General features: G+C 39.2%; 1 protein-coding gene across 2 annotated transcripts; it reads right to left on the reverse strand.

The window, feature by feature from the left end:
* Positions 1 to 38,966: 38,966 nt before the first annotated feature.
* Positions 38,967 to 101,586, reverse strand: LOC131258339 (calmodulin-binding protein 60 A-like). Of its 2 annotated transcripts, XM_058259592.1 has the most exons (8): positions 101,227 to 101,253; positions 100,150 to 100,255; positions 76,332 to 76,407; positions 74,024 to 74,076; positions 73,422 to 73,915; positions 58,092 to 58,252; positions 40,513 to 40,716; positions 38,967 to 39,891 (listed from the first exon to the last, which is right to left on the reverse strand). In XM_058259592.1, exons 2-8 carry the CDS (start codon positions 100,152 to 100,154, stop codon positions 39,196 to 39,198), a joined length of 1,689 nt encoding a protein of 562 aa, XP_058115575.1. In that variant the 5' UTR covers positions 100,155 to 100,255; positions 101,227 to 101,253; the 3' UTR covers positions 38,967 to 39,195. The 2 variants fall into 2 exon arrangements, with proteins under 2 accessions (XP_058115575.1, XP_058115574.1); XM_058259591.1 differs by lacking the exon at positions 100,150 to 100,255 and having other exon boundaries at positions 101,227 to 101,586.
* Between the last annotated feature and the right edge of the window lie 42,593 nt (positions 101,587 to 144,179).

The following is a 144,179-nucleotide window of genomic DNA, read 5'->3' on the forward strand; positions in this document are numbered from 1 at the left end:
ACTATGCTAGAGTGTGAAGCCGAAATGATAGTACATAGTATCGCAAGTTATGGGGTCCATCACAAGGGACTTCTATCCAAACCAGTCCCATACCTAAATTTGGATAGTCAGACTTAATGTGGTAAACTCCTGATCTCAGGTTAGTCGTGCGCCCAACCGAAATCCTGGCCATACGAAGGTACACGTAATAAATAGTTACGCACCACCAGCCCGAGTGGATAGTGAATGAATGAATGAATGGGTATGCAATTCCTGCTCAATAAGTCCACATATCAGTACGGTTCCTCTCTAGGAAATTACCGGGGTCTATTACACTCCAAACTAAATTGTCGCCCCATCGCGCGCAACAAGATGAGTGGAAGAGACCTCACTATCTACCTGCCAATATCGGGCCCGGCTCGTCGATAGCGGACCCATTCCTCGAGCTGGTCAGACTCAGCCTAGTATTGCCCCCTCCTCTCGGGCAGGTAAGGCTGTACCCCCTTCTAACCAACCACGACACAGTGGGAGACGCGGCCTAACGGTATATGGCCCTCATGCGCTCATGCATCCACTCGGTCTAGACATTGGAGCAACCTCTTGAACCAAGAGGGTTTAGGGACTTTCACCCAGGGATATCTATAGCATCCCATGTAGAACAGATTTTTGGTGTCCCGCCTGGCCATCCACAATATGCATGTGGAGGCTACAGCCCTGATGTCGCTAGGGCTCACAATGCAAGATGCATGAGTCATACAATTCAGTCATGCATCAACCCTGCGCATACCGTGTGCTCATGTGAGAAACCTCCGCCTATCAAGGAGTCTCATAACAATCTGCCTAATGAAATATGCAATGGTCAACCACATCTCATAACAAACATGCAGATGATGCGTATGGGCATTTATCATGATGCTATGCAGTCACATACTCATAATCAGTATTAATGACCGGCATCGACAATCGACCTCGATAATGTGGACATTTAACCAACATTGCCCCCGAGGAATGGCCCTCATAGATCCTAACATATAATGGACCCATGACCTCACACAAGGGCCAAATATACAACACCATGGGCCTCACTCAAGAGCTTAATACACATCACAATGGACCTTTCACATGGGCCTAACATACATCACCAAGGGCCTCAACTACGAGTCGCATATACACCATATAGGTCTCGATAATCCGCCTCGACAATTAAAATCGGTCAATAATCAGAATCAGCAAATCGGTCACGTCAATCGGAATCGGCAATCGGTCATGACAAACGGCCTCGATCGCTAGTCGGCAATTGGTCAAGTCAATCGAAAATCGGCAATCGATCATGATAAATGGCCTCGATCGCTAATCGGCAATCGGTCAAGATAAACGGCCTCGATCACTAATTGGAATCGGTGAGAATGGGCCTAATAAGGCCTAAGGGAAGGTCACAATGTGGACATCCAACTATCATTGCCCATCAATGTGGACATTTAACCAACATTGCCCTCAAGGAGTGGCCCATGTAGAGTCAAACATAAGGTGGGCCCAAATATCCAACAGGTGGCCTCAAATAGTCATCACAGGTGGGCCTTACACATGCAACACGTGGGCCTACACATCACGGTGGGTCGATACATTGGGCCACACCGTTAGCCTAATATGCACATCATGGTGGGTCGCATCATTGGGCCGCATCATTGGGCGTCAATCCAACAAGTGGGCCGCATCAATGAGCCGCACTAATGGGCCTTATACACATCAAGTCGAGCCTCAATAACTGGGCTGGAAACATGTCATAATGGGACACGACATACGGGCCAAAAATACGTCGCAATGGGCCTCGACCCATGGGCCGAAAATACATCTCTATGGGCCTTACCAAATGGGCCATAAATACATCCTGATGGGCCTCAACCATGGGCCTCTAACATATCATAATGGGTCTTGCATTAATGAGCCGCACTAATGGGGCTCATGCACATCAAGTAGGTTGCATCAATGGGCCGCATGAATACACAATAGGTAGGCCCTGCACATGCAGCAGATGGGCCCCACCAGATGGTTAGTGTGGATATAGAATGCATACATCTAGTGGGTCACACATCCTACGGACGGTGTGAATAAAACACACATCAAGGCTGGCCCTATATGACCGAGACGGTTAGGGCGGAACATATGAGGTGGGCTCTGCTCACGGGGTTCCAAATACATTACAATGGGCCTTACCAAATGAGCTTTGAATACGTCTCAATAGGCCTCAACCCATGGGCCCTGATATATATCATAATGGGGTGCCTGCCCTGGATGGCATGGATAAAAATACATCATGATGCATCCCATCCAAATAGTTGGACAGTATGGACATAAAAACATATATATCATGTGGGATCCATGTGTACAACGGATGCATCAAGGTGGTTCTCACACAGATGGACTGCATGGAACGAAATACATATGTCACACGGGTTCCACATCCCACGGCCAGAGATTGGGCGGTGAGGATAAATAAATACATCATGCTGGCCCACACTGCATATGGACGGTATGCTTATTCAACACATATACTAACATATAGTAAGGAGGGCCCCACCATCCAGTAGCTACTGGACGATGTGAATATGGAGTGCATGCATCAAGATGGGCACCTCGAATGGACCACAAAATACATCAAAGTGGGCCCGACAAATGGGCCACAAAATACATCAAAGTGGGCCCGACAATGGACCACAAAATACATCAAAGTGGGCCCGACAAATGGGCCACAAAATACATCAAAGTGGGCTCGACAAATGGGCCACAAAATACATCAAAGTGGGCCTCCTCACATGGTCATACGTACATCAAATGGGCCATACCAATGGGCCTCATGTATATCAAATGAATCACACCCAAATAAAAGTGGTGATAATGATTTCCACCATTTAAGTTCCTAAGGCCCACCATAACATATGTTTCCTATCCAACATGTTCATAAATTAACGTAATGATAGATGAAGTGGAACAAATATCAACTTAATAGGAAACTCCCATGGCCCTTAGAAATTTTGAACGGTGGACGTCATCATCCATTACCTTAAATGATGGGGTCCACTTGAACTTTAGATCTTACTTATTCTTTAGCTCATGTCATAAAAATGAGTTTTCAAAATGAGTGGACAGATTGGATGCAACACAAGCATCATGGTGGGGGTCCACATGAACTATGGATCTGACTCATTCTTTAGCTCACACCATGAAATGAGCTTACAAAATGGATGGACATCTTGGACACAACACATGCATTGTGGTGGAGGTCCACATAAAGGCCCACCATCATGTATATATTATATAATATAATATATATATAAAAAAAAAATCTATATATAATATATATGATATATACAATATAATATATATACACACACACGTACACACATCAACCCACACGTGGGGTGATCCCAACGTCGTTGGTGGGGTCCACTAGCCGTCCAGCAGCAGCTGGACGGAATTAATAAAACACAAGCATCATGGTGGTTCCACCGTCCGCCTGGACGGTAGGAATAAAATACGTACATCACTGTGGGTCCCACGTGGGGCCCACCATAATGTTTAAATGCCATCCAATCCGTTTATAAGGTCACGTAGACCCAAATGAAGAGGGAGAACAAATTTCATGTTGATTCAAAACTTCTGGATGCCCAAAAGGGGGGGTTTTAAAGGCAGACGTTCAATCACACTGTTGCCTGTAACGTGGGCCACCTGAGCTCCAAACACAGTTGATTTTTTTGGGTAGGGCCCACTTCCCTAAGAGGCCTACCACATGCACGGTGTAAATGTTCTACTCACATCACAGTGGGGCCCACGGTTGAGACCCCTATCCGTCCGTCCACAGCACAAGACGTCCTGCCCGTCCTCAGGAGTGTCAGGCGCTGCTGCTGCTCTCTGTTTTTTTTTTTAATCTGAATTTTCAGGGTTTTTCATACATGGGGCCCGCATCAGGTAAATCCACTCCATCCATTACATTCCATGGCTCGAGACAGTCTGAACGAGTCCAAGTTTGGGGTATTTTGAATATATATAAATATTATGGTGGATTTTCAATGGTAGAAAATACTATTTTCTATGGTATGGCCCGTCAGAATATCAGATTCATTTCATTTTTTGGTTCAACGCCTAAAATAATCTGGGGAATGAAATGGGCAGCTTGGATTAAATTAATGTATCAAGGTGGGGCCTGTATAAATGACCCACCCAAAAGTCTAAAATCTCACCTATGTTATGCATATATATAATATTTATATATTTGGGTTAGCTTACCAGTGCACACCCATGCCAGTTCACGCCCTCCATGTTAGCCAGCTTCACGTCCAGCGTCCAGGGACGTTAGACGGCATGGATAAACCCAATATCATGGTGGTCCCACCTATATGCGGCCCACACTTTATTAAGTTGGGTCTCACATGAATGTGGCCTACCTAATGGGTCTGATAGTGCTTTCTCATCATCCATAGGTAGAGTTCACAAGACTTGGATGGTTTGGATAAGACATATATCAAAGTGGGGTCCATTCCAAGTGGGCCACACATCACACAAAAATGAAAAGAGAGAGAGAAGCACCCACCTTAGATCTTGGACTCCTTCTTCCACCAATGTGATCTAGAGCTCCAAAGGAACAAGATTCAATGGTTGAGATTGATTTTAGAGGGTTGGATTTAGGGGTGGAGAGCTTGCAAAAGGGTTCGAAATGGAGAGCTCTAATGGACGTTGGGAGCTCTCTCTCTTGCTAGGAAATAAGAAAGAAAGAGGGAGGGAGAGAGATAAGAGAGAGAGAGAGAGAGAGAGAGAGAGAGAGAATAATAAATGCATGTCATAATGAATGTAAGGGAGGGGTTAGGGGTCTAGACTAGCTATAGGTGGCTAGGGGTCTAAACTAGCTATAGGTGGCTAAGGGTCTAGACTAGACATAGGTGGGTAGGAAATTATGAGGATGATGATGTCATGCATGCATAGGGTAGCGTGCCATACCATAGGTGGGTCCCACAAATGCGATCAAAGTTCAAATAAAGCGCGGCCTACATCTTTTGATGTACATCTCAGATTGTCATACGAGATGTGGCGTTGGAACCGCAGCGACGATGCGATCGCAATGACATAGGTCTTAGGTCAAGCCGACTCGAAATTACAGGATGACACTCAAGGTCGCGTGCAAATGCTATCAACGCATTGTAGGTCGCCGGAATTCGACCAAGAGGGCAGCAGGAGCTTATGGAATGGTACAGGCTAGGATACGAGTCTCACATACATGATATGGAAAAATGGATGAACGAGGTGGATTTCTTAAAAAATTCCACAATAGGGCCTACCTAGATTTTCAAAGCATTACCTTCATGTTAAAGCTTTCCCAGGAAATACAGGGAGTTGGATTTTAATAACCGGTTTCTTCGATTTTGTTTCTTCACTCATACTATAAAATCTCACCGTCCTTTTCAAGCTTTCACCATCCGACCACTAGCATAGTGCCAGCACTAGACCTTATGGGAAGGTACTATGCGGTCGAGCGTATAGTACCTTTTCCCATATATATATATATATATATATATATATATATATATATATATATATATATATATATATATATATATATATGTATGTATGTATGTATGTATGTATGTATGTATGTATGTATGTATGTATGTATGGGAATGGTACTGTGCGGTTGAGCAGATGAAACCTTAATATAAGGTCGAGGCGTGTTTTGTCTTCCACTGTTGGATGACAAATTTGAAAACTACACCATGGAGATGCCAACGCTTTAGGCAAAGGCAAAACCGAAAAAACCGGGCCTAAGTAATTGATATTTATCAATTTAAGTATCCAGTGCGCCAACTAAGGCTAATACGGATTGGGAGGATTGGGATGCGAGCAGATTAAATGCTGTGAACAGATCAGGTGGCCGTCATCAAGTTTCGTGGTCCCCACCATGATATATATGTTATATCATCACCGTCTATTCTTTTGGAGAGATCATTTTAAGTCATGAGCCCAATAAAAAAGCATATTCAAGCTCAAATGAACCCTATCATAGGGAATGATGCCCACCGTCGAAACCTTCCTAAGGCCCACCATGATGTTTATTTATTGTCCAACCTATTTATAATGTCACACAAACTGGGATGAAAGGTCAAAATAAATATAAGCTTGATTCAAAATTTTAGTGGCCCCCAAGTATCTCTCAACGGTAGGCATTTAATCCCCACTGCTTTTTATGTTGTGGTCCACTTGAACTTTGGATCTGCCTCATTTTTGGGCTAATGCCCCAAAATAATCTCTCCATATGGGTGGACAATGTGGATATAACACTAACATCATGGTGTGGCTCACAGAACTTGGTGATGGCAACACAATCGGGGCACGGGGCATACAGACGTGATTTCCTTCTAGAGCCTTTAGCGGGAAGTTTCTGATAAATACATTTTGTTCATCTGTCTTAGGAGGTCATTTTAAGATATACGACCAAAAAAAAAGAAGAAGCTAGATTCAAGACTCAAATGGGCTACACTAGAGAAAACAACGGGATTGAAGAACCACCCCTGAAAAATTCGTATGGTCACCAAAATTTTGCATCAGGTAAAGTATTTTGTGTTTCTAGTTCATCCTGCGTGGTTACCTTACAAACAGTTTAGATATCATATAAACAACAAAATGGAGCCGATGAAGGTCTTAATGGTAGGCGTTTCTTTCTAGCGCACTGTTGTCAAAGTCTTCGGCAAGAAATCCGCTTCCGCCCATGTCAGTAGCAGATTAGGTGCATCCCCACCTAAGTTGGTGTAGCTTTACCATGGGCCCACCTTGATGAATGTATTCTTTATCCACACTGCTCATCCGTTTTTATATATCATTTTAGGATATGAATCTGAAACTTAAGTATATTCAATTTGATATGAATCCGAAACTGAAGTATATCGAATTCTCAGGTGGACCATATCATAGGAAACCGTAATGATTGCCAATTAATGGGTCACATTAGTTTTTATCAAGCTGATATTTGTGTTTTTTTTTTTTTTTTCACTTCATCCAAGCTAATGTGACCTTATCAACAGGTTGAATGAAAAATAAGCATTATGTAAACATTATTGTGGGCCTAGGAAATTTTTAATGGTAAAGCATTCAATCGCCACTGTTTCTAATAGTATGGTCCACCTGAGCTTTATATCTTCATCATTTTTGTGCTCATGTCCTAAAATGATCTTCCAAAATGGATGGACGGCATGGATATAGAATACAACGATCAAGTTGAGCCTCACTGTAACAACCATACTGTATTGGATGAGGTAAGACCTTGGCAGTGTGTTACCATTACCAAGTTCTGTGGGCCATACCATGATGTAAGTGTTAAATCCACACCGTCCATTCATTTGGTAAGATCATTTTAGTCATTAGTCCTAAAATTAGATAGATTCAAATCTAAAGTGGACCACAGCATAGAAAGCAATGGGGATTGAATGCTTATCATTGAGAACTTTTTGGGGCCCACGAAAGTTTTTGGATCAGAGGCTGATATTTGTTTTACTCCATTGTACAGATATGTGTGACATTACGAACAGGTTGGATGAAGAGGGAAAAAAAAAACCATCACGGTGGGCCCTCAGAATATTTCAATGGTGGGCATCATTGTCTACTTTCTATGGTGTGGTTCATTTAAGCTGTGGATCTGCCTAAGGTTCTGGGCTAATGTCCTTAAATGATCTTTCCAAACATAGAGACGGTATAGATAAAACACATACATCTTGGTGGGTCTCAGGGAACTTGGCAAGGCCATCATCCATTGCCTTTTTCTAAAGCGCTCGAATGGTGGAATATAAGACACCTCTGGACCTTATATTAAGGTTTCACGCTCCCGACCGCGTAGTACTATATATATATATATATATATATATATATATATAAAAGGAGAGGACAACCTCACTTACCGTCCATGGAGGGGTACAATCCCGCTCGTTTTTAAAAAATGTCAAAGGGCTGTGGGGGCGCACCATGATCACACCATGTTGCCTATGTTAGATCCACACCGTCCATCGATTTTCCCTTATCATTTTTGGTGGGCCACATTGAAAATCCAAACTTCCGGTGGACTACACAACATAAAACGGTAAGGATTAAATGACTGCCGTTGGACCTTTCCTAGGACCACCGAAGTGTTTATTTGCCATACATCTCTGTTTTTTTATTATTTTTTTTAATAATGGGTTAGCTTGTCAGTACACAACCATGTCAGTACACACACCATGTTAGCCACCTCCACTAGGATCGATGCCAAGACCTCAGGTGTTGAAACGAGGTATCTCCTCACTCTGCCAGTTGAGCCATGCATCCTGTGGCAAGCCATAGCCACCCTTAAAAAAAACAAAAACAAAAACAAAACAAAACAAAACAAAATAAAATAAAATAAAATAGGGCAGTGCCCAGCAGCAACAAGCCAACGACTGATAGAAGCCACCATGATGCATGTCTTCTATCCAAGCCCTTCATCTGGTGGGTCCCATCTGGGACCATCATGATGCATGGGTTTCATCTGCACCGCCCATCCATTCTCCCAGAGCATCTTAGACCATGATCCTAAATCTGGGACCGAACCAAGTCTGGGGTGAGCCATACGGTATGGTTCAACGGTATTAATGCCGCCCATCGTTGAAACATTTTGAACCCACCTTGATGTCACATATCATCCAACCTGTTGACAAGATCTCACAGACCTGATTGTTGGGAGAACCCAACGGGGCCACATGTCAGAAAACAACGGTCAAACTTCAACCGTTGAAACCTACCCAACGCCTATAATGTAAGTGTTTGATCCATGCCTTCCATCTGTCCATCTGGTGGTGGCCCACAAAGATGCGCGCAGATTAGGTACTGGCCCCGACTGTTCGGAGTTCGGGACAGGGGGAGGTTTCGAGGGCTACTAAGGGGCCACCGTGATGTATTAATCTTATCCACACCGTCCATCCCTCTTTTAATATCATTATAGTGAAGTGAAACAAAAATAAGACAGATCCAAGGATTAAGTGGACCACACCATATGAAGCAGTGGTGCTAAGGACGACCACCGTTGTAATCTTCTTAGGTCCCGCTTTGTCGTTTTCTTTCCATCCAACCCTTGATATGGTCATAAACACCCGGATGAAGTGAAAAAACAAATATCATCTCGATCCAAAACTTCGGTGGTCCCTAAGAATTTTCCAACGGAAGGAATTTAATACCCACCGTGTGGCCAATTTGAGACTTTTATATTCTCTATTATTGGGATGATTTTCTAAAATAACATGGAAGACTGTATGGACGGTGTGGATAAATTTCATACATCATGTTAGCCCCTCAGTGTCCCTCGGAGCCTCCGCCTATCCCGAGCTCCGAACAGGCGTGCCCATGACAGGAAGTGGATTGGCTGGTGTACCACACACACAGCTATATGTCCTATATGTCTGGTGTACCACACAGGTACGTGTCGTGCGAAGACGACCGCTGACGCTCCTCGAGCTCCAAGTTGTACGAACGGTTCAAATGAGATAAAGTTACATGCCCCACGGTTATGTATTTATTATATCCACAACGTTCATCCATATTTCGAAATAATTTCAGAGAATTATTCAAAAAATTGATTCATATCCAAAGATCAACTGGACCACGCCACAAATAGCAGCGGGGATATTGATTTTCACCGTTAAAAATTTCATAGGGCCCACCATAACGTTTGTTTTCCATCCAATTTATTCATAAGGTTACAAAGACCTGGATGAAGAGGAAAAAAAATTTTCATATTGATCCAAAACTTCTATGACCCCTAAAAGGGTTTCAATGGTAGACGTTCAATCCCCCCACTTCTTTTCACAGTGTGGTCCAGTTGATAGTTATATCTGTCTTATTTTTTGTCTCAAGCATTAATACGAGCTCGCCAAGTGGATGGACGGTTTGGATATAACACATACCTTATGACAAGACCCACAGAACTTGCTGACGTCAATACACCAGCTATATACTTGATGCATGGTACACCAGCCAATCCGCTTCCCCCATGACAAATCTACACTGTCCATCTGGTTTGGTAGACCACAATATGACAGTGCTCTAAAATCCAAGCAGATGAGATCCACGTCTCAGGTGGGCCACGCCACAGGAAAACAAACCGTCAAAACCTTTTGGAGTCCACGTTTGTATGTGTTGCACAGCAACGCCGCCCATCCGCTTTGCCTAACCATTTTGAGGCAGGATTTTTGGCCGCACAAGACCAAATTAAACAAATCCAAATATCTTGTGATCCACACCATAGGAAATAGAAAAATGAATGCTTGCCATTGAACCCACCTGGAGCATGTCAATCGATTTTCTAGCCCATTTAGAGGGTGGGCCCACTGGACAGTGGGACCCACCTAATGTGATCAGAGAAATTCACTGCGTCTATCCATTTTACTAGCTTATTTAGTTCATGAGTCCCAGATGCCCGCTAAACCTTTTTAGGGTCCATCATAATGTCCTTTTCGCCACACGAGTTTTGTGTGTGGCACAGACCTCTATAGCGGCCAACAGTATTGTTTATATTTGCTAACCTAAGCATGGGAAGTGACGGTCTGCCATGTGTTCGGCAGGTTGCCCACCTATATGTATACAGATATGAGCCGGTACGACCCTGCGAATGAATAGTGTGGGATCGAGTCCCAACTCTTAATTAAGTAATTTCATGATATGTGGGCAACCCTTGACCATGTGGAATTCTAATTGGCCTGTGGCCCTCATTCATAGATTTGTGTGATATGTGTTTAACTTTTGGAACGTTTTCAATTATAACTTGTGTGTGGGCAATGTTTGTGTAAGGTTGTGATGGAGTAGCTGGTTATGAATAATGTGATGTAGTTATTCGGATCTAATGCATTAATAATCAAGAGGTCATGTAGCATGAGTATGGCCTCCTAATCATGCACAATGGTGGTGATATATAGCCATCTAACCGTGCAATTGTGAAATACTCACAAGGCCACCTAACTGTATAAAATCAAGTGGCATTAGTGGCTATCAATAACGTGGCCTTGTGCTCATCGACATAGACACGACCACTTGAATCATGTACGACCGAGTTGTACGTTAAGAAAATTGTGATGTGGGGCTAGGTTACACAAGCTAATGCTATCAAGTTCTTTGATTATGTGCGATGTGATCTCTAAACTATAAATGGCATGATGAAATGTGGCCATTGGCCCCTTAACCATGTGACACCGAGTCTAAGTTTGAGTCATTAGCCATACCACGTGTGAGACGGTTGTAGTATAAGCCCTGGTGTAATGTAATGTAGCCATGTATGGTGGGTATGATGGTGATTGTGTAACTATGTTTGGATGCTTTGAAATGTGGCGACTAAACTATGATAATAATTCTATCTCTACTAAACCATGTGAAATTGTGATGGTGGCCACCTGACAACCAAGAAGTTTAATAAAGCGGTTGTCACCTACCTATGAGAGTTATAATGTAGTGAGAACAAGGAACCATGTGATCTGGAATGCTTAATTATAGTAAGTAGAGGGACGTTGTGTGGCCACTTAGCCATATGAACTTATGATAATAGAGTGAGCTCGGGATCGTATAGAATTAAGATAGTTGTGGGGTCATTCGAACTTGTGGAGTATGCTACTTGGGTAGATTCTTGGATATGAGAACTTGAGAAATGTATTGGTTTGACGATTGGTCCCATCTCATTAATATTAATGGGCTTGATTTGTGGACTGCACTAATATGTTCACAATGGCATTAGTGGTGGGCCCATTAGCTTTAAAACCCACCTTGAGTGGATGCCTAGTGGGCCCATTAGTGGTGGACCTGTTGGGCTCATATATGTACCTCATCTTATTGAGAACACAAGACTCCACGTGATGTGCATAATGGGCCACAAATTGGACGGTGGCATTTAGTGTGATTAAACTGTCGAATGGACTAATTGTGTTGATCACTTGGGCCATTCAACAATCCAGAAGGATGGGATGTAGGGACCCATAAATCAGCCCATTCAAGTGTGGCATGTTAAGGTGTTAGATTGAAATTGAACTATGCATGTGGTGATGTCACATGTGTGGTGATTGTGTGATGTAATACATGTGGTAATAAGGATGTATGTGTGTGGTTGGATGCAATGATTGTACGTGTATGGCAATGCTAGCTCATGTTCACATGCTTAGATGGTGATTAAGTGGATTTAATGACTAAGTAGACTACCGTATGTATTGCCTTGAGTCATAAAAAGCACACCTAGTGGCATGTGGTGGCATGACACTTGTGCACCTACTTACCATAGGAATGATGAGGCAGACCACTTAACCCTTAACTGTGAATGAATATGTTGGTGATATGGCCTAGTTTTCGAATAACTATGGATCTTTACATGCGGAATTGATACATGTTATGGTATGGATGTATCCCTTGCACATGTTTGTTATTCCGGCCATGCGATTAGTGCCGAGTGATGGATTGATCCTAGTTGTGTTATTAAGTGGTTGGTGCACAGTTGTGACGTGGAAGGTGTGGACACTCACATAGCCCTATAATCAAGAGGAAGAGTGCACATTGGACCACTATTTTGCCCTGTTGGCACTGTATTTCGAGTGGTCTTAAGATATTTGTACATATTGCATCTGCACGCACATATACATGTACATGGATCATGGATGAGGAGTGCATGGTGTGCATGGCATGATCATGTGGAGATCATATGCATATGGTGGGGAATATTGGTGCGTGGTGCACATCATGGAGTATGTTTGAATGTTATCTGGTCCTAGAGACCACAGGCTTAGTCCCTAGGTTGAAGTCCCTAAAGCGAATTTATCAAGCTTGGTCCTTGGGTTGAAGTCCTTAAAGCTCACTTGATACTGCATGGTAATTTATATTTATATTGATGCTGATATTACACGTATATCCTTTCCACGATGAGTGTGGATTGCAATTGGATGTGGTTTGCAGAGGAGCCCGATTGGTATTAGGGCTACCTTGTATGCATATATTGTTACGCCCCAAATCCGGGAACGGACAGCTTCCGTAATGCCCCGAATCCGGCACTCGACTTTCATATACCAAGCCCCAAGTTCGGCGCACTACAAGAAAGATTTTTTTACTGAATTTTTTTATATACATATAATAATACTTGAGCATGAAGATCCATGATTAAAATACCAAGCAACACTCTCCATTATAAATCCGGATGGTTACGAGTACAATGCTTTCCAAAAGGTACACAACGTCAACATTGCCAAATCAAAAAATAAATACAATGCATTGAGAAAGCTAAGTCTTCCAAGCTACTCCTGCCATGGAAAAAATGGGAAATAGGAAGCCCAGTGAGTACACACGTGTGTGCAATGTATCCCACATGACAAATATGTCACAAAGAAATCAGGTATGGTGAAAGGCGTGTAGTACATAAGGTATGATGCCGATGTCGATGCCAATGCATATGCATCATAGTAATACTCCGAGTCAATGCTACCAGCATCACCAAGTCATATTTTCATTTCTCTTATACCACAGCCATAACCGTATTATGCGCATCCATAATCACATCATCATCATCATATTATCATGCCATATCATAACTATATATCTTGGAAAAACACCATGGTTGACACTCATGCACCAGACACCAGCAATCGACTTCACTACCCACCAATGGGGTTACAACCTTCATTTGGTATACTAATAGTGGACCTCATTTGAGCTTCTCCTCGCCGGAGGGTCAGACCGGTCCTTATTTGCACCTCAGCCCTTAAGCAGGTTGGACCCACCTCTTCTCAACCCGACCTCGTCAATGGGAGTCAAATTCATGACCCATGTATCCACTCGGCCCAACAGTGAGGTATCCCTAGCTAGCATCGGGGTTTAGGGACTTCAACCAAAAGGGCACATCATCCCCTACTATTTCCACACTTCCAGTGTCCCGTTCATTTTCAGGGATAACTCAAGTCATCATCATAGATGTACATCTCGTCGTCAAGATCCAACTTATATTATCCGGCATGACTGTGGTATGTCGATCATCATGTATGTCATGATTATGCATGAATTTAAGCAATTATGATAAGGCATACATTCAAGGGCATGTACTATGCATATAATGCCATGAGTTTAGGGTCTGCTTAACCTTTAAGCCAAAAATGACATATAATCATGTGTCACTATCAACTATATCAGTCCATGGTCATGTGACTAAACTGAAGAAGACAAATCTTACACATGAACAAATGTATTGAAGTACACTTGCACATACCATCATCCCATGGCACATGAGTATGATCAATATCAACATAGTTAAGTAGATGAATTTAGTATGTTAAGAAGTGGAACGATATTAATCAAGATATTAAATCACATACTTCTATTAACCATAATCATTGACATTACTAATATCATCCATAGCTATCATAATCATGAGCATTAATTGTATTCAGAATTACACTATATCCTTCGCAAGATAGATATTCTATTAGCAGCTTTGGACCAACATGATTCTCTTCTATTGGGACCACATGGTTATACCCTAACTGGGCCTTATAATTAATAAGTGGTGGTGACGCAAGGTACATGCACCAAGTGGTTATGAGATGAAAGGTATAGATATAACATATAGTAAATGAGCCACAGGATGGATGGTGCTGGTGAAACTCATATAATGTAGTGCGTTTCACCTTCAAGTGGGCTGTTAGTATGTTGGATTGCAAATAATTATCATAATAATTCTACAATGGTTTGGAAGGCACAGGTAAACCTCATATAATACAGTGAGCCCTAAGTTGAACGATTTGGGTATATAATATACACATAAGAGTTAGTCATGGTTGGATGACATGGGTTTGTCTCAACAAATATTACGATGGGTCCCAACAAGTAGATAGTATAGGTAACTCACATATATTAAGGTATAAGGAAGAACAGTTCAAATGCACAAGGCACAAGTCAGCGGGCTCCATGATCGAACTGTTTGGTTTACAAAACAATTGAACAGTGCGGATGAAATACGTACATTGAGTGGGTTCACAAGTATTCAAAAGTTATACGTTTAATTAACACTATTTCATATCGTCTGACTTATTTAGGAATTGGATCTAGGTCATTTAGGAATTATCTTCTAGAATTAGCTAGCCTAATGGATAAATGGTGAAACATGTAATACTTACATCAAGGTAGGGTCCATAATCAATCTGACACACGTCCTAAGTTCACATACCGAAGAGGTTACACCATCAGCATAGTCCACGAGTCTGAGTCATCGCACAATTCTCATATGCCCACATGGTCTTATGGCCACTCCATTATCAGAAGTCCATATGGTTGAGTGGTCACACAAATGTAACTCTACTTGCCATAATAAAAGATTTAAGGTCACATGGTTACTTATTTTTATTACACCATAACTCATACATCTATAGACAACCACTTTATCAAGCTCTCACATGGTTAGGTTGTTGATGTCATAATTCACTTAGTTGCGTGGACATATAATTAGTATCATGGTCTAGTGACCATATCTCAAAGCATCCAAGGCACAATCACAAGCATACCCACCATACCTGGTTACACTGACTCTTAAACTATGACCGCCCAATACTTCATATGGAGAATGACTCAGATTCGGTGTCACAAGATCAAGAGGCCAAGAATTAGCTTCCATCACATCAGATATAGTTTAGTGGTCCCCGCATCTGCCTCACCTATGAGTATAATGTTAGGGTCGTATTTATGTCGCATGACACCAAATTGAAGGCCACTCCATTGTCAAGTTGTATAATCCAACCTATATCATAATTCTCATGACTAAGAAAATTTGCACGTACAACGCGATTGTTCATGGCTATGCCTAAAAGCACGTGGTCATATCATTGGGTGGTCACCAATGCCACCTGACTTCATGTAGTTGTTTGGCCTTGTGTGCATTTCGCAATCATACGGTTGAACGACTACATATACTCCACAATTGCATATGATTAGGTGGCCATACATACGTCACATGCCCACATGATTAAGAGGCCAAACACGTATATCACACCCTCACACCACTAGAGTCTACATATTTGTCATAATTGAACATGTTTATGGGTTTAAACACATGTCATATGATCCTACTACTTGGGGCCGCACTCTAACCAAAGTGTCAAGTGGTGAAGGGTTGTGCACTCGTTATATAATTAGGTAATCTAGGGCAGCAACACAATACAACCTATATCACATGCCAAATGGTGAAGGGATATATACACAACACAATTTCACATGATTCAAGATAGCATACATTCAACACATGGAGATCACAAACTCTTGCCGAAGAGGGCCAATGGTTGGCCCAACAAAGGCTACCACTGATGGGCCCACATGGCATTCACTCAAAATGGGCCTTAACATTCTTGGGCCCACACATCAATGAAATTTACAATGGGTTCTATGCGGTGGAGCTCATAGGGCTTTCCCATGAGGTTAAGTTGTGTGTAACTCACTTAAGACTTAGGTATCCTTTGATTTTAGTCCAAATCCTAAAATGATATGAGGAAATGGATGGTCCGCATGGATCAAATAGATACACCATGGTGGTCTTAGGTTGGATTCAATGGTTAGGTATTCATTCTCACAGCCTTGTATTGTATGGTCCATTTCAGGTTGGATTGACTTATCTTTAGGACAATGGCCTAAAGGGGACCCAGTACATGGACTAGATGAGTTGAATATCTAATGCATCATCAGGATGGCCCATAATAAATTTTCAATGATGAGAGTTCAATTTGTATTATTTCAGAACGTACGGCTATTTAATCATTGGATGGGCCTGATTCTTGGTAACATACCATCAAAAGGGTTGATAAAATAGATAAACGATGAGGATCTTAAATATACATCATGTCATAGCCATGGTGGATTAAGTGGCATAACACCTACATCAAAGTGGGTCATACCACACACAAGTTGAGAGGGTTACCCTCTATTAAATATTCATAATCATTTGTTGGGCCCACAGAGATTTGGTTCATGAATCCAGCCCATCCATTATGTGTGTCCCACTTGGTTGAGGGGTTAGGGAGATCAAAGTTACATGGGTCCCAAAGTGATGTATTTATCATATATACACAGTTCATCTATTTTTTTTAGATCATTTTAGAGCATTATCCAAAAAAAAAAAAAAAACATATCCAAAGATTATCTAGACCATACCACAAATAGCAGTGGAGATAATGATTTCATCATTAAACAATTCACAAGGCTCACCATAACGTTTATTTTCCATCCAATCTGTTCATAAGGTCACAAAGACCTGAATTAAGAGGAAAAACAAATTTCATATTAGTCCAAAACTTCTGTGACCCAAAAAGGGTTCCAATGGTAGACGTTCAATCCCCTGCTGCTTTTGTAGTGTGGACCACTTGATAGTTAGATCAGTCTTATTTTTCTTCTCAAACCTTAAGATGAGCTCGCCAAATGGATGGACGGTTTGGATATAAAACATACCTCATGATTAGACCCACAAATCTTGTTGATTTATCCAGCTTCATATTATTATTATTTTTATGGTGTGGGCCACCTGAGTTCCGTGTACGGCTGATTTTTAGGGTGCCCCATTCTTTAAAGGGGACCCATCAAATGCACGGTGTAGATGTTCGAAATACATCAAGGTAGGACCTGTGGTGGGGCCCACTGTCCTTTCCCTCCCTCGGAGCTTGCGGCATCAAAACCACCATTGGTTTTATATATATATATATATATATATATATATATATATATATATATATATATATATATATATATATATATATATATATTTGTTTTTTTTTTTGTTCTAGTGTGGTTTTACATAGGTGGGGCGCACATCAGGATGATCCATCCCATCTGTTAGATTTTATAACTCGTGATAGGCCCAACAAGCCCAATATTCAACATTTTTTGGCACACAAAAACATCACAGCGGGCCCTAACAGTTTATTACCATTAATACGATCTTTTTTATGGTGAGGCCTACTAGAGATTTGGATTGGCTTCAATTTTCGGCTCAATGCCTAAAATGAGCTGAGAAATTGGATGGACGGCATGGATTAAATATATACATCATGGGTGGGGCCCGTTGTGGTCCCACAGCCCCGACCCCTTATGTTACAGCTAGGACGCTGCTTGCTGCAGCGTCTTCTGGATGCTGGCAGCAGCATCCACCCTCTTTTTTTTTTCCTTTTTTTTTACATGATGTGTGCACTTGTGTGCATGGGTGTGTGTGAGAGAGTTTGGCCAGCCCAAAAGGGCCATTCTTGGACAGTTTGGATGACATACAAACATTTTGGTGGGGCCCACTATCAATGGGTCCCACAAGAAGTCTAGAATAATTTGATATTTTTATATATTTTCTCCTATGCATCCACACCATTAATACCATCATCATCATCATTACAATTATCTTCACCATTAATCATATTATCTTCATCATCCACACCATTCCTAACATTAGAGTATCATCTTCACCATCCATAAATGTAATGAAAACAAAATAAAAATAAATAGGGAGGGTGTACTCACCTTGATGGATTAGATGGATGGTTGAGATGGATGGAAGGAATGGGATTGATGGATTGATGGTGGCCCACCAAGATCACTCCTCTCTCTCTCTCTCTCTCTCTCTCTCTCTCTCTCTCTCTCTCTCTCTCTCTCCCCTTATTGTAGAAAGTGGTGAAAATGCTAAGGGATGGAGGACTATTTGTAGAGAAATGGATAAAAATGTGGTTAGGTTAGGCTAATGTGATTAATGTAAGCTTAGGCTAGGATTATGGGAATTTATGCATGATTAGGAATTAATGGTGGATTAAAGGGGCATGGGATGGCATGGTGTGATGATGTTATGCATAGGGTATGGTATGGAGAGAAGTTGACTTTGGGGAGCACATGAGAGAGGGATACATGGGAGGGTGACATCACACACATGGGTAAATATTCTCTCACCCATGTGTGGCATGTACATGTGTACATGGCATATGTTGTGCACATGTGTGAAATGGAGTATATGGCAACATGCGCACATGATACACCAACGATTCTTCGCGGCATATCTCACTAAGGAGTGTCGTACAGACGCAGGGGTGGTACCTACACGATCGCGGCGATGGGGCGGTCAATATGAAATCGGTTTCGAAGCCTTGAGGTTCCGGTCAGCTAGGTGTGCACTATGCACTGCCAGTCCAGGTTTGGCTAACGGCGTCGATCATCGTGCACATAGGCGTAAAAAATTGTACGGAATGGACGGGGTCTTACATATATGGCTTGCATGCATAACATTGCTTAAGTGCAATTATGTTACATAGCGTGCTTGCGGATTATCATTCAATTTGCATAACATTCTTGTGTGAAGGATTAAACACCACAACAACACCGTGGTTATTTGATGAGGCCACCACAACGACATCGTGGTTGGTATTTGAGGACACTGGAATTTTAGGTTTCTTTATACTGGGTCCCAGACCCCTGGGTGAAATTTTCTAAACCTTGAGTGGTACCCTCGATCTCTTCGTCAAGACCGGGCGGATACCATGGGTCACCTAGTGCTAAAAACCATAGTAGGCCTGACTCCTACCGGTGTGGTCGGGTGAGAAGAGGTTTGGTCACGTGTTGTTGAAGATGTGGAGCGAAGGTGGTTGGGTTTAACCAACCCCTGAAATGGGTCAGCTACTAGCATGTAGGTGGGTATTGGCATGGCTATAGTCCCCCCACTGACGAGGCGGGTACGTGGGGCTTCTATTCAACAAGTTTTGGACTTGCTTTGGATATCAAACCCCAGTGATTCCCAGTGATGATAACTATATTGTGATGTATACTTGTAGAGGACTTGCACGCCTGCATACACTCTGCATACTTTTGCATTACATTGCATCATGCCCTCTTAGCTTCTTGTGACATTACATTGTCACCATACTTCAGTTTGTGTAATCTGATATTTTAATTTGTACTGCATGCTTCTATACTACGCACACACGAGTGTACTCACTGGGCTTTTTAGCCTAAGCCTTCCTTTTCCTATTTTTTCCAGGGCAAGAGTAGCTTGGAGGACTTAGCGTTTTGGATGCATTGTATCTATTTTGTGATTTGTCAAAATCCATATTATGTACCTTTTGTAAAGCATTGTACTTGTAGCCGTCTATATTTATAATGAAGATTGTTGCTTGGTATTATGATCATGGATCATCATGCTCAAGTATTATTAAAAAAAAATCACTCCAAAAAATTTCAGTCAAAAATCTTCCTTATGGTCCACCGAACTCGAGACTTAGTGTATGGGAGCTGAGTGCCGAATTCAGGGCACTACGGAAGCTATCCATTCCCAGATTTGGGGCATGACACATCGATTCGTTGATTGTCAATTACCAGGCTTGGTTGAAAACAAGTTTAGTTGGGAAAAGGGAGGCCGAGAGTCGAGTCTCCTCGCATGCCAACCGCGTCGACTAGCTCCTGTATTTCTTGCCCATCCTTGTGGAGAAAGGAGCTGACTAGAAATTGCAGTAGGAATAGGTTGAAGCCAAGAAGTAGAACTCCTTAAGGAGTTCATGGGAATAAAGGTCGAAAATGCCTAACATTTGAGCTACTCGGCTACTCTATTTTCATTTTTTGGTGCCCACCCACCCCCCCACCCCCGGCTTTTGTAATGCAGTCGATGGCCAGCCTGCTTTCAAATAAATTGTCTTTTTATCAACTTTCATATTGCTCACGTACTTGCCAAGATCTATTTTGCTCTATATTGTAAAAAGGCATATTCTTCATCGAATTGTCATTCTAGGATATCACATATCTCCCTTACCACCTCGATCGGTCATGGCTTAAGATATTCAGAGTGATCGACCAACTAGAACTTCTCACTAATATGAAAAAGAGCTCGTTGAACAATCGCCTTTGTCCAATACAAAGTCATCATGTCGACCGACTTGTCGATGTTCCTAGTCGACCAAACTTCTTCTTCAAAGCTCGGCAACCCAACACTTAGTCTCTTTTTATAGTCGTTTGCTGACTGGGCTAAGATGGATGGGAATTTGCACGCCACTTTTCAAGGAAACCTCATTTATTTCTTTTGCACATTCCAAACTTTTAGGAACCAAGCTGGCACTGCACCGTTTGTCTCGGGTATCCCACGATGTGAACATTTATTACTCCTATCATTGCTTATAAAGCATCATGCATTCTAGATTTACTTCGTAACTCTGACTTCCACTCAACAATAAGCCTATACTTCCATGACCTCTACCATGTTTCACTCACAGTCGCTGATCATTCTGAAGGAGATTGTCGAAGAGGGGACTAAATACTTCTTGAAAAGGGCGAGCTAAATAGTCCTAGAGGGGGGTGAATAGGACTATGCCAAATAAAAACTTAAAGTAATGAAATAATAAATAAAACAAAATAAAACAGAAATCTCAATAGCACTAGTATTGAAAAAATCATTCAAATTTAGTTCGTAGGACAATCTTAACCAAAAACAATGTTTTAGGCAAGACGGCCTTATTTCACGAACATTTGTAAGGATCAAGACTTCAAACCAAACAAGAGATAATAAAGCTATCTATTACAAACAATCACCACTATTACAAAAATAAAATTACAATCATTCACCATAGATACAAAAATTAAACATTCACCACAACACTAGGAGTTATAGTGGTTCAGTGTGTACACTAACTGTTCTCAAACAGCCACACTTACTCCATTCCCAATAATCACAACCCACGTGATATTGGCTTTCATTAAAAGCAAAGTTTTCATAAGTTCACCTTAAAACCTTATGCAGTTGTGATTTTAAAAGGGCTATTATCACAAACAAAAACCCCACACTGAGATTTTCTGGCTATCTCAGTCAAAACCAACATATGAGATTTTCTATCTATCGATTTTCTATCTATCTCAAAGAAACTAAAATACAAATAATATAAATGTACTTATCTTCTCATTGAAGACATATCTCTTGATGTAGCCTGTAGAACCGCTTCTTTTGAAGTAGAATGTTTAGTGTCCAGTCACATAAACAAGGGTTCTAGGTTCTATATTGATTTTAAATTAATTCAAAACAAATGCTACTTGTTTGAATTCCTCAAGATCTCAAAGAAGAGCAATTACTCTCTTGAAAGAATAACATTTATGAAAAAAGATCAAAGAATTAAAACAAAAGGCTATTTAAACAAAATATTAAAATATCATACAATAGCTCGAAGATAGTGGGGACTTCTCTCTCTTGGTGAAGGCTTTCACTAGCTTGGATGAGTAATTTCGGAATGAGAGAAGGCCTCTATTTATAGTTAGAAATGTTGTTGCTTCGACTCGTCTAAGATCTAACAAAATTTCAAATTTTGGACGCAATCGGATAAAACAATTCTTCGACTGGTCGAAGGCCCTGCTCGACTAGTAGAAGGACCTTCTTTGATTGGTTGAGTAGTTTGCTCGACTGGTTGAGGAAGCAACGAAAAAATTCGCTTTTATGCATTTTGAACTTAGACTAGTCAAAAATATCTTAGACTGGTCGAGACAACTTAGACTAGTCGAACCTAAGCCTAGACTAGTCGAAGATTAGTCTATATTAAGCATAAAGACCTATATATGATTATGTTTTGAAAGGACCTAAGCCTAAGGTCTTTCTAGGGTCAATTATACCTGAAAAGACTGACATGAAGTAGTTTGAACTTTTTTGAGCTTGATCTTCTAGTTGAATCTTCAATAGGACTCGAAGATGGAGCTTGATCTTTTACTTAAATTGAAATAGAATTTATCTTGAAGGTGAACTTTTCATCTTGATCTACTTCTTGACTTGAAATTCAGGAAGGTCTTGCCCTTTAGTAAAAAGCATGTCTTGAAGTCATGTCATGAACTTTCCATCTTGATCACTTTAAGTTACTTCTTGAACTTTCCATCTTGATTCACTTTGTGTGAACCACATCGTAAGCTATTTTGTCTCATCGAAATTTGACAAACAAGAGTGTGATTTATGCATTATAGCACTTACATTCTCCCCCTTTGTCAAATTCGTGACAACACACTTAGCATAACAATATATATACTGTCAGCTTGATTTCCATGTTCGTAGAAGATGCAGCTCTACTGAATCAACACAATTTAGTCCCCCTCAATGTGAGATTATCCTATGTTATGAAAATAATACATTTTCAATACAAAACTCCCAACAATCATCCATATATCAACATTCAATATAATGCACAACTTCATTGAATCTACTTATCAAATTAGAAATCTCTCCCCCTCTTTGTCACAAAATGACAAAGGGAAGAATATGCCTATGAGTAAAATCAATAAATCACAATAGAAATAGTAGACCAATGAGAGGAAAATGCATAGAGAATGGTAATTAAGAGTTAACATAAAGTCATCAATAAGGATTTAAGATAAGAGTTTGAGAGAGTTATCATCCAACGCACATAGTATAAAGTTATACAACTCCAGCATAAAATAAAATAACATCAACCTAATTGGATTCAGAAGAAGAGGATGGAGGAGGTATAGATGGGTCAATCTGGTGAAGTCCTCTGGTAATGCGATGAAAGTATTTTCACATATATTTCTTGAAAAACTTATGACTTTCAACCAGATTGTCCTGTGATACCTTGAACTCAACCACCTTCTCTTCCAAAGACTTGAGCCGATCATCAACCTGAGATAGTTGATAATCAGGATCACCTTCACCATCCGATTCCAGCTCTGCAAAGATATCATCCATAGATGTGTCCTCATGTAATGGCGCTTCTTCTTCTTCAACATCGTCTTCATCTCTCTGACCGGGGAGGTACACCAGGTTCATCTTGTGAATATTTGTATTATTAAAAGGAAGAGCAGGCTCTGGCGCCTTAGTCGATGGAATGACAACGTTGTAATGGATAGCAAGAGTTATCATGAGATATGTAAAAGGAATCGACCTATGACCCGGATGGATACGAAATTGAATAATCAAGTAACATATCAATGATAGAAGACAGATAGGAATGCCAGATGTAACAACATGAAGAATACGAGCCATAAAGGGAGTAAGTTTAGACTTATTCCCGAAATGAGGATACACATTCGATGTAAAAATACGATGAAGAACCTTGAATCTTGGAATCATCTGGGTGGCACGGAGGGCATTACCAGAGTTCCAATCAGCATTAAATCTACATAACTTGCTAGTGATTTCCCTTCCTTCAGATTCACTCATTCTATCAACAAGGGGGCAATGGGTATGCCTTCATCATTCACATTCACATCAAGCAATCCTAATATTAGGTGCCTATCAACCGGAACTGTCCCTTATCTAAAATTAATAGAGAATGTAAGGTTATCAAGAGACAGCTCTCCTATTAATGCATACATCCCTTGAGTTATGGAGTGATATGCCGTTTCACCCTAACCCAGAATATTTACCCAACTGATGGTAGACAGAATAGGCATGAGTTTGAATGGAGCAATGTGATCAATATTCACAATCCTTTCTATAATAATATCTCTAGAGTGGAGATCCCTTACATGCTTTGAATCTTCTTCGTGAGCTCTCAGGGTTCTCACCCTAACTGGAGTCGTCTGGGAGAAGGAGCAACTAGGGCCCTTGTGTGTAGCCTTCCTCTTAGAGCGATGTTCCATGTAGAGTTTGCAAAAGAAGATATTAAAGATGGGTTTGGCTTAAATCAGATTTTTGCATAAAAACCCTCTATGAAAAGGATGTAAATCTCAAATCAATCACAAAATGAAGAATAACTAGCATCAAAGAACCCAAATCTAGAAAGAAATCGAAAATAAATCACTTACAAAGACTCTATGGAGATGGGTTCAGCGAGTCGAGCAAAGGCTAGTCGAAGAAGAAGGGTGAAATGAGGAAGAAAAAAGGATTTTTCCTCTTTTAAGAGGCCCACCCGTGCACTTCGACCGGTCGAGTATGGTCCTCGACCCGTCGAAGCTCAACTGGTCGAGGACGTGCTCGACTGGTCATGCAGCTAGAAATTTTCAAATATATTTTTAAAATTTTTTTGAAATTTATATGTTTTGCATTTTAAAAAAAAATTATAAACATACAAATAATAAAAATGCATAAACAACATGATTTAATTAATTAAAAGTGCGCAGACCAATATCATGTTTTAATTTAGAAAATATATTCCTATCAAGCGGTTTAGTCATAATGTCCGCAAGCTGTTTTTCCATCTGAATGTATTCGAATGAAATGCTCTTGTCCTCAACTAATTCTCGAATGTAATGATATCGAATGTCGATATGTTTCGTACGAGAATGTTGAATGGAATTTTTTGAAATATTAATAACGCTTGAGTTATCACAATATTGTATCATTGTATCTTGCACAATCTCATAATTAGCTAACATCCTTTTCATCCAAATCAACTAGGTGCGAGCATTGCCAGTTGTAATATATTCAGCTTCAGTAGTTGAGAGGGATACAGAATTTTATTTCTTGCTGAGCCAGGAAACTAAATAATTTCCTACGTAGAAACATCCACCACTAGTAGATTTTCTATCGTCGATATTTCCTGCCCAGTTAACATCAGTAAATACGGCAAGTTGTACATTTGTATCATGCGGATACCAAAGACCGAAATTAGTTGTACTTGCAACATATCGAATTATCCGTTTAGCAGCAATTAGATGAGATTCCTTAGGGTCAGATTGATATCTAGCACATATTCCAACGCTAAAAGCAATATCAAGTATACTAGCAGTTAAGTATAGAAGACTACCAATCATGCTTCGATATAAACGAGAATTTATACTTTTACCTGTTTCATCTTTAGAAAGTTTGAGAGTTGTACTCATACGAGTATCAAATTTTTTTCCATTCTCAAACCTAAATTTCTTTACTAAACTCAAAGCATATTTGGTTTGAGAGATGAATATTCCATCTTCCTGTTGTTTTACTTATAATCTAAGAAAGTAATTTAATTCTCCAACCATACTCATTTCAAACTTGAATTTCGTTAATTCTGCAAACTCAATAGACAAGTTAGAGCATGTAGATCCGTAAATAATATCATCAACATAGATCTGCACAATCAATATATGTTCAATATATCTTTTGACAAATAAAGTTTTATTAATGCTTCTCATGATAAAGTTGTGACTAAGAAAAAATTTTGTCAACTTTTCATACTATGCCCTGAGAGCTTGTTTTAATCCATAAAGTGCCTTTTTAAGACGATATACATGATCTGAGAGTTTAGGGTCCTCAAAACCCTTAGGTTGTTCAACATATACCTGTTCATGTAAATCACCGTTTATAAACGTACTTTTAACATCCATTTGATATATCTTAAATTTTTTATACCAAGCAATCAAAATAAATAATCTAATGGATTCAAGGCATGCAACTGGTGCAAAGGTTTCATTGTAGTCAATTTCTTCTATCTGAGTGTAGCCTTATACAACCGGTTGAGCCTTGTTTCTAATAATATTTCTCATTTCATCAGATTTGTTCTTAAAAATTCAGTTGGTTCCAATTATATGTTTATCTGAAGGTCTGGGAACCAAATACCAAACATTATTTTTGACAAATTGATTTAACTCTTCTTACATAGCCAATATCCAACTTTCATCAGCAAGTGCTTCATTTACATTTGCCGATTCAATTGGGAAGTGAAGCAGACGTAATTACAAATGTTTTTAACTGTTTTCTTGTCTGAACACCAGTAGAGGGTTACCTAATATCTAATCAGTCGGATGGTCTTTTACTGATCTTAATTCAGAATTATCTGATTAAATGAAGAGTCAGGTTTGTCGATAATGTTAACTTCATCATCATCTTGACTTGGTGTGGGTGTGATCAGGTGGTCATCAATTACAATGTTAATAGATTCTTAAATCACTCCTGTTCTTTTATTAAGAACACGATATGATCGACTATTAAAAGCATAACCCAAGAATATTCCCTCATCACTCTTTGCTTCAAACGTACCTAAACTTTTCCGGTCACGTAAAATGTAACATTTACATCCAAAAGTTCGAAAGTATTTAACAGTTGGCTTCTTATTAAACCATAGCTCATTGGCTATTTTATCTTTTGCTTTTCTAACATATACACGATTTATAATGTAGCACACAGTATTAACAGCTTCAGCTCATAAGTTTTTTGGTAAATTCATGCTATTTAGCATTACATTGGTCATTTCCTTTAACACTCTATTTTTTCTTTCAACAACCTCATTCTATTGAGGTGTTTTAGGAGCTAAGAACTCATGTGATATACCATGGTCTATACAATACTTCTCAAAACTACTATTTTCAAAATCAGTGCCATGATCACTTCTGATCTTGATCACATGTACTTCTTTTTCATTCTGAATTCATTTTAGAATTCTTCTAACTTCATCAAGAGTTTCAAGTTTTTCTCTCAAGAAGGCTACCCAAGTATATCTGGTAAAATTATTTACAATAACCAGAAAATACTTCTTTCCACCTCTACTCTTCATTCTCGTTGGTCCTACCAAATTCATATGGAGTAATTCAAGAGGTTTGGATGTGGCTAAGGAGTTCACTTTCTTGTGATTACTCTTGATTTGCTTGCCAATTTGACATGCACCACAAATCTTTTCTACCTTTTTTAATTTGGGTAAGCCATGAATATGATCTCTCTTGCTCAAGCTATAAAGATCTCTAAAGTTAACATGTCCAAGATGTTTATGTCATAGTTCTATTTTGTCTTTTTGGACCATGTAACATCAAAAATTAGAAGAGCATGAGTCATTAATAATGTAGCAATTCTCAAAAGTCTTAGGACCATTTAATATCACACTTCCCTTCTCATTTGATATCTCACATCCGTGATTTGTAAATTTCACACTATGTTTGTTATCATAGATTTGAGATATACTTAAAAGGTTATGTTTTAGACCTTCAACATATAGTACATTCTCAAAGGGATGGAGATTAGAGAGTTGAACAGTACCTTGGCCTATGATTCTGCAGTTGCTTCCATCACCAAAAGCAACTGAGCCGTCGTTTACTTCTCTGAAGTTAGTGAATATTGCTTTATCACCTGTCATATGTCTTGAACATCCACTGTCTAGGTACTATTTTGAATGGCTAGTGGCTTTGAAGGCTGTGTGGGCAACAAGACATGTAACCTTTGTAACCCATTTCAATATGGTTCTAAGTTTAGTAGTTTCATTGAATTTTCTCCATTTTTAGGAGTTGGAATTACGCCACTATCTATTAACTCCGATTCCACTATTTTTTCAGCTAAAGGAGGTTTATTAAATCTTTGATTTCTATAGCTAATAATATTAGAATTAATCTTAGAAACTTGAACAAGTTTAGGATTTTTAAAATCATTTTAACCAAAATTTCTCAAGTTCTTACCTTTAAAGTTTGAGGATTCTCCTTTACAAATATAGGAGATAAATTCTTCTTTTTCTGAGAGTTATCTTTGATATAACCCAGAGTTGATTTATCACTATATTTTCTGGATGATGATAATAATTTTTCCAGTTTTGAGTCTCCGTGGGTATATTTTCAAGTATCCTTAGAAATCAAAAGGAAAGAAACTTCAAGTTTTAGATTCTCATTTTCAGTTCTGAGTTTTTCTTTCTCTTAGGTTTTGAAATTTAAGACTAGTTTTGTTTTTTCAAAACAATCTGAAAGATGAGATTTTTCTACAATATTATTTTCAAGTTCTTCTTTTAACTTAAGATATTTTTCTCTTTGAATTTTTAGTTTGACAGCAATTTTGCAACTTTCCCTGTATAAGGCATTGTAGGCGTCTTGAAGATTATCATCATTCTCATTTTCAGGGTCACTCCCGGGATTATCATAATCATATAAGTTATAGCTATCTGAGGAGGTGACTCTGGCTATAATCATCAGGGCTTTCACTTCATTTGAATTTTCATGTTTTGATTCATCTGACTCAGAAGAACTTTCTGAGCCGGATGATTCATCCAAAGTAGCTATCATGCCCTTTCTTTTTTATCTATCCCTTTTAGGACATTTATTCGTCAAATGCCCATATTTATGGCAGTTGAAACATTAACTGTCTTTTACAGATTTCCAAGATTTAGATTTTCATTTTCTTTTGTCAAATGGTTTTTGAAAATCAAATCTTTTCATGTTTTTCAAAATTTTGTAAAATTTATTAGCAAGTAAAGCCATATCATCTTCTGTATCTTCAATATCATAATTAACACAATTATCTGTTGAAATAGATTTAGATGATTTAAGAGCGATGGACTTACCTTTAGGAGCTTTAAAATTTAACTCATATGTTTGGAGAGAACCAACTAACTCCTCAACCTTCATTTGATTAGTATCTCTTAATTCTTGAATGGCAGTTACTTTGGAATTAAATCTCTTAAGAAGAGATCGCAGTATTTTAGCACAGACCTTGCTTTCTGAGATTCCATCTCCTAGACCCCACATGGAATTTACTATATCATTTAGTTTCGTATAGAAGTCCATGGAAGTTTCATTTTCTTCCATACATATTTCCTCAAATCTTGTAGTGAGGATTTGAACTTTTGATTTCTTGACTATAGAAGTTCCTTCATGTGTCATCTCAAGAATATCCCAGGCTTGTTTGGCTATATCGCATGAAATAATTCTCTTAAATTCATCAGGTGAAAGAGCACAAATTATAACATTTAAGGCTTTAGCATTTGCACTGCATTCGCTTTTCTGAGGTGTAGTCCAAAATAGAATGCAGTTTCTTTCATAGATTTAGTTCCATCACTACCTAGAACCTCAGACATTGGAGGTTTCCATTTGGTTATAGTGGCTTGCCACACGCTTTTTATCTAAGGATTTTAGAAAAATCCTCATTCTAGCTTTCCAGTATGTATAGTTGGAGCCATCAAAAGGTGGTGGCCTAGTAATAGACAACCTATCGAAATTTGACATAATGAAAGCTCTAAATCTTTAAACTCAATGAACTTAATCTAAAAATATGAGTAACTTAGCTCAGATACCACTTGAAAAGGCGAGTTAAATAGTCCTAGAGGGGGGGGGGGGGGGGGGTGAATAGGACTATGCCAAATAAAAACTTAAAGTACTGAAATAATAAATAAATCATAATAAAACAGAAATCTCAATAGCACTGGTATTGAAAAATTGATTCAAACTTAGTTCTTAGGACAACCTTCACCAAAAACAATGTTTTAGGCAGGACAACCTTATTTCACAAACGTTTGTAAGGATCAAGACTTCAAACCAAGCAAGAGATAATAAAGCTATCTATTACAAACATTCACCACTATTGCAGAAATAAAAGTACAATCATTCACCACAGATACAAAAATTAAACATTCACCACAACACCATGAGTTATAGTGGTTCGGTGTGTACACCAACTATTCTCAAACAGTCACACCTACTCTACTCCCAATAATCACAACCCTCGTGATATTGGCTTTCACTAAAACCAAGGTTTTCACAGGTTCACCTTAAAACCTTATACAGTTGGGATTTTAAAACGGTTATCACAAACAAAAACCCCACACTAAGATTTTTTAGTTATCTCAGTTAAAACCAACACATGAGATTTTCTGGCTATCTCAAAGAAACCAAAATACAAAGAATAGAAATGTTCTTATCTTCTCATTGAAGACATATCTCTTGATGTAGCCTGTAGAACCACTTCTCTTGAAGTAGAATGTTCAATGTCTAGTCACATAAACAAGGGTTCTAGGTTTTAGATTGATTTTAAATTAATTCAAAACAAAGGCTATTTATTTGAATTCCTCAAGATCTCAAAGAAGAGCAATTACTCTCTTGAAAGAATAAGATTCATGAAAAGAGATCAAGGAATTAAAACAAAAAACTATTTAAACAAAATATTAAAATACCATGCAATAGCTCGAAGATAGTGGGGACTTCTCTCTCTCTCTCTCTTGGTGAAGGCTTTTAATAGCTTGAATGGGTAATTTCGGAATGAGAGAATGCCTCTATTTATAGTTAGAAATGTTGTTGTTTTCTCTCTCTCTTGGTGAAGGCTTTTACTAGCTTGAATGAGTAACTTCGGAATGAGAGAATGCCTCTATTTATAGTTAGAAATGTTATTGTTTCAACTCGTCTATGGTCTCCTTCGACTCATCTAAGTTCTAACAAAATTTTAAATTTTGAGCGTGATTAGATAAAACGGTTCTTCGACTGGTCAAAGGCCCTGCTCGACTAGTGGAGCATGGGCTTTGACTAGTCGAGGGTACCAAAATATGGTTGTTGGACTTCGAGTCGAGAAACCCTCGACTAGTCGAATGTCCCTCTTCGACTGGTCGAGCAATCTGCTCGACTGGTCGAGGAAGCAACGAAAAAATCTGCTTTTCTGCATTTTGAAGTTAGACTAGTTAAAAATATCTTAAACTGGTCAAGCCACAGCTTAGACTAGTCGAACCTAAGCCTAAACTAGTCAAAGATTAGTCTATATTAACATAAAGACCCACATATGATTATGTTTTGAAAGTACCTAATCCTAAGGTCTTTCTAAGGTCAATTATACCTGAAAAGACTAACATAAAGTAGTTTAAACTTTTTGGAGCTTGATCTTCTAGTTAAATCTTTAATAGGACTCGAAGATGGAGCTTGATCTTTTACTTGAATTGAAGTAGAATTTATCTTGAAGGTGAACTTTCTGTCTTGATCTACTTCTTGACTTGAACTTCAAGAAGGTCTTGATCTTTAGTAAAAAGCATGTCTTGAAGTCATGTCATGAACTTTCCATCTTGATCACTTGAAGTTACTTCTTGAACTTTCCATCTTGATTCACTTTGTGTGAACCACATTATAAGCTATTTTGTCTCATCGAAATTTGACAAACAAGAGTGTGCTTTATACATTATAGAACTTACACTTCTCTCGTTCTCTCTCCTTCACAACATATATCCCTTTATGAGGGATACTACAGAAGCAGCAAAAACTGACGAGCCTTTATGGGAAATCCTAGAGGTTTTTTCCACCTTGCAGCGCCTTAGGGACATTCATTCCAAGGTTGACTTGGAACAACAATGGTCTGCTAGCCTACTAAAGGAGCAAGCGGCCATCCATGCTAAGTCTAAGACCCTCTCGGCCTATTACGATGCTGCGTGGAAGGACCGATGGCACTGGGCCCATCAACATTGCTTCGAAAAGGCGGTGTTACAATCGTTGGAGGCTCGATGCAATGACCTAGTCATTGGCCTTTCGGAGGTTGCACGCCTCTATCTAAAACGGGATTGGCTAGATTCCTAGGAGCTCCTGACTTTCATTGAGTCCCAGATAGAGTTCTATTGGAGTCATGAAGAATCTAGCAGGTCTGAGGAGATGAAGGCCAAGTAAGAGGTCGAAATAGTCAACCGATGCCTTGACGTGATGATAGGCCTTCTTCACCAGACCATGGCCAAGCGCCCGTCATGTAGGAACAAGCATGCGCAGGCTTAGGAGGCAAAGGAGTCGACTCTTAAGGAATTCAAAGAGCTCAGGGTGGCCTACCTTTAAACTGGCCAATCGGCTGATTATATCTCCTCTGTTTCTATCTCTCTCTTTTTTGTAACTAGGTGGTAGATAATTTAAGGCGATCTTCTTGCGATACAAATTTGTTTTCCTCTATTATGTTGCCTATGGTAGGACACTTTTGTTCCTCCTTTTTGTGTTCATTGGGCCTGTCCTTGCACAACCTCCCATAAAGAGGATAGTATGTTTTCGAGAATTGACCATTAATCGGAGCCTTCATGACTTTCCCATTTATGTCTTTCAAGAGATAAGCTCCACCCTTGAGGACTTGGATGACAATATACGGTCCATCCCATGTGGGGGACCATTTCATACCCAAAGCACAATCTGTGTGCTCCATTGGCAACATGGCTTTCCAAACCTTATCCCCTTCCTCGAAGGATTTTCCTTTTACTTTTTTATTATATACTCGAGCAATAGTTGATTTGTTGGCAATGATGGAATTCAGGGCTTTCATTCGGGTTCGTTCAGCTTTTCAAACTCGACCAACATTGCTTCTGTAAACTCAAATGGGTTAACTCGGCTTGATGTGCAATTCTCAAAGATGACACATTAATTTCTAGGGGTATCATTACATCGTGTTCGTATGTCAATGCGAATGTACTCATCCCAATACTGCTGAGAATCCTCTAGCTTATCAGGGGCTTCCCTAAGGTCCGTATCTTCTTTTTCAATTGAGACATTTACATCGGCCATATTCACAAGACAGTCGTTGTTGACGTCTTTTAGGCTTTCATTGAGCCTTCTTATTTTGGCCGTGAAATCGGCACTGCGTTGGTTATCTTTTGGCGTACCAATCATGTGATTGCTTCGATGGTACAATTGTACCCGGCCAAAAGGGATTTAATCTTCGGCAAAGTATCGACCAGATGGATCACTTATGTGATATCTTGCACGATGTTGTATGGATTCTTTTTTACAGATATTCCATTCGGTCAGTCGTGCTTATTCCTTTTAGTGAACTGAATTGGCCCTACCTCTTTGCCATAGTAATAGGCTTCATTTGCATTCGAAGTGCCCAAGAAGGGTTTATTATCAGCCAAAACCAATTCAACTTTATCCTGGTTCCAAAAAATTATGAACTAGTGTAAAGATGATGGGATACATGCAAACGAACGGATCCAGTCCGTGCCAAGTAGAACATTATAGATGGATGAGGTATCGACCAGGAAAAACAGGGCTAACATTGTTTTAGCTCTAACAATTAGACTGACTGACAAAACCCCATGAGTATTTGTAACATGACCAGTGAAATTACTGACAGTGACCTTTAAAGGGATCAGGTTGGCCGCCAATTTTGACATCATCCTTAATGGTAGAAGATTGACAGTAGCCCCATTGTCGATTAGAATCCTAGTGTCTAGGCAACCTTCAAGATGAGCAGATATATACAATGGCTTGAGATGCTGCATTATGTCGTAAGTGGGTCTTTCTATGACAACTCTTTTCGATGTAGCTCCTAATTCCACTGTAACGGTGTTCACATGTGACATTTCATCCACTCTAAGTCTCCCTTTAATCGTTTCCTCTAATGAGAAAGAAGCATGTTGTATTATCATAGGAAGGCTGAATTCCTCCACATCGCTTGTTATCCCACTCGGCTAGGTCGATTTAGCCTAAAAATCGGAAGGCAAAGTAAATATCATATTGTGTATTGGGACTTTTCTTAATATGCTCAGTGTTCTCGTTGGACGGATCGTCGACCGATGCGGTCTTAGGTGAGATCGCTTGCAATGCTTCAGTGGTTGCTACTAATTCGTTCACGAACCATTCATCTCCTAAGAAACATTCATCACTGAGATGATCAGATAGATTATCCAGTCATTTTTTGTCCTTCAGACCAAAAGATTCACAAGGTTGGGGAAGAACGTTAGCATCCTAGTCACACAACACAGGAGGTAGAACCGCTTCGACCCTATTAACATCCACCTGTTCTCCAAACAACGGGATTCTCTAGAACGGTCGCGGTTGCACTACTTTCGGTCGGGGCATGTCCTCGGCCCTTGCTGACTCTCTCCTCATGCCGGCTCTGCATCTCTACCAACGGCGTTTTTGAGTTCAAGTCAATGCTTCTATCGCTGCTAGGAATTTAGGATGCATGCATGACCTATTTCCAAATTCCCTTTTGGGTTAACAGAGGTTTAACCATCCTTGGATTTGACACCCTGCCCTGAGAGTAACGATCAAGGGGCGAAGGTCTCCTCTTCAGCCAATGCTAAATGTTTCCTTCAGCCCCTCTTAGAGCCATGTATAGGCCTGTGACCTTGGTTGAGGAGAGTCTTCCCATCTCGAAACGGTCCTTTTGGCACATTGGTCACACAGTTGTGAGCCTCGACCATCTTGTTGAATCGTGTTTGGCTGGGTAGCGATCGAGTGGGGAGGTCTACGTTGCCCTTACCCTAGTCATTATAGTGTGCTTTCACAGCTAGTTGGGCCAAGATCAACCCTCAGTCACGGTCGATTAGCTTTTCTCGTATTTACCATAACCATATTGACCTCGAGATTAGGCGGGAATGTATCTGTATCAATCAACACTGCCTCCTCACCCTTCTCGAGAAACTTTAGCAGCTTGCGGTCGATATTATTCTAGATCATGTTCCTAAATAAAACACATTTGTTAATTGAATGGGAACAAGTTCTGAGCCATTTATAGTATTCAATTTTTTGCAATTCGTCAATCGAAGGTATCTTATGATTTATGGAAATCTTGATAAACTTTCCAGCCAACAGAATTTCGAAGATCTCATCAGCCCGTGTGATATCAAAAGTGTATACTTTTTGGGCCTTTTGTGTGATCGATGTGTTCGATTCCTCTTTGACCAGCGCCGAGCATATGCGTCACTTTTAACCACTACTTCGGCAATCGCAACATCATAATTTGGGTCATGGTAATATGTTCTAGTTGACAAGTTCTTTTGCCAAGCACCCTCTTACAGAAGTTCTTTGTACCTAGAGACCTTCCTAGTCAAGTCATACAGGTCTATGAACTCGGTCCCAATGAATTTCTTATGAAGTTTATATTCGAGCTCGTCTTGCGCAAGCTACACAAATTCGGCCTCTGTCATAACAATCTTACACACCTTTTCACTATTTTAAACCAGGCGATATAGCTCTCGTAGGTTTCTCTTAGTAACTGTCGGAAACGGGTGAGATCGGCCATGGTTTTTTCCTATTATTAAAGAAAAACTAAGCATGGAATTTTTCTCCCATTTCTTGCCAAGAATGAATCGAATTTGACAATAAGTTAGAATACGACGTGAAAGTCGTTACCATTAACAAATGGCCAAATAATTGTAGCTTGTGATAGTCGTCGTTCACCAACTCCCCACATTGCATGGTGAATCAGCCAACATGCTCGATGGTCAATTAGTCGGGATCACCTAAAAATAGGGCAAAGTCTAGTCGATAATTTTGTAGCAACGGATGTTGTCGATCAATCCACTCAAGATAAGGCTTATGGTAGACCGGAATAGCATTGCAGCCGAGTACTTGGCCTGCAACTTCCTGTACTAATTTGCATGATTTGATCGTGATCCACTCGCTAAGGTTCAACCATTTGTGGTGGATCGAGACCTAATCAACTTGGTCCCTCTTGGAACAATGAAATCCTAGGGAATTGTTGGGGATTATATCCTACCGATAAGCCCTAATTCCAAACTTTAGGAACGAAATTCCTAGCCTCTCACTCTGGTCATCTGAATTCAACGGGGGGCAGAGCACTCCGTATCTCCTGAATTGGAATTGGTGGTGGTCATAGGTGGCGGCTGAACCGCATTGCCGATGGAACTTCCATCGACATTATACTGCATTGTCGTAGGCATTCTTTCAGCAATCATAGCCATTAATCGATGCATGGCCTTAATCTGGCTACCCATGTATCTATTGTGTTCTTTGTTTAAATACGGAATTGCTTGACTTTTTCTCTTCCATTTTCCCGAACATGCTGGATACTCAGATGTACCTCTCTGAGTGCGACCGTTATCTCTTCAAGAGAATGGTCCGAGACGTCGATGCCCCTTTCTGATTCCCAGTACTGAGTGTCGAGATACTATTCAGATTTAATGCTTCGGGGGCCGCTTGAACCGGCACGTCATCGGTTGGAGGTGTAGTCAGTGTGGAGGGTTTGACCCCAACAATTTGATTACTCCTATTCATAATTCAAATTAGCAAGGTTACATCGGTAAGATAAAGATAGGGCCCCACCGAACCTGCCAAAAGTTGTTGCACTTTATTTTTAACAATTTGGTCACATGAGAAATGCGGGCATGCCAGAATTGAATTTGCGGCTCAATTCAAACCAAACAACTATGAACCCAAGCGCTGAGATAGACAGATACGTAATATATGACTGAGATCGAATGAGATTTGTCTACCCATTCAGCCACTCGCTCAGTATATAAATAGGATCAGGTGATATTCACATGGCAGGGTTTGTCTTGCCTTCTATACAAGAGGACTTTTTGGTACAAATAAAAGAGAACTGAGAAAGGAATTCTTACGGTTGGTTAAGGAGAACGGTTCTAAAGCTCCTTCCTATATGGAAAACTAAATCCAATGTATTGAGCGTAGACCCAAATTATAGTTAAGATTATCAGCTACTTGATTAACATTGCAAATTAAACTATGGAATTTAAACAAGGAGCGGAAAGTAAAGAATTACACTAAGATATGTAATTGCTTGAGCAGAATGATTACACTATGTAAAATATTTGGTAATTGAAAGATATGTTTGGGTTTACTTGGTTGCTATAAGACAACATTTTCCTGCTAAATTTCTCTACTATTTATAACCTTACCTTGGCTATCTAGATCCTTCCCACGTTCTAACAGTTACTATAACCGTTTAGCACTACTTGGCCTTCTTCACTCATGCTCTTGTCATCTGTCCCGTAACTGCTTCTACACGATTGTTCTCCAATCAGGTGCTTAAGTAGTATTGTAGCATCATTTGATGTGCTCCAGCTGTACCATCATATGATCCATATGATCGTATTCGTATATTGCCTCAGATCTCCAAATACACCACACAAATCCATTCAGATTACACATAACTCACTCTAATTAGCTTTCGTAGGAATTGGCAACAATGACCACGAACAACCATCGTAGAGCTTTTTTTTTCCCATAATAATGCTTTATTGATGATTCTAACATTTGATTTCTAGTGTTGATTGATAGCCATTAAAATTTTTGGAAAGATCATATGCAGCGATAGGACTAGCTTAAGCGTCTCCTAGTGCGCAGCAACACGCTGGATCGTGTGACTAGAAATTGTATAAGTTGCATACATCAACTCAAATTAGACGACTAAAGGAATCCCGCTGAGCAGTTCCAAAATTATTTACGGAGGAATCCTAAAACTTTTGATTCGTGGAATATTTTCATTTTTAATAAATAGTTCAATCAATGGGATAATAAAATAAGCATAATATTTATTTCTTGATGCACCTAAAGTGAGGCCCCACTATCTGGACAATTTAATTTCAATTAATTACTTGCTGTGCATGCAATTCTCCCTATCTGCCTGTGTACCATCCATGACACTGTCAGAGTATCAAAGTTTTCCCCTATTCTTAATTCTGCCCGTCATTCACCTGTGTAAAATTCATTTTACGTTATTCACCTGCTCATCACTTGTTCACTTTCATAATTATACACAATTACCTGTGTGGGGCTCACCATGTTGTGTGCATGCCATCCAACCAGTGAATAACGAACGTAAAAATCAGGCAGGCCTATCTAATCATTATGTGGGTGAGCCGCACCATATAAACAATGGACAACCACCCAAGAACCTCTACATTCACAGCCTAATTTTCAGGACGTCCAACTTCAATGGTGGGAGACCCTGCTGAACAGAACCCAAGTGCAAAAACATTTTTGTTGAATCCGACTGTGGGCCGGTAAGTCCAAATCATCCAACATCAGCACAGGGGGAAAAAAAAAATCACTACATAAAAGACCATACTACAAATCAAATGTCAATGTTTCAAGCTATGGCCATCCATGATTGGCATCCATGTACGCCACACAATTTGTTTGATGAGCAGCCACCACTGGTGGCAGAAGAGAAGGGCGGGCAATGTACTCTCAATTAGCAAAGCAGAGGCAGCTGCTATCAGTAAAATCAACTTCACCGACCATGACTCGTATTCTCAATTAGCAAAGCAGAGGAAGCTGCTATCGGTAAAATCGACTTCACCAACCATGACTCGCTAGCCTACAAATCCAGAAAGGCAGCTCCCACTTTAAAAAAAAAAAAAAAGGAAGAAGATACAAGAAATAAAAAGTCCACCAGCATTTCATGTCATATTATTCATGCTTAGATTCTAGAGATGGATTGATCTATGTACATTTTCAGTATGGCAGAAAACTGAATATTACCAGATTGCGCTCTTCCCCTTTCTGGCAAAGAGGATCTAATACAATAAAGGAACTTGGGTTTTTTCGACAGTGCTGCCTGTGTGGTGGCCTTTCCTTTCAGACTACGAATCAAAAGCTTCATATTCTCCAACATTTTACATTCCATATCCATATAATTCATCTTTTCTTCTTTCTGGGCATCATCTGAGTGGGTCCCATTAGTTCATACATGCATCTCCTTGCTATCACAGAATATTTACATGCAAAAACAACAGTACAACTCTTACAATATCCAGCAAGCTGCACACACACGGCTTCACTCAGAGCACCACTTTTTCACAGCCCATGCCTTTGTTAACAACACTGGATCTCAAAGTCCCCTAAAATTCTCAGCTGCTAACCCAATTTCTCTTTTTCCCAAATCTTGCTCCTCTTTCTCCTAGCGACAATCCTCCTTATGGAGAATTTCCATTTGAGCACGCCTATGAGCATCGTCCACGTTGTATAAGCTTTACCATGGGAAGCTGTATAAGCTTCACTGTGGGAACCTGCAGTTGGAACTACAGTGCTTTCAATGTCAGTTCGTGATCCTGCACTGCTGAGGATCTGAGGAAGCTGCAAGGTGGTGGCAGAATCGGCATCAAAATAATGAAAATGGTCTTCACCACAGAACGTTTGGCTTATGGACTCCACATCAGCGATTGCGGAATTGGGGGTTCTGCAGAAAGCCATCCTAGAATCCCTGTAAAAGTCATGTGCATGAAAGCTCTGAGGCTCCGGTTCATTTCTAAGCTCCAGATTGTCAATGGCTTGCAGAGCATAATCATCCAAACTCCTGACACCACCAATGGATAAAATGGAAGTAACCATGTCTGGCGACGAAACACTTGGGGGAGTAAAACTGAATCCTCCAGGCTTGTGACGATGATAGCTCGAGAAGCTACCGTATGGGCACTCTACTGGCGGTGAATCGGGAGGAAACAAAGTGGGGGCAGGTGCATGCGAAGAGCTACCAGTAATAGATCCATCATCATAAGGAATTACTTCGTCCCAGCGATCAAATGCAGCTTTTACCAGCTTGTGTGCATTTGCCTGATTCATGGATTACGCAACAAGGATTAGTAGAGGTTATGGGCTGTTTCGACACTTGTCAAAAAGGCTGTTTGTAGACGAACCCTCGTGTTTCAGATCAGAGAGTTTTGAAGCCCATTTTGAAACCCACCTGCAATCGTCAGTTTCAAAATCACCAACGAAATAGGTGCTAAAAAGCCCACTTGCCAGAAACAAATCAGTTTGGTTTTCAGTGAGTAGACAAAAGTGTGAGTTTTGCAGGAAAATGGCTTTTGGCAGAAGTTGCTTCCAAACGGGCCCTAAGGCTGCAGGGCCTGGAAACGTCAGCCATGCCTGGTCATTTACTTTTCTGGCAGAAATTTAGGTTTGGACTGGACATGGGTCTCAAATTCAGGCCCAACGCTGGCTGCTGCCATAAATGGGCCCAAGATTTAGATTGAGCTGCAACCTAAAATGTTCATTCAATCTAGGCTTGGGCGCGGGCTGTTCAGAAAATCAATCATGTGGCCAGCCTGGCTTAAACCAAGACTGGCCCCATGGCAGTTGGAACTACAAGCCTGATGGGCCAGCACAGCCTGATTGACAGGCCTAAGAGTTTGCTTCATAAGCAAAATGTAATCTAAAGCCAAGTGGAAAGCGTGCCTTTTGAGTGTCCGAGAGATCTTTGACCGGAACGAATTGAAGTTCGGAGTGCAGCCCAATCATTTGTCCAACAATGTTGAAGATAACTCCTGTTCTTTGTTGGGCACTGGTGTAGTACACAAACAATCGTCTATCAAGAGTACATGTCCAAGCATGGTCGACTGTGATTTCCCACATTTTGGCAGACATACCAGTGCCTAGGATCTACAAAAAGTTAATCAAAGAATAAGTCAGCATCAACGATGATGATGATGATGAATATATGAGCAAAACATAGAATATGGAAATCTCTCAATTATGCGATGGTCTTCCTGGGGAAATTTTTGTTCGAATAAGTCATCTCTGTGCATTTCACATCTATGTATGCTCAGGTATGACGTATTTTCTGCATGTATAAAACAGACCAAAGACCCATTGAGAGGAAAGGAATCTGCTAAGACAATGGTTACATCAGCCTTCAGGTACATGCATTAACATGGGGGGCAATGCAATAATGGGAGCAGCATGGGAATCTGTGCTGATAGTATGACTTGGATGCGGAAGTTCCTGCGCCGGGAAGCTACGTGGGGCCTACAGTGATGTTTGTGAGAAATCCACACCGTCCATCCATTATGGGAGCTCATTTTAGGACATGCGAATAAAAATGAGTTGGATCCAAAACCCAAGTGGGCCGGACGAGAGGGAAAACTGGGGAAAGAGTTTCCTACCGTTGAAACCTTCCTGGGATCAACCTTGATATTTATATGCCATCCAAACCGTTTATAAGGTCATTCCCACTCGGATGAAGTGAAAATACCAAAAACTTCACCTGATATGAAACTTTCTGGCCATACGAATGTTTCAAACAGTGGTCACTGAATCCAATGTTTTAAATATCGACGATATCGGCCAATATATCTTGTATCCCACCAGTGCGATACGAAACGTACAAGTAGTGCGATATATCCCACATGTTCGATCTGGTGAGTATTTTCGAATTTTGGTCCTTTTATTTTTTGTAAATCATGTTAAATGATGCAGGACATGAAATTCAAATATGATGTGCAAGATTTCAGGCTTAAGATCACGTTAGTTCAAAAGTAATTACACAAATTCCATATCCTACACAAAAGTCCAAACATTCAATTAAGGGGAATCTATGCGGGTCCAGGCCTACACATGTTAGAGCTGGATCAATAAAAATGATGAACCAAACATTACTCAAAGGAAAATAAAAATCATCAACACATGCATGACAATCAATCCATAATCCAAGGAATTCACCAATTTCAAATCAAGGAACCCTAGGGTGAGAAAATGGGCAAAGAAATTAAGGATAATGCAATCTAGGGTTAGGGTTTATGAAAAACAGGTTTGAGAGGGTAAAATAAAAGAAAAACCTAAACCGGAAGACAATTCCTGTGTGCGGACAGCGGGCCAGGGCCTGGCGCACGTGCACACTAGCCTGGCCGCACTTGCGAACGGGTCCCACACTCGGAAACCGATTCCTTGGCCCTGGTCGGCCAGGGGTGGGCTCCAAACCCCCAAAGTTTCGGGGCGATCCAAGCTACGGGTTGTGCACGCTGTTCCACCAAAGTTTCAGCCCTCCTACAGGGCCACATTCTGGAAACTAGCTGTAAGGAGAAGATCCGTTGCAAAAACTGATGGATTCGAGGCGAGGATGGTTGTAGAAGGTGAGAGATATAGATGGAAGATGGTAGGGGCGGATGGGGATAGATATGGCTTCGCACCATAGTAGTTAGCCCTTTGAAAAGGAAGGGCTTCACACCCACTTGAATTTTTCCACAACTCGAAAACTTAGAGAGTAGAAAAAAACTTGCAAGAATTTTTATTAAACTTCAATGAATCAAAAGAACTACAAGGGGTGTCTATTTATAAGAAAAATATATACCTCAAAACTCGCACCATGTGCGCAACCTATTACTTCGCGATGAAGTAAACCAAAATAAAAACTAATTAAAGAAATCTAAAGCATTCATGATATTCTAAATAACATAAATAATCAAACCTAAAATATGAACTTAATTCGACTAGTGGGCCCTGATCATGAGATCCCATGATAGGCTTTACTTGATTATCGGGCCTACTCCAAGGACACAAAACTCCATCTTCTAGCTAGGGGGCCCTCCCTGGACGTCGTTATCAAGCCAGATCGACAGTGGGGTCCCCCCTCTCCTTGCGTACGTGCGTAGGGGTTGCGTGCGTGCGCGCGTGATATCCCCATTAATTCTCCCTGGCTGCGAAGATTTCGCCACTGGCAAAATAAAACTCCTGAACCACTACAGGATGTAAGGATCAAGTCTCTGAAGCTCCTCCTCAGTGAGTCACGTGTTGTCAGAAGCTAGACGTGACTTCCATGTAACCAGGTACTTCTGAAACCCACCGTCCAATGTTGAAACTATCTGATGGTCTAGGATATCCTTTATTTCCTCTTTAGGTGTGTGAAGGCTAGGTATGAGAGGTAGAGGCTGGAAAGAATGGTCAGGAAAAGTAAGTATGGAAGGTAGAGGCTGAGAAAATGGGTCGGAAGGAGTAGGTATGGGAGGTGCTGGAAAAATGGGTCGGGACGGGTAGGTATGTGTAACGTCTCGGAAAAATCTGTACAAAGACTCGAGTACCACCTTAGGCAGAAATCGCTAAGGACCAAATTCTTTAGAAATTAGACGAAAATTAATTAAGTACTAAACTGAATTGGGTAGCAGATTAGCTTGAACTGCTTTTTATACGATCTGTAAGACCCAAAACCAGTAGAATCGCTAACGCTACACTACCTAAAAACCTAGGATTAATCTTAAAACTCAGTTGCTCTCCGGAGCATCTTGGAACTCCGTATCGGACCTGGACCGCACATCAAAAGTTCGATTAACGCGAAGTTATACGATTATGACCACCTTACTGGGCTTGACAACCATCTCGGAAATCAAGTCCCAATAGTATCCAGAAACGCACAACTTGAGCTCGGAGCGAAGTATGTGAGAAACGTGAATATCGTTAGAAAACAAATTCGAACTTAAGTAATCTGGGCCGTTCGCTTGGAGGCCAAATTTAAGGTTTCAAATCGTCAAATTTTGACCCAACTACACCCTCGGATCAGAGAAAATTTCCAACACATGTCAGTGCACTTGTGGCCCTGATCAAGTAACGATGACCGTTGAACTGAAACTGGTCCTTCGCGGTCAATCCACTGATCCGATCGGACCGAGATCTTAACCTGGCATAGATCCAATGTCTGGGAACTTTCCCCTGACCGTACGCAGAAAATGGGCCTCCAGATGAGCTCCGTTGGACCGAAACAGCTGCTCTTTAGTTATAACCTAAGTATACCATGGCCCTGGGGCCATTGAAGTCACATCTGGGCTTATTTAAAGTCCTAAACTCACCCCTCTCTCATTCCATACGAAGTTCAAACCCTAGGAGAGAGAAGAGGGAAAAGAAAAGGAGAAAGTGAGGAGAAGTGAGAGAGTGTGAGTTAGTTGTTGGGATTCTTCCCTACCGCTCCACTTACTAAAGCGCCGCTTCCGTGTCACTACACCGGCGATTCCGATTCCCTTTTTGGGTAAGAAATCCTAACCCTAATCTGTTTTAGGGATTCAAATAGAGTAAGTGATAAAATAGCTAACCTATTTCATGCAATAGGTGGCCGTTGTGCCGTAGACAAAGGCATTGTGTTCGAACTAAGTTCGATACAAGTCTACCGGCGAAAGGTGCGGACTATAAACGTTTAGGTTATGGTTTTCAAGGCTTTCAATGTCAGTTAATGATTTATGACTGACTTGATTGCTATCACATGTGCCTAGATCCGATGTTTTCCGTATATTACATATATACGTAAACTAGATTGATTTAAATGCATTAAATGTGTTTCTTGAAATGTCTGAATGATTATGGAGTTATGATTTGTGCTTGATATGATTGATGTTTGGGAATACATGATCGTTGGTCTTGTGGCAACTCCTGTGTAGAAGGATTTGCTATAATGTGTTTTAACTAATTTATTACATGTATGTAATATGTGTAGTCTAAGTGTTTGATAAAATGTCTGAATGAGAACATGCCTGTTGTAATGCATTTAATGAGGGTGTTGAGATAGGATTCTCGATCCCCTTATCTATAGTTACAGATTCCTTTATGTAACCTATCATATCACTACGTGATTTACGGATGAAATGCCTATGTATGATAACATGTATAGTATGTGTTTGTTGAAATGCTCAAACGAGATTTATATTTGGATTGGTTATCACATGTTGTCTTGGACTATCACATGTGAATGCTACTGCTTTGGAGTGTGATTGGGGCTACGATGTAGTCCAGGCAATCGGTAATGGCTCCTACTCGAGTGGCCGAACTAGTTTCGCCACGTTAGACACGTTCAAGGAATCCGAATCGTACGCTGATTGTCGACAGTGGTTAGGCCACGCGGAGTGCTTACGCGCTCAATGTCGATTGATTCAAGGTGCGCTCGTACCAATCAAGCTTGTCAAGTAACCCGATTGGCCTAAATGTGTGTTTACCATGTATGGATGCAACTACTTGAACCTAAGGTACCACTTACCAATGAAAACCCGTTTAACTTTGGTACCGCGATCCGTTAAGACTTATGAGCCGGGCATGATGGCATGGGACACCGTGGTCGAGCTGTCGGCCTACGCTGGGGTGACGAGCCTCCCCGTAGTGACCAGTGAGCAAACCAAACTCGTGAGCCGAATACAGTGGTATGGGACACTGTATTCGAGCTGTCGGCCTATGCTAAGGTAACGAGCCTTTCCCATAGTGACCTCGAGTATACACTAAAACTACGTTAAGGTGACGAGTCTTTCTATAGTGACCTCGAGTATAAACCAGGCCTGCGCTGAGGTGACGAGCCTCTCCGTAGCGACCTAGAACTATCTATCATATGTGACTAACTAGGATTGACGACCCTAGATGGATCATTGTTTGGGTAAGTGATAAAAAAAAAGAGGTACCTTAGCTTCCCGAATATGCTGTTTGAATAAACCTAATTAAGAATTTGGTTAACACGATCATGCATCCGCATTGCACGGTGCTTTGGAGAGGAAGTGCACGTGTCCAAAGTGGTGCATGCCGCGATTGTTAGATGATGTCGCTGAGGGAGTATAGGCGAGGGCATACATCATTATCGCATACCATTTCTGCATTAACAAGAGTACTTACGCTATGATTGTTGTACTGCTTTATCATTACTGCTTGATTGAGTTGATAACATGTTAACCTTTGCGTTATAGCTCCACTGAGTTGATCACTCACTCCCACTCTGGGACGGTGTTTTAAAACACCAACCAGACCCTGTTGTAGTTGCAGACGATGACGAGGCTTTCGTGACAGAGCCTGACTTCTATGATGACGAGGAGTTCTCCTATATGCAGCTATCAGGCGGGTCTATGTAGACCATGTTCTGATCAACGGGGTTCCAGGGATGCTAACTAAATGCCAATACACTTTACCATTTTGTATTTTGGGGACAGACATGTATATTCATTTTGGATATTTTAGGAATTGTACATGTATATATTTAATCTGGTAACATGTTCACACTCTGGAGACCTACAACAGTTTATATGTTTTATATATCCATCACAGTCTTCCGCTTGCTTAAACTTAATCGTCTCTGGAGTATGATATGCTGATTTAGCTTAATCCCGTTCATGTTTAAATGCACTAACACGGACAACATTAAATCATCATTTTCTATGTTGCATAAGTGATGTGTCAGAACTCGGGTGTTGAGCTTCTGCTCGACCCCCGATTTCGGGGCATTACAGTATGGGACGTAGAGGCTGAGAAGATGGGTCGGGAAGGGGCCATGGATCAAGGGAAAGGTTCTTGCGCAGCACGCCAACAACGCAGTGAACCGAGATCCAATCTCCAATCTCACCCACAAACGATAAACAGAAAAAAATATAATCTAGAAGAAGAATCAAAGCATTGAAAACAAACCACAAGGCAGAATATATGTGGAAAAACCCCAACAAGGGTAAAAAACCACGGGTGCAAGCTTTCACTATTAAGAAAAACCGAGATTACAATCAATATACTGACCTTCTAGATCCTCCCATGCATAGAGAAAACCCTTTTTCCATACCCTAGAATAACCCTAAGAACCCATATTTATAGTTTAGGCAACTTCCCTTTCACACCCTTGCGAAACCGCCCCAAATTTCTGCAGTCCGTGTGAAATCCACGTAAGATTTTACGTAGCCTCGACTAGTCGACCAGGCTCCTCAACTGGTCGAGCATGGGCCTCGACCGGTCGAGCACCACGGACCATAAAACAGTTTTCAACACTGGACTTTGAGGCAAGCAGCCACTCGACTGGTCGAGTAGCACCAGATGAGGCTCCGTATTCTCAACAATCTCTCACTTGGAGACACATCGCCATAATCCTTCGTCTTCTACATCCGGAGTGCACCACCTCTCTTCAAACCTGATGACCAATCAAAGCTGAACAGAACTTCAGCTTCTCCCATGTGGCCACCTTTGTAAGCATATCCGCAGGATTCTCACTTGTATGAATCTTCTCCAGAGCAATTGATCTATCTTCCAATAACAAACGTATGAAGTGATATCTGATGTCAATATGCTTGGTCCTTGAATGAAAGCTGAATTCTTAGTCAAGTGTATTGCACTTTTACTGTCATTGTACAGCTTGCAATCTGCTTGCTTCTTACCCAACTCTTCCATAAAAACTTGCATCCACACCATCTTCTTGCACGCTTCTGTAGCTGCAACATATTCTGTTTCCGTAGTACTGATAGATACTATCTTCTATAACTTAGAGACTCAACTGACAGCAGCACTACCCAAAGTAAAAACATACCTTGTAGTGCTTCTTCAACTGTCGACCTCCTACCAAATCTGAATCTACATAGCCTTGTACCTTGATTTCCGATCCTCCATAACACAGCCCTACATCCGCAGTACCTACCAGGTATCTAAGGATCCACTTCACAGCTTCCCAATGTTCCTTCCCGGGGTTGTTCATGAACCTGCTAACAACTCCCACTGCTTGAGCAATATTTGGTCTCGTGCTCACCATAGCATACATGAGACTCCCAATAACTGACGCGTATGGGACTTTAGCCATGTAATCTCGTTCCTCCTGCGTCTTTGCACCTTGCTCCTTAGAAAGTTTGAAGTGGTTAGCTAATGGAGTGCTAACCGGCTTAGCACCTCCCATACTGAATCGATCAAGTACTTTGGCTATGTACTCTACCTGTGACAAAACTAGTTTCTTGTTTTCCCTGTCACGTTTTATCCTTATGCCTAGGATTTGTTTTGCGTCTCCTAAATCCTTCATGGAAAATTCTCTAGACAGTTGTCTTTTGAGATATAAGATGTCCTTCATGCTTGATCCAGCCACAAGTAAATCATCAACGTCCAGAAGAAGGATGATGTACGACGTGTCAAACTTCTTCAAGTAGCAACAGTGGTCTGCATGACATCTCCTAAAACCGTTTCCCGAAATGAAATTGTCGAACTTCTTGTACCACTACCTCAGGGCCTGCTTCAGGCCATAAAGACTCTTCTTCAGTCTACACACCTTGTTCGTATTTCCTGGTGTCACGTATCCTGTCGGCTGATGCACATACAAGGTCCCCATAAAGAAAGCTTGTCTTAACATCTAGCTGCTCTAGATGTAAGTCCTTTGTAGCGACTATACTCAAGACCATGCGAATCGTAGACATTTTCACCACTGGTGAAAATATTTCAGTGAAGTCGATACCTGCCTTTTGTTGGAACCCTTTCACAACCAATCTAGCCTTGTACCGTTTCGAACCATCGTGCTCCTCCTTCGCTCTGTAAACCCACCTGTTATGAAGAGCTTTCTTACCCTTAGGTAGAGTAACTAGCTCTCACGTACGATTTGACTCGAGAGAGTTCATCTCATCATCCATGGCTTGCTCCCACTTAACCCGTGTATCTGACTGTAATGCCTCTTCAAACACTCTGGCTCACCATTATCTATCAGTAGTAGAAAATGTAAGAATGGTGAGTATCAGACCGTGGGTCTCCTCTCCCGAATAGACCTCATCACATCCGGTGTCTGCGGCATTGCCTCATAATGCTCTTGTTCATGATTATCCTATGGCACAGTAACACCCGTGTCCGGTAACTCTTCCAACTCTATGAATTCTTTTTTATCGGCCTTATTTTGCTGCATATCGTCCTTATGCATCACATTTTCATTGAAGACTACGTCTTTGCTTCTGATGATTTTCCTGTTTTCTGTATCCCAAAAACGGTAGCCAAAATCATGCTGCCCGTAGCCTATAAACGTGCACTTCCTGGACTTCGCATCCAGCTTGTTTCTGTGCTCTGCATCAATGTGAACATATGAAGTGCAACCAAACACTTTGAGATGTGCAAGGTTCACTTCTTTCCCAGTCCACGTTTCTTCTGGTAGCCCACCATCTAATGGTGCTGAGGGACTTCTATTAATGAGATATGTGGCAATATTCACAGCATCTGCCCAAAACGTCTTGGGCAACCCTGCATGTAACCTCATGCTCCTGGCGCGCTCAAGGATGGTCCTGTTAATGCGCTTAGCCACACCGTTTTGTTGGGTGTCCCTGGAATCGTTTTGTGAAGTTTGATTCCATTTGTTGCACAATACTCCTCAAACCTCTTATCACAGTACTCTCCCTCATTATCTGATCTGAGACATTTTACTGTTTTACCTGTCTCGTTTTCTACCATTACTTTCCACTTCTTAAATATATCAAATACATCAGATTTATGCTTTAAGAAATAAACTCACAGTTTTCTACTAGCATCATCAATAAAAGAAACAAAATAACGAGAGCTACCAAGAGATGATACCTGTGCCGGTCCCCACCTCAGTGTGTACAAGCTCCAACAGATGCATCTTTGGAGCGCGTCCTGTTTTCTTGAAACTTACTCTCTTCTGCTTGCCATACACGAAGTCCTCGCAGAATTCCAATTCAATAGACTTCAACCCTGGTAATTTCCCTTTTGACAATAGCACTTTCATCCCCTTCTCACTCATATGTCCCAACCTCTGATGTCATAACTACCCATTCACTCCAGTTGATGCGACTGTGAGTGAACTATACGATCCTGAAGTCACGTACAAAGTATCTTCCTTCTTGCATCGAGATATCACCAAGGCACCTTTTGTGATCTTCCAAGAATCACTAGTGAATGTCGTCATATATCTTGTATCGGCCAACTGCCCCACTGAGATCAAATTCCGTTTCAAACTCGGTACATGTCTGACATCCTTCAATTTCAAAGTCATTCCGTCTTTCTGATTTATATGAACGTCTCCCGTTCCAACAATATTGCACGGCTCATCATCATCCAGGTAGGCTCTCCCAAAGTCACCTAACACATAATCACGCAAAACTTCCTTACACGAAGTGGCATGAAACGAATCACCCAAGTCTATGACCCAAGACTCATTCCTCACATCAAGAGACAACATCAACGCCTCTGTGTCACTCTCCTCAGATAGAGTCACTGAATCCTTCCCGCCTTGAGAGCTTCCTTCTTGTTTCTTAATCGCCCTGCAATCGCGTTTCATGTACCCCTTCTTCCCTCAATACCAACACCCGTCTTTGTCTTTTAGTCCGTTGGAATTCTGCCTCGACTTAGTACGTCTGTGTTTATTACCTACTTTGTTCAGCGATCTTCCTCTTCCTTCAACGTTTAGAGCATTCTCTGAATCCCCTGAAACTCCTGATACCTTTATTCTAGATTCTTCACTAGGAATTAGACCAGCCACATCATCGAATTTCATTTTTTTCAACCCTGAAGAATTGCTCACGGCAATCACCAAACCATCCCAACTGTCTGGCAAACTGGACAAGATCAATAACGCCCTAACCTCGTCCTCAAAAACAATGCCAACAGATTCCAACTGGCTCATGACTGTATTGAACTCGTTTAGATGTTCAGCCACACTCCCACCATCTGACATCTTCATGTTGAATAGTCGTTTCATGAGATGAACTTTGTTGGACGCTGAGGGTTTCTCATACATCGTAGCTAGGGCATGCATTAATTCTTTTGTGGTTTTCAACTTGGATATATTGAAGGCGACACTCTTAGACAAAGAGAGTCGGATCGTTCCTAAAGCCTTCCGATCCAATAAAAACCATTCATCATTTGTCATCTTCTCTGGTTTCTTCTCTTTTCCTTCTAGAGGAATATAGAGGTCCTTCTGATACAGATAATCCTCCATCTGCGTCTTCCAAAAGGCAAAGTTTGAATCATCAAACTTCTCAATTATAGTCTTCGCTTCTTCTATCATCGCTCCGACTTGAACTAAACTAATAGCTCTGATACCAGTTGTTGCGCACAATGCCAACAACGCAGTGAATCGAGATCCAATATCCGGTCTCACCCACAAACGATAAACAGAAAGAAATATAATCTAGAAGAAGAATCAAAGCATACCAAACAAACCACAAGACAGAATATACGTGGAAAAACCCCAACAAGGGTAAAAAACCACGGGTGCAAACTTTCACTATGAAGAAAACCAAGATTACAATCAATATACTAACCTTCTCGATGCTCCCATGCACAGAGAAAACCCTTAGCCTTGCTTAGAAAACCTTTTTCCATACCCTAGAATAACCCTAGGAACCCCTATTTATAGTTTAGGCAACTTCCCTTTCGCACCCTTGCGAAACCGCCTCAAATTTCCGCAGTCCGTGTGAAATCCGCGTAATATTTTGTGTAGCCTTGACTAGTCGAGCAGGCTCCTCGACTAGTCGAGCGGACCCTCGACTGGTCGAGCATGGGCCTCGATTGGCCGAGCACCACGGACCATAAAACAACTTTCAACGCTGGACTTTGAGTCGAGCAGCCACTCAATTGGTCGAGCAACCCACTCGACTAGTCGAGTAGCACCAGATGAGGCTCCACATTCTTAACAAATGTTTGGGGAATCAGGATAATTAGGCGAAAGGTTGGATAATGCATTAATGGTCCCTTGAAATGCAACTAAATCCTCCACATTAAATGTGGAACTAATTCCCATGGAGGGTGGAAGATTTGCCACATACGCATTGAGACTGTTTCGTTTTATAATTTTAAAGGGTTCAGCGCTACGTGCGTGTAATTTACGAATGGCCACCGGAGGATACCGCTCAAGCCTGATGCAGACCATCACAGAGTCCCTTACATTGAATTCCTTGAAACATTTATGTTGGTCTACAGAAAATTTGTAATGTTCATTACTAGTAGTGATCTTCTGCCTGATTTCTTGATGTCATAAATGAATGTGATGCGCAAAAGACTCTGCAGGCTCTGACGGCCTATGGGACTGACATAGGGACAAGATCAATATGTTTCTCAGGTTTATAACCAGTAACGACTTCATAAGGATTGAGACCTGTGGGCCTATCGACAGAACTATTAAATGCAAACTCGACTGTAGGTAATACGGTGTCCCATGTTCTAGTGTGCTCTATATCCCTCCTAGGGGAAGACTCATCCGGTAGATCATCAGGAAAGATATCACGAAACTCATCCACTACCGTAATGGCCTCAGTGGGTAACTCTACACTAGCCTCTAGTGCACTCTCTCCAGCCACAAGGCTGCACATGTTGTACCCCTCAAAATAGTGGTCTTGATGTCCCTCATGGGGTGGGTGCACGGGTGCACACCCATAACTGATTACTTGGCCAACTCCATTCATTGGTCTATCATCCTGGCCACTTGCCTGAGATTGGACATCCACCCCAATGGTGGGGTTTGTCCCGGCAGAGACCTTTAATTGGGTAATGTGCACATCAAATTGGTCAAAGCGTTGGTCTATATGTTCCTACCAGCGCTTACCCAAAGACTCGATCTGCTGGGACAGTTTGTTTAATGACTCTATCAGTTGCTCCATGTTTAGTGTAGGGTGTAAGCCAAAACCATGACCCGTACGTGTGGGCATACACTTGCTAACTCAACCTAAGGACCTTCTACTGCGACTATATGCATCTAAAAAGAACTAAATGACCTTATGAGACTCTATATGAGGGAAACTACGCAGTGCGTACCAAAATCCAGCAATGTAGCTATTGAAATAAGGGAATAACAGAAAGTTACAGCAATGAATTGCTAACTTCCTGTTAATCAGAAATTTCAGCAACTAATATCAGGAACTACGGGTTTCTAAATAGCTATATATGATGAACTGGGTGCATGATGGACTGAAAACAAACTAACCCTAAACATGTAATGTATTCCCCTATAAGAATCCTAAGCTCTGATACCAAATTTGATGCAAGACATGAAATTCAAATATGATGTGCAAGATTTCAGGCTTAAGATCACATTAGTTCAGAAACAATTACACAAATTTCATATCCCACACAAAAGTCCAAACATTCAATTAAGGGAAATCTATGCGGGTCAAGGCCTACACATGTTAGGGCCGGATCAATAAAAATTATGAACCAAACGATACTCAAAGGGAAATAGAAATCATCCACACATGCGTGACAATCAATCCCTGATCCAAGGAATTCACCAATTTCAAATCAAGGAACCCTAGGGTAAGAAAAGGGGCAAATAAATTAAGGATAATGCAATCTAGGGTTAGGGTTTATGAAAAACAGGTTTGAGAGGATAAAATAAGAGAACACCTTAACCGGAAGACAATTCCCGCGTGCGGACAACGGGTCAGGGCCTGACGTACGTGCACACTAGCTTGGCCACACGTGCGAACGGGTCCCACACCTGGAAAGATTCCTTGGCCCTGGTCGGCCAGGGGTGGGCTCCAAACCCCCAAAGTTTCGGGGCAATCCGAGCTACGGGCTGTGCGCGGTGCTCCACCGAACTTTCAGCCCTCCTACAGGGCCAGATTCTGGAAATTGACTGTAGGGAGAAGATCCGCTACAAAAACTGATGGATTCGAGGCGAGGATGGTTGTAGAAGGTGAGAGATATTGATGAAAGAGAGTAAGGGCGGATGGAGATAGATGTGGCTTCGCATCACGGTACTTAGCCCTTCGAAAAGAGAGGGCTTCGCACCCACTTGAATTTTTCTACAACTCCGAAACTCAAAGTAAAAAAAAACTTGTAGGAATATTTATTAAACTTCAATGAATCAAAAGAACTATAAGGGGTGCCTATTTATAAGAAAAACCTATACTCCAAAACTCGCGCCATGTGCGCAACCTATTACTTGGCGATGAAGTAAATCAAAATAAAAATTAATCAAATAAATCTAAAACGTTCATGATATTATAAATAACATAAATAATCAAAACTTAAAATATGAACTTAATCTAACAAGTGGGCCCCGATCATGAGATCCTATGATGGGCTTTATTTGATTATCGAGCCCACTCCAAGGACCCAAAACTCCATCTTCTAGCTAGGGGGCCCTCCCTGGACGTCATCATCGAGCCAGATCGACGGTGGGGTCCTCTTCTTGCGTACGTGCGTAGGGGCAGCATGAGTGCTCGTGTGCACGTGATGTCTCCATCATTAAATTAGTGCCAATTTGTTACAAATCCATGATTTTTTTCATGTTTTGCATGAAAAATCATGAATTGGGAGCTTCGATTTCAAGAATTGGAGGAGATGAGCTGAGTTGCGAAAAATTGAAAAAAAAAAATCAAATTTTCTCACATATCATTTGCAAAATTTGTGGCCAAACATCAAATCAAACATGCATGTAACCTAATTTAGTGATTCTTCTTTTGCTTTTGAATGTATTGCTTGTGTTTCCACATGCCTTCTTACATTTATAAACTATATGAATAGACATTGAATATACTTGCATTAATTCAGTTAGACAACACATAGATTATGATCCCATACAAAGAAAACCTATTGTGTACTTGTTTTTTGTAATGTTTTGAATTATAAGAGTGTATTAATGTCATTTTTTAACTATCACCAAAGTTTCATTGAAAAATTCAACCAATTTCCCAATGTTTTCCCATGTTTCCAACAACAATTATACATTACATGATACAACCGATATATCCCATGCGATAACCAATATGTATCTGTATCCCAAGAATGCGATACGTAACATGATACCGATATTTCAAACACTGACTGAATCTACACTTTTTCCTCTCGTATGGCTCACTTGATTTTTGGATTCACCTCATTTTTTTGTCACATGTCCTAAAATGAGCTCCCACAACCGATGGACGGTGTGGATTCATCACAAACATCATGGTGGGACGCACCTAGCATCCCAGCACAGGAACTTCCTGCAAAAGGCTTTCGCAGGACATCCACGTCCGTATGACTTGTTGAGAGTTACATTTCGTGTGAATAATGTGGCCATTTGTGATTATATATGGCCTTTAGGCTCCTCGCACCCCAATTCCAATATTGCAGATTCCATGCCTTATTAGCTAGATTTGGGTTGGTGCACTCCATTTTCCGAGTGAAGCCAATGAGGTGGCTGGAAAGGTTCACCAAAGGTGGCACAACTAGTTGGACAATATGTTGTTGACCAATGTGTCGGCATGTCAAGTGAGTAAAATATCCAGCGTCTCCAAAAGGTTGGCCCCACCATGAACATGTGAGGCAAAAATCAGACTGATACACTCATCATGTGGGTCACGCAATGGAAGATAATCGACAACCGTCAATTTGGTTAAGAGCAGATGTATGGTTCACCTGATGAGTGGATCAGTATTATTTTAGCATCAGGTGATCTTCATGGTCAGGCGACTCAGGTCAACCTGTTGGAATGGTTTGATGTCATAAACACATAATAGGTAGGCAATTATGCACTGGTTGGACAATAGCACTATAACCCACTTTGGTTCTATGTGAGACCTCACATGTATGTGTGACACGTGCCTGTCTTCTCTATCACTGAGAATAAACTTTTCAATACTGTACCTCAAGAGGCATACATGTTGAGATATTGATGTCCTAATTCTTTTGGTTAGGGAGATGCAGAAATAGAAGACTCTTGATCAGTGGATATTTTATACACGTGCTTGATTAGTGGAAGAGGTGTGCAACCTTGCGAAATGTCTCGACTTCAAGCCCTCCCAGTACAATTTTAGGATTTTTTTTTTTCTGCAAAAATACTCAAGATTTCTGATTTTCCATAACAAGGCCTTGACCTTTCCAGAGCACCAAAACAATCTTTTTGAGGGTGCAATGACCAAATTGCCCATTGCTATTCTCTCTACAAAAATGGAGTTAAGCATTGCGGGGCCCATGTGGTGGGCTGTACCTTAGAAATTCACACACACACACACACACACACACACACACACACACACACACACACAAGGCCGCAGCCAAACACTATACAGGAAAAACAAAAAAATAAATAAATGTACAGCCGTAGAAAACAAATCAAACCAAAGACCCAATTAAACTTCCCGCTTAAGAATTTCTCACTTCCGCCCACTCTACATTGAGAATCAGCTTCCTGACAACAGCTTTAACACTTCCCTTTTTATTTCTAAAACACCGATCATTCATTTCCCACCATAGAGCCCCAAGGACCGCTAAGAAGCTTATCATCCACACTCTTTCCCCTGCCTTCCTTATTCCCCCACCATGCCAAGATAAGAGAAAATCCTCTATCAATCTTGGGAGCACCCAATCAACCCCAAATAGCGGCAAAAGATGATTCCACACCTCCCTTGCAAAAGAACAGTGGATAAAGAGATGATCTACAGATTCCGCATCTTTATAGCAAAAGAGACAAACATTGGGGAGAATCATGTTCCTCTTACGCAAGTTGTCAATTGTTAGCACTTTATTCCTCCCAACAAGCCAACCAAAAACCGCCACCTTCAAGGGAGCGCCATATCGCCATAGCCAGGATGTAGGGGGCTGCCCCAATAAAGCCGTCCCTATCACATATAGATCGATAAAACAATCTAACGAAAAATGAACCTGACTTTTCTTTTAGCCCTTTTATGGAATCCAGCTCTAATAGCCTTGGAGAAACCTTCCCTAACAATGGAAGAAGCTGCAGAAGTTCTTCGAACTCTGTCACATAGATTCCTTTTCTACAGCACGGAAACCAAGTGACTACTCCATCCCTCACCGAAAAACAGCTACTAACCTCCATTCCCTCTTCTGAAGCTAACCCGCTAATAATGGGAACCTCTCACACAACCTCTCATCTCCCACCCACCTATCCCTCCAAAAGCTGATACTTTTACCATCCCACAAAATGAAGCCTATACCTTCCTATACTTTATCTTTCAATGACGCCGCGGGTTTCAATGACATGTACTGAGTTTTAAATGGTCAAAACTCAGTACATATCAAAATCCATCATCTTGGGCTTGTTTAAAAGCTAACTCGATAGGCATTCTACAGAACCAGTTTCATGTTACCAAGACATTGTTTGGTACCCAAGAAGAGGCCCACAGAATTAAGTGACAAAAATACCAAACAAAAATTGTTCAGCAAGCAACTCAAACAGCTAATAATTAAACAATAAAGATATGGACATGTGGGCTCAAAGTTTGAGAGCATTATGTGTAGGGTACATCAACTGATTGACCACATAAGTGAAGCCCGTTGATTGATCAGGCAATTATTAGGGAAGATTGTGGCACAATCTCTGATTTAACAGATTGTGAAATGGGCCTAGGCGGTCATGGGACCCACTCGTAGATTGTATCAACTCCCCCCCTTCACTCTTCTTCATCCATACACCTGGCTGTGATATAACAAGCTTTAGCAATCATGAGACGAAGCACCATGAAAGTAAATGGGGCTGATACCTACTAAAAGAGGCTTATATTTAAATGTTCACATATCTTCCTGCGGAATTTTGAATTGTTTAAGAATGTTGTCTTCTTGTTTTAGTTCAGCCCTAAAAGATCCTATCGCAGTTTCTGGAATTGTCTGAATACATTCTACTGTAGTTAAGGATGAATATTTCTGATGGGAAGGATTAGAAACCATGATTCCAATGAAAGAGGAACAAGGATGGATTATAACCATGGTATTAAAAAACAGTCACATAGCGGCCGTAACTTCCGTCGCGTAACAGTAATGGTGGAACCCATTATGCAATATGGGGCTGTAATGCCCATTCCCACAATATATCTTGTATCCCACTTGTGGGATATGAAACCCACAGGTAGTGCTGATATATCCCATATGTTCGATCCGGTGAGCATTTTCAATTTCCAATCCTTTTTTCTTGTGCTGAAATTATGTTAAATCAGTGTCAAATGGTTACAAATCCATTGGTTCTTAATGCTTTGAATGAAAAATCATGGAGTTGGAGCTTTGATTTCGATATCCATTGGTTTTTCATGTTCTCCATGTTTTTTTCAAATTTTTCATCAACCAACTGTCAATTGAGACTAATTTCGAAGTATTAGGAGTATTTGATTAAATGATAATCACATACACTCTAATTTTGAAATTTGAGTGTAGGTGGTCCAATTTGGAGAAAATTGGGAAGTATTAGGAGTATTTGAAATTAAATGATAGTTTCATTTGGAAACTATCACATCCTTTCGCATGCATGAATTCTCTCCAAATCGACAATCGAAGATGCTAAATGTAATAAAAATATGAGCTCATATTTATAATTAGTTGGTACAAGATGTAACGAAGGAGGTATATGATCTTACATTTCGGAGCCTCTGAGTGTCGATGCATAGGAGTGTCAGAAAATCTTTCACAGTATTAATGTTCTCACTGTTCAGACGCTTGTGAAAAGCACCATCTTTACCGATCTTCTCCAGCCGCCATACTTCATCCACCAATGAAGGGGGGTAATGCTTCTTGTACACTGCAAACCAAGAAGAATAAATTCATTTTATTTGTTAGAGAACTTCTTATTAGGCAAGTAGGAAATGCAAATAATTGAAATTACAAAGCAGGACTGAGAAAGGGGTTGGCAGGGGGGAGAACATGACCCATTATTCATATAAGAAGATTTTGACATAAGAGGTGTGATAATTTGAATTGTGGATTATGAAGCAGTGCATGCTTTCTAGTAGCTGATATACAATAGATATTGCATGGATCTCAAAGAGAACCAACCAAGCTGGCACTGTATTTGCATTTGATTCAAAGCAACAAAGTCATCCACACAGCACAGCAATGAACTCACTGTGTGTGTTATAAACTTGTCTCGTGGACAAACGGTGCTTTCGGCATCTCTCCTTTTCTATCAACCAACCATATCTCAAGAGTGAATATTATTTTCATGCCAAACAGGATGCTTATATTCATTGAAGTGGACAATGCCTGTTCTATTCGCACCTAAAATGTGAGGGTATTCAACTAATTATCATAGTAATTTTACCTACACAAAGGAAACAAGCTAAGATATACATCTTGTTGCTGGTATCCTGTGCAAATACGACTGCAGAGTTGGTTCTAAAGTATTCAAAGGCAGATGATCACATTATGTCAATTGATTTTCAAAACTGCTAGTTATAATGCCAAATGTTACTGATTCAATTGTCACAAAAGAAGGGGAGCTGGCAAAGGAGAATGATAGATTTGACAGGCTGATGGGTTTTGTCTTCCTTTGGAACAATGATAACTGGAAAACGTTACAAATGTAAAGACATAAATGCAAAACTGAAGAAGAGAACACAATATAGGGAGCTAACATGACAATAGAGCAAGAACAAAGTAAAACAATGAAGTCACAGCACATCAATCTTTACAGAATAAAACCAGCAAAAAAACAGCAGCCAGTAGCCACTAAGGAAAAGCCGAAAGAAGATGGAAACACCATGAAATCAAGCTTTGGTCTGTAGAAAAGGATTTTGGTGTATAAAGAATGGAATAGATGGGAGGAGTGAGGAAAGAGAGAAGGAAAAACGTCAATGACACGTCGCACCCATCTTTGTGGGTTTGTTTATTAAGAAGCCCTAATTACATAAAATGACCAAAAATGCCCTTCTTGGGCTTGTACATAAAAGGGACACCCATACATATAGTGTTGTAGGCCACGCCCTTCTTGGGCTTGTACATAAAAGGGACACCCATACATTTAGCGTAGGCCACACCCTTCTTGGGCTTGTACATAAAAGGAACACCCATACATTTAGTGTGGTCCACATGCCCCACACTACATGTATGGTAACATTAAACAAGATCAAAGTGGCACACACTATGTTCTATGGTGGGTTGTGCTATTAGTACAGCCCACACAATATAGTTGCATCAACACTCCCCTTCAAGCTGGTGCATAAATCTCATCACTGTGCAGCTTGGAATGAACCACTTCTTAGACTAACAACGGCCAACCACTTTGGTTAACACATTAGTAAGTTGATCCTGTAATTTCACATATGAAGTAGATATTTCATTGTTGGACACCTTTTCACAAACAATATGCCAATCAACCTTAAAATAAATTTTAAAAAAATAATAATAATAAATAAATTAGAAAAACTCAAAAGAAAATTATGCGATCAGCACTATTTTACCTTCAGTTTCAAGATGATGCAAAAATTGGTATTGCATGACAGCATTGTACATGAATCATAGAAACACCATGAAAACAGAACTTCATTTGGATGACTGGTTGAAAAGGAATCACAACTTCTGTCGTCTAGGTTAATTTTCACCAAAACCCAATCTCAAATTTATTTTTTTTTCTTTTATGAGTTTCAAAAGTATCAGAAAAGGTTTTAAATGGGATGGATTATATTTAGACACATGTGGGAGGGGTTTCTTGTCAAAAAAATAAACCTAATTGCAAAAAGAAAAGAAAAAAGAAGACGAACTGCAAATGCAGAATTTCAGCATATTCAACTCATATGATTTACGATTCAAGCCACGCAATGCAAATTTGAGGAACGAATCAACTCCAATTGCTATTTAATCTGCGATTTGGATCATTTTTTGTACAATTTAAATCACAAATCATCCTATTTGAACAATACTGCATCCAAGGCAAGTGACAAAAGCTGAAATTCCAAGGCAGTGAAAGCAAAACATGTGCCTAATGTTAGTGTTATGTGCCCTAAAAAGATCAATATGGATCTTGTCCATTGCTAAATGATGATCCTGACCATTGATATTGATGATTGCTCCATTAATCATGATCATCATGGGTCCTATGTTAACAAGTTATTAATGCCATAATTAACGTGGGTTACCTCAATTGTATATGCGCACATGGGTTAAAGAAGAGGGTTTCCTCTGTTGTCCTCGGCAGTGTTCACTGTATCAACATCGTTAAATGTATTGATGACCGGGGATACGGAAACATGTATCAATATCGCCAATATTATTGCCGATACTCGAAAAAACATTGTTGATTTAGGGAAACATTGGGAAAATGTTGGGGAAAAGGTGGAAGTTTTCAGCGAAAGTTCAGGATATGTTAAAAGAACATGTTTACACATGTAGGAATCAAAATCTTGTAAAAAGAATTATACATAATAAGTTTCCATTTTATAGGGGCTTAACCATGTGTTGTTGAAAAAAAACTATAAAATAGATATACGAAATTTGTAACCAATCAATAGATTGGTTAACACTAATTAATATATAAAATTTCCCATTAATTAACAATGAAAAACACATTTTCCAATATGAAAATGGAAACATTAGGATTTTCCTAATTTCTCCCAATTTTCACTTAAATGTTAATTTTTTTGCCACATGCATAGACATGGATTTCCATTAAAACCCATTCTAACATTTGAAAATAATAATAATAATAATAATAAGTTTTTAAGATGCTCTTAACAAATCAAAGCTACTCCTGGATTTTTCGTCACCTTTGAGTTTTGACCTGTCTTTTTTCAAGACGAGATTTCTCCTCAAGTCCAAATTTCTATTTAATAAAAACTAAGAGTGACCAAAATCACCTAAGGAACAAAATTCAAAAAAAAAAAAACAAAAAAACAAAAACCCCAAAATTGGAGATTTTTTGGGTTTTTTGAAAATTTTCCAATTTTTTGTCAATTTTTGCCTAGTTATGGATGTTTATCTAGTATCAGGGATATTATTGATGATATCGAGGAAATGGTATCACCAATATCACAAAACTGCTACAAGGGATTCTTCTCAAAGTATCATCGTTATAACATCACCAAGTATCGTCAATATTATTGGAAATATTGGTGATATTTGGAAATTTTTATACTTCTAGCAAAGTTTTGGAATCACTGGCTTGGGGATACTAATAATATCGCCAATATTTGGAACACCGATCCTTGGGAACTTGAGCTTGGCCACAATGGCCACTATGATGTCATTGTTATATGCCCTTATGTTAGTGTTATGTATCCCTAAAAGCCAATATAGATCTTGCCAATTGATAAATGATGATCTTGACCACTGATATTGATGATTAGTTGATGGGGACATCATGCATACTTCTAGCAAAGTTTTGGAATCACTGGCTTGGGGATACTGATAATATCGCCAATATTTGGAACATCGATCCTTGGGAACTTGAGCTTGGCCACAATGGCCACTATGATGTCATTGTTATATGCCCTTATGTTAGTGTTGTGTCCCTAAAAGCCAAAATAGATCTTGCCAATTGATAAATGATGATCTTGACCACTGATATTGATGATTAGTTGATGGGGACATCATGCACACGCCCCCTCTACACACGTATTCGAGGAGGAGGCAGGCCCCACTTTCGATTTAGATCAACGACGACATCTTTGGAGAACCCCGTAAGTAGGGGGCTGCGTTATGGAGCATTAGAGTGGACCCGATCATCACATAGATCCTACCATCGGATCTCATGATCGTAACCCACTACTTTAGATGATTTAGGATTTTGAGTTTTGATTATTTTTATTATTAGAAGCATTATGAAAGGCTTTGATTGCTTAGATTAGTTATTTTATTTATTTTAGTTTTGGTATTAGTGCGCACACATGGCGCAATGGTAGTTGTCTTTTTGAATTTAGGGTTTTCTTATAAATAAAGCAATCCCATGTATGGACTCTCATGATATTATGAATAAAAAATTCCTGTGTTTCTTCCTCTCTCTCGCATTGAGTTGAAGGATCAAATTGGGTGTGAAGCCCTCCCTTCCTCGAAGGGTTAACTACCGTGGTGCGAAGCCACACCCCGCTCCAAATCATCACCATCTTCTTCCACATCTCATCCATCATCCTCAACACCCCATCCACCATCAAATTCACCAATTTTCGCATCAAAATCCTCTCCTACAGCGATGCACAAGAAGTTTTCAGATTTTGGCGCATCTACAAGGCTGAAACCTCAACGGAGTACTACGCACAAACCATGTGCCGGATTGAAGTGATTTTTGGTATGGAAACAACCCACCCCTGGCCGATCCTAACCTATGAGTCCTTTCCCGATTTTGTAGCTCCCACACACGTATGGACATCCAGTCACACACGTGCATCCTAGCCAACATGTTGTTCAGCGTGCGTGGCCCATCCCAAGTCCTCTTTTCCCCTCTGTTTTTTTCCTTCTTTTTTTTTTTCCTATGGGGGTTTAAAACCTCCCCATAGGATCCCCCATTAATCCTCTACCTAAACCCCCTTAGATCTATCCCTAATATTCACTCCTAAACATGATCAACATGTAGTACAACGGATTGTTAAATCTGAAAATTGCTAAATCAGTCACAGTACCCTTGAATACCTTGACCGATCCGTAACCGTCTTCTCGAAAACCTCATAATCCGAAATCCATAACCCAAAAGGCTCCCAAATCTCAATTTTCCCCAATTTTCAAACCATAGATTTTTCCCTAAATTGAAACTTAGTGAATCTCTTGAGTCGGGAACAATCTTATGCAAGAATTGGTGATTCTTACACTCCTTTGGGCTTGTTTGGCTTATAATTTTATTTAATCCAGCCCTAATGGTTGTGTAGGCTTGGACCCCCATAGATTCCCCTTCTTGAATGTTTGATAGTATGTAAGATGTGGAATTTTGTGATTGTTTAATATTGGCATAATAACGAACTTGATTTCTTACACTCCATTGTTAATTTCATGTCCTGCATCATTAGTCCATTGATCATGATGATCATGGGGGTCCTATGTGTGAACATGGGTTAAAAGAGAGGGTTTCCTCTGTTGTCTTGGGAACTTGAGTTTGGGCACAAAGGCTACCGACCAAAAGAGAGTTGTGTTCCATGAATCGTAGTGCCCTGTCATTCCATGACCTCTTAGCAGGTTTTTTGGACGAACTTGTAATCATTCTTATGTGTTCATCTCGTGTGAGTTTATCGATTATGAGTTAGGATGGAAGGTCTCCAGCAACGGGCTCGACGACAAGTTGGTGTCTTTGCCCTACTCCACATAGTGATTGTGAGCAATCACAAACACGATACTATCGGCCGATATTATCGATATTGATTATCATCGAAACACAAAAAATCCTAAGTATCGCGCAATATATCGCAAAGTATCGCAACATGTCAAAATGTATCGGCAATAATTTTTGAAATCGCGAGTTATCGCCCATTTTCTCTTTGAAAATTTACTTAATATCGACAATACTTGTCGATATCAATAGATATCGTCGATACCATGCAGGAACCAATAATGCTCTACTCTAAAAAAAACCCCAAAACCCATTTTCTTACTTTTTCCATCAAATTTCTCTCTTATAAGCATCTTGTGGGTGGATTTCGGTCCATCCTTTGCAAGGATTTGAGAGAAAAACCTACATTTAATAACAAAATCAACATTTCCTCGGATTTGGCATCGTTTCTCAATCTGTGAGGTAGTTTGCATTTCGATCCATTTCTTTTTATTTAAATCGAACAAAAACATAATATGAATGTTAGAAGTCCTTGATTCCTCAAGTTTTGTAGGGAAAATCAAGGATTTCATCCTTCAATTTCGAGATTTGAGGGTAGGTGGCACAATTCGGGAAAATTTTGAAATTTCCCCAGTTTCTCCTAAATTGCTTGCAATCTTACACTCCAAAAACAAAATCAAATATGTATGAGGCCTGATCTCCTGATTTATTAGTTTTAATTTTTTTGTGAAATTTCAAAAAATTATTTTTTTAATTAAAAAATTATTAAATATATTTTTTTTCAAAATTTCAATTCTAGCAATGGTCAATTGAGTCCAAATTCATAGTATTTAGGAGTGTTGGATGAAATGATCATCACATACACTTAATTTCGAGATTTGAGGGTAGGTCCGATTTGGGAGAAATTAGGGATAATTCGAAATTTCCCAAATTCGTTGTGATCTTACACTTCAAATATAAAATCAAACATTTATGAGGCATGATCTACTAGTTCATGTAGTTTTTATATTTTTGGAATTCAATAATATATTTTTCAATTAAAAAAATAATAAAAAAAAATTTATTCAAAATTTATTTTCTACCAGCAGTCAATTGGTTGCATTTTTTTTTAGCATTTAAAGGTGTTTGACGATTTTTTTGAAAACTATCATTATAAATTTATTTAAAATAATTAATATATATGAGAAAAATCTTATAGTACCCCTACCTTTGCTAAAATAATATTCTTTTGTAGGTGAACCATGTCAGGAGGAAGAGGAGGGAGAGCCTGATATTGGATGCAAATACAGCCGGTCTATTTCCAGTAATTGATTCGAGAGTATCTATAATTTATGTGGCCACGTATTAAAGAGTAGGGGGATAACCTGCTTGAAGGAGCATTTAACGGGCGGTATTGCAACGTTGTGGATTGCCCTAAGTGCCCACAAGATGTGAGAGCAGAAATGAGGGCTTTGTTGAAAAAGATGTGAAGATAAGAGATTATAGAGCTGTGAGAGAAGGGAGATTATGGAGGAGTTGGGGCGGATACCATGTGTGATGGGGACATCACACACGCGCACGCACGCTGCCCCCTACGCATGTTCGCAAGGAAAAGGAGGGCCCCACCGTTGATCTGGCTCGATGACGACGTCTAGGGAGGGTGACGCAGGACAGCCCTAATTATGATGCATGCTCATGGACACAATTAAACAGCGGAAATAAAAGGAATAAATGATCTAAAATTCTAACAGTAATCATCATAATTGAGAAAATCATAAAGGAAACATGCAATGGAGCGGGCCATCACTACAACCACGGGTTATGGAATTCAATTACTACTGGGGTTGGATCCGGCGAGGGATGAGACCTCCCGATCTTGCATGGTCACACCCAATCGATCAATGAAGATCACTAGTCCGAAGAACCAAGAAGTTTCTCGGATTAGGGATTTGAGAATATGGGGATTTAGGGTTTAGATCGGTTCTCAAGATTTTGATCGAAGAAGGATTAGCCAAAACTGGAAAATAGAAGGAAGAAAATTATTACCTTGAAGTTGGAGGGGCACAAGAAGAAATTAGAAGAAGAAGATCACGGGGAGAGAAGCACCATGAGAGAGAAGAGAGGAAGGAGGCAACCAAAGGGTTTGCTTTTCATTAATCAATAGTTGAAATTCGTGTTTAGGGCTTTACCCCACTTAAATAAGCAAATAAAGACATAAAATTACTAAAATACCCCTAGGATAAGCAAATAAAGATATAAGATTACTAAAAGACCCCTAACTAAGTCAAAAAACGCGCAAATAACATAAGTATGGGAAAGTTTGGGTGCTCGGTCTTATTTCTCCAATCTTCCTTCACATGTGTCTTCCCTAAGTGGGGTCTTCTATATGTCCAATCACATGTGAAAGGTCTTTAGCTCCTCAATATTCGCCTATCCACAAGGACGGCACCTGTAGTTGACGCTTTCTTCGTTGGTACACCTTGAATACACCTGTGTCCGCATCAGAGGGCCTCCTAGTTAGAAAACGAAGTTTTAATTTAAAAGAGTGGGCCTGATAGTCAAGAAAAGCCCATCATGGGATCTCATCATCGTGGCCCACTAGTCAGATTAAGTTCATACTTTAGGTTTTGCTTATTTATATTATTTAGAACATCATGAATGTTTTAGATTTCTTTGATTGATTTTATTTTAGTTTACTTCATCGCCAAGTAATAGGTTGCGCACATGGCACGAGTTTTGGGATATAGGGTTTTCCCTATAAATAGTCACCCCTTGTAGTTCTTTTGATTCATTGAAGTTGAATAAAAATTCCTGTATGGTTTTTTGGCTCTCTGAGTTTCTGAGTTGTGGAAAAATTAAAATGGGGGCGAAGCCCTCCCTTTTCGAAGGGCTGAGATTAAAGTGGGTGCGAAGCCCTCCCTTTTCGAAGGGTTAACTACCGTGGTGCGAAGCCGCATTTATCCCCATCCGCCCCTCCATCTTATTTCATCCTTCCCACAACCATCTTCGCCCCTAATCCGTTTGTTTTTGCAGCTGTTCATCCCTCCACAGCCAGTTTTCGGAATATGGCCCTGCAGGAGGGCTGAAACTTTGACGGAGCACCACGCCCAGACCACAGCCCGAATCGACGTGAGATTTGGAGGTTTTGTAGCCCCAGCCTGGCCGACCAGGGCCAAGAAGCCGATTTGGGAAGACGGGCCTTCATCACACGTGCGTCAACCCCGAGGCACTGTTTGCACGCGGGAGCTATTTCTGGGTCAGGTTTTCCTCTGGTTTTCCTCTTTTCATTCCTATTTCCTAAACCCTAGTCTTAGTTTGCATTAACCCTAATTTATTTGCCCTTTTTTTACCCTAGGGTCCCTTGAATTGAAATTGGGGAATCCCTTGGATTAGGGACTGATTCGTATGCATGTGTGGTTGATTTCTATTTCCCTTTGACATCATTTGGCTTATAATTTTTATTAGTCCAGCCCTAGCCCGTGTCGGCCTGGACCCGCATAGATTCCCCTTTCATTGAATCTTTGGACTATCATGTGGAATGTGGAATTTGTGTAATCGTTTCTGAATTGGTATGATCTAAGCCTGAATTCTTGCACATCATACTTGAATTTCATGTCCTGCATCAATGTGCAGGTGAGGATGTAGTGGATCTCAAAGGCAAGGATGATCGTGAATACAGACGCGCAGTTCAGGAATCTATATGGGATCAGTGGGAAAGATATCAGGAGTGGCGGTGGAAAGCGAGTGGGCCTAGATTTGAGGGGTTTACCCATAAGCAGGGGGAATACACCAAGTGGGGCAGGGGATAGTGAACCAGGGGGGAGTTCTAAGGGTGGTGGGGGGAAGGATAATAGGTGGGGAGGGTTATGGGGTATGGACTGTAACAAAAGCATGCGAGTGTCGGATCTACCTTCAGATCCGAGGATGTACACAGCAATATTTTCAATATTCACTCGTGCGATACGAAACGCACAGGTAGTGACCATATATCCCATATGTCCGATTTGGTGAGCATTTTTTTTGTCGATCATTTTTTCTGTAAATCATATTACATCAGTGTCAAATGGTTACAAATCCATAACTCTTCATGTTTTGCTTGAAAAATCATGGATTTGGAGCTACGATTTCGAGATTTGGGAAATATGGGCCGGGTGACGGAAAATTAGGAAAAATCAAAATTTTCCAATTTCTCGCAAATCAGTCAAAATCTGTGTCCAAACACAAAATTAAACATATATGTAACCTAATCTGGTGATTCTTCTTTTGCTTTTAAATGCATTGCTTGTGGTTCCATACATGTTTTCTTACTTTAATAAATTATATGAATAGACTTTGAATATACTTCCGTCAGTTCAGTTAGACAGCACATAAATTAAGACCCCATACAAAAGAAATTATTATGTGCACTTGTTTTTAGTAATGCTTTGATTTCTGTGTATTGATAACTTTTTTTAACAAATCCCGAAGTTTCATTGAAAAATTCAACCAATTTTCCAATGTTTCCCCATGTTTCCCAAAAACAACGATATTATGTGATAGAACTGATAAATCTCATGTGATAACCGATATGTATCTATATCCCGAGGGTGCGATACATTACGCAATAACAATACGAAAAACATTGGACCGTACAGAGAGGGCGGGTGGGTCACAAAAGAAACTAAAGGAAATGTTTAATAGAGGGGATGTGAGGAAGAAGGCAAGGAGGTTTATAGCTTATCTATGATCAAATCTCTATAAATGTCGTAATGAGCTCGTACTTCAAGAATATGATAAGTGAAGTGCAGTGTGGGGGTGAAGGTGTGGTGTTACCCACGTCCCGTGATATCATGGGGAAGTATTTAGACGATGAGTATGTAGAGATGAAGAGTTATGTGGATGGATATAGGCAGTCATGAGTTCCGCACTTACCTTCTTCATATCTCCATCTTAACCAATCCATACTTTTACCCTTATTGCTATATACCATCAACAGATTGTTAGATTCCACGACGCTATTGGAATGTTCGAATGTGAGGCTGCGGTGAGGTCAAGAACTAATATGATGGCAAGTTGCTGCATTAATCACCTCTTAGAACTTAAAGTTAGTTTTCGAGACAGAGTGATGTGGGTGATGGATCTGGTGATGAGGATGAGGGCGATGATGGAGGGTGATGGTGACTCCAGCGACGGTAGCAACAACGATGGTGGCGGCAATAGTGTGCACAGTCTGGGAGTTAGTCTCAAAAGCCTCTTAGCCCTTTCACTAGGGTCATTTCGATCATGCCACACAGGACCCCAACCATGGTTCTCGTCCAAGAGAACCACGGCCTCGTCTTATCTACAATAAGAAGTGAGAGTTAGAGGCTATAGAATAAAATTCAAGACCTAGAAGCTTTCAGATTTTGAGAAGTTATTGGCAAAATCATGAGGGACACAAACATTCGTGAGAAGCGAGGTGGCTCTAGATCTGGATCATGATAACGAGAGGGTAGCTCGAGTTCAGTGCATGGATATTGATCACATACACAAGAGGGTAGCTCGAGCTCTATGCTACATTATAGTTATGGATACGAACCTGATGAATATGCGGCTAGCGACTCTAACAGTTATGGTACATCATTTCTCGACTACGGTCAAGAGTTCACTTCTGCGTACGGGTAGGGATATCCACAGCAGGGATATGGGCAGCAGTATGGATACTCAAGAGCTACATATGTGCCCTTACCAAATCTATATCAGCCACAGAATGTGACGATTACGGAGTATCCACAGATGGGCATACTAGTTCAGTTTGGTGAGGATGAGTACCGGCGTTATGTGAAAGAGTATCTTCATTGGTACCATTCTACTATGACCTAGGCACAGTATTTTCAATTTGTGGAGAAGCAATATTGTTCCCAGCCCCGTCGAGATGGAGATGATAATTACAAGCCACCGCGTAACTCTATGTGGGTTTGAGCCACAACTAGGCACATTAGTCACAAAGTATATTTCTAAATTTTCAACTCTTCTTTTGATTTTCAATGTATTCGTTGTGTTTCCATAAATGTTTTCTTACATTTATAACTATGATGAATTCACTTTCAATATAGTTGCATCAGTTCAGTGAGATAACGCATAGCTTAGGACCCTATACAAAGAAAACCTATTATGTGCACTTTTGTTTTGTGATGTTATGATTTAAAAGTGTGTATTAAGGTCTTTTTTGACAATCACTGAAGTTTCATTGAAGAATTTGACCAAATTCCTCATGTTTCCCAAAAAGTACGATACATTACCCGATACAAACGATGTATCCCGTGCCATAACCAATACGTGTGTGTGTCTATATATATATATCCCAAGGGTGAGATACGTAATGCGAAATATCAGTATCGCGTTACATATTGCAACCTTGGGAATATGTATCGGTTATCGCACAGGATATATCATTTGTATTGGGTAATTTATCAAACTTTTTGGGAAACATGGGAAAACATTGGGAAAATATTGAATTTTTCAATGAAACCTTAGGGATTGTTAAAAAAGACCTTAATACACACTTTTAAATCATAAAATCTTAAAAAATAAGTGCAAATAATAGGTTTCCTTTGTATAGGGTCCTATGTTATGCGTTGTCAGACAGAACTAATTCAATTATATTCAAATTAAATGCATAACATTTAGTGTGTATGTGATGATCATTTCATAAAACACTCCTAAATATTCTAAATTAGTCTCAATTGACAGCTGGTTGAAGGGAATTTTAGAAGAACAAAAATTAATATTTTAAAATTTTTTGTTAATTTTTAATTAAAAATTATTTTATTTTCTGAAAATTGACAAAGACTTAACAAATCAATAGATCAGCCCTCACACATGCCTGAGCTCATGTTTGGTGTGCAACATTGCAAGCAATTTGGGAGAAATTGGGGAAATTTAAATTTCCCCAATTTTCCCCAAATTGGACCACCTACACTCAAATTTTGAAATTAGTCTCAATTGACAGCTAATTGAAAAAAAAAAAAAACTATGAAAAAAACATAGAGAACATGAAGAACCAATGGATATCGAAATCAAAGCTCTAACTCCATGATTTTTCGTGCAAAACATGAACCAATGGATTTGTAACCATTTGACACTTATTTAACATAATTTCATCAACAAAAAAGGGATTGATATTGAAAATGCCCACTAGATCAAACATGTGGGATACATTGACACTACCTGTGCATTTTGTATCGCGCAAGTGGGATATATCAGTTGATATTGTCGATATTTAAAACATTGGATACGGTAAACACTGGTCCTATCATATACTGATTTGGATCTCAGAACCATGCCCTCACTTGTAGAAATGGAAACCCTCAACATACTGTACAATCTCTTGGACTTCATATATATAATATATTTAGCATTTAAAAATCTCCACCACATTATATTTGTGTTCTGTAAATATATTGTGAAGATATATGAATCATCACCAACATCCTACTAGCAATTTGGTGTCGTCTCAAATATACGAATACAATATAACCCCATGTCTTTAGTGAGCACACTTCTATTATAAAATTCTGACAAAATCAACCACCGCCTTTCACTCTTTCCAAGAAAACTTGAAGAAATAAAAAGCCGTAGGGAATCCATCAGGCCCTATGACTTTGTCCTTCCCCAAACTAGATACCGCTTCAAAATTCTTTGCCTCTTCAAACACGCATTCCACCCAAGTCATATCTTCCCTGGTAGTTAGGTCGGAATCTAAGAAATCAAGAATTGGCCTATTCCAGATGTTTGCGAAAAGGAGATTCTTGTAATGTTCAACTATTGCATTATAAATCCCCTGTTTATCTTCCACATTTTCCTCATCCACTACAAGACAGTGAATCATGCTGATTCTTTTCCTAGATTGGGTGATCCATGGAAAAAAGAGTTTTTATTGCCTTCTTCTAGCCAAGTTGCTTGAGATCTTTGCCTCCATCTAATCTTCTCTTCATGTATTTTTCTTGATGATTCCAATTCCAAAGACTGGCAATACTTGGTTCATTCTTCCATGGACAAACCACCTGACCCAATTCTTCTATAGATAAATATAGACTTTTTTCCTTATGCCCATTGACATGAGAAATTAGGTAACCGAGGAAGCCAAAAAATAACTTTCTCATTTTTGAAAGATAAGCCAAGAACAAGGTTAGAAAAATAAAAATAAAAGAAACCCAATGTAACTTCTGAACTATTTGATGTAGAATGATGCAAATCCAGCTATATGATTGAGATTTAATTTAAAATCAAAGGAATATATAAAATTCACCAAGCTAAAGTGTAACGCACGTGCAAACAACGTGAAGCCCAAAAAATGACGGGTATGATTCGAGGCAAATTACAGTCATCGGCCTTTTGACCAAACAAAGCACTCAGAAAATAGGGCCCAAGATAAAAATCGTTCAACTGGCATAGGAATAATCCAAGTTCAATATGTGAAAGTTTGAACGCAAACGGCTGAAATTAAGTTGCTTTTTTATGGACAAAGGAACACAAACAATTCAAAATCATATCAAATGGGCCCCACACGTGCGTGTGGCAGTCACACGGGTGGCCGAACGGGCACACGTGTAGGTTGATTGTGTGATCCACGCACGGGTCGGGTCCGTTAATGATTGAAGATGGGTTTAGGTGGCCCATAGGATCAAGTAAAATAAGATCCAAGCGAGAATAATGAAAAGATCTTACCTTAGAATTGAATATTCAAAAAATACCTACCACCTACGATTCATCAAGCACGAAGTGGAAGAGGAAGGATCTTAGGGACAAAGGATAGAGTGGCTTCACACCCTCTAGGCTTCTATCCAAAGATCTAGCCTTCACAACGATGAAGGAAGAAGAAAGGAACTCCCACAAGGCTTCCTCAGATTTTTCTCAAAATTCACTATAGTGTTGGATGTCCCTACCCCTCTTGCTTTATTTTATAACAAAAATTTGTTGAAATAACAATTCTACCCCTTTAGTAACAAAAGCAAAATACCTATTATGTCCTAAAAGGTAAAAGTCTAATCTACCCTCCCAAAAAAATATCTTTGTAGCAAATAGATGTCCATTGTACAATTACAAACTAAAATGTCCAAATCATCAAATAACATAAAAGAACTAACTGACAAAAAGGTCCAACATAATCCAACCATCGGATGGCCCCATGATGGGACACAAGACAATCCAATGGATGGACAATCATGTAGACCATGATCAACAATGAGATGATCTCCAAATATGAACCATGCCATCCATGCTTTTCTAATGCTCGCCGATGACCATTGGTGATAACCATGAGTCACCTAGCCAAAGTGAAAGTGCCGATGTAGCATATCGACCCCTACGTCTCTGATATGCACGAAGTGGTGGTGTGATGTCTGCATCACTATTACAAATTCAAAAGGGGGTAGTAGCTTTTTATTTAACCAAGCATAAACAAAAATGCAAAGAAGTATTCACTTCAGCAAAGAATTTTAGGTTCAACTAAAGGTACAAATTTTGGATTTGATTAAGATGTGGGCATAAAGTCCTTGAAGCAAAAGTACCCAATATGCATCAAACATGGATATCAATCAAACAATAACATGTTGAGGGAGCATAAATGATTACTGATTCATTAGAAGGTCTATGTCATTTTTAACTACATGATTCCATGTTTTTCTTTTTCTTTTTTTTTTCTTTTTTTGTTCTTTTTTCTTTTTTGATATTATCCATCAACTTATATTTAAAGGTTATGAAAGAAGAAGATAGAAATACTAACATTCTCCACGATGATCCTTGACCATGAATGCATCTGTCTTTGCTTCTATTACTCTAATTCCATCAACATAACCATCCACAGCTCTTGCACCTAACCTGAACTTACGACTCCTTGTCCAGCTTGAATTGTCAGTAAACATGAGTTCCCCTACCACGCCAATTCCCTCATTCAGGTTCAGCAACACATCCCCCGTAAGAAGTGGCCGCTTCCCTTCCCTTTCTCTAACAATGTTGTCATCGAAATCTTGAAATGTCCAATTGTCATCTTGATCGCCTTCAAAATCTCCTTCAAGAACTACTACTTCCACCTTCATTGAGGATTCCGGGCCTGACGTAACAGCTTCCCCCGTCAAGGCATCAACTAAGGCAATACTTATGCCAGAACAGTCCTCTCCTTCGATTTTTGAGCCAGTGAAGATTGGAAGAGAAAGCTTGTTAATGAACTGTAGTTGTAAGCTTCTTGAGGTAGATGGATGTATCTGTTTACCACAATGTCTGCATGTAAATAGAAACATGAATCAACCGAAACTAGCACTTTGCCAGAGGCCTGTTTTCATTGATGTGTTACCGGCAATAATATTTTCACCGGGGTATTTTTCTCACCGTTTCTTGCAGGGCAAATGCTTCGATAATGCCAGTTCAACTTCCTCTTTTACCTAGAAAAGGAACACAAGAAAAAACATCCAGGTAATGCACATCACTCATACAAGTACAAATCATTTATAGAATGAAAGAATAAGAAAAAAGTACATACACATCAATAATATAACAAGCAAATAGCTGCCCCAGTGAATGACAGTGACTTTTCCGAAATACTAAAAATTTTAGTTTCCCATTTTACTTGGTAGGGTTGCAGTGGAGCTAAGATGACCTTGATGGTAAATCCAAGGAAGCAGAGAGGAATTAAGAAGTTATAATATGTCGATGGTCAATTACTAAATATAACTATTGCATGTGTCAAATAGTTACTGCATTGGAATCCTACCTATCTGATTTCAGGTACTTCCCACCCAGAAACTGCACATCACAATTCACAGATTGCAGAGTTAATCAGGATCTAGTAGGGGATTGGAGTTACAATGGCTGAATCCGGAACAGGTTTGAGGATGGTGCTACACCCACAGATGCAAATATCTCAGTGACGTAATTGGGACCGCTCGACATAAGAATAACTCACCCTACAACATTGGTGTTGCATTTTTTAAATTATGTGTGCATAATAGTAAAGAATAAAACAGACCATCAGCGTACCCTTTTTAAAGTATCCTATCACTCTAAAAGTTAAAGAAAGCAAGTTGCCAAAGCACTGGGTTAGCTTTCAAAGCCTCCATCTAATCCATGGATCAACAAGCTGAGCAAGCCAGAACCCATATGTCAAAGAAACTGGCTGCATTAAGATTGAGAGGAAGGAGATTTGCAAAATACGAGTAATTTACAATACGCATTGGGTGCTGAAGCTCTTCTTCAAGGGCCTGTTTGATTTTTCGGTTCAAATGTAATTACCTTGTAAATGAGTAATCATTATTTACCAAGGTAATTACCGCATCTTTCCCAATGCTGACTTGACCAGTTACTTTTTAAACACTTAAATTGAGGAATTTGTAAAATAAATATGGGGCCCACCGTAATGTGTGTGGCTTATCCACACCACCCATTCATTATGCCAAATGAATTTAAGGCATGAGCCCAAAAATTAGGCAAATCCAAAGCTCAAGTGGACCACACCACACGAAATTTCGAGAATCGAATGCCTACCATTAAAAACTTCTCGAGGCCCTCAGAAGTTTTAGATCAGGCTTATATTTATATTTTTTACTTATCCATGTCTCTATGACCCTATGAACGGGTTAGATGGTGAATAAACCTCAATGTGGGCCCAGTAAAAGAATCAACTTTCAACGGTGGACAGATTAAGTCTGTTGTTTCCTTTCATGTGGGCCAATTGAGCATTAGATCTTCCTCATTTTCTCGGATCATGCCCTAAAATATTATAATAAAACAGATGGACGACACGGATATATTATATACATTATGGTGGGGCCCACGGATTTAAGTCAACATTTTTGGACCAGTTTTCTAGGTGGAATTACTCACTCATTTTCAAACAAGTGAAAAGGTAATAATTACTTCTTTACCGGGGATTTACCAGCATCGTGGAAAATTAAACAGGCCCCAAGTGTGGCAGGGGGGGAAAGAAAGTAAAGGAAAGGTAACTTGGAGGTTAGTGTTGTTAGCGGTTGTGTAGACCTTTTGGGGGAGAGGAATAATAGCAGAAGAGGCAGGTTGTTGTTGTAAGCTTGTCGCCTTTTGCCATTTTTAAAAAAATAAAAGTTGCATTACCTTACAACCAAAAAAAAAATTCCTGGTTTTGGGATGGATGCCACTTCGGACTTTTTGTTTTCCTTTGTTGTTTCCAGTTTTTTTTTTTTTTTTCCACTTTACATCTTTGTAATTTTATTCCACTCGGTCAACTTGCTTCCAATTCATAACCAAAAACTGGAAACAGAATAACATGAAAGAAATGTCTTCTCTTTGTTAGTAATGTGTCCATTACGAAAGCATGTTTCAAGCATGACATGAAAAGTAAATTATAAAACTAGAGCATGTTGACTGGAAGCTGTACAATATGAAGCAAGCTTTTGTACGTCATTGAAAAGGAGGATCAATGGATGCCTGCATTAACAAAGAATCTTCAGAAATCTTCACCTTTCTTATCTAATACTAAAATAATTAACGAAATATACACGGGTATCTTTTTTTCAGGAATAAATATACATGGGTATCCATAACAAGTTGCAAGAAAATACCATCCATCAATTACTAAATTTATGGTCAGGTCCCTAAGATACAAATCATTCAAAAACCGATGAGAGTTCGAGATTCAAACAATCATTTGAAATAATACACTTACAACTCTACGAAGCAACGGCTCCAAAGCAGAAATGAACTTCTGAATAGCATTATGCTTTGTAGCTTCAATTATTACACTGAAAATCATAAATGAAAAATATATTAATTTATTAATTAAAAAGCATTTAAACAAATACCAACATCATAAAAAAGGGCACCAAGTTCTTCAGCCATGTAACAAATCCAATCTATTGTTTTGATCATGCAAATCCACACAGTAAATAAACACTCCCAACTCAATCTCATGACAACAAGCATACAATCTTCATTTTAGAATGCTTAATGAAATTGTATAAGAAATATCATAAATTTTAAGAACAGCCAAAACCATGATATCATGCACAAGGATCTGACTATCAGATTAGCTACAATAAAGGCAGTAGGTCATAGGCATTGAAACCCCAAACACTAGATGATAAGAGGACACGACACGTTTAGATGCTCTAGCAGTCACTTAATTCGTGACTGGAGGTGGGAGAAATGGGAGGAAGGCAAGAACCAGAAGAAGTTTCCAAATTTCAAAAAAAAAAAAAAAAACAAAACCAGAGGATCCTAATTCAATTAGGTGTGGACTAAAGCTTTTCTAGACTTCTATCTGTAATAGGGCCCTATACTAGAGAGGGGTTTCTAAAATTCAGGACGAGGCAGCGATCAAGTAGAATGGACAAATCGAGACTTCAAGATGAAAATTGACCTTCCTAGTTTCAACGACCAACTCCACATCGAGGACTTCCTTGATTGGCTTCTAGAAGTCAAACGTTTCTTCGACTACATGGAAATCACTAAAGAGAAGAAGGTTAAGCTTGTAGCTTACAAGTTGAAGGGCGGAACTTCAGCTTGGTGGGAGCAACATCAGCTCGCATGGACGAGATAGATGAAGGCACCAATCCGCACATGGCAGCAGATGAAGCAGTTGTTGCGCGCGCGGTTTCTCCTCGACGATGACGATCAGGTATTGTTCCAACAATACCAAAATTATCGGCAGGGTAGTCAGTCGATGAGAGACTGTGCAGAAGAATTCTACCGCTTGGCGGCATAGAACGATTTGGTCGAAACTGAATCGCAGCAAATCACCTGATTCAACGGCGGATTACGTGTTGTTATCAAGGATTAGGTTTAGATGCAACCTGTTTGGATGATGAACAAGGAGATCAAGTTGGCCACCCGAGCGGAAGCACAGCTCGAGCACTCCAACACACGGACCTATCCTACTACTAGGATATCCATTGTCGGTCCTTCACAAGAAGCTCCAAAAGCCAAGGGAAAAAAACCCGTTGGGGGACACCCTCAACCTCCTACACCCGTGAACCGAGAGTCGTGAAGCGGACAAGTAAGACCCCAAAAAGTAGCGATCACTGCTACCAGTCCGAGCAAGATCCCGAACCCTTGTGGTTGGCTAAGGCCTGACCATTGCTATCGTTGTGGCCAACGAGGTCACCTATCAAACACCTTCCCCCAATGACTAACCTCGCCATCAATGATGGTAATGCTAAAAATGCAGAAGAATACCCGGGTGTTGATGACTTTAAGCACACTGTGGAGGATGACGCGGATGAAGCAGATTGGGTTCCATAAGATCACGACAAGTTCCGAATAGTGAGGCGCTTGTAATATATGCTAAAGAAGGAAGTACACCCGCAGCGACAGATTATCTTCAGAACAAGGTGTACGGTGATCTGAAAAGTCTGCGACGTGATCATAGACAGTGGGAGTAGTGAGAATATCGTCTCCAAGGTCATGGTGGAGAAACTGCAGCTAAAAACGAAACGCCATCCCTCCCTGTATGATTAAGGAAGTCAGCGAGACTACGGTAACTGAAAAATGCACTATATCTCTTTCAATTGGCAAACATTATGAAGACCAAGTCGTATGAGACATTGTTGACATGGAGGCATGTCACATTCTACTCAATCGATTGTGTCAATCAGATTGTGACGCCACTCATAGAGGACGAGATAATGTGTACATTTTCGTCAAGGACAACAAGAAAACCATACTAGCTCCTATGGGCCCAGAGGAGCAACCCAAAGCTTCTAAAGTGGAGGGGCGTTCTCTCCTAGTCACACAGGACTTTGTGGAGGAATCCAAAGAGACGGGTCAAGTCTATGCATTGATTGAAAAGGGGAAAGAAGCAGAGCCAACCACTCTCCCCGAGAAACTAAAACCATTACTACTAGAATTTAAGGGAATTCAGGTGAATGATCTTCCCGATGGGTTAACCCCCTATATGGGATATTCAGCACCACATTGACCTTGTCCAAGGGGCTAGTTTTGCCTAATCGCCCTCATTATCAGATGAGCCCAAACGAGTGCGAGATTCTACAGGGACAAGTGGAGGAATAGATCCGTAAGGGACAAGTGGAGGAAGTGATCCAGCAAAATTGTTTTCTAAGCTGGATTTAATGAGAGGCTACCATTAGATCCGAATACGGCAGGGTGATGAGTGGAAGACAGCTTTTAAGACCAATGAGGGGCTGTATGAATGGTTGGTCATGTCCCTCGGTCTTTCGAACGCGCCTAGTACATTCATGAGGTTAATGAACCAAGTTCTGAAACCAGTCATTGGGTGGTTTGTGGTGGTCTACTTCGATGGCATCTTAATATACAGTCAGAACGAAGCAAATCAAATGTAACACCTCAAACAAGCCCTTCAAGTGCTCACCGAGAACAAGTTATATCTCAGTATGAAAAATTACAGCTTTTTGACCGATAGCTTGCTATTTTTGGGCTTTGTTGTGACATCCACGAGCATCTGAGTGGACAACAAAAAGGTGAGAGTCATAAGGGAATGGTCGGTTCCAACAAACATCCATGAAGTGCGGAGTTTTCACGAGTTGGCGACATCCTGTCGTCGATTCATGAAGAATTTCAGCACCATTATGTCACCGATTACAAATTGTATGAAGAAGGGACCGTTTCAATGGACTGACGAAGTCGACAGGAGCTTCATTGAAATCAAACATAAATTGTCCACAACCCCGGTTCTCATACTTCCTAACTTCAACAAACTGTTTGAAGTCAAATGCGATGCTTCCTATGTTTGGGTTAGGAGGGTTTTATCACAAGAAGGCAGGCTGGTAGCCTTCTACAGCGAGAAGCTCAGCGATGCACGCAAAAAAGTTGTCGACGTATGAGCTCGAATTGTACGCAGTAGTCCAGGCATTGCAACATTGGCAACATTACTTAATTAAGAGGGGGTTCATTCTTTACACAAATCATCAAGCTCTCAAATTCATTAATAACCAAGCTAATGTGAATCATGTGCAACCTAAGTGGATCATTCTTGCAAGAATTCACATTTGTGCTAAAGCATGAGTCTGGGCAATAGAACAAGGTGACTGATGCACTTCGCCGACATGCAACCTTGTTAGTCACCAAGAGCAATGAGGTTGTCGGGTTCAAATGCCTCAAAGACCTATATGCCGACGATGACGACTTCAAGGACGCAAATTAGATGTGCAGAACATATCGTGAACCGTATTATAAGTGTACATTCAAATGTTCAGGCCCAGTTACAAGCATCTTACGACAAGTACAGGGAAAGGGCTAACACACATCGGTGTCTGAAGGTATTCAATGTGGGTGATCACATGATGGTTCATCTACGCATGAAGAGGTTTCCAACCAAGACGTACAATAAGCTGAAGAAAAAGAAGATTGGACTGATGTAGAATGCATCGCGGATTTGTTCATGGCTAAGACAGACCGAAGAAAAGAAGCCAAGAAGGATCGAACACACTCAGCATAGTTCGATCATTGTGGTCGACAGGTCAAAATTCCATCAGAAGTTCCAGAAATTCCAGAATTTTCATTGGACGTTTTTTGCCTATTTCAACAGGTTGACAGATTTGATCGACCAGTCGAAATCCAATTCGACAGGTCAACAAATCGGGTTGACAGGTCGAAAATCACAGAATTTCTGGTTTGAATCTCTGGACACTTTTTGGTTGTTTCGACCTGTCAACTCGACCAGTCAATGATGGGCTGACAGATGTCAGAAATTTGCACGATTTTCTGAATTTGTTTCCTAATTTGATTAGAACCCTTTGATTGCATTTTTTAGGGTTTGTTTAGGGTTATTTAAAGGTGTTAAACTCATTTTTATTATTAGTTATCAATTAAAACTTCTTAGAAATTGTCTCTTCTCGTGAATTCGAGATTTTCTCTTATGGATTCAAGGTGTTTATCACTTGAGGAAGACGATGATCGACCTCATCACATCCTCCCCTACGTCAAGAAGGCAGCTTCCACCCATATTCCATGTTATACATGACTACAGATATGTAAGTTCACATTCTTATAATAACTAGACCATCCCTAAAATCTCATACCTCTCACTGGTGCTTTATTAAACCAATTTCCATGCTCCTTGATGAGGTAAAAAGTTCATGCCACACAAGAGACCAGTGGTCAATGAAATGAAAGTTAAGAACCACAATCACCATCAAAGCCAAATTTCTTAGAGGACACCTGGTTAAAACCAAGTAAGGAGCAGCCACAAAAACCCAAACACGCGCACATCATAGTAGCTCAATGCTTGCAATCATAGGAAGAACAACCTTTAATAGTAAAATATATTAACCACCTCCTTGTATTTATGATTAACACGAAATTTTATTAAAAGGAAAAAGAAAAAAATACAAGGAAAAGGACAGGGTCTACACAACAGCCCCAACAAGAAGCAACTACAAATGCAAAACAACCCTGAAAGAAAGTCGATGAAAAACAATTCTTATCTCCTAATGGAGATGCAAATTGACTACCTAGAAGCACCTTTATCTAGAGAGTCAGCCAAAGAGTTTCCTTACATGCAAACATGAGAAAAAGAAGCCTTGACACTCCCACAAAGATCCGTAGCAACAATAAAGTTAGCAATTTTCCATGGGCATCTACCAGATTGGCCCATCCAATGACATTATTGGAATCACCCTCAATGATAATTGAGGCTAAAATTATGGCAAACTGCTAGCTTGATAGCTTGCAATAAAGCCATAGCTACAGCAAGATTAGAATCACTAACACCTGAGGGGCCACTAAACACCAATATAGCCTCAGCTAGCAATTTCTAACAATTCCCCTAACACCAAGCCGGCCCTCAGGGGAGCGAAGTCATGTCTCTTTAATCCCGGACAACAACCCACCACATTTTTCATTATCTTAGCCCAGTTGGAGACGGTTATTGAATTTGAACGTGGGCTGTTATATGGCCCATTCTTAGGCCCATATAGGTTTAGGACGTAATGGGTATTTTAGCTTTTGTTATTAATGGCATTCTTGTAAATATTGAGAACTATGTTAATAGATTTGAGAGAGGTAGGAATGTGTGCACTGAAATCCTCATTCTCTCCTCTTTTTTTTCCTTCTCTTTCCTCCTTTCTCAATCCGTTCACATGGTATCGAAGCAAAATCAATTCAGGCATCGATCTCTTCCTTCTTCTTCAACGTTTCTTCTCTTTTCTTTTTCTTTTTTGTTTTGAGGTGTAAGTCTAAGGTCATTGGGGGCTAATATACACGAATCTCTCTCCCGCCGTATGGTAGGCTGTGTAACCGTGTCTTGTGAATGTGTGTGAGGCCCACTTTCATATGGGTCCACATGATGGACAAAAGTGAAGTATCGTGTGTTTATGGCCAGATTTGTGATCGGATTTGAGATTGAAAAGGTGTTGAAGGTAAACATTGCAGGGGTTAAAGAATCAATGTTCGTGTGAAGGTGTTGAAGCAAGAAGTTTCATCAAGCAAACGTGTTTGTTGATATGCATTGGTTTCTGAAATGTGTCGGTTAGGTTAAAAAAAAGTTATTCACTCCCTGGGTGTATGATTTCTCCTTATCAATGGATGTCAAGAATGAAACTAGAGTCTTTAGTCTCCATTTGAGTCCATGAACTTTCATATTTCATCAACTAAACTCAATAGAACAAATTACACATAGTGGGTCACATCAGTAGTGGTATTCCTTACGGGTAAAAGGAAATTAAAACATATGACTTCCCCTAAACCTGACAAAAGTTCAATACAGTACAAAGATTGGGTGGCAGAAGATGCCCAAATTAGGGCTTTGTTATGGAATAGTATGGAGCCTCAGATTAACGCAAATGTTATCTTTTTCAAGACAGCGATGGAGGTCTGGGATAACCTTAAGGAGATGTATTTAAGGGAAAAGAACTTGGATCTATGAGTTACTTAAGTATTTTCCCTCTTCAAAAAGGAGATAAGAGCACCTGAGAGTATTATTTTGCCTCATGAGGCATATGAGAGGAATTAAACATATACCAGCCACTATCTACAAATTGTGAGATTGCGATTACAGAAAGAGGAATTCCTAGTTTTCAAACTTCTCTCTGGTCTTCATCCCAACTTTAAGCTTGTCTGAGCTCAAGGTAGCGAGATCCCATCAACTACTAAGGCTTTTTCTCGTGTTTAGCATGCCGTCAATGTCAAGAGTTCATCTTCGTCAAAGGGGGAAAGAAATGGGAGAAATAGTGGTGGTGGTCGTGGTCATATGGTCATTTTGGAGGTAGAGATACGAGGGCAGGTTGCTCTACAGGCCGAAATAATTGGGGAGATTTCAGTGGTAATTGCGGCTGTCTGTGGGAGATGATGTTGCACTCATTGTGGCCTTAGTAACCACAAAATAGACACAAGTTGGGATCTTATTGGTAGGCCTACCCAGGCAAATCAAGTTTGTTCCTCTGGTAATGGCATGGAGGGTTGTCTCCAAGCCTATCTTCTCCACTTTTTTTGTTGGAAAGATGCCTATCTTCTCCACTTTTGAGCCTAGTACTTTAAATGATACAGTTACACTATCCAAAAAAAAAAATATTCAGATTTATGAAGGATAGCTCCACCTACACATACCCTGGGCCGTTAACTCGAGAGCTTTTGAGATCATATGAGTGGTAGCATAGTGTGTTATCTCAGTTAGTAGCACAGTCGTCATTTGTCTTTAGTCACATTAGTGTATGGTACTCCAACCGTGTATTTGGGTTGGGTATAGCCTGTCCTACCCCCGGTCGCTTTCATTGTCATCAGTACATTACATTCCTAAATTTCCTTTGAGTTTGTTATCAGTAAGTTAAAGTTCCTTAAATTGCTCTGTCACATTTTATCCTTCTTATTATCTAAAGACGGGAAGGATGATTGGTGGAGGCCATGAAGCAAATGGACTCTATTATCTCAATCATGAAACAACTGATGTTGCATTGCAAACATACATGTCTCCTCATTAATGGTATTCCACGCTCCATCATCCCTCCTTAAATAGTTTGAAGAATGTAATCCCATCATCATCACATGTGTCTAGGTTAGAAAGCGGGGCCTGTGATTTGAGTAAATACCATAAGAGTATCTTTTCTTTCTCGGCTAGACAAGAAAAGTGATTACTTTGTTTAATATATTTTGATATTTTGGGGGTCAATTCATCTTACTAGTTTATATGTTTTCAAGTACTTTATTACTTTTGTGGATGATTATTCACGTATGACATGGCTATATCTGATGAAAGATCAATCAAAAGTGTTTTCCTACTTTAAAGAATTTCACATGGAAGCACTCAATTCAATTCTAGAGTAGTGTTCTACATTCAAATAATGCCAGAAAATATTTATCTCATGAATTTAATTTATGCCTTTCATCTCATGGCACACTCATCACAACAAATTGGGGTAATGGAACGAAAGAATCATCAATTACTTGAGGTTGCTAGAGCCTCGTTGATGAATGTGAAGGTTCTGAACAAGGGGCTATCAAGTGCATCTTTCTTGGGTTCTCTCATATCCAATGTGAATATTAATGTTATAACCCTCTTTTAGAGACGTTATGTATCAGTCGATGTCACATTCTTTGCACAAAATCCATATTTCTCTAAGGAAGAAAAGTCTTTACAAATTGAAGAGAGCTCCATAGCTACTCTTTACATCGTATTGAATATTGCTAATAGAGTTGAGGAGATGTCTATGCAATGTGCAAAACCGCCTTTATAGGTTTACTCGAGACGTTCTAAACATAGAGATAGCGTACATATAATCATGGCTTCTACCAATCCTCCTGATCCATTAGAAGATCATCATTCTTCTAAGTTTGTGCCTACACCATCAGATGAAGGTAATATATCCATTGTTGTTCGTAAGGGTATTCGTTCATGTACGCACCGTCCTATATCCAACTTCGTTTCATTCAATAGTTTATCTCCATCATTTTGACAATTTGCTTTGTCTCTGTCGTCTATGTCCATTCCTTGTTCTTTTCAAGAGGCTCTAAGTTGTGATCGGGTGGAAATGAGCTATGGAAGAAGATTTGGTTGCATTATATCATAATCAAACTTTGAAGTTAAATGAACTACCTCATGGAAATCGTGCAGTTGGGTGCAAATGGGTGTATACAGTAAAATACAACCCTGATGGCTCAGTGTATCATTTAAAAGCTCGGTTAGCGGCCAAAGGATACTCTCAAACCCTTGCAGTCGACTACTCAGAGACCTCACCTGTATCAAAGCTTTACTCAACACAAGTAGTTATTTCTATTGCTACAAATTTAGCTTGGTCATTATATCAACTTGATGTGAAGAAAGCTTTTCTTTATAAAGATCTACTTGAAGAAGTTTACGTAGAACAACCACCTGGGCTTGTTGCTTAGGAGAGTCACATAAGGTATGTCGTCTCAAAAAAATCAATTTATAGGTCAAAAGAGTCTCCAAGAGCTTGATTCAACAAGGTACTATTCAAGTTTGGGTGAAATATAGCCTGGCTGACCATTTTGTTTTTGTTAGGCAAAGTGAGACAAGCATTATTGTGTTGGTTGTATATGTAGACAACATCCTTATCATAGGTAATGACAATCAAGGTGTGTCGTATCGGTTTCGGTGAGCACCAATACACCCCCCGAACGGTCTTTTTTCTTTAAAAAATGAAAAAAATGTGGAAATTTTTTCAATTATTTAGAGAATTCCAAATACATATTCTCCTTTTGTTTTAATATTATGTAGTTATAGTCCACTCTTTGGTGAGAATGTTGTCCCGGTCTATCTGTTGAATTTATAAAACCTGACATCCTTGGGACTGACTGCAAAACTCCTATATTTAACTTCTTAACTATATATTAGCATGAATGTAATATCGAAAGATCTCACATTTGTAAGGTATTGCTATTATTTACTGTATTAGTATATTACCTACCTCGCATGCATCAGCCTGAATTTGTCCAGACTCTAGAGACTTTCATCTTGTCTGGTGACTCATGTCTTGTCATCCTCGAGAAAAAAAAAATAGTATTATTTGATTAATTCCCTTGTAATTTGATTGTGCCTACCTTGATGGTTAGTCAAAGGAGTTATTTTAATCACAAGTTGGGCAGTGTGTGCTTAGTAAGCAGTGTCTATGGGTGAAGAAGAGTTTGCTTATGTGAATGTGTGTAGAATACATAGTAAAAATTCACCAATCACCACCAGAATGGAAATCCGTTTGCTTGTGCTTTCAAGACCTCCACGTCCTCATCATCATCGAGTTACAGCTATGCAACAGGTGCTACATATCCGAAATAACCAGAACCCGAAGGAAAGAGCAAGGTAACAAAACCTACAGATGATCGACCCTTATTGGGCATCTACTTGGTCGACCCCAACCCCAACCCCGAGTAAGAATATCCACCGACTGCTAGCTGTAGTCATAGCCACCAGGTCCACCATAGCTGTGTTGTTGCTCATACTCGTACTGCTGAGAGTGAGATTGGACGACAAATAAGTCGGATTTGGATCCGGATACATGCATCCATATGGAGCATTCCGATTATGACTAGTCCAACACAAAAGTGGCCCAACAAGTTCTGTATACTGCCAATGGTCGTATCCATATTCATATCTATATTGTCCATAAGCCGTTTGATGTACTCTAGGACCTCCTGGTGCTACATCTGCTTCAAGGCAACTAGTGCCAACCTCCCCATGATGCCTCCCCTGGTTGGTCGTATCGTAACTTAGTACAGTTATAAGGCTAGCCTAATGTACCCCGTCGATGCTCATCAAACACAATCTATGGACAGTCGCAATGTGTTAAGCAACACCAGAAGTGGGACCAGTAGCGCATCATCATCATCACTACCATGATCATCTGTCTTAGTTTCGATGTTGTTGCTTGCACTCTTCTTCGGGGTCAAAATCTACCCCCTATTTAGGTCCAAGACTGTTGCACAACTCTCTTGCTATGCAGCGTGGATCACTAGGTCGTCCACCTCAACTTCTTCATTGTCCTCTTCTACCTATTTCTCCCTTTGTTCTAACCAAGACAAACAACTCCTTATCATCATAAATGCTCTCCAAGTTTTTTGGACAGAAGTCACACTAATCGAGTAGATTTGCCACACACCTTGCATTCCGCAATCTTAGCTTCATGTTGTAGTGCATGTTGACGAGTTGATCCAACATCCTAATCTGCAATCTATTCTTATTATTTGAATGGATGAGTACAAAACAAATCATGTTTCTCTCGCAGCTTGAAGTTGTCTTGCTCAAAACAGTGATCGCATTTGTTTTAAGAGCCCTAGTGCTTTCTCCAAAATACACCCACTAATCGGCTGAAGGTGTCTGCTTAACTGCCCTTTGTATAAGAACATCTCCAAAGCTACCCTCGTAACATATATTTCCAATTCGTTCAATGCCCTTATCTACTGCCCCCGTAAAGTGCATATATAATGCAGGGGCATTTTCACACCGGGCTCGAGTGGAGTAGCCTGTGGGATGCAGGGACACACTCAGGGTGGGCGGCCCGTGTGAGGCAGTACCCAGGTAATTTGGGGCCCACAAGGGGTCCGACCGAGATCCTAACCCATGAGATGTGGGGCTTGGGCTATGAGATAAAGGGATTGATTCGTCATGCTCTAACAGTTCGGGCTTTTAGAGCAAGTGGTTAATTATCATGCATCAAATATGCAGGGGCATTTTCACACCAGGCTTGAGTGGGGTAGCCTGTGGGATGCGGGGACACATTTGGGGTGGGCGGCCCGTGTGAGGCGGGTGGCTAGTGTGAGGCGGTACCCATGTGACGTGGGGCCCACGAGAGGGGTTCAGCCGAGGTCCTAAATCCATGTGATGTGGGGCCAAGGCTATGAAATAAAGGGATTAATTCGCCATGCTTTATCAATTCGAGCTTTTAGAGTAAGTGGTTAATTATCCTGCATCAAAGTGGTGTCAGAGCAGGAGGTCTCGTATTCAAGACTCCTCACAAGGGGTGATTAATGCAGGGGCATTTTCACACCAGGCTCAAGTGGGGTAGCCTGTGGGATGCGGGGACACACTCGGGGTGGGCGGCCCGTGTGAAGCCGTACCCATGTGATGTGGGGCCCACGAGGGGGTTCGGCCGAGGTCTTAACTCATGCGATGTGGGGCCTGAGCTATAGGATAAAGGGATTAATTCGCCATGCTCTATTAGTTCAAGTCTTAAAGCAAGTGGTTAATTGTCCTCCATCAATATATTTCCAATTCGTTCAATGCCCTTATTTGCTTATCTAAGTCAGGCTCTAATCTCTTTATCACTTCTTCAGCCCGACACAAACCTCGTTATCCTCAACAAATGATTGGGCATATCTAAATCCCCAATTTAGATATAACCCGCTGCATAAAGATCATGGTGAAGTTGTTTCGTTCGGCGCTTGTCGATTATCTTTTAGCAATCAGTGTAATGTTTACAATCACGATGAACGCCAATTTCGCTTTATCTATGGCATCATAAAGGTAGCCCAGTGTAGGTGTCTCGTCGAATTCAACAAGACGGAGCACCTTGATTAATGGGTCCATCATCTTGAGGATATTTACAACCTTCTTCCAATATTTGTTGTCCTTGAAGGTCGCCACAATCTCAACAGGTGTCCCTGATGACTTCTACCTATGTTTGTGTCAAGCCACACACAAGAAGCAAACATCTCGCCTAACTCTGCCAAATGTTGGTATAAACTCTCAAGGGCTAAAACGTTCATTGCAAATCTAGTTGTCACAAACCTAAGTAGCTATATCCCATTTGTAAACTTCCTCATTATAGTGATTAGTTAATTAAGATTGTAAATGAACATCATCACTTGTCTTTCCCTTTTGACCAATGTTGTGACACTCTTTTTTCTTTCCAATAACTTATAATATAAGATTGATGCAATGTGCAACACACAATGACCAACATATGTGGTCTCTTCAGCACCGACATTCTTTCCACATACTAGTATGTTGCTTGATTATCAATCATAATCTGCACCACATTCTCCTCTCCAATCTCATCCACCATCTTATCCATTATAGCGAAAAATATACAACACTTTTATTGCATCAGATGCATTTATTGATTTTTGTAACACCATTCCCAAGTGAAAGTATGCCATGAAGTTGATCATACGATGTGTAGTTATGGCAATCCAGCTATCACACATAATCATGCATTCTCTAGTCTGTCATATGGGTCTAAAGGTAGCCACATATACCTCCAAACCTTGATACTCCACTTTTGTCCTTTTCTCCCTTTTATCCTTAGTCGTGGGTGTATCAACTCCTTTGCCTACTTCCACCACTACATTGATTACCACTTGCCAGTACAAAGAGTTGACAACATCTAGGGGTATGTTCTCATGTCCTTCTGTTTTGTCATCTCCTTTCTAAATAAAATTAGATCACAAGAGGGTCTCCCAAGCTCCACCACATCCACATCATCAGCCACAGGGGAACACATGGTCACCCGTCGGCTGCTAAAGACACACCGTAATCCACCAAACACCTACTTCCACTAGCAATCAAACCACCTCCTGCTTCATGGACGACCCCCCCCCCCCCAAACAAAAAAAAAGCACCGACAGTCTTCTCTCTCTCTCTCTCTCTCTCTCTCTCTCTCTCTCTCTCTCATTGTCACCTCCCAATCCGGATCATCATCAGAGTCAACATTCTTCTCATCATCAACGCCCATACAATGAAGACCAAAGACCTATCGAGCTGCTTCAAGAGCATCCAGCTTCTTTTTTCTACATGACAGCTTTTTTCCCTTCAACTCTCTCAAATTTTGTTGCATCATGTTCATTATCTCTCTTGGCACATTGTTGCACCTTGCAACATGGCCCTTTGATGGGTCAAATGCTGTTTAAGTCTATGATTCCACCAGTTATCACCATACGACAATAATTGCACTTCATTTTGAGCCTAGTACCACCCACCCTCTCACAATGTTACCATCTGATATCCTCACTTCCTGGTTGGCCAACCATTATCTTACTACTAAAGTTTAAAGCAAAGTTTAAATGAAACTCTAACATATAAAGTAAACGAAAGTCAAAAGTGTTCAACTAAAGTATAGAGTAAATCGTAAACAAGAACAAATCAAGCTCCTCAACTGCCTAAAATATAAACATATAATCACTACTCATTTGAAAATAAGAAAAAAAAAAAATGTTATCAATAATCCAAAATCAACACATGGATATGTACATGTACTCCTACATCAATTGGAACCATCCACACCCAACATCAATTTAAAAAAATAAGTTTTTTAACCATTTTTCCGAAAAAGTCGCTATTCATCCAAAAATAATAATAATAATAAATAGCAATAATCCATAATCAATACATGGATGTGTACATCTACTCAGTGTTCAAAGTATCGGTATCGCTACAAGTTTCGTTGGCTAGGGATATAGAAACAATATCGATATCGCCGATAATATCGCTAATAACCAGAAATGCGAGGAAACATGGGGAAAACGGTGGAATTTTCTATGAAACCTCAGGAGATGTTAAAATGTACATATTTTCATATTTGGAAATAAAAAAAAATTGCAAAAAGAATGCATACATAACAAGTTTCCATTTAATGGGGCCTAAACGCATGTGTTGTTGTAAGAAATCAGTCCAACCATCCCATCCTGCCTATTTAACCATCCAACCTTCCATCCAAACATCTATCGATATTGCAAAATAACAACAACACATGATATTTCACCAAGAAATCATCAACAATTGGAAAGGAAACAAAAGATTGTGGTCTCAATATCGCGCATGTTGCGATATCGATAATTTCGAGATATTATCAATATTATCATTGACAAATTGAACACTACATACAACCATGTGCCCATGAAAAAAATTGAAATAAAAGCTTTTCTAATAAATAAAATTTTGATGATATCAACACGTTGGCAATATTATTGAAATATCATTGATATACTTATGATACAAGCATTACCTAGAATTTACATAGTCAAAAATATTGGCAATACATTGGCGATATTGATGCATTGGCAATACAAGCGACACCTAGAATTTACATAGTTGAAAATATTGGCGACTACATTAGCGATATTGATACGTTGGTGATACTTACGATACATTGATACTACCTGGAATTTCTGATACTACCAGTGTTATCAGTATCACTACCAGTGTTATTAGTATCGCTGAGCTGGAGATAAAGATAATATCGGAGATATTTCGATAATATCGGAGATAATTCGAACACCGCATCTACTCATCCTATATCAATTGTAACCATCCACACCAAATATCAATTAATGAAATAATTTTTTACCATTTTTTCCGGAAAAGGTCAATATTCACCCAAAAATAAGAAAAATAAAAAATATACGAAATGCTACCAATGTGTGGTTATGTAAACCACCCACACCCAACATCAATTAAAAATAATTTTTATACCATTTTTCAGAAGAAAAAAATCACTATTCATTCGAAAATAAGGGAAAAAAAAAAAAGAGGAAATGCTATCAATAATCCAAAATCAACACATGTTTATGTACGCCTACTCATCCTACATCAATTGGAACTATCCATACCAGCATTAATTAAAAATATAACTTGTTTACCATTTTTTTAATAAATAAATAAATAGAAGAAAATAGGAAATGCTATCAATAACCCAAAATTAACACATGGTTATGTACATCTTACTTACCCAACATCAATTGAAACAATCCACAGCCAATATCATTTAAAAGAAATAAAAAAATTTACCATTTTTTTCCAAAAAAGTCAACATTTATCTGAAAAAATAATAAAAAATAAGAAACAATATTTATAATCCAAAATCAACATATGGTTTTGTACATCTCTACTCATCCTACATCAATTACCATCCACCCCCAACATTAATTAGAAAATAATAAATTTTTACCTTCTTTCGAAAAAATTAATATTCATCCGAGAATTTAAAAAATTACAAAACAAAAAAAAAAAAAAAAATTGTAATCAATAATTCAAAATCAACACATGGTTATGTACATCTACTGATTCTACTCATCCTACATCACTTTGAACCATCCACACCGAACATCAATTAAAAAATATTTTTTTACCATTTTTCATAGAAAGGCATTATTCTTCTGGAAATAAGAAAGTTTAAATAAAAAAAGGAAATGTTATCAATAATCCAAAATCAACACATGGTTATGCACATCTACTCATCCTACATCAATTGGAACCATCCATACTCCACGTGTGTGTGTGTGTGTGTGATTTTAAGTATTTTAAATAAAAACAGCAATTTTCAAAAAAAAAAAAAAAAAAGAAAAGAAAAATATAACCAAATCAACCAAAAATCTACAAAGATGTGGTCGGTTTAATGATTGAATATTCATTCAATTCATTTCCAGTAAGAATTTTTTTTTTTTAAATGCATATATACCTATTATTTTGAATGATCCCCAAAATGGCCCACGGAGGTTCAATTCGCCCAAATTGCTTGATTAAAGTGTTTTAATCTGAAATAACTAGTCATTGGTGGTCAAAATTTGCATTGAAAGGGTTTAGGAAGGAGCTGAAACTGAAAGAAGTGGACAAAGAGGGAGACGGTCCAATATTTAAAGGCAAAAAAAAAAAAAAAAAGGTCATTTTTAGACCATTACGGTTAATGACGACTATTATAGGGGTAAAGGTCATTACTCCCCATAAAGGTTGTTACAGCCACAATAATGGCCATTACAGTCGCAAAATTCTAAGCCCATCCTGATTCCTGATACAACACACCTTGGTGACATAATAGGTATTGATAAGGATTTGGGCCCTCTTCAATATGTCTTGGGCATTGAGGTAGCCAACTCCAATGTGGGCATCAACTTGCCACAACGAAAATAGGTGACGGATTTACTGGATGAGACGGGTCTTGTAGGAGCCAAGCCCACCGAAACTCCCATCAAAACAAATCAAAAACTTGTGGTGGATTAATTGATGACCCAGAAAGATCTCGTCGACTTGTGTGAAAATTAATTTATCAAACAATTACCCAATCTGATATTAGAAATCCTATCAGCGTGGTTAGTCAGTTTATGCAACTCCGCGGGTTCCTTATATGGAGGTCATGCTTCGTATCCTCGAATATTTAAAGGGAGTTCCTAGTCGTGGTATCTTTTACAAGCAGAATGGTCATCTTCGAGTGGAAAGATATTCTGATGCAAATTGGGTTGGTTCTCCATCTGAGAAGCGATCAACATATGGCTACTGTACTTTTGCAGGTGGTAATCTTGTTACATGGAAGATTAAGAAGCAAAGTGTTGTGGCACGTTGAAGAAATGATGTGGAATCCAGAGCAATGGTCGATGCAACATATGGATTTATTTGGCTAAAAACATTATGGGTGAACTTGGGTTTATAGTTGAAGTTCCTATGAAGTTGTATTATGATAATCAAACAGCCTCTCATATTGCCAATAACCCCATCTATCATGAGAAGACTAAGCACATCAAAGTTTATTGCCACTTCATATGGGACAAAGTTGTAGCTAAGGAAAATTGCACGTTCATTAAAGTCCCAAGTTCAAATGCCAAATATATTTACGAGAGTTCTATGTCCATCTCTTTATCAAGTAGGGCATTCATAATATATATGTAGGGCATTCATGATATATATGCTCTAACTTAAGGGGAAAATGTTATCAAATGTGAATCTTTGTTATTATACGGCCCCTTCTTACGCCCATCTAGGCTAAGGGCCTAATGGGTATTTTTGCTTTTGTTATTAATGGTATTCTTGTAAATATTGAAAACTATGTTAAGAGACTTGACAGAAGTAGGTAATCCGCATTCTCTTTCTCCCATTTCTTCTCTTTCCTCCTTTCTCAATCCATACACAGAAATCATTAAGTTTTTAGTGATGCCTTTCATAAACTTATCTACCCTACTAGTACTGGCCCATTATTGGCCCACTTAGTTTCTTCATGCTAGAATCAACCAAGCAGGATTTGCTGCAGAAAATTTTGTTGTTTCCCTCCAGCCATAAGCTCCAAACAATAGCATGGAGCAATAATTTCCAACGCAACCACCCAACTGGACCAAAAACAGGATTTTGCCACCTAGAAATTAGGCCTTCGATTGTCTTTGGCATCAACAGCACAACTCCAAAGAACTCAAATAAGCAAGATCAGACTGTCTGCTACAGGATGAAGATGGGATATGACTCTTCAAAGCCATAACAAATTGACCACATATTTGGAAGAGAGACACTGTGAAATCAAGTCTTTCGTCGTCTCTAGCATCTGTCAAACAACTCCAAAGTGCTCAAATAGACAAGACCATACTTTCCCAGCGAGGATGCAGTGGATGAGAAGATGGAGAACTGACTCTTCACTCTTCAGAGGCATATCACATTGAAGACATTACTCGGAAGCATTGTTCAGAGTATCCCCAAGATTATCCGTATCTCCAACTCAGTGATACCGATAACACAAGTATTATCAAAAATTCTAAGTAATGGTGACATATCGCAAAAGCATCGCCGATGTATTGATGTCACCAATGTTTTCGACTGCAGAAATTCCAATCATCGCTTGTATCACCAATGTATCAGTATCGATCGCCAATGTATTCCCAATAATTTCAATTGTGTAAATTCCAGGTGTCGCTTGTATCCCCAGTGTATCGACGATGTTTCAATAATATACTCAATGTATCGATATCACCAAAAATTTGTTTATTAAAACATGTTTGTAAAAAATGTTTGGATGGATGGATGGGATGGTTGGATGGGTGGATGGATAGATGGATGGATGTTTGGATGATTTGATGATTGGATGGGATGGATGGGATGGATGGGATGGATGAATGGATGGCTGGGTGGGATGGATGGATTGATGGTTGGATGGTTGGATCATCATGTATGTGTATTGCGTCTATATGCTTATTCATGCATGGATGTATAATGTATGAATGCATTATGTATGTTTGTTTGCTTGTTAATTGGTTTAATGAGATAGTGATTGTTGTGTTACCATTGAACTAATTCCTTATGACAACACGTACTTTTGGGCCCAATTAAATTGAAACTTATTATGTATGCATTCTTTTTGCAACTTTTTTATTCTTAAATATACAAATATGTGTATTTTAGCATCTCCTGAAGTTTCATTGAAAAAATTCCATTGTTTTCCCCAATGTTTTCCAGCATTTAAGAAAATTGGCGATATCAATATTGTTTCTGTATCCCCAGCCAGCTAAATTTGTGGTGATACCGATACTTCAAACAGTGCTTGGAAGTTGGAAGAGAGTGACCTTTGCTCTTTGAATGATCTATTATGAGAATTTTGTCCAGCAAGGTTGTCCAGTAAAAAATGCTTCCTTTTAGCAGAACCCCAACAAGCTAAAGCTTGGAGGGACAATTCATAGCATGTTTGAAACCACCCAATAGCAACTTAAAGAATGAGCGTACAGAAAAACAACCATTCGATTCCAAAGTCCAAATTTCCCTGTCCTCACCAGAGCTAGGAATGAGCATACAGAAAACAGCCATTTGATTCCAAAGTCCAAACTCTCCTATCCTCACCATGGCTAGGAATATAAGCTCTCTCTAATTGATGAAGCATATCAGTGAGTGACATAATCCCTTCTTCGCATGGACTTTGGTAAAATTCCAGCACCCAAACGACTTTAAAACTTGAATAGTTGCCCCTTTATTAGATGCAATAGAATATAAGGCTTCATATTTCCTGCAAAAAGGCATGTCACACCATCATCACTTCCCAAAACCAGATATTTTCTTAAAACCCAATCTATATCTGATATGTCACTGTTATAGCTGTTGTGAACTAAAGATATGGCTCTCCAAATAGGTGAACCACTCCTGCATTCACAACATTAATGTCCCAGGCACTTCCAATAAGCCATCTTTGGAAATTAGAATTTTCTTTATAAAAGATTCCTCCTGCTGCTCCAATTTTCTACCACTATTTACCAAGTATAGCTGAGTTCGCCCATCTCAAGGAACTAATCCTCACACCTCCAAGATCTTTGGGCTTGAAAACATCCTTCCACACCATCAAGTGATTCTTACTTGTCTTCATCAACGTTTCACAAAAACTATTTAACAAATTCCAGTTTATCAGCAATCTTACAGGGTCATTGGAAAACAGATAAGAGATACACCCACATGCTAGACAGTACTGCCTTGATCAGAGTTAACCTCCCTCCTAACAAGAGTAAATTGCTTTTCCACACTGCTAGCTTCTACTGAACTCCTTCAATTATGTCATCCCATACTCGTTTTGGAGGTCTACCAACACAAAGAAGGATTTCTTAAATGATTAATTGGAAGCTTAGCAACAATTAAACCATATTTTTAAGACTTCTCTTTTAGAGACAGTGAAATGGACCCCAACAACTTATTCCCACAACATGTCTACCATAATTCCATAAACCACATACCACCAATCAAACACTTCTCCCAAGTCCCCATTTCCATAAACCCATCCCCAGTAGCACACCCCTCAAGCATCCAAGTAGTGTTGAACCCATAACCCGCCTTCCCATCTTTGGATACGGCAATTAAGATAGCCTTCCCTTCATCCAACCAATGTTTTAAATATCGTTATCGCGTAATGTATCGCACCCTTGGGATACGGATAAATATCGATTATCGCATGGGATATATCGGTTGTATCGCGTAATGTATCGCTATTGTTGGGAAACATGAGAACATTGAGAAATTGGTTGAATGTTTTAATGAAACTTCAAGGATTGTTGAAAAAGACATCAATACACACACAGAAATCAAAACGTTACAAAAAAAAAAAAAAACTGCACACAATAGGGGCTTCCTTTGTATGGAGTCCTAATATATGTGCTTTCCAACTGAATTGATGAAAGTTTATTCAAAGTCTATTCATATAATTTATAAACGTAAGAAGACATGTATGGAAACACAAACAATACATTCAAAAGCAAAAGAAGAATCACTAGATCGGGTTACATAAATGTTTAATTTTGTGTTTGAATATAAAGATTGCAATTGATTCGTGAGAAATTAATAAATTTGATTTTTTCTCAATTTTCCGCAACTTGACCCATCTCCCCCAAATCTCGAAATCAAAGTTCCAAATCCATATTTTTTCATGGAAAATATGAAGAATAATAGATTTGTAACCTTTGACATTGGTCTAACGTGATTTACAACAAAAACATAAATCAGAAATTGAAAATGCTCACCAGATCGAATAGGTGGGATATATCGGCACTACTTGTGTGTTTCGTATCGCACGGGTGGGATACAAGATATATCGTGGGATATATCGGTTGATATCGTCGATATGTAAAACACTGCATCCAACCATTCCTTCATAAAATAATCAGTAGCATCTTGGAGGGTCAGTCCCTTGTACTCTATCATGGTTGTGACTTATCTAACCAAGGTCCCACATATGACTACTTCTCCTTCTCTAACGCATGAAATGGCACAAAGATTACATGCATAGATCTTGTTCCTATCGAGATTCGAGGGTGACTTGCTGATGTGGCCACTCATCTTTTTCGCGAGGCACCCTATGGAGGTGGCCACTACACAACAGCCTTGGCATCGCCAACCCCACATCCAACCGTCTCTTGCCAGTATTCAATGTATCATTGGTATCAGCCAATATCAGTTGATACTATCGGTATCACACAATGTCAGCACAATATATAGGGGGATCCATATATCAACCAAATATCACAATTTTTCGATACCATGATATATTGCACCACTTCCCCTTATAAAATAATAGCATTTATCAATAGTATTTCCCAAATTTCTTCAAAAGGTCAGAGAAAATAGAAAAAAGTCTGGAAAAAAAAAAAAAGCTCTTTCTACTTCAAGTTTTTGAGTAGAAATTGTTTATAGCTGTATTTTGACAATTCCACTCAAGTTGTTTCAGAACAAAACTTAATTTGGTTGGAGAAATTGCAATCTGAGAGCGGAAACAAGCATAAACCCATTCAGTGAGAAAAGTTACATTATATTTGTTTAAATTAATGTCTTTGCAACAAATTAGGAAAAAATAGTTTTTTACAAGTTGGACTCGAACCTAAGACCTCAACATTTAAACCCGCCCTCTCTACCACTGAGTTGTGTGTTTGAACACATATCACATAATTTTCATGCATTGATGGATTTGAGACAAGGTTTTTCAAATTTAAAGATGGAAAGTGGAATAAATTGGGAAACTTTATAATTCTTTCATTTTCACACTTTTAAAATGCAAGTAGAGTGTGGAACATTTATATGATGACACTTACGACACTTATAGCTGATCTACAGATTGGCCACACTATTTTTATTTTTCAAAAAATACTTTTTAATTGAAAATTCATGAAAATGAATAAAGGTACTCAAAAAAATTTGGGTATTCTTTTTATATGAATATTTGTTTGCATCCAAACAAATAATTTGGTAGAGAAAATTGCAATCTAAAAGGGATTTTGAGACAGACCCAAAAGATGAGAAGAAAAAAAAAAAAAATTGGTTTTCCTTGCTTAACCGCATACTTTGAACACCACAAAGATGAGAGTGAGGAAGGGCATGCAATTCAACGAAGGGTACCAAAAGGTTTCTTGTGAAGTGGAAGGGTCATCCAATGTCCGAATGCACATGGATTTCTATGAAGAATTTGAGTGCCTCAACCTAGAGCTCTACAAGCAGTACCTTGGGATCAACTTGATGGAGCTCACTTATAGTTGAGCTCCAAGAAGAGCCTACCCTTTTGCCCACAAATCGATGAGACGGAGTCTCCTCCCAACAATCGCTATCATCAAGCAGTAAATGGAAGATCGGACATATCTTGAAAGCGCAACACCCACAGATCGTCACACTATTCAACGTCTAGTTGCACAGTTTACAATCAACAGAGGCATCCTTTACAAGTGGTCTTTCAATCAAATCCTATTGTGTTGCATGGACGAAGCCGGAGCACTCAAGATCATGACAGAAGTCCATGAAGGCATATGTGGTCCACGCATGATGGCAAAGAAGATTTTGCAGCTCGGATACAACTAGCTCACCATGGAGACATGCTACTACTAAAATTGCAAAAAATATTCCAAGTGTCAAGAGCATGCCAATCAGATCTGTGCACCAACCTCGGAACTTTACAATCTAACAACTCCAAGGCTATTCTCAATGTGGTGCACGCAGGGGGCAAGGGGAGGCCTTGTGCTCACACCAAGGTATTCTGTATAGGTAACGGTGGCCGTAACAGTCATCACCATTACCGATACGGGTATCAGCCATAAAGGCCGATACAGGGAGGTAGCGACCGTTATGACCCCCATAACAGTTGAAAATTTTATTTTGCCCAAAAAATTTTGAAAAAATATTTAGAAATCCAGAATAATGTAAATATTCCAAATATGTATTCATTTTTTTGTTTTAAATATGTTTATGGTAGTGTGACGGTCCACCCTTTAGTGAAAGTGATGTGTCGAGCTGTCTAGTGAATTTGTGAACATGATTATATATCTTTAATGTTTACACATCACAATCAAGCATTAGAACTAGAAATCATTTTTTTAAAAATGTATAAATACTACTTTTTCAATTTTTTGAAAAACAAAAGGGCCCTTGAAGGCTTCTATTCGCTCAAATCACTTCAATATATGGTTTTAATCTTTAAAACTATAGTAAGAGTGGTCGAAATCTATTATAAAATGATGTAGGAGAGTTTTTGGAATGAGAAAAGCGAAAAAAACAAAAAAAAAAAAAAAAAAGAGGGAAAATGGATTTAAATAGGAAAAAAAAAATTGTTGTTTTTTTACCGTTACAGGGGTAACGGCCGATATGGTCCCAAAAAACCAACCGCCCCGTTTCACCCATGTATCGTTTACCTATACGTATCGGCATTTACGGGAGTATCGTAATGGATATAGAACACCTTGGTTCACACACAAGATAGACCATGGGATTTAATGTTTGCTTCTTTTTTCCTTTGGCCATTAGAATGACTAAAGTAGCCTTCATATGGTTATATGAGAATAAGCCATAACTGAGGGCATAATAGTCATTCCACTTAGCTTAGGGCTTCTCTTTGTTTATGAGCCTATATAAAGCCTCATAATCAGACATGTGAACCACTTTTGCTTGGAGAGAACCAAAATTAGTTTTATGGCATTGTACTTGTTGCTTGGAAGAAGAAGAGATGAAATTGTAACTCTAATATACATTAGAGGATTGTTGGATTTCCCCACAATCAATTTTCTTATTCTTCTTTGATCGACTTGCATCTCAGTTTCTGGCTGTGTTAATTGACAATGATCGCAGCTCAAGAGACAATTTAGAGAAATACAGGGTTGGTGGTCTGATTAGATATGGTCATGGCAAAGTCAAATTGTTCTCTAGCTGGTTGGGGAATGTGACTCTAATGAGGTGGAAACTACAGTCATCCCATCAGTTCTAAGTCATTCAAAGAGTCTTTGAGGACCCAGTCATTGTGGAAGCCCACTATTCCAATGCCATGTCTTGGGCCTCCTAAAAAAAGCATGGACCATGGATATCCTTTTCTCTTCTTCTGTAAATAAAATGTTTTATGGCTTTGAAACTCCAGGTTTTTCTTCTTGTGTACCTCATGAAGGCAATGAGGTAGCCAATTCTATAGCCAAGGATCGTAGAGATAGACCCACTCTTTGTGTTAGCTCCAACCCATTTTATTTGAATGCATCCTTCCTCATCTATAAAAAAGGGATGGAAGGAATCAAAACAACAACACTAAGCAGGAGATAAAAGAATGAATGATCTCACAATATGGTCCACATAAATCCACATGCATATCAAAGTGTCATGTGTCCAAATGGCCGTACATAGCCCAAAAGATAGTAAGAGACATGAACCCATTTTCTGTGATGATAAGCAAAAACCATTCAACTTCACACGAACTAAACAACCATTCCATTTCCCAAAGATGTACCTAAAAACCCATTTCAGTTTTCATCAAAACAAGCTTAATGAAAATTCAAAATTCAATCTCTCATAATAACAAGCGAGACCCAATAGCATTCCTCATGTGGTGATCCAAACTCATTCATTATTTAAATAAGCTACTCATTCACCTCTCATGACAAAAGGAAAAAAGAGCCCATTTCAGTACTCATTAGATTAAAGAAACCCGAATAAAATTCCAGATTATTGCAAGCATGCTTAAATCATTACTTCTCTATTTCAAGAACATAAGCCAGCCCATTACAATTTTCAATTAGGATAGCAGACCCAGATAAGTTTCTCATTTTATTTCAAAAAAGGAAGGCATTTTGGAATTCTGACTCATCATCATTTAAACCTTATCCTAACTAATTGGGATAGGCTACATGAATCATGTTCCGCTCATTCCACTCTATCAAGGGTTGAAATGTCGTATTGTTTGGATTCATAAAGGAAGTTATGGCATAAGTTTCACACCAGCCAACGCAACCCTCCTCCTTTATCCAGGCTTCGAACTGGCAATGAGAGTACATAGGTTGATTAAAATCAAGTGCTATGTAACAGTCTATATTATATAAGTTTTGTGGCTACGACAAACATCTTGGAATTCTGACTATGATTTTAAAATCAAAATCAAAATCAAAATCAAAAAAAAAAAAAAAAAAAAAAAAAAAAAAAAAAAAAAAAAAGAAGAAGAAGAAGAAGAAAAAGATGAGTTTCTTGCCTTTTAAGAGCAGGTACCCTCTGCCGCTTGTCGTCGTGGGTGTTTCCACCGTCAGTTCCTACCTTGCCATCTTCATGTTGCCGCTTCTGCGACATATTTAGTTGTTGTTGTTGTTGATGATGATAGAAAACCAAAAGATTCCAACATAACCCAGAATCCTAATGGCTTTTGGACTTCAAAAGCAGGAATCCATCATCTCTTTTTGCTGCAACTGCCGTTACACGTGAGAAAAATAGAGCCGATATGCTTCTCTCCATCCATCATTTCCGAAACTACCTTCTCATCTCATCCTCATACGAACAGTTTTGAAGAACAGGGACTGCAATCATCTAAACACACCAGCCGTGTGGTCCACCGTTTTCTAATAATAGAAAATTTTACTCCATCTAATCAGGTTCTATCCTCGACATTAGGCCCCACTTGAAGAAGATAAATCCACGGGTCCATCTGTTTTTGAAAATAAACATTCTTGTGGCACCAAGAAGTTTTTAACGGTGGGTATTCAATCAGGCGACCACACCGTTTGAAATTTTGGTTTTGGGAGCAATTTTGCATCGTTCCCATTGGGTGTGGCCCATACCATATTTTAATCTGACGTATTACCGCATGTACGGTCCAAGCTATGGTTATCACCTGATGGACGGAATGGATTTTACATCTGCAACATGATGGATCTCACGGATCTCGGGTATTTTAAGCCCCACGTAAAAACAGGTTTTGTACACGATCCCTTGAGGAGATCATCAAACGGAAGATGGGCAAAGCTTCGCGGCACGCGTGCCACGTTACATACGTGTGCAAATCAAGGTAATTCCGGCTCAACGGCGTGGTCCGTGGACATACAATTATTATGAAAAAAAGGGGGGAAATATGATCACTGTATACGTCCAATAAACGCACTACATGTAGAATACCACCTGGTTGGTGGATCGGCCAGATTTCTTTAGTTTAGACCATGATCGCAGTGCACCTTACTGATGAATGGATTGGATCTCATGCACACGTTCTTTGCTGGCACGTGTGCCGCGAATCTCCCCCGTCCATTCTCACACTAGCTGATTGCTTTAGTTTTCGTTTTGAGAAGAGTGGGTCCCATAGAAAGCGCGAAACCGAGTGGAGATGTTGACATCAACACGCGTCTTCAGCCTTTACTAAGCGCGTCAGTTGCGTGTAGTTGTTACGAAGTCGGATCCAAAGAGGGGCCACCTCCATCCTCCCACAAACGGCAGCGGTGATGTCACATCAAGCTCCACAGTTCATCACATAAAGCTGCCCTACCTATAGTTGATCCAAGCCGCTGATGTGGTGGAGCTCAATTTGTATATCCAGAATTTAAATAATAATAATAAATCCCACTACAAAAAATATCTTGATCCTTTGGAGCTAGCAAATGTACTGTTGAAATACATGAGCTATCCACATTCTACCAATAAAAGGTCAGAGATTCGATTGTTACAATCTTTTATCTCAATGTTCATTGGTTCATAGGCATGCCATGGTGGGGACCATCATATCATCGGTTTGGATCACAGAATCGATCTTAAGTGGTGGACTAGACAGTATTACCATGTGGACAGTCCGGTTTTTGGGCCCACTTTGGTGTATTCATGGCATCCAACCCATCTAAAAGGTGGATCAGTCACCAGGTCGTTGTACCAGAAAAATCAGACAGATCCAATTGTCAGGTGATCCATACCGTAGAAAATAATCTATGTACAACCACTCAAAACCACCGAATGTAGGGTCCACCTTAGTACATAAGGTATCCCAACTGTCCATCAGGGTAGCCCTGCTATGAAAATGGACGCGCCAAATTTAGACAGACCCAACCGCCCACATGAAGATCGTGTTTCCTCGCACGGCAAACCTCGTGACTAGAGTACCTGATTATTATTTTTATTTTTATTTTTTTTCCTTTTTATTTTTTCATGAGCGGTTTGGTTTTCTGCGCGAGGCCGACATTGTACATGTTGGACGTCATGCACACTCCATGATGGAACCACTAAGTGGTCGGACACACGGTAGCATCGGCTAGTGACCATAACACTAGCCATATAGATGGTGTCAAAGCTCTGTGGGCCCATAATATATTTATGTCGTTACATCGTCCAACCATTTTATTTTAGGCCATGGCTCAAAATTGAGGGATATCCTTATCTCAAGTGGACCATACCATGAGAAACAATGGAAATTGAATGCTTACCAATGAAAACTTCTTATGGGCCACATAAGTTTTGGATCAAACTGGTATTTTTGTTTTCCTTCCGATGACAAATAAACACCGCAAGGATAAACTTTATCTTTGGGCCCATGTTCAAAAATGAGCTGAGAAAATGGATGCCCATAGAGCTTTGACATTTGCCAAATTGCATCTACAGGACCATTTTGACACCACACAAATGGATTAAGAGGCCAGGTCCTTGTATGGGACAACCTTTTCCTTGGAAGCTCTGTGCTGCCCACCATAATACATATGTGACATCTATGGCATCTAGGTTATTCATCACTTCTCTTGAATCATACTAAGATGTCAACCCAATAACATTCAAATTAAATTGAGTATAGTTCATCATTATCATAGTTCCGCTTAAGAGACCATTAAAATAAATTACATGTGATTTATACAAAATATGTATGATGTATTTTGGAGATTTGAAAAGATTTCTTAATAAATAACGGTTAGAATGTATCAAACAATTTCACGCCAATTTTTAAGCAGCCGATGAAGGAGCAATCGTGAAGAAACAGTTTAGGACATATAGCAAAAGAAGAAATGGAAGAAGCCCAATAGTAGTGAACGGTTACGACAACCGCTAGAACGTGAGAAGAATCCAAATGATCAAAATAAAGGTATAAATAGAATAGGAATTCAGAAAGTAAATTTTATATCATACCAACCCAATCAAACCAAACATTACCTTTCAATTTTAATCAATTTACATTTCATATTGTAATCCGTTACTAAATTACATTCCTCAGTATAATTCTTTACTTTTAGCTTGTTGTTTACATTCTGTAGTGTAATCTGTAATGCTAATCAAGTAGCTGGTAGTTTTAGTTGTAATTCGAGTCTACGCTCGCACGCTAGATTCAGTTCTTTACTTGGAAAGGTGCTTCGTAGTTGTTCTTCGCGATTAATTGTAAGAGTCATATCCTCATTTTACTTTATTTGTACTAAAAAGTCTTTTCATAAGGAAGGCAAAGGTGTAACCCTATAATCAGAGAATGAGCCCTACCCTCTGAATATTGTTTGATCCTATTTACACATTGAGCGAGTGGCTAAATAGGCGACCGATCTTATTAGATTTTTGTCATACACTACGTGTCTACCTATCTTGGCGCTTACGATCATAGTTGGTCGATTTGAATTAAAGCCCACACACTTGCAAAACATAAATCTGAAAACTAAACAAGCAACACGCAAACAATTTTCGACATGCCCAATGGGACCCTCTCTCTGATTTTCCGGTGTACTATTGTTAATTATGAATATAAGAAGTACTCGCATTGTTGGAACTGATCCTTCAACCCCAACCGCACCACCTCCAGTCGAGGATGTGCCAGTTCCAGCAACCCCTCAAGCATTGAATTTAAACAATAATCCAACGCCTGGTACTGGAGTTCAGGGAGGAGCATTAACGTCTCAGTCTGTTCTCCCAAACGAGATAGTTGTCATGCTCTGAGATGTACAATTGAGCATTCAGCTTGTATAAGAATATGGAAGGGCCTATGAGGAGCAATTCAAGCTGGAAATATTAATCAATATATGGCTAGCCAGAATTAAGCCATACATTGATTAATGAGTATGATAGTCAAGCGAATGTCATCGGTAATGTAGTACAATGACGAGGGAAGTTCTATCGGTAATGTAGCTCCGTTGCCATCCATGTCGCCTCCGCAACAGAATCCACCACCGGTCTCGGTCCAGGAGATAAGAAATGTTCCACATCCTATGGAAGCTAAGAGACCGGAGCGAGAGGCTAGGAACTTTATACCTGAGAATTGGAATCAGGGATAAAAGCTAGGTGACCGGAGCGAGAGGCTAGGAACTTTATAAATTATCAATCAAGATTAAAATAGAAACTATCACTTAAACCAACATAAAAGCAAAAAGCCCAATAGGAACGGTCATCACCTTATGAGTTAAATCGCCTACAATGTCGTTAGTAGGTGCGTGCGCCCTTGGAGTCGATTCCTACCACGAATTGTGAAATTGTATAGTTAGATCGGTGTTTTACATGTTATCTATGGTTAAAACCCTACTATAGGATTAGGATTTGAATTACCTTTATTCATGTTAGAATTAGGGTGGTTGATTCAGGGTTTAAATTTAGGATTAATTTTTTGGAAAACTATGCGTAATCACACAATTTAAGTCAAGTGAATCCATTTACATTACAGGAATGTAGACCACTTACGTTGAACTTAAGCGGCTTCAAGTTGAAACAACTCGATGCTTACGTCTCACGACACTAGTCACAAATGATGGACCTAGGATTTTCGAAATAAGCTCAATCTATTCAAGGAACTCAGTTAGATGTATTGAGTTGACTCAATAGAGAATTAATCCAACAATTCTTATTCACGAACTTGCTGATGTTAGACCAAACTCAAACCCGAAATTAGATCTAAAATATCAAAATAAACTAGGTTAACTCAATAATGTGGCAACACAAATTGAAATGACACACCTATGATTTGGTGTTGCCTCATCGCAAACCTCAACGGGCAATGTTTCCAAACTGGGTTGATTACCCCAACAAGTTCCCAACGTTTTTGGACTCAGGCCCGACCTTGACTTGATCCAGAAGGGAAAAGGAAAGTGGTCCTTCCTAGTGACGGTGTTCAGTTTATGGTAGTCAATACACATTCTCCAACCAGTCATGACTCTAGTTGGCGAGTTCATTATTGACATTGGCTACTATGATGATCCCGGACTTCTTGAGAATCACCCGAGTTGGACTTACTCATTTGCTATCATATATTGGGTATATGATACCACATCCAATAGCTTAAGCACATCGGCTTTAGCCACCTCTCGCATTTTGGATTTAATCAACGTTGTGGTTGTCTCGACATTTTCGCATCATTCTCAAGGTGCATGCGGTAAGTGCAAATCAAAGGATTTATCCCCTCGAGGTCCGCAATGGTCCATCCAAGGGCTCCTTTGTATTCTCTCAAAGTAGCTAGGAGCATACTCTCTTGTTTGTCATCCAGGTGGGCACAAATCACCACCGGATATGTTTCTCCTTGACCTATGTAAGCATATTTCAAATCAACCAGCAATGATTTTAGGTCAAGCTTCGGTGCCTTGATGCTTGACGGTAGAGGCTTTGTCTCATTAATGGGCAATTGTTCAAATTGTTGCCTCCACTAGTTAACTTCAAGTACCGGTGTTGCATCGAGTAAGGCATCCATCTCTCTAATCATGTCATCATCCAAATCAGGGGAGTAGGCCAGGCGTGTCTCCAGAGCATCGGATTATAGGGTCAAGATAGCTCTATCTTCCACGAATGAGTCGATGAGGTTGATTTCGTGAGCATTGTCAACTTCCTCGAGTTGTTTGCACATATTGAAAATATTTAGCTCCAATATCATGTTCCCGAAAATCAATTTCATAATCTCATTCCTGCAATTGATGATTACGTTTGATGTGACTATGAATGGATGGCCTAAGATGACTGAAATTTAAGTGCTTGTCTTTATGATGGGCTATGTATTCAAAATGATAAAATCTACTGGGTAGTAGAATTTGTCAACTTGGATAAGCACGTCCTCAATCATTCCTCTCGGTATATGAACCGATTAATCAGCTAATTGAAGTGTGGTCATGGTGGATTTTAATTCACAAAGACCGAGTTGTTCGTAGACTGAGTAAGGAATCAGATTCACGCTCGCTCCTAAATCAAGAAGTGCATGCTCAATCTGGTGGTCTCCGATTACACAAGATACAATTGGGCTACCCTTATCCTTGAGCTTTTGTGGCACATCCTGCTTTAGGATGGCATTCACTTTTTCAGTTAAAAGAATTTTCTTTTGTATGCTTTGTCGTCTTTTGGCCGTGATAAGGTCTTTCAAGAACTTGGCATACAAGGGTATTTGTTTAATAACATCCAATAGAGGAATGTTGACATTCTCCTGTTTTAAAACCTTCAAAATATCCTGGGAATTAGATTGAGGTTTTGGTGCAATCAACCGTTGGGGGAAGGCGCAATCAGCTTGTACGTTCTTTCTGATTCTTGTTCTTGTGGAGCAATGATAGTTCCATCATCTCTTCACCTTCTTCCAAGTCCTTAGGCTTTTCAACCCTCATCAGGATGGTCTTATCAATCCCCTTCCCACTTCTGAGAATGGTGATAGACTTAGCTTGCTACATGTGCTTGGAAAAGCTCGGATCACTTATCTCACATTGCGGCTTCGGATTAGGTAGGGGTTGAGCTAAAAAGGTTCATTGCTCCCCAATTTCTACGTGCAACTCAATCCTTTGTATAGACTTAGTAAGGTCCTAAACTAAAAATCTAAATCTTTTGCTATAAATAGAGCCATTTTCTCATGATTTTACAATAAGAAAAAAGAGAGAAAAAATACAAGAAACGAAAGTGAAAAATCTTCTTCTTTTTCAAGCTATTTGCATTATTTTTCATATATTATTTTTTAGCTTATTCAATTCTCTTCTCAAGCTTTGTTAAATTTAAATACAGAGTGACATATACTCAACTTAAGAATAGATAATTGAATCTACAGGTTTTAAGATTTTTCTCTTTAAAAATTTATATATCCCTATATCCTTCTTGGTTGTGTATACATTGATTCATCTTCATATGAGAAAAGAAAGTATCTCTGCATCTACTAAAGCTTTATTTTTAAATGCTTCACTGATATATTCGTTTTGACTCACATCTTCAAGAAGATAACGTTTTTATCTGGTAAATTATTTTTTACTTTGGGTTGATTGAGATTGCCCAGAAAAATCTCATCAAGTTAAGAAATGATAAGCTCATTAAAATTACTTGAGGTTAGTTGTAATAGCTTGTGAAAATCACAGACTGTAAGAGATTGTTAAGGTAATCCTGTGAAAACCTTTATTATAGTGAAAAAGCCAAAATTACATAGAGAAATAATTTTGGGAGTGGAGTATGTGTGTGTTAACACCGAACCACTACAACTTTGTTTGTCTTGTGGTGATTGATAATCTTTTTCTTGAATTTATTATCTTAAAATACTAAAATTAAGGAAGTCATGAAATAAGATTGTCCAACCTAAGAGATTAGGTGAAGATTGTCCTACGACTCAATTGAAATCAATATTTCAATATTAATTGCTTTTGTGAATTTGTTTTCTGAGATTGGTTATCAAAAATTGGTTAAGTCTTATTCACCCCCCTCCATGACATCGATAGCTCAACTTGCAAGTGGTATCAGAGCGAGGTTGTTCTTGATTGGATTCACCTCCTAGAGCTACATTTGGAGCTATAAGATGTTAAAATTTAAAAACTTATCCATATCTAGGCCACCTCCTTTTGATGGCTCAAATTGTAAGGCCCGTATCCTAAACCGTACCATTCTTTAGACTTCTGTGATCCTCCCCGTCGAATTCAGGTGACCCGTGACCTCTAATTGGCATTTGTGCGCGACCTTGAGTCGCACCCTATCAACCCGAGACTTGTATCTTGTATCCTTGTGACCGCGCTGTCGTGCGGTTCCAACGCCACGTCTTGCGCGCTGATGCGAGACCTGGGCTAGGAGTTGTGAGCCCTAGTTTATTTCGAGAAAAACACCGTACGTTGCGAATTCCGAGAGAATTATTACCACCTTTCACATCAATCAATCACGTACACATCCCATCACAACCCATTACTCCACCCATCACACCCATCCCTCTCACACCTAAAAGTGAACACAACCCATGCCTCTCATGTCACTCTCTTACACAACCCATACCACTCATCACTCCATCACATCTCCCTTACAACAACCCATCCTCTCTCTCATTTTCTCTACCCATCCCAAGCAACCCAAAGGGAGGAATCGTCCAAGCATGCCAAGGGAGAAGGAACCAAGTGTGGCCCACTTCCCACCCCTAGATCCCACCATCCAACCCTTCAATCTTCATCATCCTCCATTAAAGGTTGAGCCTAGAAGCCAAGGAAGCCAAGAGACCAAGGAGTGAAATAGGTGGGTGAATCTTCATTTTTAGTAGGAAAGGGATTTCCACCATAGGTTTTTATGATTTAAGGGCCCACTTGTGGAGGGACCCATTTGAATATATACGTTGTATGTTAGAGAGGAGCTCATAGTGGCAGAGCTCCTCTCCACCTCACGTTCCTCTCTCTCTCTCTCTCTCTCTCTCTCTCTCTCTCTCTGTCTTCCCTAATTTATGGCCCACTTGATGTGGGTATGATGATCTAGACCGTCCAACAGGTGGGACAGCCTGCTGTACCATTGTGGCAGGCCCATATGAAGGGCAAAACATAAATATCGGCTTGATCTAAGGTTGTGGGGCCCACCCTGGTGGACCCCACCCTGGCACACACGTGTGTTGCACCTACACCGTCCATCTAGTTTTTCAGATCGTTTTAGGGCCTGGACCATAAACGGCCAGCGTGTAGCAACTGCTTGCCATTGGCCCCTTGCTGCATGTGCTTCATATTCATGTTGTCCAAACCGATGGGGCCCATTGCTAGGTGTGAGGCCCACCACCATGTTGTATACATTAATTCAGGTCGTCCATCCAGCCCTTGGAGTCCAGCCATGATGTCTGTGTTGTACCTTGCTGGATGGTGGAACGCCACCATGATATATGTGTTTTTCCACGCCGCCCGACCGTCCATCTGAGGATGTGGGGCCCACTGATGTATGTATTGCATTCCATACCGTCCGTCCACGTGGGGTCCCCACTGTCCAGCTAGGATGTGGACCCCCACGTCCATGCATGTGTTGTATATTCACACCGTCCATCTCATAGAAGGTGATAGGTGGAAGCCAACCATAATGTATATCCAAGTTGTTCGTCCATTTGGTGGAACGTGGGACCCACCCCACACGTGCTGCACGTGTGGGGGTGGGGCCCACCTTGATGTATGCATTCCATACCCACACCATCCATCTTTGGACGGTGCTGTGTGGGGCCGACCGTGATGTATGGGTCTTATCCACACCCGTCTGTTTGCTAGACGGGTGGGGCCCACCTTGTAGTATGTGTTAAATATCGGCGTCATGCATCCAGACGGGCTGGACGTGGGCCCACTGTGCTGTACGTATTTTATCTATGTTGTCCATCCCTAGACGTGGCCCCCGCCATGATGTATATCCGCACCATCCATGGGGTGTGGGGCCATAGCGATATGTGTTGTGTATTCACACCGTCCAGGGTAGCAGCCCACCCCGATGAATGAGTTGTATATCCAAGTTGCCCATCCATTTTTCCTGGATTATGGGACGCCCATTAGGCCCATTTTGTGGTGTGTCAGGCCCACCTAGATATATGTTAGCGATATATGTGTTGTGTATTCACACTGTCTAGGGCAGCAGCCCACCCCGATGAATGCATTGTATATCCAAGTTGACCATCCATTTTTCCTGGATTATGGGCTACCCATTAGGCCCATTTTGTGGTGTGTCAGGCCCACCTAGATATATGTAATGTAGGCCCATGGGATGTGGCCCATCGTGATGTATTTGTGGCCCATTTGGTGAGGCCCTTGTGATGTATTTGTGACCCATTTTTGGTGAGGCCCATCGTGATATATTTGTGGCTCTTTTGGTGAGGCCCATTGTGATGTGTTCATGGCCTTTAATGAGGCCCGATGTGATGTATGAGAGGTCCATATGATGAGGCATGATGTGATGTATATATGGCCCATATAATGAGGCCCATTGTAATGTATGAGAGGCCCATGTGGTGAGGCCATAATGATGTATGAGATAATATGAGAGAAGTCCATTTTATTCCCTGCAATTTAAGGGCTATGGGCTGTTTCATTAGGCCATGGCATGAGGCCCATTATGATGTATATGTGGCCCATGAGTGAGGCCCAATGTGATGCATATGTGGCCCATGAGTGAGGCCCAATGTGATGTATATTTGGGCTCTTGTGTGAGGCCCATTATGTGACTATGTGAGGCCCTTATGTGAAGCCATCGGCCCCACTATATGTTAGGCTCTATGTGGGCCACTCCTTGGGAGCAATGTTGGTTAAATGTCCACATTGATGGGCAATGATGGTTATTTCCACATTGTGACCTTCCCTTAGGCCTTTGTTAGGCCCATTATCATTCTTCTTTAAGTGGATTGACCCTAATCATTGGGCTCCACTGATAATTGCATGATTCATCTATTCTTATTGGGCTAACCCAAAATGTTGGGCCCCCATTGGTTGCTAGTAGGGTTATTTTTAATCTTGGAATCCATCTAGGACTTATTTGGGCCTCCTAGGGCATCTAGTGGGTCATATGGTAGTATGGTGAAGGAAGCCCGTTCCGGATCCTTAGGATTATAGGTAGGCCACCTAGGCCCAACCTTGATATGAGGAGAGTTCATCATCACCGTAGATAGAAGGATTCGTGCTATCAGATTTGGTATATCCAAAGTTGAGGATTGACCCTCATGTTATGGATCTGCTGTCCATCTATGGACCCCGCCTTGTGTATAGGCCGATTATCGATGCCGACTATAAGTACGTGTTAATATAACATCATGATACAAACCATTGAGATTGTATGAGGCCCATTGTGATTGTATTAGGCTCATTCTCATTTTTCCTTAGTAGGCTAACCCAAATTGATGGGCCCCTATTATTATTAGTATGGTCCATCTCACCTTATTAGGCTATCCCAATTCTTTGGGTCCCCATTGATGCTAGTAAAAGTACCCAAACCTGAAAGCCCACTCTTAGGCCCATGAGTAGGCCATCTAGACCCATCCTTGTTACGAGGAGGATGCATCATCACCTTTGGCCATAGGTAGAAGAATCTATGATATTAAATTTGGTGTATCCGTTGTTGAGGACCGATCCTCATGTTATGGATTAGATCTGTTGTCCTTCTATGGACTCCGCCATATATAGGCCGATTATTGATTATGACTATATTAGTATATGCACTGAGTATGTGTTGGTATAACATTATGATTGTATAAGGTCAATGTAAGGTTAATTATTATATAAGGCCCATTGTAACCATGTGAGGCCCGTTGTGATTGTATGAGGCCCATTGTGATTATATGAGGCCCATTGTGATTGTATGATACTCATTATGATTGTATGAGATCCATTATGATGGTACAAGGCCCTGTTGTGATCGTCTGAGGCCCATTGTAATAGTATGAGGCCCATTATGATTGTATGAGATCCATTGTGATGGTATGAGGCCTGTTGTGATTGTATGAGGCTTATTGTGATTATATAAGGCTCATTATGATTGTATGAGGCTCAATTGTGATGTAAGAGGCCCATCATATGTGTGAGGACCATTATGTGCGTGAGGCCCATTGTATCTGTGAGACCCACCATGTGTAGGTGATTATTATGAAGAGTGATTGAGCATAGCATTTGCCATTAGGCTAATTATTTATGGGACTCCCTGAGAGATGGAGTTGCCCGCATGAGCGTGCGGTACGAGCAGATTTGATGCATGACTCATGCATCTCGCATTTTGTGATATGACCATCGTACGCCCTAGCGACGTCAAGCCCGTGGCCTCCACATACATGTCGTGAATGCCCAGATGAGACACCGAGAATATTTGGTTCTAGCATACAGGCGTGATAGATGTCCCTAGGTGAAAATTCCTAAACTCCCGAGGTCAGGGGTCGCCCCAACGTCTAGACCGAGTGAATATATATGAGCGCATGAGGGTCGTAACCAGTAGGCCACGTCTCCCACTGTGTCATGGTCGGTTGGGAGGGGGTGTGGCCTTACCCGCCTAAGGGAGTAGGCAATGTTAGGCTGAATCTGACCAGCTCATAAATGGGTTTACTATCAATGGGTTGGGCCGATATTGGTAGGTGGATAGTAAGGTCTCTTCCACTTACCCAGTTGTGCGCTTGATGGGACGACAAGCTGGCGTAGAGTGTATTAAACCCCGGTGATGATCCCAGAGATGTACGGTACTGATATGTGGACTTATTGAGCAAAAGTTGCATACTCAGCATTTTACTCATCCATTCATTCATTCACTATCCACTCGAGCTGGTAGTGCGCAACTAATTTGTTATGTGTACCTTCACAATGGCTAGGATTTTGGTTAGGACACAGACCAACCTGAGATTAAGAGTTTACCACATTGAGTTTAACTATCCAAATTTAGGTATGAGACTGGTTTAGATAGAAGTCATTTGTGATGGACCCCACAGCTTGTGATACAATGTACTATTATCCCGACTTCACACTCTAGTTTGGTCATTTCTTTCGCATTGTATATTGCATTGCATCCTCGGCACATAGCATTTAGTTTACTATGCTTCTATATTGAATAGCCTGAATGAGGTTAATGGTATTATGGACTCGCCAAGATCTGCATATTGCATTACATCCACGACATATGGCATTTGGGTTGCTATGTTTCTGCATTTATATGGCCTAGATGAGGCTGATGGTATTCGTGGCTCTTTAGAATTGCATATTGTATTACAGCCTCGGTATTTGATATTTGGCTCAGTATGACTTTGCATTGTATAACTGATCTGCATTGCATACTCTAATATTGAATGACTTATAGCCTTGCTAGTATTCTGCTTTCGCTGATATTTGTGTGCTTGGCACTTATCTTACGCACACACGTACACCACCCTCTAAGCTTTCTATAAGCTTATGCACGATAGATGCGTGTAGGTGACGATAGGACGCAGTCGAGCTGAGGCAGGAGCATATGACAGAGCTTTTGGAGCTGTTGGCATTTATCTTGTATTTCTCCTTCATGTATTGTACTTAAGTTTTGATATTGGTGGATATGTGATGATGATGTTGCCTTTGTGATTTGGGTACACTTGTGGTTATGCTTCTTTATTTATAAAAAAATTCACACTGAAAATCCTCCTTGTAGGATCCCAGGATCGGAACCTGGGTATGGGTGCTGGAAGCTGAGAATGGGGTACTAGGAGGCTGTCGGCACCGGATTCTGTGATCAAAAATTCTGTGAGCCCATTTTTCGAGTTTGGGGTGTGACACAAATTATTCATATTGGAAAGCCCAGATGAGGACCTTCTTCAAATCCATAGATGAAAGTGTGTGGCAAGCCACTATTACTCAATGGTCCCCTCATGTGATGGAAGTAATAACCGAGGATAGAACCGTATACATAAAGAAGTAGCTTACAATGTCTGGACAAATACTTAAAAAAGTGAAAGTAGTGCTAATGCAAAAGCTTTAAATGTTATAACTTGTGTCCTATCATCGAATGAATTCAAAAGAATCATTTCGTATGAAATGGTAAAACAAGCTTGGGATATACTTGAAATGACCCATTAGGGAACTAATACTATGAAAAAAAAATCTAAGATCCAAATCCTCACAACTAAATTTAAGGAAATTAGTATGGAAAAAAAATGAAACATTCATGGACTTTTATACAAAACTAAATAACATAGTCAATTCTATGTGGGGTCCTAGAGAAAGTATCCCTCAAATCATGGTTTGTACAAAAATACTAAGATCACCTCCTGAAAGACTCAATTCTAAGGTTACTGCTATACAAGAATTGATAGATACCAATAAAATTATTGTTGAGGAATTGGTTAGATCTCTTTAAACATATGACCTGAATTTCAAAGATCTGAATAACAAGTCCATAGCTCTCAAATCCTCTAAGTCCAAATTAAAGCTAATAAATGAAAATTTGGATAATGAGGAAAATGAGGATGATATGACAATATTGGTAAAGAAATTTTATAAATTTTTTTTAAAGAAAATTGATTTTCAAAAAACTTTTGACAAGAAAAAATGGCAATTTTAGCTATTGGAAAGTTAAATCCAAAGGCACCCAATATTACAACTGCTTTGAGTTTGGGCATCTTTCTTTAAAATATCCTTAAAATGATAAACTAAAAAGAAAGGGTATGATTCCCACTTAAGATGAATCATCAGAATATGAATTCGATTTAAAATCCAATGAATCAATAAATAAGAAGTAAGAGATCAAAATGCATTGATGACAATAACCAGAGTCATTACTCCAGAAGATAATGAAACATTCGGATATGAAACTCCTGAGAATGACTCTGAAAATGTAACGCCCTGCAATTCGGGGGTCGAGCATAACTCAGCTCCCGAGTTTCAAAACATCACTTATGCAACATATGCAATGATGGATGTATGTTGTCTGTATGAGTGCATAAAACGTGGAGTAGATTAAGCCAAACTGCAAACACAATCCAAGGATAAGTGAAATCTGTAAGCGGAAGACTTAAAGAAATATATATGTATATGTATATAAGTCCATGAGATATGTATGCTCTGCCAGGTCATAATTACAAGTGTTTGTTTCAAAATATAAGTATCAAATGAAATCATCTATTACAAAAGAAACCCAGAATCCTCGTAGATCAGGACACAGCTCACATGAACCCGCCTGAGAACTGCATAAAAGAAAACGCGTCCTCGTCATCCTCATACTCCTGCTCTGCCTCGGGGGTCGCATCATCATTTGCATCTAAGACAGAGTCTGGTTGGTGTTGAAACACCGTCCCAGAATGTGGGAGTGAGTGATCAACTCAGTGGAACTATACAGTAAAAGTTAACATATTATCAAATCAATCAAGCAGTAATGATAAGGCAATACAATCAAACACGTCCTAATTACTCTTGTTAATGCAAGGATGTATGTAAAAATGATGCATGCTCTCATCTGCACTCCCTCAGCATCTTCATCTTACGGTACGCATGACAACCTCCCGTAGTGCCCACGACGCCAAAGCACATGCAATGCAGTGCATAAACATGATTACCAAGTTGTTATTAGTCCCTTTTCATACAGCAGGATTGGGAAGCTAAGGTACCTTCCTCATATCAACTCCCATACGGTGATCCATTCTAGGGTCGTCAGTCCTAGATAATCTCATACGATCATATGGTTCTAGGTCACTGCAAATGGCTCGTCACCAATCAATGCATGCCTATCATACCTTAGTTACTATCCCAAGGTTCATCGCCTCAATGCAGTATCAAGGTATGCTTGAAGTCACTACAAAGGGCTCATCACCAATCAATGTAGGCCGACTGCACGAATATAGTGTGCCATACCACCATAATCGGCTCACGAGTCTGGTGTGCTCACTGGTCACTATGGGGAGGCTCGTCACCCCAGTGTAGGCCGACAGCTCGACCACGGTGTCCCATACCACCATGCCCGGCTCATGAGTCTTAGCGGATCTAGGTACAATGGTTAACGGGATTGCATTGGTAAGTTTGGTACCCTAGGTTCAAACAATAGCGTCCATACATGATGCACATCCACCGGGAAATCAGGTTACTTGATAAGCTCGACTAGCACGAGCGCACGTTGAGTTGAACGGCATAGAGTGCGCAAATACTCCGTGTGGTCAAACCACTGCCGACAACCCTAATACGACTCGGGTTCGTTAAACATGTCCTACATGGCGAAAATAACCTCAGCCACGAATTCAAGGTTTGTTACCGATTCCCTGGACTATTTCATAGTCCCAAACACATTCAAGTATAACAATTCTATTCATACCAGCAATTCAGAATGGTAATGGATCAACAATTCTAATCATACAGTATGTGAGCATTTGATGAATATCAACTTAACATGGATTTACACATAAATAGTGCTTGAATTTAAATAACAAAGAATGTAAATTGCATGTAGGAAATCATACACTTCAATAAGATAGTTAAGAATCTCTTCTCAACGCCCGTAAACAGGATAATATCTTACACACTAGATCATTCAAACATTTCTACAAACACTTAGACTACATATTCCAACATGCATGACGTATGTTGGTGATAACATACATTTGGACAATTCCTTTCGCCAAGGAGTTGATACACATACAACTAGCACAAATACACGACAATTAATCATGACAAACACATGTTCGTATTTCATACATATACAATACTTTCTACCTATACATAGAATACACAAATCTCAATATAACTCATATATATCAGGAACGCAATATAAACATCGCATTTGGCATGTGAAATTTCACCCACAACAATAATAAACCATTAACCAACATTGAAAGCCTTGAAAACCATAACCTATACGAATATAGTCCGCACCTTAAACCAGAAAACTGTGCAACAGATCTGATTCAGACGATAAGTCTTCGTCAACGGCGACTAGATAACCTAAGGCACGAATAAAATGAGCTACATCAACACTTAGACTATTCTAAGCTCTAAGACAGACTAGGGTTTGATTGACTTACCCAAGAATGAACTTAGAATCGCCGGAATAACGATTCAGAAGTGATGGTTTAGGGACGCAGAATAACAGGGAAGAATCTCAAGGTGATTCACCAACTTCTCTCTCACTTTCTCTCTCTTTTCCTCTCTCTCTCTTAGCTAGGGTTTAGGAAATTCGTATGGAGTTGAGAGTGAGGGTTTTAAGGTCTTTATATAGGCCTAACATTGATAAAAATAGCCCCAGGGCCAAGGTATACTTAGGTTATAACCAAATCGGGTCTATATTGGTCCAACGGAGCACTTCTGGTGGTCCCTTTTTCATGCGCGGTCGGACTTAAGCTCACTGACCATGGATCTAGGTCAGGCTGGGTTTTTGTACTGATCAGATTTACAGATCAGCCGTGGTGGACCAATCTCAATTCAACGGTCACCGAAACTCGATCAGGGCCACAAGCACTTTGACATTTCTGGGCCATCTTCCTTGATCCGAGGGTAAATTTGGGTTAGAATCCAACAGTCAGGAAGCTTAAAATCGGCGCGGAAGCGACACTACTCAGATTTCATAAATTCATATTTAATTTCTCACCTTTCTCACACTCTTTACTCCGGACTGAAGCAAATCGCCTCAGGACATCATCTGGTCTTGATTTTTGAGGTGATTATCAAGCCCAACAAGATGATCATAATTGTCTAAGATCATCGCTATCAGACTTTCGACACGTGGTCCAGGTCTGATACGAAGTTTTCAAGTACTCCCGAGAGCAATTAGATTTAGTGTTGAATCCTAGATTTCAGGGTAACATAGCGCTAACGGTTCTACAGGTTTTGAGTCTTGCAGATCAAATTTAAAGTGATTGGTGCTAATTTCACAAGCAATCGAGTTTAGCGCTAATTAACCCACATATAACTTCTAAAGAATTTGGGGTAGTACTCGGGTCTTTGCACGAAATTTTCTGGGTCATTACAGAAAAATGAAGAAGACTTTCAAGAAACATATAATGCTCTCTTCAGATAAAGTTACAAAATTGTGTCGAAATTGAAAATACAAAAAAAAAAAAAAAAGTGCGAGGACTTGCAATTAGAACTTTAAAAATTCGTCTTGAAAAAATCTCATTTTTTTCCAATTGCTTTGAAAAATCCAAACTAGATTTAAGTTCGAAAAATGTAGAACTTCAAAATCTTAAGTCTGATTATGAGAAATTGAGGATTGAAGTTTCTTCACTTCAATGATTAAAGGATACTTGGAATTATACATAAGGAAACAAAAAACTTGAAAAATTACTAACCTCATCTCGCCGGTATGGTGATAAGTCTGGCCTTAGCTAACATATATAACAAACTAAAGCCTAAGACTTATACTCCTACTTTTGTGAAAGGAGAATCCTCTAACTCTAAAGTGGAAACTAAAAAAGGGACTGAGTTTCATCTCGAGAAGACTATCTTTAAAAAAATATATAAAAAAAATTCCAAGAATCTTCTAAAGTGAAATTTTTTGGCAACAACTAGAGATATCAAAGAAGATAAATTAACAATCCTCCTATTTCTAATAAAATTGTGGACTTGCTTAAAAAGTCGTTGAAAGCCAACTCAAACAAGAAAAGAGTAATGTTCACAACCCCAAGTGTAGGGTCGCGATGTAGTAATAATCTCGGTAAGACTAAGGTCGAATCCATAGGGACTGATCTTGTGTGTTTCTGAAATTAACTAGAAGTAGAACTAGAAGAAGATGTAAAACTGATTTTGAAGTGATTGAGGGAGTAATTGTGAATTAAGTAATTAAAACTAAGAATTTAAAGGTGGGAACTATGGTGCAAGGATCCACTTGTAATGATTAGGGAGCCCTCTTGCTTGATTCAATTAACACAATTAGCATTGGAGTCTTATCCTATCCAATTGAAAAATATATCAATAAAACCAAATATGAACCTCCATTGACCTAATTCTCAATGAAGGAGAACTATCATAATTGGTAGGGATTCCATCACCAAATCATGCCCAAGAGGCAATGGCAAACAACAGGATTTACCAATCTCATAATCTCAAAGATGAAGAATTATGAAGATAAGGAAGGATTCCATCACCCTACCATACCCAAGGGACGATGATGAACAACAGGACTTACTAATTTCACAATCTCAAATTAAGAAAAGAAGATACTCCAAGCTATTGCAGATCTACTGTAATTTGAGTCACAATAAACCATTAAAAACTGAAAGTATTCCTTAAATATCAAATTAGAATCCGTGGAGTTTAACATAAACAAGAATTGTAACGCCCTGAAATTCGGGGGTCGAGCATAACTCAGCTCTCGAGTTCCAAAACATCACTTATGCAACATATTTAATGATGGATGTATGTTGTCTGTATTAGTGCATAAAACATGGAATAGATTAAGCCAAAGTGCAAATATAATTCAGGGATAAGTGAAGAAAGTAAGCGGAAGACTTAAAGAAATATATGTGTACATGTGTAAATCCCTGAAATACATACACATACCAGGTCGTAATGTAAGTGTTGCTATCAAAATTACAAGTATCAAATTACATCATTTAATTCCCCAAAAGAAATCCCAGCATCCCGCGTATCAGAACAAGGCTCACTAGAACCCGTCTGAAAACTGCATAAAAGAGAAAGCAGTCTCATCATCATCCATCTCCAGCTCTGCCTCAGAAGTCGCATCCACATCTGCAACATCAGCAGCTAAGACAGAGTTTGGTGGGTGTTTAACACCGCCCCAGAACGTGGGAGTGAGTGATCAACTCAATGGAACAATAAAGCAAAGGTTAACATGTTATCAGTTCAATCAATCAGTAATGATAAAGCAAACAATTAAACATGTCCTAAGTACTCTTGTTAATGCAAGGATGTATGCAGAATGATGCGTGCCCTCACGCGTACACCCTCAACGTCTTCATCTTACGTTACGCATGACATCGCCTTAAAGTGCGCCACGTCTACAAAGCACATGCAAATGCGGTGCATGAACATGATTACCGAGTTGTTATTAGTCCTTTTCATACAGCAGGATTGGGAAGCTAAGGTACCTTCCTCATATCACCATCCAAACAGTGATCCATTCTAGGGTCGTCAATCCTAGACATCTCATACGATCATATGGTTTCAGGTCGTTGCAAAGGGCTCGTCACCAATCAATACATGCATATCATACCTTCGTTACTAAACCAAGGCTCGTCACCTCAATGCGGTATCCAGGCATGCTCAAGGTCACTACAAAGGGCTCGTCACCAATCAATATAGGCCGACAGCACGAATATAGTGTCCCATACCACCATAATCGGCTCACGAGTTTGGTTACTCACTGGTCACTACGGGGAGGCTCGTCACCCCAGCGTAGGCCGACAGCTCGACCACGGTGTCCCATACCACCATGTCCGGCTTATGAGTCTTAGCGGATCAAGGTACCATAGTTAATAGAATTTCATTGGTAAGTTCGGTATCCTAGATTCAAACAGTAGTGTCCATACATGTTGAATATATATCGGACAATCAGGTTACTTGACGAACTCGACTAGCACGAGCGCACGTTGGGTTGAACGATATAGAGTGCGCAAACACTCCGCGTGGCCAAACCACTGCTGACAACTCTAATATGACTCGGGTTCGTCTAATACGTCCTACGTGGCGAAAGCAACCTCAGCCACGCACTTATGGCCAATTATCGATTTCCTGGACTATTCATAGTCCCAAACACATTACACTACAACAGATATTCGTATTAAATGTAGAACAGTAATGGAACAACAACTTCAACCATGTAGCATATGAGTACTTGAAGAATATCAACTTAACATGAATGTAAGCATAAGTAATGCTTGAATTTAAACAACAAGGAATGTAACTTACATGAAGGAAATCATACACACTAGTGGGAGAGTTGAGAATCGCTTCTCAACGCCCATACTAGGTTGATATATCATACTTTAGATCATTCAGACATTTCTACAAACACTTAGAATACATAACACAACATACATGACGTATGTTGAAATCACACATTTGGATAATTCCTTTTGCCAAGGAGTTGTCGCACATACATCTAGCATACATACATGACAAATAATCATGGCAAACACATGTGCATATTTTATACGCATATGGTACTTTATACATACACATAGAATACATAAATCTCAATATAACACATGCATATCAAGAATGCAAAATAAACATAACATTTGGCATGTGAAATCTCATCCATAGCAAGAATAAACCATTTACTGGCATTGAAAGCCTCAAAAACCATAACCTATACGATTAAAGTCCGCACCTTAATCCAGAAAAGAACACCGAACTGATTTTAGACGATAAGTCTTCGTCAACGGCGACAGGATAACCTAAAGCAAGAATAGAAATGAGCTACAACACACAAAGACTATTCTAAGCTTTAACACAGATTAGGGTTAGGTTAACTTACCCAAAGATGAACTCAGAATCACCGGAATAACGATTCAAAGTGAAGGTTCAAGGATGAATAAGAACAGGAAAGAATTTAAGATGATTCACCAACTTCTCTCTCACTTTCTCTCTCTTTTCCTTTCTCTTTCTTAGGTAGGGTTAGAAAATTCGTATGGAAAAGAGGGCTAGGGTTTTAAGGACTATAAATAGGCCTAATATTGATGAAAATAACCCCAGGGCCAAGGTATACTTAAGGTATAACCAAAACAAGCCTCTCTCGATCCAACGAAGCACTTCTAGTAGGCCTATTACCACGAAAGGTCGGACTTAAGCTCACTGACCATGGATCTAGGTCAAGTTGAGTTCTCGTACCGACCGGATCTTCAGATTAGCCGTGGCGGACCACACTCAATTCAATGATCACAGAATCTCGATCAGGTCCACAAGCACAAGGACATGCCTGAGCCATCTTCCATGATTAGAGGGTGAAATTGGGTCAGAATCTAACGGTAAGATAGCTTAAAATCATTGCGTAAGTGACACGACTCAGATTTCATAAAAGCTTAATAAATTTCTAACCGTTCTCACGCTCTTCACTCCAGACTCAAACAAATCGACCCAGAACATCACATGGACTTGATTTTCGAGGTGATGACCAAGTCCAACATGGTGACCGCAACAGCCTAAGATCATCGCTATCGGACATCCGACGCTCGGTCCAGGTCCGATCCAAAACTTTCAAAAATTTCCCAGAACAACTGGATTTAGTGATGGATCCTAGATTTCAGAGTAACATAGCGCTAACTATTCTACAGGTTTTGAGTCATGCATATATAATTTAAAGTGATTGATGCAAATTTCACAAGCAATCGAGTATAGCGCTAATTACCCCAAAAACAACTACTAAGGAAAGAATAGCACAAAATTTTCCAGGTCATTACATGAATCAAAGCAAAAGAAACATCCCATCACGCTACAAGCTTCACCTCTTAGCCCTAACTAAGAGGTTTAGCCAACCATAGATATGATTGGACCAAAGTCTCTTAAGAAAAACATGAAAATAACTAAGGAAGAAGAAGAAAAACTCTTGGCAATAGCTTTTTCACCCTTCTACTCCACTCCTTAAACCCTAGAAGATGCTTAGAAACATCATACAGAGTCGTGTTTATAGTTGTGAAACTCCAACTTTTGCACCTGGTTGGAAAACTCTAAAAACCACCTCAAATTTATGCAGTTTTTCAAAATAGACTTCACTCTGTGCAATTTCACAGAATGACCTAGAGGTTCAGAATATGCTTCTTCAGGACAATTTCAGGAATATGTTAGTTTTTAGGACAATTTCAGGATTCCTTTTCTCTACTTCAAATATTTGATTCTCTTCATTCCTGACTTGGTTTTCTTGAATCTTTGACATGCGAGTTCTTCAATCTTTGTCTCCTAAGATCCATCTCTTACTTTGGTGATTCTTGAGCATCAAATTCATACTTTTAACACCCTTTTCAATCCAACCTCTTAAATTCACCTTGCAACACAAACATGAGTAAAATAGAACATTAAGCATTATCATGTTCATAAAATCAAGATATAAATGGGGGATAATATGTAATATTTGACCCTCAATAAGTAAACAGGAAAATGAGAAATCTTAATTCCCAAAGGCAACAAAAGGAAATAGACCCTCTAAATCCTATAACCATCATGAAGTGGGTTCCAAAGGTTAAATGCCATGTCATCCACATAGCTTTCAAAGCAAGTAACCATTTAATATGGTACTTGGACAGTAGATATTATAGACATATGATAGGTGATAAAGCCATTCTCTCAAATATCAACCAAATTGATGGTGACTCAGTTACATTCGGAGATGGTAGCAACTGCAAGATCATTAGTTAATGCAATGTACATTTTCCTAACTTACCTATATTTGATATGTTGAAGGATTAAAATATAACCTTCTTAGTATATCTCAAATACGTGACAATAATCATAGTGTAAGATTTTCTGATTATGGATGTGAGATAATTAGTAAAGAAATAAATGTGATATTAAATGGTCGTAGAACTTTTGCAAATTGTTATATAATAGATGACACTTACTTAACAAACCTTTCATGTTACATGGTCTAGATAGACAATATTGAATTATGACACCAATGTCTTAGACTTATACATTATATAGATTTTTACAAGTTGAGCAAAAGATATCACTTGCAAGGCTTACCTAAATTGAGAAAGAAAGAAAATAAAATATGTGGTGCTTGTTAAGTTGGCAAGTAAATTAAGAGTTGTCACAAGAAAATGAACTCCTTAGCTACTACTAGACCTCTTGAACTTCTCCACATGGACTTGGTTGGACCAATAAGAACAAAGTGTAAAGGAATAAAGAAATATTTCTTAGTTGTTGTCAATGACTACACTATATTCCTGGGTAGCATTCTTAAGAGAAAAGTCGGATACGTTTGACAGGGTCAAAAGGCTTAGTAAACACATCCGTACTAGAAAAAAAAAAGATCTTTATAGTTAGAGTAAGAAGTGATCATGGAACATAATTCAAAATTAACAATTTTAAGAAATACTGCAATAACCATGGTATATTGCATGAATTTTTAGCTCTTAAAATACCCTAGTAAAATGAAGTTGCCAAAATGAAGAATAGGGTTTTACAGGAGATGACTAGTGTTATGTTGAATAGTATGAAATTACCTAAATATCTATGGGCTAAAGTTGTGAATACTGTTTACTATAAAATCAACTGTGTTTATATTAGAGGTGGAAAAAATAAAATGGCATATTAAATGTGGTTTGAGAAAAAGCCGAGTGTAAAATATTTTCGTACCTTCAAAAGCAAGCATTACATTTTATGTGACCATAAAATTTGGGAAAGTTTGATGCAAAAAAGCAATAAAGGCATATTCTTAGGATATGCAATAAATAGTGGTGCATATTGTGTTTTAAACAGGAGAGTCGAGGTAATACAAAAATCTATAAGTGTTGTAATTGATGATCATTCGATCAATATCAGTCTTCACCAAGATGATGGTGATGGTGATATCGTTATGATTAATCAAAGTGAACCATCATCCAAATAAGATATTACTGATTTAAGGTTGGTAAAAGACCATCCAACAAATCAAATTCTTGGTAACCCTCTTTATGGTGTTTAAACCAGAAGGCAATTGGAAAATATTTGCAACCATGTTTGCTTTACTTCCCAAATTGAAGTGGCCAACATAAATGAAGCGTTGGCCGATGAAAGTTGAATTTTGGCTATGCAAGATGAACTGAATCAATTCATAAGAAATGATGTGTGGTATCTTGTTACTAGACTATCTGATAAAAAATGTTATCAGAACTAAGTGGATTTTTAAAAATAAATTAGATGAGCTTGGGAATATTATTAAAAACAAGCCACGATTTGTTGTGCAATGTTATACTCAAATAGAATGAATTGATTATGATGAAACCTTTATACCGGTTGCTCGTCTCGAATCAATTAGACTGTTTAAATCTATTGCTTGTTATAAAAAATTTAAAATATATCAAATGGACATCAAAAGTGCTTTTTAAATGATAACTTAAATGATAAAGTATATGTTGAACAACCTAAATATTTTAAAGATCCCAAACTTCTTGATCATGAGTACCATCTTAAGAAAACTTTATATGATTTGAAACAAGCCCTCGAGCATGGTATGAAAAGTTAACTAAAGTTTTACTCAATCATGATTTTCTGATATAAAGTGTAGACAAAACTTTGTTTGTTAAAAAAAATTCAATGATGATATCTTGATTGTTCAAATGTATGTTGATGATATTATTTATGAATCTACATGTGCTAATATATCGTCTAAGTTTGCAGAACTTATTAAGTGTAAATTCAAAATGAGTATGGTTGGCGAGCTAATATATTTTATTGGACTTCAAGTAAAGTAGCTCGAAGATGGAATATTCATTTCCCAAACTAAGTATGCACATAATTTGGAGTAAAATATTTGGATTTGAAAATGAAAGATATTCAATATTGTAAATGCTATAGTGTAAATTTAGCACTCGAAGAGTTGTTAAATTTTGTTGTGCCAAACCATTTAGAATTTCTATAATGCCTTAAGTTAAATTGATCAGGTTCATGCATTTTAAAGTTGTCTGCATCTTCGTCGAACTTGCCTATATTTTCATGTTGAAGAAGATTGTTGAAGTTCATAGTTTCAAGCTCAAATTCAAGAACCAAGGCTCATTAACTCAAGTTCAAGTTTAAAGTTCAAATACTGTATGCTAAAGACTCAAGAACTCAAGCGTAACTCAAGATCAAGTTCAAGAGATCAAACTCAAGCTTCTCGTATCACAAGAATTCAAGATTCTGTAAAGGTTTTAAGGTGAACCTTAGAAAACCTTTTTTCATAGTGAACGCTAAATCCCAAGGGAGTGGATATTAGTAGTTATGTGATTGTTTTCTAATAGTTGGCGTACACACAAACGAACTACTATAATTCCTGGAGTTGTGGTGGTTGATTGAATGTGCTTATATGTGTGATTGTTGTAATTTACTTTGAGCATTTATGGTGAATAGTATAATTTATTTTATGCTTTTGTGGGAATGTTGTAATAACTTAGTTTATTTTCTTTACCTCTTTATTGGTTTGAGTTTTTGATACTTACAAACGTTATAGTAATGTTGTCCTACTATAAGCCTTTGATTTTTAGTGTTACGTTGTCCTTAGAACTAAGTTTGTATCAACCTCCCAAGAATAGTACATTTAAGGTTGCTATTTACTTGTACTTCTTTATTATTTGATTGTGCTTTCTTTCTTTCAATTTCGCATTTATTTTTTAATTTGGCCTAACAGCTCTTTTTATTATTTGGATTCATTTCCTGAGTTAACCGATCTGACTTATAAGATGTCAAATTTTGATAGCCTCTCAATTACTAGGCCTCCACCTTTTGATGGCTCTAATTATGCCTATTGGAAAGCCAGAATGAGGATCTTTTAAAGGTCCATAAATGAGAGCGTGTGGTAAGCCACAGTGACTAGGTGGACCCCTCCTACCACTAAAGTGACTGGTACTGATGGTTCAAAACTATAAAGGTTACATCATATTTTTCTTGGACCATGCTTCAAAAAAATGAGAGTAGTGTCAATGCAAAGGCTTTAAATGTAATCACTTGCACACTATCACCGGATGAATTTAAAAGAATTATGTCTTGTGATACTACAAAGCAAGTCTGGGACATTCTAGAAATGACACACGAGGGTACGACTATAGTCAAGAAATCCAAACTTCAAATCCTCACCACTCGGCTTGAGGAGATACATATGGAAGAAAGTGAAAATGCAAAGTTAAATGACATAGTCAACTCTATGTGGGGTCTTGGTGATAGTATCCCAGAAAGCAAAGTCTGTGCAAAGATATTGCGCTCATTGCCTGATAGGTTCAATTCTAAGGTCACTATCACTCAGGAACTTTGTGATACGGATAATATAAGGGTTGAAGAGCTGGTTAGTTCTTTATAAACCTACGAGTTAAACTTTAAGGCTTCAAAAGGTAAGTCCATCGTCCTTAAGTCTTCTAAAAATATTTCTCATGAAAATGCTAGTAATTCTAATTATGAAAACTCTGAAGATGATATGACACTATTAGTCAAGAAGTTTTATAAAATTTTCAAAAGCAAAAAGAGGATAGATTTTTAAAAACCTTCTGAAAAGAAAAGGACTAGATCTAAAACTTAGAAATCTATTAAAGATAGCCAATGTTTCAACTGCCATGAATACAGGCATCTAGCAAACAAATGCCCAAAGAGGGATAAATCTGAAAAGAAAGGCATGTTGGTCACATGCGATGAATCGTCTTGCTCTGAAGCTTCTTCTAAGTCAGATGATTCTAAACCCGAGTCTACTAATGAGGTCAAGGCCTTAATGACTCTATGCAGAGTCACTATCTCAGACAGTTGTAATTCAACTTATGATGAAAATCTAAGAAGCGACCCTGAAAATAATGATGATTTATAAGATCCTATAATGCCTTATACAGGGAAAGTTGCAAGATAGCTGTAAAACTAAACTTAAAAAAGAAAAGTTTTTAAAGTTAAAAGAAAATTTTGATAACTTAGTTTTAGAAAAATCGCATTTTTCTAATTGTTTTGAAAAGGTTAAGTGTAATTTAGATTTCAAAATATCCCAAGTTGAAAACCTTAAATCAGAAAATGAAAAACTAAAACTAGAAGTCTCTTCTCTCTTGAGTTTGAAGGATACTTGGAGGTATGTCCAGGGTGATCCTAAACTAGAAAGACTACTAACCAGATCAAGGAAATGTGGCGATAGATCTGGTCTGGGTTACGATAACAAACACACCTCCTAAAAGTAAGTCCACTCCACCTAAGTTTGTTAAAGGGGAGTCCTCTAACTCAAAAGGGAAAAGTCTGAATCAAAATAGTTTAAAAAATCCTAAAACTTTTCATGCTATGAAACCTAAAAGTAACCATATCAATTATAAATATCAGAATCATAACCCCTTAGCTAAGAAAATTGTGGATTTATTCAAGGAGCTTCTAAAATCTAACTCAAATGGTAAAATATACATTAACTACAAGCATAGAAAAACCAACTATACTCCAAAACCCAAAACTATAATGAAATGGGTCCCTAAGGTTGTTTGTCTGGTTGCCCACACCGCTTTCAAGGCTTCGAGTCAATCAAAGTGGTACCTAGACAGTGGTTGTTCTAGACACATGACAGGTGATACAGATTTGTTCACCAATCTTAAAGATATGACTGATGGCTCAGTCACATTTGGTGATGGTAACAACTGATCTTCCTCCATTTGAGAATATGTTATTTGTAGAAAGCCTTAAGCATAATTTCTTAAGCATTACTCAAATTTGTGATAATAAACATAGCGTCAAATTCACCAACTAAGGGTGTGAGATTTCTAATGAGAATGATTCTGTGATATTAACTGGTCACAGAACATCTGAGAACTGCTATATAGTCAGTGATTCAAGCTCATCTAAGTTATCGTGTTACATAGTCCAAACCAATGAGACTGAACAATGGCATAAATGCCTAAGACATGTACACTACCATAATCTTTATAGACTGAGCAAAGGTGAAGTAATAAGAGGTCTACCCAAGTTAAAGAAAATGGATAAAATTTGTGGCGAATGTCAGATTGGAAAACAAACTAGGAGTGCTCACAAGAAAGTGAACTCCAGTGCCACATTCAAACCTCTTGAACTCCTCCACATGGATCTCGTTGGACCGACTAGAACGGAGAGTCAAGGCCGTAAGAAATATATTCTGGTAATAGTAGATAATTTTACCAGGTATACATGGGTAGTTTTTATGAGAGAGAAATCAGAAACTCTCGATGAAGTAAAAAGGATACTCAAGCGTATCTAAATTGAGAAGGAATCACATGTCTCTAAAATCCATAGTGATCATGGTTCCGAACTTAATAATAACAATTTTGAGAAGTTTTGTAGCGATCATGGAATATTGCATGACTATTCTGCACCCAAGACACCTCAACAAAATGGGGTAGTTGAAAGAAAAAATTGAGTACTTCAAGAAATGGCTAATGTGATGTTAAATAGCATGAAACTTCCTAAAAATCTTTGGGCTGAAGCAGTGAACACGGCTTGTTATATCATTAACCGTGTTTATACTAAAAAATTTAATAATAAGACTGCATATGAACTATGGTTCAATAACAAGCCTACTGTCAAATACTTTCGAATTTTTGGAAGCAAGTGCTACATTTTGCGTTACTGGGAAAATCAGGGAAAATCAGACACTAAAAGTGACGAAGGGATATTCTTAGGGTATGCTTTAAACAGTCGAATGTATCGTGTTCTCAACAAAAGGACTGATGTAATTCAAGAATCCATTAATGTGGTTATAGATGATCACTTGAATACACCTATCTCAAGTTCAAAAGATGATGAAGTCTCTTTATTTGATAAATCAGACTCTTCATCTAGTCAAAATGACACTGAACTGCGGTCAATTAAAGACCATCCAACTGATCAAATTCTTGGGAATCCTTTCACTGGTGTGCGCATTCGTAGACAATTAGAAAACATTTGTAAATATGTGTGCTTCACATCCCAGATTGAGCCGGCCAATGTAAAAGAAGCGCTTGCTGATGAAAATTAGATAGTGGCTATGCAAGATGAACTTAATAAATTTGTAAGGAATGATGTATGGTATTTAGTTCCTAGACCTAATGATAAACACATTATTGGAACTAAATGGATCTTTAAAAATAAGTCTGATGAACTTGGTAATATTATAAGAAACAAGGAGAGACTGGTTGTACAAGGGTACACTCAAATAGAAGGCATCGATTATGATGAAAATTTTTCCCCAGTAGCTTGTCTTGAATCTGTCAGACTGTTTATATCCATTGCTTATTATAAAAAATCTAAAATTTATCAAATGGATGTTAAGAGTGCTTTCTTGAACAGTGATTTGTATGAGGAACTATATGTTGAATAGCCTAACGGTTTTGAAGACCCTAAACATAGGGATCATGTTTATCGTCTGAAAAAGGTACTCTATGGATTAAAACAAGCTCTCAGGGCATGGTTCGAGAAATTGACTAAGTTTTTACTAAGTCATAACTTTATAATGGGGAGTGTTGATAAGACACTTTTTGTAAAGAAACACAATGCTCACATACTGATAGTACAGATATATGTTGATGACATTATCCATGGATCTACCTGTTCTAACATGACTGTTGAGTTTGCAGATTTAATGAAGTCTAAATTTGAAATGAGCATGGTTAAAGAACTGAACTATTTCTTAGGTTTGCAAGTAAAAAAACTTACTGATAGGTTTTTTATCTCTTAAACCAAATACGCTCTAAAATTGGTGAAAAGTTTGGTTTTGAGAGCGGTAAAAATTTCGATACTCTTATGAGTACGACACTTAAACTCTCTAAGGATTTGACAGGTAAAAGTGTAGATCCTAAGTTGTATCGCAGTATGATAGGTAGTTTATTATATTTAACTACGAGCCTACCTGATATTACATTCGGTGTAGGAATTTGTGCTAGATATCAATCGAACCCTAAAGAGTCTCACCTGATTGCTGTAAAGTGCATTTTGAGATATGTCGCAAGTTCGGCCAAACTCGGCCGTTGGTATCCTCATGATACTAATGTTCAATTAGCCGGTTATTCGGATGTTGATTGGGCAGGTAATATTAATGACCATAAGTCTACCAGCAATGGATGTTGTTATGTTGGAAACTGTCTAGTTTCTTAGCATAGTAAGAAACCGAGTTCTGTATCACTTTCCACAGCTGAGGTTGAGTATATTACAGCCCGTAATGCTTGCACCCAGCTTGTGTGGATGAAGAGGATGTTAAGTGATCATGGATTTGCGCAAGATTCTTGGTGTTGTATTGTGACAATTCTAGCACAATTAACATTTCTAAAAATCCAATTCAGCATTCACGAACTAAGCATATTGACATTAGATATCATTATATTCATGAATTTGTAGAAGATAAGATTATTTCTTTGGATTATATTCAGACTGAAAATTAACTTGCAGACATTTTTACAAAATCGCTTAACAAAAACAGGTTTGCTAAATTAAAATTGGATATGGGTATGTGTAATATTATTTGAATTGCTAGTGCTTATTTGTACTATATTGCATGTTTTTATTTTATTTTTATAAATTTTTTAATATAAAAATATGGAAAAATATAAATTTTATGAGGTGCACGACCAGTCGAGTACACACTCGATCAATCGTGGCATGACCGGTCGAGTGTGTACTCAACCAGTCGAGTTGCTTGAGTTTGGGGCTTTTTATTGTGTAAAAAGTACTTTTTCTTCATTTTTTCATCTTTCCCAGCCAGCCTTACCACGACCAGTCGAACCCACTTTCGATTCCTTCATGGTTAGTGCATCTTTTTCATTTTCCTTGTGGATTTAGATTCTTTGTACATCTATATCCTTGATTTCGCAGTTTATTTCAAGGTTTTTGGTGGTTTGTTGGAGTTTCTAGCAAAATTTCTAATTTCCTTGAAACCAATTTTATTTTCTTACATTATTTGTATTTCTTATATTCTTTGTGCTATGGAAGGTAGAAATAAGAAGAGAGCCTCTCGTGGTCCCTCTTCTTCCTATTTCGCTTTAATCACAGTGCGTCATCTTCGTTCACCCGAAGAAGATCCCGAGTACGTGTGGGATATTTGTCTCCGCAATGTGATTGTTGAGCGGACTGTTAACTCAAATCATTTGGAACCGTTCGGCATTGTTCTCCTCCTTCAAACTGTAGGTTGGGCTAACATATTAAATTAGGGTGGTCCTACATACCGTTCCATTGCACAGGTCATGTTTGTTTGTATAAGTGACTTTTCTACTGAGAATTTAACTTTTACTATTTCAACTAGAGAAGGTCCTATTGATGTAGACCGTCACTTGATATCTGGATTGGATATTCCAGTGAATAATGAAGGTATTCCTATTTTTACTTTAATGGCAAGACCTTCTGAATTTGAAAAATGAATGCTAACTAGAGTGTTATGCAACATGGATGTTGATTGGAACTCTGATATTGCGCTTAGTTCTAAATATATGTTACCTAGATATAGGATTCTTCATCGTATTTTCATCTCTAATGTGTCTCCTAGGTCTGGTAACAAAACTGAGCTAACTTCTTTCATGGCTCGCATCCTTCATTCAGTTGTTACTGGTGTTCATGTATGTCTTCCATCTCTTATTTGCCCTAATCCTAAACCCTACACTAACCCTAAATCTAAATCCTAACCCAAACCCTAACCTAACCCTAAACCCTACCCTAATCCTAAACCCTACCCCTAATCCTAAACCTAAATCCTAACCCAAACTCTAACCTAAACCCTAAACCCTAAACCTTAACCCTAGCCCTAAACCCTAAATCCTATACCTTAACCCTAACCCTAACCCTTAACCCTAAACCTTAAACCTTAAACCTAACCTTAACACTAACCTTAACCTTAAACCCTAAACCTTAATTCCTAAATTGCAAAAGTGTTTAATTTATTCAAAATTTTGAATTAAACAATTAGTAGTTAATTTGTTGGAATTACCATTTACATTGCTTATTGCTTATTGCTTACTGCTTACTATGTTTGTATAATTGTATTACATTGCTTTTTTACTTATCTTATTTTTATGCATTATATCGTTAACTTAATATGTATTACAATTTTTTTTTTTTTGCTTAGCTTATTATTGTGACTTGTGACTTGTGATTGTGAGTTAGATAATTAGTTGCCCATTTGAGAATTTCTATGTGGCCATACATAGATATAGCGTATTTTTTGTGGCATAGAAATCGCTCAAATTGTCCCATTTTGGACAGTTTAAGATTAGATGGATAGTATGCTTTAATATAATCTATTTAAATATTCATGCCTGATCTGTCATCCATCTCCTCATTTCTCTCTAGATATGTTTCTTCCTTTTCATTTCCAATGACAAATATCTTCACATTGCTTAAATATTTGGCATCGAAATGTAATGGAAGATCAACTTATATGGAGAGGCATTAAGAGATGCTGCCAGATTTTTGGTGTGGGTGTTTAAATGGGAATATGAATGTATTACAATCTATCCAACCTTAGATGCGTAGCTAATTTTTGATTTAGTATAGCTCTTTTAACATTAGATTGCTAATGCTAATATGATTTAGTATCTTTTAACTATTAGATGGCTAGTGAGGGTTTTTCCAATACCCTAAGCGGTTTATCAGTTACATCGCCGATGATCCTGAAAGATGAAAGATTAGGTCTAGAAGATGAAGATGTACCCATTAATACTAGTACCTCACAATCACATATTGAGGAAAAAGTGGAAAAAAAGATTGGTAGTGTGGGACGATTTTAAAGAAGTAATCCTGAAGAACGACACCGTAAAGATACATTGCAAGTACTGCAAGACTTAATATGCTAAGCAAGCAGATGGGTTGACCACAACTCTAAAGAAACATAATTTGAAGTGTAATAAAAAAGTGAGAACTTAGACCTCATGGCAACAGACACTTTCATTTACCCAATCTTTAGTGGGTCCATCGCAAGGTACATTGTCCATCTACAAGTACAACAAAGAGCAGGTGAATGAGTTGATGACCAAATTTATTATTACCGATGAAAGACCATTTCAGATGGTAGAAAGTCCTGCTTTGGTTGAATTAGCCAGATGCCTTAACCCCAGATACAAGGTCTCCTGTACAACAAAAAAGAGAGTGTGCATGAAGATGTATGAAAGCGAAAAGCTCAAGTTGAAAGGATAGTTGGAATTGATTTCTCGAATTAGCCTGACATCAGATTTGTGGACAACTTTCAATCAATGAAAGGAGTATATGTCACTAACTGCTTATTATGTTGATGTCAAATGGAGGCTCTGTAAGAGAATTATAAACTTTCGTTATCATGCGCCTCCTCACACTGGATTGATGATTTCAGACTGTATGTACAAATGTCTTGTGGAGTGGGGAATTGAAAAGAAAATCTCCTCAATAACTGTAGACAATGCCTTTGCAGGCAATAGACAAATCTCTATGTGTGCACTGTAAAAGACAAATCTCCTCACGTATATGGTGCGATGAGTGCCCCTAAGGTTGATAGATTCATGATGCAGTTAATGACTTGTACAATTTCTATGTGTGTGGCGTAAAAGACAAATCTCCTCATGTGGGTTCTAGTTCTGCTGTTAATGAACCGCCAGAAGAAATGGTAGATGATTTCATGTCTTTCGTGGCATAACACATGAGACTCAAATGCAGACATCTGTATCAGAACTTGAAAACTATTTCAAGGAGCCACTTGTAAAATTCAAAGGCGATGAATTTGATATTTTGGACTGGTGGAAGACAAAATCTCATGATTCACAATACCTTGTGCTCTCGTTAATAACATGAGACATATTATCAATTCCAATTTCAACTATGGCTTCAAAATTACTTTTAGTACGAGGAGTAGGGTCGTGAACAAGTATCGAAGCTCACTTACACAAGAATCAATTGAAGCACTCATTTGTACACAGGATTGGCTGTGTCCAATATGAGGGAAATGGAACTCTATTGATGAGGAGTTCGAAGAAGAGGAGAGTGACAAGCAAGATGAGACAGTACCTGCAGGATAAGACACTGCCTTCTATTTCTCCTGCATTTACTTACAAGTTATATCAGGATATTTGTAATTATTTTTTGATAGCTTAAATTGTAATATTTTATGGGTGGATGGATATTTCTCTCTTTTCATTTGTACTATTCAATTAGTTAATTTTGCTTAAATCTCATATTATATAGTTGGGTAATTGCCTTCATTCATCACTATAGCTTCTTTTAAAATATACATCTATAAATATGTTATCGGAAGATGATACATCGGTAGATATGTGGGATTATGGAATCCAAGTCTACTCCCAAGATGGAAAGATAAAATTATAATATAAGTTGTGTGGAAAGCAATTTGTAAGCAAAAAAAATCGGCTGAAATTACATTTGCCTTGTCGGGGAGGAAACGCTGCACCATGTAGCAAAGCTCCACAGAAAGTCTGGGATTTATTTCGAGCCATTCTCGAATCAAATACAAAGACTTTCTACACCCCTCCCCATACAATTACAACCAATACAACCAGATACATAATATATTGAAGTAGGCCTATTATAAATGAAGAAGGGTTAAGTAGAGGAATTGCCTTCAGCTCCAGGCCTTCCACAGTTCGTGGAGAAGAAGAACAAGAGAGAATTTTAAGAGAACAAGAAGAACACGATTATAAAGAGGCCGTAAAAGAAAGCTTGAAAATAGTATCTAGATCAAGGAGTACTAGACAATAACATCCACCCCTTTCGAAACAACCTGATGCTAAAGTAGGTATGAGCACGAGTAAATTATCAAAGTTTCTTAAAAGTCTCGTAGCATTTTATAGGCGGTTGGGAATCCCATACAAATCGGATCATGAAAAGCGGCTGAAAAAACTTGTTCAATATATGAATGAGGACGATGGGAAGACATCTCCATCATTTGATTCAGCAAAGGTGAACGACCAACTTTTAGACACCTCCAGCTCAGAGTTGGACCAAAGTTCTCCTGCAGTTGAAGCTGTAAAAAGAGAAGCAAAGGCTGATTCTGGCGACGAATGTGGAGGTGGAGGAGGGGGTTACTGTTACGGACAAGGTTCATCTGGTTACATGCCACAAAGGCATTCATCATACAAAGGTTATTGAATGTATGAAAGTTTTACCTAATTTGTATGTGCATGTTAGGTTTATTTACTTTTGATTTTGTATAGGGTTTATTTACTTTGTTCATTTTATGGACTTAGTTTATTTACTTTGGAAGTTGGATCTGTGATATTTTAAGTTTTTAACAGTTAAATGACCTAGCTAAATGGTCTAACGTATTGATATCATGCACTAATGAACATATGCGAATATGCGATCATGGAAAATGCGATATAGGACAAATGCGAATCGCATATGTTGTTTATGCGAAAATATGCGACCTCATATGCAATGTATGGACTCTTAATATCTCTCTCTTATATTTCCACTCCAAGTGGTCTTAATCTCTCTTTTAATTGATTTTATTTTTCTCAAATATATTTTAAATATATGTAAAATTAATTATTTAATAACTTAGGAAAGTTACCCTTAATTTCTTTTTTTATTATTATAATTTTTTAGAAAATTTCTATATTTTTTTATTTTTTTAATTTTTTTTTTAAAATAAAAAATAAAACAGAAGACTCGATCTGAACCGTACCCAACCCGATCCAACTTAGTTAACTCGGTTCGGGTCAGGTCAGTAGGACATTGGATCGGACCGAGTCAAGTCAGCCCTGCTGGACTTGGTCCTGGATCGGATCGAGTTCAGGTTAGTTACTTGAAAAATTCGAATCGAATCAAGTTGGACCCAATCCGGTCTGACTCAACTCGATGCCCACCTCTAACCGGAATGTTTAGTTAGTCGAACGTTAAGTCCAGCCAACTGAAGATCACATTATCCCTCTTTTAAAGTACGAAAATCACTTTTTCCCCAAATTTCTTCTTCTTCGGCTCACCTATGTCTCCTTCGGTCACCCTTTCTCCATTACTTGCTAGTAAGTACCTTTTGGTCCATTTTCTTGCTGATTTTGGTTTCTCATTGTGATTCAACCATTATCTTTATATTTGAAACACTTGTGTTGGGTTCTTTCGATTAGAGTGGATTTCTTTGTGATTCTTGTATTTCTTTCTTGATTAAGAGAAATGGAACATCAAACTAAATGTATTGTACAGAAAGTTCAAGCCGTTTCCTTATCTAAATCCATTCCTAGTGAGATTCAAACCATTCGTCCACCAGATGATGACCCCGAGAACTAAATGTATTCAAAATGTTTCCTCGTCTATAGTATTGAGTATAGTTTGCATGAGCTTATGTCTAAGGTTAGTTGAGAAAAGGTTCTCTAATGGGGAGGAAATGCCTACTGATCTATAGTCTAAGGGGTGTATTCCTCCATCTCGAAATTTACTTTAGAGAATGACATCTTCTTTAAAATAAAATTTTTAGAGGAAACTATTTCAATTATACCCTCCACCATTGCATCATTAATGAACAAGACTTGACGGAGGATGAAATTCCAATTCCTCCTCTAATAGAAAAGATGTCAAACTTTGAAAGAGAATTTATTATCAGAGTATTATGTGGTTTAGATGCGGACTGGAGATCTGGTAAAGTCCTACCGGTTGGAAAACTTTTTCATATGTACTATGTTTTTCATCGCATTGTTACGTCTAATGTCTATACTAGAGCTGGTAAAATCACACCCCAAATCCAGAAACCAGGCCTTACTACATCCCAAGTCCCGAACTCGGGTCACGATAGCTTCCTCACTCCTCACCGGACTTGGTGAACGGTTAGCAAACTTCCCGAACGACAAACCCATCTCATGACAGAGGAGTTTTTTTTTGGAATAGTAAATCTGATTAGGCGGTTACACATTTTGCACATGGTATCAACGCATATCTAAGAAATGAACATGCTTGACATGTTACACATAAGATGGTGCATCAACTCAATGATAAGGGAAAAGAGATAACAATGCCCATGAAACTGCTGCAAGCACACTTCTACTAAATGCATCCTGAAAAAGTGTAAATCATCTATATGAGCAAACCACAGCTCGTGAGTCTACTGCGTGCTAGGAGTAAAATACGACTTATTAGGGCACTCATATAAAGACATCAAAAACAACCACATGCATATTATCAACCAAGCATATTATTAAAGTTCGTCGGGTTATCATAAATCATGTTATCAATTTTAAGCATACTACTCGGACGAACGATCATGAATCATGAGAATAGCCAATCATCGTGTATAAGAAAATCAAATTCTATATTCCACTATAGAGCATACGATGGAAAATGAATGACAAAGCTATTGTGTGTAGTTGGGATGATAGTACGAGGTATCGTGTATAACACCCCGAAACCTCTCCAATTAGTATCAAAACATTACCACAAAAGAACCATAAAAAAACATACATAAAAGATATATATATATATATATATATATATATATATATATTTCAAACCACTAATTAAGCTGCCAAAACAATAAAACATAACCACCTAGAGCTCAGGTCTAACCCATCCTCAAGGAAGAGACCCCACGCTTCGAATGGACAGAGTGGATCCATTGAGTCCATCACCGAAATACCTGCCATGAGGTGCGTGTACACTTGTATAGTTTGCAACCGTAGAACACACAAAGCCTAGTCTGGTCAAAATGAGCTTTGACCGGACTACTTTGGCATCACCTTCCTTCCACAATTCCCGCGTTCGGGATTTGAATCCAACTGCAACTAAAACATACAGTGGGACCCACCATCACGAAACGATGAACGGATCCAAACCGTTCATCGTCGTTCATCATCATCCAATCAATGTTCATCACCCTCATCCCTGATCATGGTAGAATGACCGCTTTGCATAGGGAAAGAAAAAGAGATTGTGGCTATAACCGACAACCACGCGGATCGCACGGCACCCCAAGGTGCGTAAATCCTCCCTCGTATCACGACTTTCGCAAACAGTTGAGAAGTGATCAGATCTTTCCGAACAAGAAAGGGAATGCATCGTCTTGATCTATACTAGATTTCACGGATACGTTCGCCGGTTTTCACGTGTAGGTGCGATAAGAACTCCTTCACAAACTCCTTGAAGATCTCATGCCAACCATAAATTTAGTAGACCAGGGGGCATCTGATGGCCAATCTGACCCACATGTAGATGTCCAAAGAGAAGAAGAACGCTGTGGAACAGTTCCACCATGAAAGCACGGGCATTTTCTCAACATGAAATCCATCGAGACCGTCCAATCAGGGTCCCAAAAACAACCTGCTGGTAGGACGTTGAACGCCTAATGGATCAAATGAATCGGATTGGAGGAAGAGATTTCAAGAAGACCGGAGCTAGAGGCAGTGTGCTCTGGGTCCTCCTGATCTCGCTGTTGTTACGCATCCTCTACGTAATCGGATTGTGTCCCTATGCAGTCAGATTGTGTTCCAGACATACTATAAAACGCCTATCACCTAGGGTAGAAAGAGATGAAGAAGTGAGAGAGAGTGAGAGAAATAAGTCAGGTCGATCTCCAAACCAAGGAGAAGAAGGAGGAAAACCTGTATCCCCAGATCATCGTTCCAGACGTTGAAGCATCTTGTTGACCCACAGGGTTTAAGGACTTTCTCTCAAGGACATCCTTAGCACCCTCATGCAAGAACATATATTTTCAGTGTCTAATTCTGTCATCCACAATATGCTTGTGGAGGCCACAACCCTGATGTCGCTAGGGTGTAAAGTGATCGTGACATACAAGATGTAGAATGCATGTATTATACCATCCAAGTCATGCACCAAAACCGTGCGATCATGTGGGGCGACCCTATCCCATATAGAGTCCCTTAAGTGTCTCAAGCGGAAAGGCATATGCTATGAACAATTGTCATCCACAACAGGCAGATAAATGATGTATATGAGATATGATAACGTACAATCATAAGCACTATGCATGATATGTGTAATACTGCATTAAGCACAAAGTATGGTTAAATCAATATAAATCAATACTAACTTAAATGCAAGAGCAATGCTACCTCCAATATAAAATAAGTGTTGTAACAATATAAAGAAAGTACCATGTTAATATAAAGAAAGTGCCATGTCAACATAAAGAAAATGCTATTAGCAAACATTCAGTGTAACCCTCACACCAATCACTAATGTAACGCCACAAAAATCATCAGGTGTCATACCAACATTTAACACTGAATTATTCAAGTCATGTAAGCTTGTGCATGGAGTACATAGCATACAAGGATTCACATGCATCATCAATATCATGGCCATCATTCAACAAAGCATCATACATGCCCTAGGCATTAGGCGTCTATCATGCATGAGGTTATCCTTATGTTCACCAACATCATTTATTTATCATCATTTAGGCATAAAGTAAAACATAGTTATCTTATGCATGAGATCATCATGACCATCAGCGTGTGTATTATTGTCACCTGGATATCAATATCATCTCCAATATAACCAATATCAAGCAAAGCATAGTGATTATACACATATCATCGTCATGAGTATCAACATGTGCATGATTATCAACTAGGATATCAACCTCATCGTCCAATGTAACAATCATCAAGTAAAGTATGGTGATCAATTAGCATATTTTGTCATCATATACATGTATATATTATCATCATCATTAGCATGAAGATCACTTCCACTTCATGATTAACATAGGCAATGTCACAACTACCACAAACAACTACTCATTCATCATTAATGCATATGTCATCAATTCACCATCCATTAAATCATCACCATAATCGATATTAACCCTACCATAATCACCATCAATTAGATCATACCTGTCATTTCAACCAACAATAGGCGCATCCCACCTAAGTGTGATACCCTCACTGACATTGGACTACGTGCAAGGCACACGGTCCCATAGGTAAAGCGTGAGTCTCACTTGGTGGACCAGTAGGCCAACTCCAAGGGATAAATGTCCAACCACAAGGCCTTTAATGGTGTGGATCCAACTCCACAACTAAGTGGAACCCACACATACCACCGTCAACTAGAAACAATGCACAATCTCAAACATAAGGACAACATGCTAACATCTTTCATGTCACACATCATATTGGGCCCACTAGCCATATATACAAGCAAACTAAGAAAAAGCTCAATTATCTAGATTATGAATTCTAAAATAAGCATTGCTAAGTGTGGTCCACATGACTAGAGGTAGTGTGTAAGGCACATTGACCACTAGGCAATAGGTCTGCCCAACGGGCTTAAGAAAGGTTACCTTGGTGGGTTTCTCACTCCCCAATGATTTCTCTTAGTGTTGGGCCCACTTGGGCCTTAAGGTTGCTTCATTTAGATGGGCCCAAGGCCATCCATATCTTAAGACAACAATTGGGCAGCAAGAGCAGTCTACTATACATTTTACAAGTTATATAACAACCATTTACAAAACATGCTAGGTGGGCCTCATCAGATGAAGGGAATGACACATACAAGACATCCCACACTAGATGGCCCACTTAAGGTTTTGGGATCACCACACTAACGAATTCTTTTCCATGGTTTAAATGCACATTAAATGCCCTGGGAAGGTGTTGGACCCCATTTAATGTGGCCCACATGAATTCTATATTAAACAGACTTTTGATGCAAGGTTAGTTTTGGGCCATTTTCGAGATAGATTCATTATCATGTGGGGCCCACATTTGGTGAAAGAAAATATCCACCTGGTAGCTCTATGTATGGGCTTTACAAATTATAAGGCGGGCCTCATTGGTTGGAGGTGTACAATTTACGATGAAGGCTCAAACATGGGTATTAGGAGAAATTGTGCAAGAAACATTGTAGAATTAGTTTTGGCCAAGTTTGAGTACGTCCCATGATCATGAGGGACCATCTTTCAGCGTACCATTAGGTGTCATTGGTATTCCTATATATGGAGTTTAAAAAATATAAGATGGGACCAACTGATTATATACACATAACATTTGGTGTAGGGCCAAACATAGGTATTTTAATTTTCTGCAGAGTTTTCTGCACAACCATTCTTGGCCTTATTTTTTGACCCACTCACTGATCATGTGGGGTCTGATTTACCCCAAGTCAAATATTATTTATCTATTAATTGGTATGGGTTAAAGGTTCCAATTGGTGGCCTACTCATATCTTATGCATGGGTCTACTACAGAGGCCCAAAGTTGGTACAAAACACAAAAATAATCAGACAGTTTTCAGCAATGGGGTCTATCACAATTTAGGTCCTACTTTCCAAAAACTTGTGGATCATTCCTGACAAAACGGTGGGACATCCCAGCTCATGTATATATGGATTAAACATCCCCCAAAGTGGGACCCTTAACTACAAAGGGTGGGGCCCACCACAAGGTGTCAAATAGGCCCTACATGCATACAGTTAAGTACATAAAATTTTCAATAAATAGAAAAAGTGTAAAGGAAAGGAAATAGATAAAATGGTAAGTGGGGCCCACATGCTGGCAAGGCATAGATAAGAGACACACATCAATACACATGGCTGTCTAGATTGAATGAACTAATAAAGTACATAAATCAAAAGTGATCCCACTACCAAGTGGGTCCACAATAAGAGAATGAATGTTGTGGACAACATATATACAACATACAAGTAGCACTTGAAATGTCTTGATCAAATCTCTATGATAAGATTCTCTGACGGGAAATCCAAGCCAATAGATGGTTTGGGAATACAGAGCTTTAGATCCATCTGGACCACACATAACAATTTAAGGTTTATCTTTATGAAAGTATCTGTCGGTCCAGAATTTCCTAAATTTTATCATGAAAGAATATGACCATAGGGACCATACATATGATTATTAGCTATCTAAAGTATATTAAACAAATATTAAATACATCTGACTATTGGAATCACAGATTTGGCCCACACAATATTTAGTCACAACAAGCTGTCAGATACATTTTTATACAAGGCCAAGATCTCAGCCATCTAAACTCTGATCGAGGCATATTATATACCATTGAAAATATGCTTCAATTTTCTATGAAGCCAATGGAATATATATTTCTATTGAATTTAATAAAGGGACAAAAAATGGGTCATTTTTTGGCAAATTGGAACCCTCTGTGTGCTACTAGACAGCAGCCAAGTAAAGTTGATTTCGAGGATGACTGGACCGTTAGATGACTACAAAATTTGGACCATAGTTAGATCATATTGTGATTCATATTATCACCAAGCATTAACTCAGATCTTTGCACTGTTGATTTTACATGATTTTTATAAGTTACTATCCAAACATAAAAACAGGATTACATGTGAAGGGTGTGGTTATAATGTTTATCATGGTGGACCATATTGATGTGGGCCACCTTGCTGACCACCATGGCTAGTAATATTTGCACCCATGGGGCTCCACACCAGTGGCCCCCACATGAATCAAGAAAATACAAAATGAAGAAAGAGGAGGATGGAATGAGGGGGTGTAAACTCACCTCAAATGGATGGATAGCTTGATGATGATGCATGGTCCACTCCCTCTAGGTTTGATGGTGGGCCACACCTTGGCCCCACTCTCTCTCACTCTCTCTTAAAATCTCATAAATTTCTAAGTGTAGCAAAAGTATGAGTGTAAGAGAGCTCTTACTCTTATATAGAGAATTGTAGGTTGAGGTGGCAAGATGATATGACAAGTTTATGGGGTCTTATTGGTGTTAAAAGTGAGGTGGAAGGTGGTGTATGGTATGGGTAGTGGATGGTACTAAGTATGCATTTGTCAAAGTGGAAGAAATCTAGGCATGTATTGGTTAGTGGATGGATAAGGATTATGGGCTGTAGGTGATGGATGATGGACGATGAGGTGGAGTAGTTCAATTGGTTTTTTGAAGTGATGTGGCACAAATCAAGACATGCATTTGATGCATGTATATGATGAGGTGAACATGGGCCATGATTAGTTTCTAAGGCATGGAAAGATGGTTAATAATGAATTTTGAGGTAGAATTCAATTTTGTCTTATAGTACATTGTCTCATATGTGCTAGATATTTATTTATCATGTAGTGATTGTCCTATT

This window comes from Magnolia sinica, chromosome 10 (genome assembly GCF_029962835.1).
Source record: "Magnolia sinica isolate HGM2019 chromosome 10, MsV1, whole genome shotgun sequence".
NCBI classification, from domain to species: domain Eukaryota; kingdom Viridiplantae; phylum Streptophyta; class Magnoliopsida; order Magnoliales; family Magnoliaceae; genus Magnolia; species Magnolia sinica.

Excerpts from the sequence above, each read along its gene's own strand:
- LOC131258339 (XM_058259591.1), bottom strand. The coding sequence starts at position 101,321 with ATGTCGCAGAAGCGGCAACATGAAGATGGCAAGGTAGGAACTGACGGT. Across the intron at positions 74,077-76,331 it reads AGCCGTTGCTTCGTAGAGTT|GTAAAAGAGGAAGTTGAACT; the intron begins GTAAGTGTATTA and ends TTCCTTTTCTAG. Across the intron at positions 40,717-58,091 it reads ACACTCAGAGGCTCCGAAAT|ATCCTAGGCACTGGTATGTC; the intron begins GTAAGATCATAT and ends AACTTTTTGTAG.